The sequence below is a fragment of the Castor canadensis genome, chromosome X (genome assembly GCF_047511655.1).
Source record: "Castor canadensis chromosome X, mCasCan1.hap1v2, whole genome shotgun sequence".
Lineage (NCBI taxonomy): Eukaryota > Metazoa > Chordata > Mammalia > Rodentia > Castoridae > Castor > Castor canadensis.
In genome coordinates, this window is record NC_133405.1 from 24,759,795 (window position 1) to 24,881,690 (window position 121,896).

General features: G+C 38.5%; 2 protein-coding genes and 1 pseudogene across 16 annotated transcripts; 2 read left to right on the forward strand and 1 right to left on the reverse strand.

Annotated features, from left to right (window-relative positions):
* Window positions 1-1,986: 1,986 nt before the first annotated feature.
* On the forward strand, window positions 1,987-2,558 carry LOC109675828 (mediator of RNA polymerase II transcription subunit 28 pseudogene; annotated as a pseudogene).
* Window positions 2,559-20,555: 17,997 nt separating this feature from the next.
* On the forward strand, window positions 20,556-90,595 carry Znf280c (zinc finger protein 280C). 13 transcript variants are annotated; one of them, XM_074063847.1, is made up of 21 exons: window positions 20,556-20,730; window positions 21,981-22,034; window positions 22,526-22,674; window positions 29,282-29,328; window positions 40,072-40,227; window positions 45,318-45,383; window positions 45,474-45,610; window positions 49,018-49,129; window positions 61,001-61,171; window positions 61,317-61,426; window positions 64,634-64,854; window positions 67,864-68,021; window positions 68,793-68,893; window positions 69,157-69,303; window positions 75,095-75,226; window positions 78,266-78,576; window positions 79,115-79,255; window positions 84,618-84,680; window positions 88,486-88,604; window positions 88,746-88,782; window positions 88,908-90,595. In XM_074063847.1, exons 4-21 carry the CDS (start codon window positions 29,298-29,300, stop codon window positions 88,921-88,923), a joined length of 2,229 nt encoding a protein of 742 aa, XP_073919948.1. In that variant the 5' UTR covers window positions 20,556-20,730; window positions 21,981-22,034; window positions 22,526-22,674; window positions 29,282-29,297; the 3' UTR covers window positions 88,924-90,595. The 13 variants fall into 13 exon arrangements, 11 of the variants coding, with proteins under 11 accessions (XP_073919948.1, XP_073919946.1, XP_073919947.1 ...); XM_074063845.1 differs by lacking the exon at window positions 22,526-22,674 and having other exon boundaries at window positions 21,981-22,070; XM_074063846.1 differs by lacking the exon at window positions 22,526-22,674 and having other exon boundaries at window positions 21,981-22,066.
* A 17,335-nt stretch (window positions 90,596-107,930) lies between these two features.
* Rab33a (RAB33A, member RAS oncogene family) lies at window positions 107,931-118,768 on the reverse strand. Of its 3 annotated transcripts, none has more exons than XM_074062631.1 (3): window positions 118,490-118,740; window positions 117,556-118,230; window positions 107,931-108,517 (listed from the first exon to the last, which is right to left on the reverse strand). In XM_074062631.1, the coding sequence occupies exons 2-3, from the start codon at window positions 117,811-117,813 to the stop codon at window positions 108,062-108,064; spliced, it is 714 nt and encodes a 237-aa protein (XP_073918732.1). In that variant the 5' UTR covers window positions 117,814-118,230; window positions 118,490-118,740; the 3' UTR covers window positions 107,931-108,061. The 3 variants fall into 3 exon arrangements, with proteins under 3 accessions (XP_073918732.1, XP_020007671.1, XP_073918733.1); XM_020152082.2 differs by having other exon boundaries at window positions 118,477-118,740; XM_074062632.1 differs by having other exon boundaries at window positions 108,256-108,517; window positions 117,539-118,230; window positions 118,477-118,768.
* Between the last annotated feature and the right edge of the window lie 3,128 nt (window positions 118,769-121,896).

Genomic DNA, 121,896 nt, shown 5'->3' on the forward strand with positions numbered 1-121,896 from the left:
TGAGACTTGGAGAAAAGTAAAGCCTGGTTCCCTTTATGGATGGCGAATACTCAAATTTACTGGCCCTCCTTATAGCCTGGGTTTACAGGCTATAAGGTAGCCTATAAACCCAGGCTATAGGTGGGTTTACACTCCACCAATCACAATGTGTATGTACGAATTTCAGTTCAGAACTTGTAACACATAAAAGCTACAATAGCAGTGACTTCTCTTGCAGCAGCCACAGTTTTGGTCAAATTGTGTTCCCAGGTCAATGGTAGTGGTAGAGGAAGGGGCAGAGTTTAGCATATTCAGCAGCATCCATTAAAGTAGTCTTCTCACTGAACTGGATCTATATCCTTCTTTAGGGTGATCTCTGCTTCAAGAGACCATTGAAGTCTCTGGAATGGTCTCTTGAATTCTGAGAGGGGGCAACCTCCATTGTGGGAAGGATATATATTTCCTGGTATACACCTCTGTGTCTCTTATTACTATCTCTGCTGATGACTGGTCTTGGCATAATAGCACAAGATTCATATGCTAGCCATATCACAACTAGTTATATGACTTTGAAAAAATCACTTAGCCTGTCTTTCCTTAGCTGTTGAAGGAGGGTAAGACTCCATAATTCTAGTATTGCATTTATTCACATGTTATCATAGTAATTTTTTTTACAACTTTATTGAAGTATAAACTATACATCACAAAATTCACCCATTTAAGTGTAGAAGTCAATGACATTTTCTGATACAGGGTATCATCATGTAGCAATTCAATGACTTTTGGTAAATTTACCAAGTTGTACAACCATCACCCAAACCCAGTTTTAAAATATTTTCATCACCCCACTAAAATTCTGTAGACCAATTTATGATTAATCCCCATAACCACCATATCCCAGGTAACCACTAATCTACATTGTGTATCTATAGATTTTCTTTTTCTGGCCATGTCAAATAAGTAGATTCATACAGTCATAATTATTTGTTATTCCTGGGTCTTTTTTCTGCTAAATGGTTGAGTTCCTAAAAGGCAGAAACCAGTAAAACTAAAAACAGAAAAACAACCAAGAAAATCAATGAAATAAAGATTTAGATTTTTTAAAAGGTCAATAAATTTGACAAGCCTCCAGCAAGTCTGACAAAGAAAATAAAACACACAGATTACCAATATCAGGAATGAAAAAGGGACTATCACTATAGACTGTGCACACATAAAAGGACAATAATGGAATAATACAAATAATTCTACACAGACACATTTTAGAACTTATATGAAGCAGATGAACTGCTAGAAAATCACAAAGTAATAACAGGTATCAAAGACAAAATAGATCACCTGAATACTCTCATAACTACTAAAAATGTTTGTTCATAATTTAAACCTCAAAAGAAATCTCTAGACACAGGTAATTTCAGTGACTACTTCTACTGAACATTTAAACAGAAATAACACCAATTCTCACAATCTCCTCCAGAAAACAGAATAGGAGTTAACACTTCCTAACTTATTTTATGAGGTCACTATTACCTTAATACCAAAACCACACAAACAGAAAAAAACCCACAGATTAATATTTCCCATGAGTTTAGATGCAAATTCCTCAACAAAATACTGGCAAACCTAACCCAACCATGTACAAAAATTATTACACACCACAAGCAAATGGGATTTATCCCACGTATAAAAAGTTGATCCAATATTTTAAAAATTATTCTATGTGTTAGGGGCATGGCTCAAGTGGTAGAGTGCCTACCTCCTAAGCACAAGGCATTGAGTGAGTTCAAACCCCAGAATCACCAAAAAAAACTTATTTTACATAACCAATCATATCAACATGCTAAAAAAGTTAAATTCTCTGATCATATCAATTGACAGTGAAAAAAACATTTGGCAAAAGACCTCAGTAAACTATGAATCAAGAGGAACTTCTTCAATTTGATCAAGAACTATAGAAGACTTTTCCTAGGAAAGCAAAATACATTCAAGAGAGAAGCAGGGGCCATTGCAGACATGGCTGCTCCGCTGGGTGCAATGTTCACCCGACAGCCACCCGGCCCCCCGCCACCTCCGCAGGGACTACCCGGCCAGGCTTTGCTTCTTCAAGCAGTGCCTGGCGCTACGAGGAGTTCCAAGGATACCTTGGTGGACGAATTGGAGTCATCATTCGAGGCTTGCTTTGCTTCTCTTGTGAGCCAGGACTACGTCAGTGGCACTGATCAGGAAGAAATTCGAACTGGTGTCGATCAGTGTATCCAGAAGTTTCTGGACATTGCAAGACAGACAGAATGTTTTTTCCTACAAAAAAAATTGCAGTTGTCTGTCCAGAAACCAGAGCAAATTATCAAAGAGGATGTCTCGGAACTAAGGAATGAACTGCAAAGGAAGGATTCTCTGGTCCAGAAGCACCTAACAAAGCTGAGGCACTGGCAGCAGGTGCTGGAGGACATCAATGTGCAGCATAAGAAGCCAGCCGACATCCCTCAGGGCTCCCTGGCCCACCTTGGACAGGCATCTGCCAATATCCCTGTACCTCTTAAGCAGACATAAGGGCAGTTGGTCTGGCCTGCAAGTCAGCCCATGCGGACAGTTTTGCCAAACATCCTTTCTGGTGGACATGCATTTTGGAAGAACTCTTAGTATGTGAATGAGTTGGTGTTAGTTTTATGTTACAACCTAGAATTTTCCCCCTATTTTTATGAGTGATTAATTTCTTCTGCTTTTGGGAGACAGGGTTTCTCTGTAGCCCAGCCTGGCTTTGACCTCTGGATGGACGCTCTTGCCTCAGTCTACCAAGTGCTGACTTCTTATGTACATTATAAAAAAGTCTGCAGGTTTGATAAGCTGAGTGTTTTGTCTTTGGCAGAATTTAGACTGTTAGTGTGAAGACACAGATTCTTTGTTTTAATTATTTTTTGTTTTTGCTTGATTTTAAATTTATTTTTGTATGACTTGTTACTTCCATTTGTTACATTAGTTTATGATCTAAGGGAAAAATTATAGTAGTCTGAGAATCAGGGGGAAAAGTTTGATTATAGACCTTTTATGTTTACTACTCATCCATGGAAGGGTACAAAAATACTCAAATTTGCCATGTTTCAAGACTTTGAACTACCTCAAGAAGAGGAATCTAATGCAACAATGTAATGCCTCTAGAGCAATGCAGAGTGCAGAGAGTTTGTAAGTGGCTGAGAACAGGGTTAAGATATGCTAGGGTAGTGTAGTGATACTATAGGAGGATCCTTAAGTTGATGTTTGCTTATATTTGGGGCGAGTTTATATTTTGTGTCATTACTCATTTTGAGGGGAATGTATTAGCATGATGTAACAAGTTGGTATAAGGAATGAGCCAACCCTGTCTCAGTAGCAGGACAGTTGGGGTACTGGCAAAGTATAAGGGTTCAAGCCTACTTTCCCTGCTTGTCTCTTAGTTTTGAGTTTTGTTTGCGTGTGATATTTTACTTTTGGGGGCAGAGATAGTTTCCTTAAGGAAGATTCTTGCCCATGGGTTTGATTCCGAGAGCCTCAGGGTTGGGGCAACCTGCAGGACGACCTCAGCTACTTAACCTCTGCAAAGAGCCTGTGAAACCTCTGTGTGGAGAAGGTGTTTTGCCCTCTTGGATGAACTTTTCCTTTCCCTGTTTTATATAGCCTTCCCCTAGATTATATCCCTTTACCCAAAATAAACACTCCACTGTTGGTGAGTTTGTGGTTAAGAGTCTTGGTCCATGTTTCCTCTAGCCCTGAAGCCCCTTCTGCACACACAGTGACATTCACTGGCCTGGATGCTACTAGGTCCGCGAAGCCTCCAAATATCTTTTCTACCTTGTATCCTCCACCACCCTTGACTCCTCCACCATTCTTTTTTAGTTCTCCCTTGTGGGTCAGTGATTTATGTATCCCCATGAGCATTAGGCATTGTTCCCCTTGAATATGTGAGATCGTGTATTAGTTATCTTTTTATATGACGCATTGGTCATTCTTGTGTGCTTGTGTATGTATTTGACATATTAGAGCTATAATTACCAACCTGAGGCTAATACACCACTCAATTATAATGTATAAGTTAATGCTTTTAAAAGTTGTATTTACTTACATTACAGGGTTTTAACCTGGTTGTCTCATGCTAACTAGAAATTGTGATTGGCAGCTTTAGATCTCTTGGTTTAAAAACCTAAATTGCATTTTGGGCAAAAAAAAAAAAAAAGAGAAGCAGGAGTCCAACCCCCCACCACACACACACACACACACACACACACATACACACACGCACTTCCATCCACTCCAGCCACTGGGCAGAGCAGCACAGTGAGAGATTGAGGGTGGGCAGTACCTTTGTCAGCAAGGATGAGTGATAGCACTCCCTTTCCTTCTCCTGGTCTGATCCCCTTGATTTTGCTCTCTAATATGAAAATAAGTGAGGAAAAAAGTGAAAGTGTTGGTTAGGTGAATAGCAACCAGCATTTCTGTCAAAGTTTCTACCAAGTCCTCCACCAGTCTCCAGGCTTTCGTACCAGGCTGTGTGGAGAGTGATGCCCTAGAGATTCCTCAATGAAGAGGAAGAAGAAGGGCATCCCCCCCTGACTTTCTTAAACTGTGGAGAATGTTTTCAATATTCTTGAGTACTCTCTACTAAAAGAGTTTTAAACTGCTGGATTTCTCACCAGACTTTCAGTTGCAGTTCATTCCGAGAACATATTCTGTTTTTCTTTTCATCTCTAGAGGAAAAACAAAAAGCAGTCCCACACTCTCCTGCACACATTTTCAGACATCTGAGGTCACAATTGACATACACGTTTGCAAGAGGAAAATACTATATGGTGCCTTATTGTCTCTCTTGAATTATATCATCCTGAGACTGTGGCTGATGCTTAGGCCCATGGTGTTCCTGAATATGATTGGCTTGTGTGATTAGCTGAATAGTAAGCAAGAAAGAAGAAAGTGCTATCAAAACAAGTATACGCAGGGACATCAGAACAATTGGCTTAAGAGCCTCAGCACTTAATGGGCCATCCCAGCTCTGCCATAGATACCCTCTAGGATCCTGACCAAGTCAGATCATTTCTTTGGGCTTTTCTTCTTGGTAAATTAAATTAAACTATTCTCACCACTTCCCATCTCACAAATATGTTGTAAAAATTAGTTAAATAATTGAGGTGAAAATATTGACGATTTTAGTTTTGTTGGGGAGAGGGAGTGGCAGGTAAGGGCACTGTCTGAATGGAAGATTCAGTAAAAGGAAGCCATTGCGCCTTCAGTTGAGAGACCAATTTTTTTTGCCCTACTGGGGACTGAACTTGGGGCCTTGTGTTAGCTAGGCAAGTGCTCTGCCACTGAGTCACACCCTTAGTCCTTTTCTGTTTTTACTTTGTTTTGTTTTGTTTTCAGATAGGGTCTCATGCTAACTTTTGCTCAGGCTGGTTGCAAATCACCAGCTTCTTATGTCTATCTCCTGAGTAGCTGGAACCACAAATGTGTGCCACAACCCCTGACTTGTTTTTGAGCTAGGGTCTCATTAACTTTTCCCCCCAAGGTAGCCTTGAACTCTGTCTCTGCCTCCCAAGTAGCCAGGATTACAGTCATGGGCCACCATGCCCAGCCCCAGACCAACCATCTAAATTAAATTCAATACACATCTGTTGGGCATTATTAACTCCATATATGCAGTGTTCTGTGCTGTGTGCTATGTGACCTATATAGGAGTCATAATCTAATTCCAGCACACTCTGACCTTCTCGTGTGCCTATGCCAGTTTCCAACCCAGAGTCTGAGCCATTTTCATTGTCTCTATATGTGCTCAAAGTCAGCAGAGCATTGCCAGATATATGCAGTGCTGGGGACTGAACTCAAGGCCTCACACTTGCTAGGCAAATGCTCTAGTACTGTAGCGCTCGAGGCATGTCTCCAGTCAAACATTTTGTTTACTCATGGTGCTAGGGATGGAACCCAGGGCCTTACATATGCCAGGAGGTATTCTACTGCTGAGCTGCATTCTAAGCTCTCATGCTTTGTTCTTCCTACCTGTATTCTGTATCCAAGGATTCTTTGTCCCACTAACAGATGTGGAAGTACTGGGTATTATCTTCAAACACTTGGCTGGTGACTGCTTCCATCCCCTCCTCTCCCCGCCAGTTTCAATCTCCTGGAGACTGTGTTCCACTAATTTTCTGTGTTTCATCCTGGAAGGACTGTCAGAATGTTTTGGCTTAAAACTGAAACTTGTTCCATTTCTTTCCTATACTTCCATTCACTTATATTTATTTATTCATTCAATAAATATTAAATTTTGTTCCAAGCACTATGTGTTAGGGAGGCCCTAGGGAATAAGCCAAGGTTCCCTGCCTTCATGGAGCTTCCCTTCTGATGGAGTAACCTTGTCTTAACTTGAAATTCATGACTCTCTCACAGGAGCCAAAATAGAAATAAAACAACAATGCTGAGTTAATAACTTTATACAGCACAACTTATGTTCTAACCCTTTTCAAACAATAGCTATTATTAGTTTAAATTATTTTGATGTTTACATATCACATTTTTCACGGAAGCCATTGTTTCAGACAGTTACAGATCCCGAAAAGCTAAACACACTTTAGGGCAGTATACTTGTGATACACTATGCTTTATTAACAACATGCCTTATCAGTTGAGCAGGGTAGGTCATGGATGGGTGATTACAGCGAAAATAGTGTACCTGATCTGAGTTTATGTACCATGAATGCCATTACCCTTTCTCTGCTCACATCAGTAATCTGTCAGGTTAGTCAGCAGAATGATTTATAGATGTGTTGTAAGGAGATAAAATACTGTGACCCACCTTTGGCTACTTTCACTTGACGATATATAATGAAATAAATTTAATTTCTTTTTTATAAATCAAAATTCACTCCAGTTTATCATTCCCATTTGTGCTCTTAGGAGAAACAGAGTCTCAAAAAGTGTTACACTATATGGAAATACAAAACTGCTTTTATACTTTCTACCAATCATGATACTGCTTCAGACTATCGACTATTGGTGTCTAGTTTATCCTGACAGTGTTTGAACTAAAAGTCAACAAACTCAGATTGCAGGTCCTAAAGTATTCGTCTGAGAAGGTGGGTATGGCAGAAATGAAATGAGAGCATTTAAATGAACTATGACTCAGTACAGCTAAGTCAGGCGGTCACGTGGAACATACCTCTCTCTCCCACAACCTATATGTTTGTGAACCTGTTCCTATCACTTGAACATAAGCAACTTGATGGCAGAGACTGTGCCCCATTTATCTCAGTATTCCCAACATGTAGAAACAGAGTGCTCAATAAGCATTTTCTACATGAGTCAGTATGCAAGTAAATATTAATACTCATAAATATTAAAACTCATTTCCCATACATCTATAGCATCTCCTCTGATCATATTGGTCCTATTATTATCTTATCAAAGCATACTTTTCATATATATCCTCTTACCTTCTTTCATGTCCCTGTTGTCACCTAAAATGCCTCTTTTTTGCCTTATCAAGTTGTATTCATCCATCAAGACCCTTCATAGTCAAAACTCAGCTTAAGACCAGGCCTTCTGATCTACTTTCTCATTTCTCTGGATTACTTCTGCACTTGACAATCTGAACAACACAAAGTTAGTACTTGATTATGCAAGTTATTGCATTGTTCACTAATCATTTCTAGAGTGTTAGGCCTAAGTTGTCGGTTAGATATTAATACTATAAAAGAAGGACTTGTGTTGTATACTTCGTTGTGCCTGCTTCTATTATATAATATAATGCAAAGTACTGATTACATAAATTTAAAACTCTCACTTTTAAGGGGTAAGTCAATCTCTATATGGAATTACCAGAGGATCATGAAAACTCTCTTTTCTTAGAAATATTAAGTGAACTAATCACCTTCGAGACTTATTCAAAAGTGCCCTACTGTTAAGTGATTTAATCAGAAATGTGAAAGGCACAGAAAGGCCTTAGTTAGAATCTTAGAAACCTATGTGATTAAGCATATGTCTTCTACCAAAGCTTGTGATAGGAGTGACTTTTTCTTACTGAGAGAGTCCTTCTACTAGCTACTTATACTCCACTTACATTTGGTTCTACACAAAAACAGTATGGTATGGTATCTCCTCTACTATTTTCTATGCACTGCAAAATTTCTAATCCCAGTCTCTCATATGACCTATAAATTTATTCATTCTTTACATAACATATATTCATATGAGCAGCTAAAGAGACAGAATTGTGTAGTGGCTAAGATGCCAGATGCTAGAAACAGAATGCCTAAGTTCAAATTCTGGTTTTATCACTTTGTAGCTATGTGACAAAAAACAAATCACTTAACATCTCCATGTTATTTATAATTGGGGATGATAATAGTTGTACTTTCCTGATAAAGTTTCTGTATGAAATAACTTATATTTATAAAGTACTAAGAACAGTGCTTGGTACACAATAAGTACTATAAAACTTTAGCCACAATTTTCATTATGATACCTGGTATTTCTACTTCTACCTCCTTTTTCTTTCTTGCATTGATTTCCTTTGATTCACTACATACATACATGACATCTTTGTTTTTAATGGGATGCAAAGTAAAGTAGGAAAAATTTTAATACAGTACTATTGAGAACAAATGGGAAGAGCATTAGACCGGGAATAAGGAAACAGGGTTCTAGTATTTGCCCTGCCATTTTTCATTTGTTCCTTGTATGATGGTGGATAATTCTTAGACTTTCTAAATTTCCATTGACATGCCTTTAAAATTAGTGAATTAGCCTAGAACAAAAGATTTTAAATGTTTATTATTTATTTTATATCACTGAAAATTTTTTTCAAGTCAATGTTAAGTAGATGCTCAAAACTTAAACAAGTTGTGCTCTGGTTAAAAAGAAGATGAAGAGCTTCCTGAGGCACCTTTAGTTAAGCTTTAGGCCATAGAAATTGAGGCATAGTATCCAACCAGTGGTATGCTGGTAACCAGCTCTTGGTAGTATGTTTGCTGATTTCCTATTGTGTTAATTCCCCCACCATGGAAAATATCAACCTAACAATGTGATATCAAGGAACAAGTTGGGGAAAGATGAGCACAGTCATCTTTCCTAAAGCAGTTAAAGTCAACTCCAGCATTTTTGGACTTTGAAATTCTGAGCAAGGAGAGTTTATGGCACTTGGTACTTGGTAGATAGGCATAATGTAAGGAAAGATGTATGGCCATCCATACATCCATGGTTATCAGATTGGGAGGGGGAATATTTAAAGGAAACATAAAAGATGAATGTGGTGGTACACGTCTGTAATCCTAGCACTCAGGAGTCTGGGCAGGAAGATCGTGGGTTTAAGCCATCCTGGGCTACATAGTGAGATGCTGTCTCAAAAAATGAAGGAAGAAGGGAAGGGAGGGAGAGAGGGAGGGAAGGAGGGAGGAAGGAAGAAGGTGGGCAAGCAATAGCTTTAATATATTGCCAATGTTGGTTTTAAGAATATGGGACTTTGGATTCAGCAGTTTGTATATTTGCCTACATGCTTTCTTCATATTCAGAAGGAGAATGAGTTGAACAAAAACCATTGAGGAACTGCAGGAGCCACAGTTGTATTAAGAAAAGCCAAAAAGCTTATGCGAGTTTTATAAGTAGAGTGAATTAGAAGCACAGACAATCTTTCAGACTACTTCATAAAGTTGCCTGGGGAGCCAACTAAATATTTCTGAGTGATCTGCTTCAAGCCTGTCTGCATTTAGGAACATTATAACTGATAGACTTGCACAGAACATCTACATTAAGCATCAGGCTCTGCCCAAATTCAAGTGGGGAAAGAAACTGGAAATGGAACCAGAAGAGAGGGTTCAACGTTTTTCAGCCCTTGATTAATTCTCCCTTGTTTCCTATCCTTCCTTATCTCTCCTCCTCCCTGCTTCCCTCTCCCCCTCCCCGCCCCCCGGCCATCGGCTCTCTTTTCCTGCCCTCTCTCCTCCCTACCATCTTTTGTCTCTTCCTCTTCTTCTTCTGTCATCTTACCCTGGAAGAAGGCTGTTCTTGGGCTGTTCTGTATCAACCTGAAGCACAGTGAAATCAAAATGAAAATCAGAAGAGTCTCAAAATCAGGCAGATGACAGGTGTGAGGTTTAGCTTCTCTAAGCTGCTTTCAGTTCATGTGTCACTTGGAGGTTGAGAGGAGAATCAGTGGGCCTATCACAGAAGATTGAAAGGTGAATTCCCGAGTCCAGTGAACCGGCTGTAGGAAGTGGCAGAAATTCTGAGGCAAGGAACAAGTGGAAACCAAGGTGAGTCCAAGCTATTGGATTCTACATCAGTATTAGGAGTCTGATGATATTTTATATGTAAATTACCTCATTCACAATCTCATAGATAGCTGTACACATTGTATTGAGTTTGTCTTCAGAGAAGTCCTTTCAAATTAAATTATTTACTTTCCTCTTTACTGAGAATAAAGTCATTGATTGCAATAAATTAATGAAAGCATTAGCACTGACTTTCCCCATTTACCTCATTTCCCTATTTTAACATTCTCAACGTCCTGATATTGCACCTCCTTATAAATTACTGGTCTTCGAGTTTTCTCAGCCTCTAGATAACCTACACTAAGCTATCTGCATAAAATATGCATAATTGTCCCTTGTGAAAATTAGGAGTACTTGGCAATAGAGCCTGAAAAACCTTGATTAAAAAAAAACAACAACACTGAAGCTGAGCATGGTGAGTTATGTCTCTAATCCCAGCTATTCAGGAGGTAGAGGTGGGAGGATCATGGTCTGAGGCCAGCCCAGGCAAAGTCATTGGGATACCCTATCCGAAAAACAAACTAAAAGCAAAAGAGCTGGGGACATGGTTCCTGTGATAGAGCACTTCCAAGTCCCTGCGCTCAATACCCAGTTCTGCAAAACAAACACGTGACAACAACAACAAACCCCCCTGCATGTAACTGGAAAAGGTAAAATGTAAACTTGAGTATACAGTCTAACTGCTCCTCCCTCCATTTCTGGTGGTACTGGGAGGTTGAACTCAGTGCTTTGCACTTGCTTGGCAGGTGCTCTACCACTTGAGCCATACCTCCAAACCTTTATGCTCTGGTTATTTTTGAGATAGGGGCTTGCTTTTTGCCTGGATTGGCCTCAAACCATGATCCTCCCAATCTCCACCTTCCAAGTAGCTAGGATTATAAGTGTAAGTCACCATGCACAGCTCATCAAGCTAATTTTTAATTGTGAAAAAATATCTTTAAGTTCTCCTTACTACTTGACAACACCATCTTAAATATAATAGTGGGCTTCAGTACTATTGAATCATGCACCAGTTTCCCAACTATTACCTAAACTGTAAAAACTATAGAAGAGAGAATCATTGCCAGTTTTGTTCACTGATAGAGTATATACCAAGCATCTGTTACTGACCCATACTTATTGAGTGAATGAACCAAGAGGTGAGTGTGCTTAATAGACTGTTGAATAATCGCCAGGCATGGTGGAGCATACCTGTATTCCCAGCTACCTGAGAAGTGGAGGCAGGAGGATCTCAAGTTTGAAGTCAGTTTGGGGTAAGTTAGTGAGCCCTTACCTCAAAAACAAAAAATACAAACAAAAAGGGTGAGGGCATAACTCAAGTAGTAGAGTGCTTGCATTGGGGCCCTGAGTTTAATGCCCAGTACCACAAAAAAATGTTGTATAACACATAATTATTATAATAAATATCCTTTATGACAGAACATTATTAAAATGATGCCAATTCATTACTCGTGATTATAGCAACCAGGAACAAGATGGAAAATATATGATCAAATGTAATATTACCACTCTCCCATTTTTCCCAATATATTTAACAAAAAACATCAGTAACCAAAACAGACTAATTTAGGCTGCATTTCATACTCCCCACTTCACTGTGGAGGAAATAGTAATAGAAATGAAATTGCTTTGAGAGGTTCCACTATCTTCTAGTACCACCACAGCTAGAGACAAAGCCTTCAGCATATGGGCCTTTGGGGACTACTTAAAATCTATACCAAAATAGGTGTCCATTCTAAGAAACTATTGACTGATCCAATCACAAAGATTTGCCTATGCTTTCTTCTAAGCATTTTATAGTTTTAATTTTTACATTTAAAGCTTTAAGCAATTTTGATTAATTTCTATATATGATGGGACACAGGAGGCAAACTTCATTCTCTTTGTGTCAGTTTCACTTTTTGCATGTGAATGTTTATTCTGACACCCTTCTCAGAAAAGAATATTCCTGTCTCCACTGAATGGTGCTGGCATTCTTGTTGGAATCTATTGGATGTGCATATGGATTTATTTCTAGACTCCCAATTCTATTCCAATGATCTATATATTGACCCTTATACTAGTACCATAATGGCTTGATTACTCTAGATTTGTAATAAGTTTTGAAACTGGGAAGAATCAATTTTCCAACTATGTTCTTCTTTTCCAAGATGTTTTCAGCTCTTTAGGGTTCCTTCCATATGAATTTTAGGATTAGCTTGTCCATTTCTGGAAAAAGTCAATTAGAATTGTTATTTGTGGGAGTATTTTGTTTTGTTTTTTGTTTTACTGGTGTTTGAACTCAGGTTCTGGTGCTTGCCAGGCAAAGCTCTACCACTTTAGCCACGCCTTCCGCTCAGAATTGTATCAAGTTTGCACTTAAGAGCTAAGTGCTGGTGGTTCATGCCTGTAATTCTAGCTACTTGGGAGGCTGAGATCAGAAGGATCATGGTTCGAGGTCAGCCTGGGCAAACAGTTTGAGGAACCTCATCTCCAAAATAACCAGAGCAAAAATGGACTGGGGGTGTGGTTCAAGTGGTAGAGTATTTGCATTGCAAGCATGAAACCCCAGTCTCATCAAAAAAAAAAAAAAAGATTGCATCTAGAGCCTGGTGTGTGGGCTGAAGGAGTAGCTTAGGTGGTAGCACACCTGCCTAGCAAGCATGAGGCCCTGAGTTCAAGCTCCAGTACTGCCAAAAAAAATCATTAAAGTGCCTGCCTAGAGCCTGGTGTAGTAGCACATGCCTATAATACCAGTTACTTGGGAGGCAGAGATCAGGAGGATTATAGTTTGAGGACTGCATAGGAAAAAAGTTAGAGAGACCTCATCTCAACAAACCAAGCTGGTCATGGTGGCGTGTAACTGTAATCCAAATTATGTGGTAGGCACAGGCAGGAGGATCTTGGTACAGGCCATCAGGACCAAAACGTGGGATGTTATCTGAAAAATAACTAAAACATAAAAGGGCTGGGATGAGGTCAAATGGTAGAGCACCTGCCTAGCAAGTTCAAGGACCTAAGTTCAAACCCCAGTACCACCAAAAAAATAAATAAATAAATTTAATCTATCAATCAACTGGGGATAGTATCATAACAATATTTAGTCTTTTCCCATAAAACCAGGTTATCTTTCTATATATTTAAGTTGTATTGAGGAGTTTTAAAGTCTGTATTCATAAGGGATACTGGTCTGTATTTTCTTTTTCTTTTTAGTTGACAAAAATAATTTTGTATATTTATGGGGTACAGTGTGATATATATATACATAATGGAATTATTAAATCAAGCAAATTAACATAATAATCACTTCATATATTTAGATTTCATTTTCATGAAAACTATGGCTTTCTGGTGATGTTTTGTCTGGTCTTGGTATTAGGGATTTGGTATTGGCTTCATAGAACAAGTTGGGAAGCATCCCACCCTCTTGTATTTTTTGGAATATTTTTGTAAAGTGTTGGTGTTAGTTTTTTTAAAGTGTTTGGTAGAATTCAACAGTAAACCTATCTGATCCTGGACTTTTTCTGTGTAGGAAATCTTGGATTACTAAATCAACCTCTTTACTTACATAGATCTCTTCTGAATTTCCATTTGTACTTGAGTTAGCTTGAATCAGTTTGTGTTTGGGAATCTATTTCATTCAGGTTATCCAATTTGTTGGCATATAACTTTTCATAGTATTCCCCATACTTCATATGCTGTGGATAACTGAAATTTGAACTTTTGGAATTTGTGTTATTTAAGTAAACATAAATACCATTCTATGAATATGGTTGATGTACTTCCATATATAAAAATGTATCAGAAATCACTATAAGAAGGGGACTAAGGTAGAAAGAAGAAAAATAGAGAAGATGAACCAATTCTGGTATATATATATATATATATAGACATATATATATATAGACATATATATATATAGACATATATATATATAGACATATATATATATATACACATGTAAATGTCACAAGGAAACCAATGAACACAGAATCAGAGAACAGGATGGCAGGACAGGTCTAGTCTGAGGGCGTTGGTACCAGTGGGAGGGGGTAAAATGTGGGGAGAAGGTGCAGGAGGACAAATATGGTGCAAATACTATGTACACATGCATGTAAATGGAAAAAGGAGACCTGCTGAAACTATTTCAGGAATGGGGGAGGAGGATAAAGGAGAATGATGGAGGGAGTGAATTCAACTATGATATATTGTAAGAACTTTTGTAAATGCCACAATGTACCCCCCAACACAACAATAATTAAAATTTTTAATTTAAAAAACATACATACCATTCTAGTAAGTGAAATGTGTATGTATCAGAATCTTGGGAGCAAAATTAAAAAGTGCCCATGTTCTCTCTCTTTCATATCCATTTCTGTTTAAAAGGTGGGGCCTTGTGGAAGGAAGCTGAGTTGGGACCCTTGCCCATTCCTCTCTTCTTTTTTGCGTCCCAGCTGCTATAAGGTGAGCAGTGTCCCTTGCCACATGCTCCCTGCTATGATGTACTTACTGCCTAGCCACAGGCGCAAAAGTAACAGGTCAAGCAACCATGGACTGACGCTTCTGAAACCAGGAACCAAAATAAATCTTTCCTTCTCATGAGTTTTTTTTTTTTATCTCAAGTATTTGTCAGGGTGATGGAAAGCTGATTAAAACAACAGTTAGAGTGCAGCAACAGAAAAAAATAGATAAATTAGATTTCATTAAAATTAATCCTTTGTACATCAAAAGGCACTGTGAAGTAAGTGAAAAGACAATCCACAGAACAGGAGAAAAGGTTTTGCCGATCATATATCTATAAGGACCCAGTGACCAGAATATGTGAAGAACTCTTACAACTTAGCAACAAAAAGATAAATAGTCCAATTAAAAAGAACAAGGGTTGCAGAGAAACATAAACTCTCATTCTTTTTCTGGATGATTCTGGGGTTTGAACTCAGGGCCTCATTCTTTCTAGGCAGGCATTCTACCACTTGAGCCACTCCACCAGCTCCTAAACTCTCATTCTTAACCAATATGAATGTAAAACAGTGCAGCCACTTTGGAAGACAGTATGGCAGTTCTGTACAAGACTAAAACTACTCTTTCTATATGATCTAACATTCATGCTTCTTGATATTTTACTCGAATGAGCTGAAGACTATACACACAAAACCTGCACATATGTTTATGGCACATGTGTTTATGGCAGCTTGATTCATTGTCAAAACTTGAACACAACCAAAATGTCCTTCAGTAGCTGAATGGATAAACTGTGGTACCTCCAGACAATGAACTATTCGGGGCTAAAAAGAAATGAGCCATTAAGCCAGAAGACACATGGAGGAACTTTAAAGGCATTTTACAAAGTGAAAGAAGCTACTCTAAAAAGGCTACAGACTACATATTTCCAACTGTATGACATTCTGGAAAGGCAAAACAATGGAAACAGTAAAATGATCAGTAGTTGTCAAAGGCTAAGAGGCGGAAGGAATGAATGGTAGAGCACAGAGGAGTTTTAGCACAGTGAAACTATTCTGTTCAATAGTATAATGGTGGATACATGTCATTACAAATTTGCCCAAGCCCATATAACGTACAATACTTTGATAGTTAATCTTGATTGTCAACTTGATTGGGTTGAGAAACACCTAGGAGATTAGTAAAGCACACTTCTGAGTGTGTCTTAAGGACATTTCCGGAGACAGTTGACATGTGGGACAATAACTGAGGGGGAAAAGACCCACACTGGGTGTGGGTGGCACCATTCAATAAGCTAGGGTCCTAATGGAATAGAAATGGAAAAAGGAAGAAGCCAGCCAGTGCATGCATGCTCCTTTCTCCCGAAGTGAGTGCATCTATTGCTGCTATAATGGCCTGTGGACATCAGACTCCAGCTTCTTCAGCCTTTCAATGTGAACTGACACCAACGACTCTCTTAGAAGCTTCTAGGCCCTAAGTCTCAGACTAGGGTAGCATCTTTGCTTCCTCTTTATCTGAGGCTTTCGGCTTCTTCAGCTGTGCGGCTACTGGGTTCTCTAGCGCTCCACTCTGCAGATGGCCATTGTTGGGCTCTCCAGCCTCCCATCATGAAAGTCAATCTAATAAATCCCCTTTTGTAAATATATGGTTGGTTCTGTTCCTCTAAAGAGTTCTGACTAATATAAACACCAAAAGTGAGTCTTTTGTTTTTGGGGGAGATGATCTGTCAGTATAGGTTCATCAATCATGATAATGCACCACTCTGGTAGAGGATGTTGATAACAGGAAGGCTGTGCATGTATGTGTGGGAGAGGTAAAGGGTACATAGGAAATCACTGTACCTTCTGCTCAATTTTGCTTTGAACTTAATTCTCTTCTAAACAGTAAAGTCTATTTTAAAAATTAGCAAAAGATTTGGGTAGACATCCAAGCACATGAAGACATGCTCGTCATCATTAGTCATTAGAGGAATTCAAATCAAAACCACATGAAGATACCACTCTACACTCACTAGCGTGACTAAAACCAAACCCCAAAAATGGAAAAGAGCAACTGTTGGTGAGGTTGTGGAGAAACTGGAATAATAGAACCTGGTGGAAATGAAACACTGAGAAAAAGTTTGGCAGTCTATCAAAAAGTGAATCATAGACTTACTATATGATCCAATATTTATACCTCTAATTATAGAACAAAGAATTTTAAAATTTACTTTCATGCAAAATGGGCACACAAATATTCATGATAGCCAAAAGGTGAAAACAACACAAATGACTATCAACTGACAAATGGATGAACAAAATGTGTTAAATCTACACAATGGAATATTATTCAGTCACGAAAAGGAAAGAAGCACATACTACAACTTGACCTCTGAAAACACTATGCTGAGGCAAAGAAGCTAGTCACAATAGACAAAATATTATATACTTTCATTCATATGGAATCTCCTGAACAGGAAAAAATCTATAGACAAAAGTAGACTACCAGTTGTGTAGGTCTGGAAGGTAGGTGAGGGATGCAACACAGTGGTGTTATGGTTTCAATATGAAATATCATCCACAGGTCATGTGTTGGGGGCTTAATTGTCAGTTGATGGGGTTTTAGGAAGTGATCAGATTCTGAGGGCTCTGACCTAACCAATGGATTCATCCCTCCATGGATTCAAAATATGATGGCATTATTAGAAGTGGTGAAAAGTAGGAGGTGAGGCATAGTTAGAGGAAGCAGGTCACTGTGGGTGTGTCCTGGAAGGATGTAACTTGTTTATTGCCCCCTTCTCTCTCTGCTCCCTGTCTGTCATGAGGTAAGCTGCTTCTGGCACAGCTTCCATTGCCATGATGTTCTGTCTTACCATGGTCCCAGGACACGATGGAGCCAAGGAGAATGGACCTTTGAAACTCTGAGTCAAAAAAAAATAATAACTTCTCCTTTTAAGTTGTTTTTTTCAGGTATTTGTCACAAAGAACTGACTAACACAGGTGGTTAGTGGTGTGGTAACTAATGTATGCTGGGTTTCTTTTGGGAATGATAAAAGTGTTCTCAAATGGACTGTGGAGATAGTTGTACATATCTGTGAATAACTAAAAGCCACTAAAGTGTACACTTTAAATTGTGCAACATTTATAGCTGTATTATGTGCAATAATCAAAAACTACAAACACAGCTGGGGATGTAGCACAGTGGTAGAATACTTACTGAGCCTATGCAGAGACCTGGATTCCATCCCCATCACTGAAATAAAAAGTGAAACAACTCAAATGTCTATCAACTGATAGCTAAACAAAAGTGATGTATTTGTCCAATGGAACATTATGCAGTCATAAGAAGTAATAGGGCACTGATACACTCTACAAAGTGGAAGAATCTTAAGGTTTTTTTTTTGAAGAGTAATAGAAATGCTTTGAAATTAGATAGTGACAATGATTAAACAATATTGTGACTATATATAAGAAATCACTGTATTATGTACCTTAAAATGGTAGATTTCCTTCTCTCTCTCTCTCTCTCTCTCTCTCTCTCTCTCTCACTGTGTGTGTGTGTGTGTGTCTGTGTGTGTCTGTGTGTGTGTGTGTGTGTGTGTGTGTGTGTGTGTGTGTGTGTTACCGGGTTTGAACTAACAACCTTGAGCTTGCTAGGCATTCTACCACTTGAGCCATACCCCCAGCACCTTTTGCTTTGGTTATTTTTTTTTGGAGGGGGAAGATCGGTGGGACTGGGGTGTGAACTCAGGGCTTCATGCTTGCAAAGCAGGCACTCTACCACTTAAGCCATAACTCCAGTCCTGCTTTGGTTATTTTTGAGCTAGGGTCTTGCTTTATTCCTCAACTGGCCTAGACTAAGATCCTTTTATTTATGCTTCCCATGTAGCTGGGATGACAGGAGCACACCACTATGCCCAGTTTTTATTAGTTGAAATGAGGTCTTGTTAACCCTTTGCAGGGCTAGCCTGGAACCACACAATTCTCCAATTTCTGCCTTCCGAGTAAGTTGCTGGGATTGCAGGCTTGAACTACCATGCTCAGCAAAATGGATTTCTTTTGTGAACTTGTCTTGATTTTTAAAACTGTCCTCCCCCCACCAATGGACATATAGGAGTAAATTCTTACTTAATGACAATCCTGAAAGAAATGAGAACACGTGGCCAGTCACTCAAGAGAGACAAGTGTGGGTTTCTAGAAACATGGGGAGGAGTTTCAAGGATAGAGTAGTTAAAATTGTTCAATTTTCAATGAATGTTTCCGTTCTCACCAGACATCTTTTTCTTTATGGAGTGGCTTCTCTTATACATTTCCTTTCCTTCCCTTCTCCTTTCTCTTTCGTTCTTTCTTTCTTTTTTTTTACTTTGACTAGACAGTTTTCTTGAATCCTTGCAGTTATGTTTTTCATGAAAAACAAATTAGATATGAAATTTGGTCATCCCACTCAGGCAAATTGACCCTCTCCCCCTCTAATTTTAGGTCAGATGTGGAGGCTTGTGACACTATTTGAGAGAAATGTTATTACCCAGGGGACTCCAGGTGGTGAGATAGACATGCAAACAGTTCTGAGCTGGCTTGAGAGAGGCAGAGGTAGCCTATTGGGCCTTTACAGTTGGGCTGTAGGTAACTTTTAAATTTCTGCTTACACAGAAGGAAATGGCAGGCAGATTGAAGATTGCCAGTTTAAAACTCCCACCTACGTGGAAGGAAATAGAAGGCAGGTAAAAGAGTTGAAATTTTACATTTCCTGCCTATGCAGAAGGAAATGGCAGGTTGGCTGGAAAACTGCCAGTTTAAATTTTCCACCTGCATCAAAAGAAACAAAACGATTGGCAGGTTGGAGATTTACCACTTTAAATTATCTGGTGGGGGTGCCAAAGGCAAAATCACATGGACTGCAAATTCAATAGTTTTAAATATCAGGACCACAGCAAAGGAGATGTATGCAGTTTTTTATCACCCTGATTTTGGAACTTTTAACTTTCCATGTTTGTTATCTTGATTATTGTCTTTTCCTATAGAGTTTTTTTTTTTTGAGTCAGAAGCAAGTGGCTGTATAGATGAGAAAGAAAACCTAGTTCAAATAGAAAACATTGGTAGGACTCAAGTGATTTGTAGGACTGATTAAAGAACAAGTTACCATCAGGGTATATGTATATATGGAAATTTCACAACAACAACAAAAAAACCTGTAAAACTATCATATACTAATAAAAATGTTTTTTGAAAAAAGACTAAGTTACCTATGTAAGTAGCTCTTGAGAAATGAACCTCTCAGTGCTATAGACATAATGAGGGAAAACTGGAAGGTGAAACATTGCTTAAAGTTCAAAATACAATTTTAGAAAATGTTCATACAAGCAATTCTTTGGCAAGTACATCTCTTGTAAATGTTTTTTTTTTTTCTTGACCTTGCTGTAACTATTATGGGCGCCCATATGACAGAATTAAGAATAACAAAGAAAAGCAAGCAAAATCGTGTTTAAAACAAATTGGTTTAATCAACCAATTACTTAAATCACTTCACTTACATTTCTCTTGCTTATCTCCTCAAAGGTGAGAGGTGTGCCAAGTACACTATTTTAAAAACAAAATAGGGTTGATGCCTCTAACCCTGAGGGAGAATTCAGAATTTGTGTTTCCATGTAATCGGACACAATATGCAGCCCCAGTTTGGGATAGCAACCTCGGGCTGGACACCAAGGTCGCATTCCTGCTGATCCCTCCTTTCGCTGGAAGCCAGTGGCCCACTGCGGGAGCGCCCCTGCCTTCGAGGGAGTATAAGGAGCTGCACATGTTAGCACCCGCCATCCGGGTCCGTTAGAAACGGTACCCGGATGTGCGGGGGCGGATCCGGCGCCTACCCATGAGGCAGCGCGCATTGTTATATACAGGGGCCCTTGCCGAGGCGCTCATTCTGCGCTGGAAATCACGGTGGCTGCTGCTGTTGCTGTGGCGGTCGCTTAGTATTTTCGCGCTCCTCCCTTTCCTCCTCCTCTTTCTCCTCCTCCTCTGAGCCCCAGTCAGGCCGATCTGCTCTGCTCTCGGTAAGCGGCCCCCGCCCCCGCCTTTGCTGCGAGGAAACAGACAGCTGCTCTCTCTTAGGCCGTGAGGGCAGCAGGCTTAGGGTCTCCATCCTAGCGCGAGTCGCCTGATCGACCAGGATGCGGGGGAGAAGGGTGCGGGCTTAGCTGCGCGGAGGCGGGTGGGCCACCATCTTGCGTCGGCCCTGGAGGGGGAGTGATCTCTGAAAGGTAGCTGCCCAGCTGCAAGGTTGGGTCGCATGTGGCGGGCCGCGGTCGCGCGGGCAGCGGTCTAGGGGGTCTGCGCTGTGCAGGGAGCTGCCTTACGGACCGGGCCGCATGGGTCGCCACCTCCTCATCTCCCAAGGCCTGTGAGTCTGTCTCCAGTTTGGTTTGGGCTTTTCTTTTTGGAAACAACTGCCTTTGGGTTTTGTTTTGTTTTGTTTTGTTTTTGTACATTTGATGCCAGTGTTTGACGGGGACCCGCCCACCCCCCCCAAGTCTTTTCCGTCACCGGAAAGACTAGTGGGGTTCGGAACTTTCAGGCATCAGGGCCCCAGGGGCCCCTTGGTTCTGCCCAACCCCCCCCCATCCTCCGGGTTACCAGTATTTCCGTGCTTACACCCTTGTTCTTGCCAAAGGGACTGCCTTCCTCTGTCATAGAAATTGTGCTCCATTCCGTTATTGTCTAGAGGATAAAAGCCCCAAGGAGAAACGTGGAGTTAGATAGACGATTTTTTTTTTACAGTAAGCTGAGCAGGGTTTTCTTAATGAGATGGAAAAAATTACCTCATTGGAGGTTTTCCTCAGAAAACCTGCCATAGAGATGGACTTCTTTCAACTTCAAGTTTGAATGCTTTTTAGGGAGAAGTCTGAGAACAGTGTCAAGTAAACCAGTTTCTTTCAGCATGGGAAACATTCATCCAAGGAATTCCCTTTGTTTGAGAAGATTTGTTATGTTCTTTTGAATCTGTGAGCTTAAGTTTTGGGCCATGTTATTTTCAGGTTTGGACTTTGAGTTTTAATGTCTTTTAGTGCATTAAATATAAATTTGAAACCTACAAGTACAATTCTAGAACACAAAAATCTCTAAGCATTTGTGAGGTGTCCTGCTTTGGGAATTACAGTGCAAACTCAAACTGTCTCCTTAAGTAGAGACTTCATCGAGCCTATGGAGAGCGTGGGTTTGCTTATATAATTAAGTTAGATCTGTGTCTCTTTGTTTTAATATTAGTACAAATTCAATTATTTTATCTTGCATTTTTATGTTTCAGTGATATCACCCCTTTTGAAGTGGGCTGTGAGATGTTGATATAACTGTTTTGAAGGTGAGGAAACAGCCTCAAGGAGAGGCCATGTGGTTAGTAAGTAGAACCAGTTCTTGAACCAAGGTCTTCTGACCCTCATCCAAGGCTCAGTTCACTATATTATGCCCCATTTTTATGGGAGTGAGGTGGTGGGGAAGAGTTAAGCAAGGAGATACACCTAGTAATTTTAAGAAAATATCATTCAGTCTCCCTTTCCTTCATATTTATATATTAAGGTATCATATTTTTTCAACTTTTTGATATTTAATATTTTTCCAAGCACGTTGAAAAGTTGAAGAATAATCTATTGAAAAAGTTCTAATGTTGGAGAACTCCAAGTCTCAGTTTTTTCTATTTAACCAATTTTCTCCAGTCAGGTTTTCTGATACAGTCTGGCCTTTCCTGTCCAGTGTTTTACTATTCAGCATTGTCTTTCTTAGTAAACAAGAGGAGAGTAAGAGGAAAAGGATTTATAATTCTACACCTTCTATCACACATTTTTCTTTTTTCAGGAGAACATTTAGAAGCATACTAACAGTGCTTTTTTAACTGTGCTGGGGATTGAACCCAGGGTCTGGGCCTCCTGCATGCAAGACAAGCACTCAACCCTGGAGCTGTACTTCCAACCCATCAACAGTTTTGTTGGTGTTCTACTAGTTTGGTAGGAGAAGTGTTGGGTTTTTTTTTTTAATGGTACTAGAGTTTGAACTCAGGGCCTCATGCCTGCTAGGCAAGTGCTCTACCATCTTCCCCGGGTAGGAGAACTCTTGAATGGGATATTGAAAACATCTTGCTATTCAAAAGTAACTTTTCAAAGACCAGAAATATTTATCATTTATATTTACTAATTAGACATATAGTCCTGGATATTTTTTCTGTATCTTTCGGCTTCAGGAAGGGACTTTAAAATACTTGGTTTTCAGTTAGATTGCTTTAAGTAAAAATTCAGGAACACTAAAGAAAGAGTATCTTTACTATCTGTCAGTATATCAGAGAAAATAGTCATCACTGTATAGCATCTGGGAGGAATGGACCATTTTTTTGTAGTGCTAGGGATGGAACTCCAGGCATTGTGCATACTAGGCAGGTGCCCTTCTAGTGAGCTACATCTGCTGCCCTAGTTGTCTTTATTAAGACAGATATTAAAAACATTTGCAAAACTGTAAGTCATTGCCACTCTTTTCATTAGACTTTTTGTTTTTGAAAGTCATTACTTTCATAAAAGTATTTATATTAACTTGTAATAGATTTTTATTATTTTACATTGATACATCTTTTTAATTTTTATTTCAATTTCTAATATGATAAGTATCAGTAAATACAACCTGCATAAATGTAAAGTTCATTGGATCTTCAGTAAGTTTATTTAGGAGTAAAAAGAGTGGGCTCTAGGGGTGGTTCAAGTGCTACAGCACCTGCCTAGCAAGCTTGAGGCCCTAAGTTCAAACCCCAGTACCAGCAAAAAAGTAAGAGTGAAAAGAGGTCCTGAGACAAAAGAGTTGAAAACTACTGATCTGACAGTATTTTACTTGAATTGTTTTTATGAACTAAAAATTTATTTTCTTTTTTGTGCTTATACTCATCATCTTTTTGTATGACTCTAGGTAAAGAAGTTTAGCAAAATTGTTTTAATATACTACACAAGAATTTTTCTTGTCCTTTGCTTAATCTTCACAGTAGAAAGTGCCACTATTTTCATTTTACAGACAGAGAAACAAAGATTCAAAGAGGTTGATTAAACTTCCTACATATTTGGCAGCCAGAATGTGATAGACTCAAAATTCCCACTCAGGTTTTCAGTCCCCATGTTCAGTGTTCCCATCAGTGCACTTACTTGACATTTTCCTTTGTGGATGATTTTTACTCCTATAAAATGTGAGTTAATTAATAATACATACTTCCTGACGTTCCTTTAGGAATTAGTGATTATAGAAATCTTTACATAATATTTATTATATACATTGGCTTTGAAGGACCAGTAATTATACATTATTCTTTTCCCCAGATTATCTTTTATATATGAATTATAATAAAAGTATATTCATATAGTCTTTAGCCAGAATATAATATAAAATTATTTTGCCCCATCCAAAAAACTTAACAAAATAAAATGTTTTAAAATATGGGCAAACTTTACAAAGTATTATGCTAATGAATTTTAAATCCTTGTGTAAACTAGGTATTTTCTTTGAGTATATAAAGTATAAAAATCAAGAGACAAAAGTTGAAAACCTAAATAAATTGGGAAAATACTAAGTTGTTAAAGAAACATCTTATCAAAATGTACCTGGATTTCCTAATCCTTTTAAAAAGATAGTTTGCACAATATAAAAGCTACTGAGACAAAGGAAAGATGGGGAACTTGTATTTCTCCCTAATTACATGATTTGTTCCCCAAACCTGACTTAGGAGTTTCAGTTGTTTAGTTGCCAGTGAAATTGTCTAAATAACCAAGGTATAAACCATCATTTGTTGGGTTTGAGTACCATACCAATTAATTCCTGTTGTAATTAAAAACACTTTTATAGGCACTCTTATATGTAAAATGTTTAAAGTATTCTGAATTCTTAACCATAAAACAAAACAAACAAGTGTAACTACAAAATCAGTGGTATTCAAATCAACTTTAATGTATTGAATGTGCAATATTTTTTGCTGAAACAGTCACTGTCTCCTTCTATTGCATTTTCATACCTATAATTTACACTTACATAAATAGCAAGATTTTTCTGTTTCATCCATTTCAGTACCTTCATTTCTATAGCTAACCATAATGTAACGTGCCCTTTTTTTAGTGCAAATGCATTATTTAGCTATTATCTCCTTCCATTATTTTATTATTAATCAGTACCAAAAAAGTGATAGTACTTGGTGATGATGCAGCAAGAAAGACAAAAAGATAAGTACTGAAATTACATGGGCCAAGCATAGTTCTAAGGTAGTCATCCACGTGATCCCAGAATATGCTTAGGTTAATTTGTTGAGATAAGCAGCAAAACAGAAATACAGAGGTGTATTTTTATAGAGCTCTCTTGCACCATCTGGAAGATGTCTATTTTCCCCAGAGGTCATGTTAAGATTAGCCATTTTTTAATTTTAAATAAAAGTTCCAGGAATGTAGCTTTAAGTGCATTAAACCAAAAATGAACTATTATTTCCTCTCTTCACTGCAACACCTTATTAGATAATTTGTTTCAAGCATGACAAGTTTCAAGTGTTTAAAATGGTGTCATTTAAACTTGGATTAGGCTAGCATGCCTCCCTAATCTACCTCTTTTCTTTCTCTACCCCCAGAATCTTATGGATTTGGTATTCTCTTTGTTAGCTGCTTTCTTAGATACTCTTTCTCCATAGAGTGACTCCATCACCCCCAGGCTTATATGGTACTAGCTTATTTTCTTTTCTTTTTTTTTTACACTGTATTTACACCTCACTCTAATCCATTACGACATATCTTAACTTGATTGTGTCTGCAGAGACCCTATTTCCATATAAGGTGGGATTCATACATTCTGAGTATTAACAGATGTATTGAGATATGATTCACATAACATATTCCACCCATTTAAAGCATATAGCTCAACAGCTTTGATATGTTCACAGAGTTAGTAACCATCACCATAGTTGATTATAGGACCTTTTCAATACACCAGAAGCTCTATACCCATTAACAGTGACTCCCCGTTTCCCCCCAACCCTCTCAGACCTTGACAACTACTACTCTACTTTCTCTCTGGATTTGCAGCTTCTGGACATTTTATATCAATGAAATCATACAAAATGTAGGATGTTTGGCTGGATTTTTTTCACATAGTATTATGTTCTCAAGGTCCATATATATTGGAGCATGTATCAGTGTTTCATCCTTTTTTACTGCTAAATATTCCATTGTAGGGATATATCACATTTTAACTATTTGTCAGCTGATGGGTATTTATGTTTTCGTTTTTTGGTTATTAAGAACAATGCTTCTGTGAACGTTTGTGTACAAACTTTAATGTGGACATATTTTAAATTGCCTCTCTAGGAGTGGAGTTTCTGAGTTATATGGTAACTAAGTTTAACTTTGTGAGGAACTGCCAGAGTGTTCTCATAGAGGCTACACTACTTCACATTCCCACCTGCAAAGTATGAAGGTTCCAATTTCATTACCTGCTTCTCAACACTTGCTATTATCTGTTTGGCTTATAGACATCTTTGTGGGTGTCAAGTGTTATCTCTTAATTTTTAAAATATTTTTAAATTATGTTAATCCATTACCTAAAAATTTTTGTAAACTAAACTCTTCTAAAAGATGTTTAAATTTTAGATGTATAAAAGCTGAAGGAAGCCGAGCCGGGTGCTGGTAACTCACAACTGTGATCCTAGCTATTTGTGAAGCTGAGATTCAGGAGGATTGCAGGTTGAGGCCAGCCCAGGCAAATAGTTTGCAAGACCCCATCTCCAAAATAACCAGAGCAAATGGACTGGAGGAGTGGCTAAGTGGTAGAGCGTCTACTTTGCAAATATGAAGCCCTGAGTTCAAATCCCAGTCCCACCAAAAAAAAAAAAAAAAGAACTGAAGCCAAAAAAAAACCCAAACTAAATAGTAATTACAATTATTTATACAGGTTCCCAAAGAAATGAATGGGTTGTATTCAAGAGGTGTAAAATTGCATGGAACTCATTTTTTACCATAAGAATTGTGTATTAAACATGGGCATATGTTTATCTGAGTCAGTAGCTAAAATGGAATGTTCTTTTCTCTTCCCTATTAGATGCAGAACCTAAAGACACTTAAGTTGCTGCTATTGGAGTTCTAAGATACCTATCATATATCTTTGATGGATTTTCCATTTCTCTGACAGCTGACTTACTCCCACATAGTTACTTGCCTTGCCTCCAAAACTGCGGTGGTGACTTGAGGGGTTTTGTGGTAATAGTTTTAGAGGGCTGTAATCCTCCAAAAGCCCCACAATTTTTTTTAACTGGAACTAAATATGGTGATGATCCTTTAGACTTGTGTTATCTATAAAAATGATCTGTAGCTGCATTGTCCAACATAGTAGCCAGTAGCTACTTGTGGCTTTATAGCACTTGAAATGTGGCTAGCATGACTGAAGAGCTGAATTTTTTAATTTAATTAATTTAAATTTAAGTAGATACATGTGTCTAGTGGCAATCTCATTGGATATTACAGCTTTAAGCTGAAGTTATGGGTCATAGGGCACCCAAGGATTTCTGACTTTTTAGAGCATTTAAACATGTACTAATTAAGGCTCCTTGGTGGCTGCTATGGGCCTCAAGTAATCTCTGTAGCCATAGCAGTGGATATGACTTGTTTATATAGACTGCTTATCTATTTAGTACTCCTTTTAGGGTGTTTATGTCAATAGATATTTTATATGTTTTTTTAATAAAAGTATTCTGTAAATCTAATAGGCTGTGCAGTTGTGACTCTTCAGTATTCTGTGTACTTGGTAGCCATAGATTCATTTTTAAAGTTAGCATATATTAATTGTACAAAAGGGTTTCATTGTGATATTTCTGTGTAAAAGTATAATGTACTTTGATCAAATTCACCCCTCTATTACTCTTTGTTATCCTCCCCCCTTTAAAAACAATTACTGAAGGGCTGATGGAGTAGCTCAAGTGGTAAGAGCACCTGCCTAGCAAGCATGAAGCCCTGAGTTCAAACCCAGTGACTGCCCTCCCCCCCAAAAAATTGACAGGTTTTATCATTCTATTTTCATACATGCACATAAAGTACTTTGATCATATTCAATCCCCCTTCACCCTCTCCTCTCATCCTTCTTGTTCCTCTGGTTCCTACCCCCAGTCTCCATTTTACACTCCTGTCACTCATTTTTTAAGGTCTAGATTCCACATATGAGAGTAGCTGTAGATTCTTAATGTTGAGCAAGAAGTGTCATGCGTTTATCAGCATCACATATGCATTACCTTAGTTCTAGTTTAAGGACAAGTTGTGAACAGTCATACTTCACAACTGTGGAAATTTACTAAGGCACAAAATTTAGTAGAGACTTTTGCTGTAGAAATTAAAAAATTAATACCAGTAACTTTTTCTGGAACTAAAGTAATATTTTTCCCTTTGGACTAATTCAGTCTAAATAATTTGGAAAGGTTTGCTTTTGCCAATCTGAGGATAAAGCCAAATGCAAAGACTGAATTAGCTCTGTATATCCTATTCCTTTAAATTTTTAATGCCTAATTTTGACTTTTTTTGTTTTGTAACTGAAAACAGGTTTGTTGTTGTTTTGTGTGTGTGTGTGTGTGTGTGTTGTGGTACTTGAGATTGAACCTAGGGCTGTATGCATGGTAGGTATGTACTCTTTAACACTGAGCTCTATCCCCAGTCCTTGTTTTCTTAGTCTTACTCTGTAGCATAGGCTGGCCTGAAATTCACAATCCTCCTGCCTCAATCTCCCAAATGCTGGAATTATACCACCCCAGCTATGTGTAACTGAACTACAGCTTTTCAAAGGTTATTTCTATACAGAATGTATGGTATGTGTATGAGAATTCAAATAAAATCCTTGTGTTAGATAAAGCAATTCAAATGTTTTGGATAATTTTTAATGTAACATCTTTTTTTTAAGGTCAAATAGGGCTGGAGGTGTTGTTCAGCAATAAAGCAGTAGCCTAGCATGTATATAGCCCTGAGTTCAATCTCCAGTACCACAAAAAAAACCTCAAATAATTATAGACATATTAAATTGTATACTTCTGAAGGAAGGGACTATGACTTACTCATCTTTGGTTTTTTTGCCCTATAACTTAGCATATTACCTTAAGTCCAGTCATTTTTTAGTGAAATTAATCTATGAGGAACTTTATCTGACTGATTTTCTTTTCAGTTAAAACCCAAAAAACCTATAAACTAAAAGTTTATTTAAATATATGTGTTTTCTTATAGTAATAATAGTATTTCTGAAATATGAAGAATAGGTCAATGTAAGGCAAAAGACACTTAGCATTTCAAAATAACACATTACAGGTGATTTACTTATTTATCAAATACACCAAACTCAAAAAGTAAGATTTTGTAGGAGATAAAGATTATGTGTGTACACTTAATTTAACAAAGCCCACTAAGCCCACTCTAATAGTGGGTATCTGTATCTAAGACCTAACTTGCTACCTTGTGTGGAGTCATATAAGTTTGGTACACACTGAAATTAGACCCAAAGATTTCTGAATCAAGTTTCATGTTTCAGTATTTGGTGCCACTTGGAACTCATAAAATTGATGTCATATTTTGTTCTTAGGTGACTCTACAACTTGATGGATGACGATACCCCTTTTCAACAAAAAAGTAAGTATTGCTGTTGTTGCCATCGATACTAGTACGCATGGTTTTTGTGCTGCTAACCTTTCTTCAAGAGAAAAGGTGAGAAACGAGTGGATATGTTTTCTTAATGAGAAAAATACTTAAAGTAATGCATAATCACAGTAAAAAAAATACAATAAAAATGTGAGAAAAGTAGAAATGTTTCCTTCTCATCCCCAGAAATAACTATTACTGTAGGTTTTGTGTACACAGTTACAAACTTTTCTATGCGTAGACAAAAGATAATTTCTAAGTAAGATCATACTACATATGCTATTATGTAACATTCTAAAATTACAGCATAATACATAAAATAATATAGTCAACAACTATCATAAAAAATGAATGAGGAAGATCAGTGTGTTCACATGGTGTCACTATAGCATCAGAGTGTATATAAATGATTGTTTTAATTACCATTACCAGTATATATACATCTCTCATTTCTTTAAAGTTTGACATCACCTGACTTTGCCAAATTTCTTAGCCTGTAGATTATCATATGTTAAGTGCCTGTTTTATATCCAATAGACTATTGTATGTAGGAGGAAATACAAAGGAAGAAGAAAATTATTATTCATGCTCAAGGAGCTTACTTTAGAGTTGAACATGTACAATTACAACCCATTAAAAATAGTGAGCAATTTGGGACTGAAGGTGTGGCTCAAGTAGTAGAGCACCTGCCTTGCAAGTGTAAGGCCCTGAGTTCAAACCCCAATACTGCCCCCCCCAAAATAAATGAGAGGATTGATATCTTATTGAATATCTGCTTGAAGTTAGGTACTCTGTATAGCGTTTTCCCGAATCTCTGTTACTATTTCTATTAAGAAGATAACATGAATATATTAGAGGTGAGGAAGTAATTTCTCCAGAGTCACATGATTAGGAATAATACAATGAAGATGTAAGCTACTTTTATCTGGGGGACACATTCCAAGATCGTCAGTGGATGTTTGAAACCACAAATTGTATTGAACCCTGTTATTCAGTGCCTTTTCCATCTTAACGAAGCACTTTTTTTTCAAAGTCAATCAAGGTTTATTTAAACAAGTAGCAACTAAATATAGTGGGCTTATATGAAGAGAGTTGAAAAAATAGAAATCATTTTATATATTGGCTATTAAAGAACACAGCATAAAACACCATCCAGCTAATACAACGAAAAATAAAACCATATACTGTAAAGTTTTGATTATCTGGAGCCTTTTAGAAAGGAGCTGATAGCTGACTTTTTAAAAAAAAGTTATCATATTATTGTTGTACTGGGAGTACACGGTGACATTTACAAAAGTTCTTACAACATATCATAGTTGAATTTATCCCCTCCATCATTCTCATTTATGCTCCCTTCCCCCATTCCTGGAATAGTTTCAACAGGTCTACTTTTTCCATTTTCATACATGAAAATAGATAATATTTCCATTGCATTCACTCTCCTACACCCTTTCCTTATATCTTCCCCTTCCCATTGGTACCAACCCCCAGGCAGGAACTGATTTACATTTCTGTTTTCCATGTTTGAGAAAAGACATTTTTGTTTGTTTAAGATACAGGGAATTTCCTTGTAGCATTTCTATGTATAATATATGTATTATAATCCAAGTTGGTTTATCCCCTCTATTTTTCTCCTTTCTACTTTAGTCCCCTTCTTAGGGTGATTTCAAGAGGTTTAAAAATTCTATATTCATTCTTGTATAGAAAGTACATCAACCATAACTCACCTTCTTGTACCCTCCCTCTCCCATTAGTGACTACCCCTTAGTGTGATCTATTTTTCATAATATTGCTTGTATTTGTTTTAGGTCTGTATTACACATACAAGAGAAAACATATGTTTCTGGTCATTATTTTTTTATTTATTTAGAGACAGGGTCTTGCTATTTTGCATAGGTTGGCCTAGAGTTCACCATGTACCTAGGCCTAGGCTGGCCTCAAACTCACCATCCTCCTGCCTTAGCCCCCCTGAGTGCTAGGATTACAGATGTACACCACCACGCCCAGCATGGTGGGACTTTATTCTTAGTAAAAGAATATTTATCTCATACTTGATGAAGAGATTGGCTGACTATAGAAAATTACCTTTACTGTCTTTCATAAGCATTATTTCCATCCCCTTCAATCACAATTTTTCCATATTCTCTTTACTTCCAGCATTCTGAAATTTCATCATATGTTCCTCGTTGTAGTCTTTTTCGTGATCATTGTGTTCAGTACTGATGAGCCCTTTCATTCTGGAGATTTATGTCCTTCAAGAAGAAGAAATTTTTTCTTGTATTTTCCTTTAATTACTTCCCCTATTCTTTTTCTCTGTTCTTTTTTCTGGAGTTTTATTAGGTGAATGTTGTACATTAGAAATTGGTATTTCTAACAATCTCAGCTTTTCTATTTGTGTGTGTGTGTGTATGTCTTTTAGTTCCACATGTACTCAACTTTGGTGTTTGGGATTTTTTTTTTTTCATTTTTCTTTTATTATTCATATGTGCATACAAGGCTTGGTTCATTTCTCCCCCCTGCCCCGACCCCCTCCCTTACCACCCACTCCACCCCCTCCCACTCCCCCCCCTCAATACCCAGCAGAAACTATTTTGCCCTTATCTCTAATTTTGTTGTAGAGAGAGTATAAGCAATAATAGGAAGGAACAAGGGGTTTTGCTGGTTGAGATAAGGATAGCTATACAGGGAGTTGACTCACATTGATTTCCTGTGAGTGTGTGTTACCTTCTAGGTTAATTCTTTTTGATCTAACCTTTTCTCTACTACCTGTTCCCCTTTTCCTATTGGCCTCAGTTGCTTTAAGGTATCTGCTTTAGTTTCTCTGCGTTAAGGGCAACAAATGCTAGCTAGTTTTTTAGGTGTCTTACCTATCCTCACCCCTCCCTTGTGTGCTCTCGCTTTTATCATGTGCTCATAGTCCAATCCCCTTGTTGTGTTTGCCCTTGATCTAATGTCCACATATGAGGGAGAACATACGATTTTTGGTCTTTTGGGCCAGGCTAACCTCACTCAGAATGATGTTCTCCAATTCCATCCATTTACCAGCGAATGATAACATTTCGTTCTTCTTCATGGCTGCATAAAATTCCATTGTGTATAGATACCACATTTTCTTAATCCATTCGTCAGTGCTGGGGCATCTTGGCTGTTTCCATAACTTGGCTATTGTGAATAGTGCCGCAATAAACATGGATGTGCAGGTGCCTCTGGAGTAACAGTCTTTTGGGTATATCCCCAAGAGTGGTATTGCTGGATCAAATGGTAGATCGATGTCCAGCTTTTTAAGTAGCCTCCAAATTTTTTTCCAGAGTGGTTGTACTAGTCTACATTCCCACCAACAGTGTAAGAGGGTTCCTTTTTCCCCGCATCCTCGCCAACGCCTGTTGTTGGTGGTGTTGCTGATGATGGCTATTCTAACAGGGGTGAGGTGGAATCTTAGTGTGGTTTTAATTTGCATTTCCTTTATTGCTAGAGATGGTGAGCATTTTTTCATGTGTTTTCTGACCATTTGAATGTCTTCTTTTGAGAAAGTTCTGTTTAGTTCACATGCCCATTTCTTTATTGGTTCATTAGTTTTGGGAGAATTTAGTTTTTTAAGTTCCCTGTATATTCTGGTTATCAGTCCTTTGTCTGATGTATAATTGGCAAATATTTTCTCCCACTCTGTGGGTGTTCTCTTCAGTTTAGAGACCATTTCTTTTGATGAACAGAAGCTTTTTAGTTTTATGAGGTCCCATTTATCTATGCTATCTCTTAGTTGCTGTGCTGCTGGGGTTTCATTGAGAAAGTTCTTACCTATACCTACTAACTCCAGAGTATTTCCTACTCTTTCTTGTATCAACTTAAGAGTTTGGGGTCTGATATTAAGATCCTTGATCCATTTTGAGTTAATCTTGGTATAGGGTGATATACATGGATCTAGTTTCAGTTTTTTGCAGACTGCTAACCAGTTTTCCCAGCAGTTTTTGTTGAAGAGGCTGCTATTTCTCCATCGTATATTTTTAGCTCCTTTGTCAAAGATAAGTTGGTTATAGTTGTGTGGCTTCATATCTGGATCCTCTATTCTGTTCCACTGGTCTTCATGTCTGTTTTTGTGCCAGTACCATGCTGTTTTTATTGTTATTGCTTTGTAATATAGTTTGAAGTCAGGTATTGTGATACCTCCTGCATTGTTCTTTTGACTGAGTATTGCCTTGGCTATTCGTGGCCTCTTGTGTTTCCATATAAATTTCACAGTAGATTTTTCAGTCTCTTTAATGAATGTCATTGGAATTTTGATGGGAATTGCATTAAACATGTAGATTACTTTGGGGAGTATAGACATTTTTACTATGTTGATTCTACCAATCCATGAGCATGGGAGATCTCTCCACTTTCTATAGTCTTCCTCAATCTCTTTCTTCAGAAGTGTATAGTTTTCCTTGTAGAGGTCTTTCACATCTTTTGTTAGGTTTACACCTAGGTATTTGATTTTTTTTTGAGGCTATTGTAAATGGAATTGTTTTCATACATTCTTTTTCCGTTTGCTCATTGTTAGTGTATAGAAATGCTAATGATTTTTCTATGTTGATTTTATATCCTGCTACCTTGCTATAGCTATTGATGATGTCTAGAAGCTTCTGAGTAGAGTTTTTTGGGTCTTTAAGGTGTAGGATCATGTCGTCTGCAAATAGGGATATTTTGACAGTTTCTTTACCTATTTGTATTCCTTTTATTCCTTCTTCTTGCCTAATTGCTCTTGCTAGGAATTCCAGTACTATGTTGAATAGGAGTGGAGATAGTGGGCATCCTTGTCTGGTTCCTGATTTTAGAGGGAATGGTTTCAATTTTTCTCCGTTTAAGTATAATGCTGGCTGTAGGTTTGTCATATATAGCGTTTATAATGTTGAGGAACTTTCCTTCTATTCCTAGTTTTCTTAGAGCTTTTATCATGAAATGATGTTGGATCTTATCAAAGGCTTTTTCTGCATCTATTGAGATGATCAAGTGGTTTTTGTCTTTGCTTCTGTTAATGTGGTTTATTACGTTTATTGATTTTCGTATGTTGAACCACCCCTGCATCCCTGGGATGAAGCCTACCTGGTCATGGTGAATAATCTTTTTGATGTGTTGCTGAATTCGATTTGCCATTATTTTGTTGAGGATTTTTGCATCAGTGTTCATTAAGGAGATTGGCCTATAGTTCTCCTTTTTGGAGGTGTCTTTGCCTGGTTTTTCGATAAGTGTAATACTGGCTTCATAAAATGTGTTTGGCAGTTTTCCTTCCCTTTCTATTTCATGGAACAGTTTAAGGAGGGTTGGTATCAGTTCTTCTTTAAAGGTCTGATAGAATTCAGCAGAGAATCCATCAGGTCCTGAACTTTTCTTTTTGGGGAGACTCTGGATTGCTGCTTCAATTTCATTTGTGTTATAGGTCTATTCAGGTGATTAATTTCCTCTTGGTTCAGTTTTGGATGATCATATGTATCTAGAAATCTGTCCATTTCTTTAAGATTTTCAAATTTATTTGAATATAGGTTCTCAAAGTAGTCTCTGATGATTTCCTGGACTTCCATGGTGTTTGTTGTTATCTCCCCTTTTGCATTCCTAATTCTACTAATTTGGGTTTTTTCTCTCCTCATTTTAGTCAGGTTTGCCAGGGGTCTATCGATCTTGTTTATTTTTTCGAAGAACCAACTTTTTGTTTCATTAATTCTTTGTATGGTTTTTTTGGTTTCTATTTCGTTGATTTCAGCTCTTATTTTTATTATTTCTCTCCTATTTGTTTTGGGATTTGCTTGTTCTTGTTTTTCTAGGAGTTTGAGATGTATCATTAGGTCATTGATTTGGGATCTTTCAATCTTTTTAATATATGCACTCATGGCTATAAACTTTCCTCTCAAGACTGCCTTAGCTGTGTCCCATAGGTTCCGGTAGGTTGTGTTTTCATTTTCATTGACTTCCAGGAACTTTTTAATTTCCTCTTTTATTGCATCGATGATCCATTCTTCATTAAGTAATGAGTTATTTAGTTTCCAGCTGTTTGCATGTTTTTTGTCTTTACTTTTGTTGTTGAGTTCTACTTTTACTGCATTGTGGTCAGATAGTATGCACGGTATTATTTCTATTTTCTTATATTTGCTGAGGCTTTCTTTGTGCCCTAGGATATGATCTATTTTGGAGAAGGTTCCATGGGCTGCTGAGAAGAATGTATATTGTGTAGAGGTTGGATGAAATGTTCTGTAGACATCTACTAGGTCCACTTGATCTATTGCATATTTTAGATCTTGGATTTCTTTATTGAGTTTTTGTTTGGATGACCTATCTACTGATGATAATGGAGTGTTAAAGTCTCCCACAACCACTGTGTTGGCGTTTATATATGCTTTTAGGTCTTTCAGGGTATGTTTGATGAAATTGGGTGCGTTGACATTGGGTGCTTACAGATTGATGATTATTATTTCCTTTTGGTCTATTTCCCCTTTTATTAGTATGGAATGTCCTTCTTTATCTCGTTTGATCAATGTAGGTTTGAAGTCTACTTTGTCAGAGATAAGTATTGCTACTCCTGCTTGTTTTCGGGGGCTATTGGCTTTGTCAATCTTCTTCCAGCCTTTCATCCTAAGCATATGCTTATTTCTGTCAGTGAGATTAGTCTCCTGTAAGCAACAAATTGTTGGATCTTCTTTTTTAATCCATTTTGTCAAACGGTGTCTTTTGATGGGTGAATTAAGTCCATTAACATTAAGCGTTAGTACTGATAAGCATGTGGTGATTCCTGCTTAGTTGTTTGAAGGTGTGATTGTGTGTACCTAACTTGATGTTACTCTCTACTGTCTTGCTTTTTCTAATCCTGTGGTTTGGTGCTGCCTGCCTTTTCATGGTTAAGTTGGGTGTCACTTTCTGTGTGCAGGATCCCTTGCAGAATCTTTTGTAATGGTGGCTTTGTGGTCACATATTGTTTTAGTTTCTGCTTATCATGGAAGACTTTTATTGCTCCATCTATTTTGAATGATAGCTTTGCTGGGTAGAGTATCCTGGGGTTGAAGTTATTTTCATTCAGTGCCCGGAAGATCTCACCCCACACTCTTCTTGCTTTTAATGTTTCTGTTGAGAAGTCTGCTGTGATTTTGATGGGTTTACCTTTGTATGTTACTTGTTTTTTCTCTCTTACAGCCTTCAATATTCTTTCCTTAGTTTCTGAACTTGTTGTTTTAATGATGATATGTCGTGGAGTAGTTCTATTTTGATCTGGTCTGTTTGGTGTCCTGGAGGCCTCTTGCATCTGTATGGGAATATCTTTCTCTAGATTTGGGAAATTTTCCGTTATTATTTTGTTGAATATATTACGCATTCCCTTCGCTTGCACCTCTTCTCCTTCTTCAATGCCCATGATTCTCAAGTTTGGTCTTTTGATGGAGTCAGTGAGTTCTTGCATTTTCTTTTCACAGGTCTTGAGTTGTTTAATTAAAAGTTCTTCAGTTTTTCCTTTAATTACCATTTCATCTTCAAGTTCTGAGATTCTGTCTTCTGTTTGTTCTATTCTGCTGGATTGGCCTTCCGTTTTGTTTTACAGTTCTGTTTCGTTCTTTTTTCTGAGGTTTTCCATATCCTGGCTGTTTTCTTCTTTATTGTTGTCTATTTTTGTCCTGAGTTCATTTATCCATTTATTCATTGTGTTCTTTCTTTCACTTTGGTGTTTATACAGTGCTTCTATGGTTTCCTTTATTTCTTCTTTTGCTTTTTCAAATTCTCTATTTTTATTGTCTTGGAATTTCTTGAGTGTCTCCTGTACATTTTGGTTGACCCTATCCAGTATCATCTCTATAAAATTCTCATTGAGTACTTGTAGTATGTCTTCTTTTAAATTATTCTTGTGGGCTTCATTGGGTCCTTTGGCATAGTTTATCTTCATTTTGTTGGAGTCTGGATCTGAGTTTCTGTTCTCTTCATTCCCCTCTGGTTCCTGTACTAATTTTTTGCTGTGGGGAAACTGGTTTCCTTGTTTTTTCTGTCTTCCTGTCATTGTCCTTGGTGTTGTTACTGTCCCTGTACTGTGTGTAATTAAGTATTTTCTAGCTTGTAATAATAACAATGGTAATATTGAGAATGGAAGAGTGAGCTGAGATGGGAAGCAAGAAGTTAAAGAAAAGGGGAAAACAAATATACAGACAAGAGGGAGAAAGCAGAACAAGGTATCAGACAAGAGAGTTTCAAAGGTATAAACAGGGAGTGTTAGTGTACTAATCGACAGTAAGCTGAACAGACAATAGAGAGACAGAGGATTGAAAATCAAAGATAAAAAAATAAAAAATAAGTATATGAAAGTAATATCTATTTATAAAAATGAATTAAAATAAAATGGAAAATAGAAAATTAAAAAAAAAAAAACCAAAAAACTTCCAAGTTTATATGCAATGCAATTTCAGTCTTAATAATTTGGATGTCCGTCTCAATCTCCAGTGCTGGAATTGGTGCCTCAGATGTTGTTCTGTAGTTGTCTCATCAAAGGGGATGCATACAGGAAATCAATGTGAGTCAATGCCCTGTATAGCTATCCTTATCTCAACCAGCAAAACCCCTTGTTCCTTCCTATTATTGCTTATACTCTCTCTACAACAAAATTAGAGATAAGGGCAAAATAGTTTCTGCTGGGTATTGAGGGGGAGAGCGGGAGGGGGTGGAGTGGGTGGTAAGGGAGGGGGTGGGGGCAGGGGGGAGAAATAAACCAAGCCTTGTATGCACATATGAATAATAAAAGAAAAATGAAAAAAAAAAAAAGAAGAAGCTATTGGGAAAAAAAAAAACAAAGGGGATGCATAAAGTAGAACAAAACTACACTCACACACACACAGAAAAAAAAAAAAAAAAGCCCCACCAAGTGTCCCCAGTTCAAATGCAATACAGTTTCAGTAAGTTTTTCGGCTTGCAGGTGTAATTCGGTTGTTCTCTCATCAAAGGTAGGGAGAAAAAGAAAAAAAAAGCGTCTGGAGGCAGTTCTGAGAGTGGTATCTGCAACTGTGGCTTGCCTGCCTGCTGCTCTCAGCCTGTAGCTGGCGGCGTTATTTATGCAGATCTCTAGGGTGAGCTAGCACTCACCTGGTCCCACAGTCTTTGTTTGCTCAGAGTTCTCCTGTGCGTGGGCCTCTGCCACAGGCTTTCCCCTTTCCAAGCACTGGGAAAGGTGACACTGCCCCGCGTTGTCAGGCCTGCGTGTTTGTTTACAGTTCACGTGGGAAGTGGGTCTTCCCTCCTCTCACAAGCGTCCCCGCTGCTGGTTGCTGGGCGAGCCCCGCTCCCGCCAGAGCCTCTCCTGCCCGCCCGGCTTGTTTATTTACAGTTCGGGGAAGGAGTCCCTTCCCCCGATCTTCAGCGCTCAGGGCGCCCCACCCTCTTTCCAGCGTGTCTTAACTGTTCTTATTACTTGTTACTCAGTTTCTCTTTTTTTCCCGGGTGGAGGTCAGTCTGTCCAGGGGGCTAGGCTGCTCTGGCCCAGGCTTGTCTGTGGGGAACCGCGGTACCGCGAAGCTCACCTGGTCCGCGTCTTCCCAAGCCGTATGGGCGCCGGCCACTGGCGGCCCCGGGGGCCTCCTCGGGTTCTCCGTTTAACGTGAAGTGGAGATTCTCTGCGCCGGCTGGAGATGTGGAGGAGTCAAAGTTATGCCTTTTCTCGGTGATTATGCCTGCAAAGTGTGTCTCCAGCATCTCTCCAAGATTTCACTATAGGAGGCTCGCTTTCTGCTTCCTACCTCTAGCCGCCATCTTGGAATCTCTTATTTTACTGAATTTTACCTATTTTATTTTTAATCATTTTCTAAATGTTAGAATATTTTTGTCTCTCTAAAGATGCTAATTTTATTTAATATTTTCTCCTGTCCTATGACCTAAAACCTGTTTTACTAAGGTTTTCTTCAAGATCCTTTCATCTATTTTATTTCTTTGGTTTTTTCACATTGGAGATTTTCCTCAAATTTCTGGTGCTCATTGGTTATTCATACTCATTTAAGACTTAGGTACTAAAATGTTTCCTAGGAGCACTTTGCTTATTCAGAACTTATAGGCTAGTATGATAATCACAGTATGTTCTTTGCTTAATTTCTTCAGGTAAGAAATGTCTGATCTGCCTTGAAATGGAATAATCTTACACTTAATTTCTTTATTTGCAGCCTAGTACCGCCTCCTTTCTTTGCTCTGTGCCTGCTATACCTAAATTGGATCTGTTTTTCTGGTATTTCCTACCTGTTGTTTCTTATTCTTAGTTTGGCTCCCTTTTGTTACCAGAAGTAGGTTTTTTTAGGTAATGGTAAGGTACTATCCTTTTGATAGATATAACCATATCATAACTTTGATTTGATTTGATTTTAAAATTTATTGGCCACTATATATAACTTGTATTCCATTTTATAGCTATCTGCCTAAGTTTTACTATTTTTTCTTCTTTCTTTGTTGTTGTTTTGAGACAGTGTCTTACTATGTATAGCCCAGGGTGGCCTCAAACATGTGGTCCTCTTGCCTCAGCCTCTTGAGTGCTAGAATTACAGGTGTGGACTATCACACTTGGCTAGCTACTAGTTTAGATATTATAGGTAGAATTCTAAGCATCTTAATTTTGTTACCATATACCAACTACAGTTATCAATTCAGTTGTTGCCTTTAGGGTTAGTAAAGTACATCTTAAATAGCATTCTTTATATTGCAAAAAAAGTATTTTTCGTTTTCAAAGTAAGGTTTTTTTCCTCTCCTTTTGAAAATTAGATAATTCAAAAATGGCAGAACTCTTCATGGAATGTGAAGAAGAAGAATTGGAACCATGGCAGAGGAAAGTAGAAGAAACTCAGGATAAAGATGATGATGATGATGATGAGCTGATCTTTGTTGGAGAGATATCAAGTTCAAAACCAGCCATTTCAAGTAAGCATATACTTCAGTGAAGTTTCATAAGATTGTTGATCATTTTGAATGGAAAAACCTGTGGTTGTGCTATATGTCTTGATTGATGTATTTGTTCTTCTGTAAGGAGCTGAAGGTGAGAAGGGTAACAATAAAAATTTGTGATGATTATGGTGGGGGTATGGTTGGGGACAGGAATAAGGAGGTGAGAGGTTAAAATACCATATTGAGAAAGGGGGAAATTAACTAAAGATTATTAAATTACTTGACAGCATTATAGGCCTTCTGAGATTGAAAGTCCTACTTTTTAGTGGACCCAAGTAGCTTTGTGTTGCTTTTTTCTTTTCTCCCTTTAGCTCAGATGTACAAAAAAGGAAGTATTTGGAATGCTTTGCTTAAAATATCAGAATATACTAAATAAGTTTTTGTTGGTGTCTGATGTGGGTTCTCACATCCAGACAACTACCTCATCAAAGTATCATCTTGATTCTTGGCTCTAAAATTCACAGACAATGCATGATTATGCGATCTCTGGTCTGTGTACCAACATGTGATGTAGCTTCTGGCTACTTCTAAACCTAGGAACTACTGTTTATATTCATGAAGAGGGGAAGGAATAGTCTTCAGCCATTGTAATACAGTCAGTAGTCATACACTTAAATCCTTATGAATTTGTAGCAAAACATGCTAGAATAATACTTTGTGAGTTATTAGATTTCTTTTAGAGTAACTAGACTTGACATTGTTAGGATGTAAAAGTGAAGGTAATGATGACAAGGCATTAAAATTTCCTCTCAAAATGTACAGTATACAAGGGACAACACACTGAATTTCAGGGGAGAAATACAAAGTAGATATTTACCAAAATAACTCACTTTTTTTTAAGCCTGGAGGATTTACCAAAGAATTCAGTAAACATACAGGTGTTTTATTTACCATGGCTATGATCAATAGTGTAAGTAAGAGGCAAGTTTTAAATTTTCTCAAAGCCTGATTCCTGCTTCTCTTGATTCTAAATTTAGAGTAGTGCTTCAACTCAATTTTATCAGAGGTAAAAAGATTTAACCAATCGAATTCTCAGTATCATTTCCTGTGGCAAATTGGGAAGTGCTAAGTACCGCTTAAATTATAAAATGAGCTAGATATGTTTGACATGTTTATGGTTCATAGAGCAACAAGATACTGTATTTTCTTGTTGTTTCTAGTCATTGTGACAATTTTTATGCTGAAATATCACCATATTTCAAAATTGTTGCTCAGATTGTTTCATTGAAACTAGACAATTGAGATTTAAGAACTGGGGGCATGGCTCAAGTGGTAGAGTGAATGACTAGCTGGTGCAAAGCCCAGGTTCAAATGCCAGTACTGCCAAAAGAAGTTAAAAGAAAACAAAGCTCAAGCTTCCATGCTTACCTTGGGCTGGGGGTACGGCTCAAGTGGTAGAGTACCTGCCTAGCAAGCACAGAGCCCTGAGTTCAAATCCCAATACTGCAAAAAAAATTTAAGTTATATTTATATCAATTATAGATGACTCAACTAGAATAATATCTATTAGTTTTAACTGATTTTATCAAAAAGGGGATTAGAACTCAGCATATTTCTTTTCTAAATTGTTAGCTAAGAATTTAAATATAAATGATTTTGTTGATGTTTTATGCGAAAGCCATAAAATACTTTTAGTATATGGAATATATGAGCTAAATGCCTACTATAGACCCACCATATAAGGATAGTACAAAAACATATGTTTAGTAGACTTCAATGCCAAAAAGAATGTATAACTCTTTAATGGCTTAAGCAACTACTTATCTTGAATTTTTGGGTGAAAATAATAATCAAGTTCAAGTGTGGTAGTACATACCTGTAATCTCAACTGAGATAACAGGAAGCTGAGTCCGGATGATCAAAAGTTCAAGGACGGCCTGGGCTACATAGTGAGACCCTGTCTCAAAAAAGTGATCACATTTTTTCCTATACTTCTATATTGCTGAGTCATAGAGTATTTTTACTTTTATATAATCTGATACCCTGCAGAATTATTTTGAGGGACCTGGTTCTTTTCTGCAAGGATATAAAAAGGGAGGTAGTGTTTTTTTTAGGTTTTCTCGGATATTTTTGTGTTTTGTATCTTTTCCTGATAAGCAGTTTTAACCAATTGTGCTCTTTCAGTTTTTCAGTTTGATTCCTTAATAACCTAAAAATTATGGAGTACAAATATAAGAGTGAGGAATATTAAACTGATCCAGAGCATACTGTCAGGCTCAGATTGACTTCTTGTGTAGTAGTATATTTGAAATCCCTTAAGTTAATTAAATATTAAACTCTAGGTTGAATTTAGTCTGTAGTCTGATAATTTCTCATTCAGAATACAGGAGTAATGGTACTGAGAGTCATTTAAAAAAATCAGGGAATAAATCTTTAAATTCCTAAAATCAAATGAAAATGAAAACAAAACCTACCAAAACCTTTGGGATGCAATGAAGCCAATTCTAAGAGGTAAGTTTATAGCTATGAGTGCCTACACTAAAAAAATCAGAAGTTTGGGGCATACTGGGGCATGCCTATAATCCCAGCGACTCCTAAGGTACAGGCAAGAGGATTGCAAATTTAAGGCTGTCCCAGGCAGAGTTAGAGAGACCCTATGTAGAAAACAAAGGTAGGGGACTGGCATAGATCAAGTGGTGGAGTACAAATGTGAGACCCTGGGTTTCATCCCCAGTACCACACCAAATTTAAAACAATTAAATCTCAAACAAATAACCTAATGATGCACCCCAAGGTCATAGAAAAATAAGAATAAGCCAAACCCAAAATGATTAGACAGAAAGAAATAATAAAGATCAGTGTGGAACTTAATGAAATGGAAACTATAAGGACAATACAAATGATCAGTGAAACAAAGAGCTTGTTCTTTGAAAAGATAAGCAACATTGACAAACCTTTAACCATGCCAACTAAGAAAGAAGACCCAATTAATAAAATTGCAGATGAAAAAGGGAATATTACAACCAATACTACTGAAATTCAGAGGATCATTAGGAAATATTTTGAAAATTTATACTCCAATAAATTACAAAATCCAAAAGAAATGGATAAATTTCTAGACACATGTGACCTACCAGAATTGAATCAAAAGGATATAAACAGCCTCAACAGATGTATAATGTGCAGCAACAGTGAAACAGTAACAAAGAATTTCCCAAGAAAGAAAAGCCAGACTGGACTGAATGTGCCACATCTCATCTGATCTCAGAAGCTAAGCAGGGTCGGGCTTGCCTAGTACATGGATGGGAAAAAAGTCAGACTGGACCAGACTGATTAACTGCTAAATTCTATCATCAGACCTTGAAAGAACAAATACCAATGCTCCTCAAATTATTCTATCAAATAGAAAGGGAAGGAATACTTCAAATCACATTCTGGAAACCAGAATGATTCCAAACCAGATATGGACACAACAAATAAAGAAAACTATAGACTAATTTCCTTTATGAACATAGATACAAAAAGTCCTAAATAAAATATTTGCAAACACCATGATGAAATTAGTTTCATTCCAAGGATGGAAGCATGATTCAACATTCACAAATCAACAAACATAGCACATAAATAGAATCAAGGACAAAATTCTTGTTATAATCTCCATAGATGTAGAAAGGGCCTTTAACAAAATTCAACATACATTTGTAATAAAAAGCCCTGAGGAAATTAGGAATAGAAGGATCATACCTCAACTGAATAAACAGTTCTCAAAAGAGTACAATATTCGACCAATAAATAGCCATCTGGAAAATGCAAATCAAAATTACGTTGAGATCTGTCTCACTTCAGTCAGAATTGCTATCATCCAGAAAACAAACAACAAATGGTGAAGAGAATGTAAGGCAAAAGGAACCCAAATTCCTCTTGTTAGGAATGCAAATTAGTCCAGCCATTATAAAAATCATATGGAGATATGTCAAAAAACTGTGCCACTCCTGGGAATAAATCCAAAAAGAGTGTTAAGTCAGCATACTAAAATAAAGACACCTGCACACCCATGTTTATTGCAGCACTATTCACAAAAGTCAACTTGTGGAATCAGCATAGGTGCCCATCAACAGATGAATGGATACAGAAAATGTGGTATTTTGCACAATGGAGTATATTATTCAGCCATAAAGAAGATTGAGCTGGGTTCCGGTTGTTCACACCTGTAATCTAATTACTTGGGAGACAGATATCAGAAGGATAGCAGTTCAAGGTCAGTATGGGCAAATAGTTCCAGAGACCCTGTCTCAAAAATACCCAATACAGATGGGTACAGGTGGCTCACGTCTGTAATCCTAGCTACTCAGGAGGCAGAGATCAGGAGGATCGTGGTTCAAAGTCAGCTGAAGCAAAATAGTTCATGGGACCTGATCTTGAAAAAACCATCGCAAAAAAGGGCTGGTGGAGTGGCTCAAATGGTAGAGTAGCTGCCTACCAAGTATGAAACCCTGAGTTTAAACCCCAATACTGCCAAAAATAAAAATTAAAAAATGAAATTGTGTTCTTTCCAGGAAAATGGATGGAACTGGAGAGCATCATGTTAAGCAAAATAAGCCAGACTTAAAGAGACAAATATCATGCATTCTTTCATATGCAGAATGAAGATTTTTTTTAAGGCATGAAAATAGAAGGGGAAAAATTTGGGAAGGGAAAGAGGACCATTAGGAAGGGGAGGGGAGACAAGAGAGTGTAATGGGAGTGAATATGATCAAAGTGCATTATATACATTTACAAAAATGACAGTGAAACTGATTACTCTGTATAATTAATAGTCACTGGTTAAAAATGAATGGGATAAAAAGTAATAGCACTAGATAATCAAAAGGTGAATATTCAATCAGCTGCTAATAAACTTCTAGACATTTAGGGTTATGAGTGTGCCATGGACACTATGGAAAGGCTAGATTTCAAGTCATTGGAACCTGAGACTCTGTGCAACCCTGTCACCATTAAGGGAGAGTAATATATGTCTATTATTGGTTATGTACAGATATATTTTTAAAGTTTTGTCTATTAATGTATTTCATTAAAGTACATTAAACTCATTAAAATAATGAATTTTAAAATAAAAATTTTTATAGATATTTTGAACAGAGGTAACCCCAGCTCATCTTCAAAGGGAATAAAGAATGAGTCACTCAATCCAGGTACAGTATTACTATATTTTAAAGTGAAATATGTTGACACCATTGGTTATGTAAAAATGTATTCAATATGTTGTATAATTTTACACACAGGTATTTCTGATATATTCAAGTCTACAAGTCCACACTATAAAGACCCAACATCAAGTTCAGTGACTGCCTTGCCTAGATTTCATCCTGAATCTAAATCTTCACAAAGCTCTACTATTGTTCAGAATATGTCTAAAGCTGTAAGTGTTTCTGAGATTACACAGTTAGTTTAGGGACACATTGGATGTTATAGTGTCAAGTTAGAATTGAAAATTGTCATAGCTCGTAATCATAAGTACTATCAGAAAATGTCACCATCTTTATAATATAGTTCAACCATTGCTAAAATAATAGAGGCAAAAATTAATCCAACATGTTAATAAATCAGGTAGTATGCCTAAATAGGTATAGTGTTGAAAACTGTGCAATCTAAATGTGAGTAAAGATGTATAATCTGTAATTAATATTTAATTGCATCCTTTTATTGTATTAATTTTAATTAAAATTAGTTATTTAATTGATATATAATTTACATATTTATGGAATACAATGTATTATTTCAATACATGTATACAATATGTAATTATCAAATCAGAGCAATTAGCATATCCATCACCTCAGACATTTATCATTTCTTTGTGTTAGAACATTTAAAATCTTTTCTTCTTAGCTGTTTTGAAATATACAATAAAGTATTGTTAACTGCAGTCACTGTATTGTGTTATAGAATACCAGACTTACTCTTTACCGGAGTTTGAATTCAGGGCTTCTCAGTTGCTGGGCAGACACTACTGCTTGAGCTGCACTCAGTCCCATTTTGCTCTGCTTATTTTGGAAACGGGGTCTTACAAACTCTGTGCTTGGGTTGACCTCAAACCACTATCCCCCACACACCCCAGATCTCAGCCTCCCAAGTAGCTAATGTTACAGGTGTGAGCTACCAGTGCCTGGCTGCTCTGATTATTTTGGAGAGTCTTGCTTTTTGTACAGGCTGGCTTGGACCATAACCCTCCTATTTTACACTTCCCACCATTACTGGGATGACAGGTATGTACCACATGCCCAGTTTTTTCCATTGAGATGGGGTTTCACAACTTTTTTTGCCTAGGCTGGCATGGAACTGCAATCTTCCTGATCTCAACCTCCAGGCGTGTACCATCACACCCAGCTATTGGTTTATATGGGATCTCACAAGGTTTTTGCCTGGGCTGGCTTCAAAACATGACTCTCTGCATCTCAACCTCCCAAATAACTAGGATTACAGGCATGAGCTGCTGGTGCCCAGTTTGTTTTAGGTTTTTTTTTGAATAGGGTCTGGTATTTATACTTGGGTGAGCCTGGACTACAGTCCTCCTATTTCCAATTTTCTGCATAGTTGGGATGACAGGCATGCAACACCACGCCCAGCTTTTTTGTTGAGATGGGAGCCTCCCATCTTTTTGCCCAGACTGGCCTGGAACTGTGGCCCTCCTGATCTCTACCTCCAAAGAAGCCATTATTATAGGTGTTATAACTAACTATTATTATATCAAGCTCTGGCTTCCCTCATCCCCACTACCCTTCCAAGTCCCTGGTAACCCCTATTTTACTATCTATTTCTATGAAATCAACTTTTTAAAATCATAAACTGAGCAAGGTATTCTTAATTGGGAAGATTGTTCCAAAGTCATTATTTGTTCTCAAAAACAATGTTTAGTTTTAAAAACGTTTAAGCCAAGCATCATGGTACATGTCTAAAATCCCAACACTTAGGAGGCTGAGGTTGGAGGATTGTGAGTTCGAGGCTAGCCTGGGCTACATAGACCTTGTCTCAAAAAGGAAAAACTTTTTTGTAACAGACATAATATATAATGGAAATACTTAACATTTGGGGGCTGTGACTATACAAGTCTTTGTGTTAAATGCTATAGATAAATTAACCTTTTATTCTTGGGACATCCTTATGAGGTAAGCACTATTATCTCCATTTTATAATTGAGAAAATTCAGGCTTGAGAAGCTAAATGGTTCATTCAAGGCCACATAGCTAGTAAATCATGGATATGGGATTTCAAACCAGGTTAACCCAGACTTTTGTTTTTAAATGACTGTACATCCATCCGTCCATCCATCCATATGTTTAAGTATATACTTTTAATAATGGAAACATTGCCTTAGAGCATACAGTGTATAAAGTCAGTATGATACAGCTTAAAGTCAATGTGTTATAAGGCCAGGCTTTGCTTTTTGGTAAACCAGGGTTCCAACTCCAGCTATCTGAGCAATAACAAGCTGGGCTGCATGGGAAACCTTACTTAACAACACTAAGCCTTAGTTTACCTATATATAAGATGGGAGATGATATACTGTAAGGTCTTATTAGCACTATAATAACTGCTTAATATAATACATGTTCTGTGAAAAAAGCAAGAGCATTTTTAAATGTACAGTTATTGTTGGCTATTTCATTTGGAAAGGTAAATAACTTGAAACTTAGAAGTAACTTTTCCAAAGTCACACAGAATAAATGAACAAGTCTTCTGAATCCCAGTTTATCACCTCATTTGCCTTATTGTATTTGGTATCTTTATGGACCATTTTATGAGACGTAAGAAATTTCTAATTAGAGAATTATTTTTAAAAGTTAGTTGTTGAATAAAGTATCTGCTATATGAAATTGTGGAATTAACTGACCAGAGTTGTTAGCTCAGAAAGGGTTAGAGTTAAGTTTATCTAGAGGAATTTCTGTAAAAGAATTATTTTTGAAAATTGCAAGTGAGTATTTCCATGTTTAAGTGTAAATATTTAGAAATAATACCTGGATTACAATTAAGTTAAAGCCATTAATTTTTTAAATATAATAAATGTTAAGGCTCAAATGCAGAAATCTGACTATTATGCCTCAAATTCTAGGAATGGAATGGTTTGGGTCTCTTCAATATCTGTCTCCATAACTTCTTAATACACTGATATTAGAAAATTTAGTAACAAAGTAAAATTCTTACATCCTAATCATCTCTCAACTTGTAAGTACAAAACAAGCAAGCAAAATGTTTATATTCCCAATATAAAAGTAATGTATATGGGAGGGGGTTAGAAAGAAAGTATTTTGACTTTTGTTAGTAGTTAGTGTGGTATACCAATCAGGACCATATTAATACAGATTTGATACCTAGTCCTCATTTTTCTTGAACTTCTTCTGTGTTTAAATATGTAGGTTTTTATATTTTGCTATTGCAAATAATTCTTCTTTAAACACTGTCATTTCCTTAGCATAAATTCTTTGAAGTGGAATGAGATCAAAGGATATAAAGCTTTGGAAGCCCTTGACAGCGCTAAAATTTTCTTGCAGAAAAGTCATACCAGAATATAACTTCTACTTTGCCAATATTATCATTATTTTTTAATCTTAACTGTATTTAGAGCAAATTTTAGTTTTCCAGAAAAATTGCAATAGCGCAAAGAGTTCCCATGCCCAGTAGATGCTGTTTTCAGCAGAGAGTAATAATTACATTTGTGTTTTACAACCTATTAGTGATTGAGTCATTAAGGCTTTCTTTATAGTATTGTACAGTTTAATTTATCTTTGTTAGAAATTATGAAACCTAAATAACTACATCTTTTTACAGGGTTTTTCAAAGAATTCATCACAAGTTGATTCGGATGATTCTTCAGTCCTGCTGTTTGACTCGACCAAGGATACAGTGCCACTGTCCCTGGGTGTACCAAAACTCTTGGAAGGTTTGGTTTAGCACTTTTTCATAAAAATCATTAATGGAGACTTGATTAATGTACACAGGAATTGAATTTGTTTTGAAAATAACATGAGTGTTATTTTTCCTTGTATTACAAGATAGAATATAGCTAATCATCCCTGAATGCCTTTTGTGAGTGATTTGATACAAAATCATATTTAGTAGATTATTTTATTTCTTTCTTCTAAGTTAGCTAGCATGTGTTCTTTCCCTTTTCTTTTTGGAGGTACTGGGGGTTGAACTCAGGGCCTTGCACCTGATAGGTTGGCACTCTACCACTTGAGCCACACTGTCACCTCTAGCATGTGTTCTTTGGACTTGTTCTTGCTTGGAACCATTTGAGTTAAAAAATATTAATGTAGTATCTGTGAGTCAGAGAAGTCCCTGATGCTTTAAATACTTTGTAAAAAAAAAATATCAATTAACTGGGTGCCAGAGGCTCACGCCTATAATCCTAGCTGCTCAAGAGGCAGAGATCAGGAGGATCGTATTTCAAAGCCAGCCTGGGCAAATAGTTCATGAGACCCTATCTCAAAAAACACCTAATCCAAAAAAGGACTGGCAGATTTGTTCAAGTGGTAGAGCACCTGCCTAGCAAGCATGAGGCCCTGAGATCAAACCCCAGTACTGCCAAAAACATTCATTTATGGTTATAGTTGATTTCTTAACAAACTAATGTCTTTGTGTACAAATAAATTTTGTAGATATGCTAGTTAAATATGATTAGAGTGGTATTATAAAAAGGCAGAACTAAAACAAAAGTGATTTGCACATGATAAATCCCCAGTATTTATCCATTGAAGGAATTAGTGAAATATTCCAATTGAAGTAGAGTTGCAATTCTTTGATTATCTATATTAACAAAGTTCTTCATTAACCTAAAGTAAATTAGTATGCCAATGAAGGAATTTTACCTAGTTGAAAAGTTGCCTATAATCAAACCGCTGTTTCTATATTAGTTTATTTGATATATTTCACTAGACAGTGGCAAAAAATTTTTAAATTGTTTACTAAGAAATATGTAACATTTATCATACAAAAAAATCCCTAGTAATATGAATGCCAAAAATATTTTCCCATTTTGATAATTATACTTGATTTGATATTCACCTGCCTAGGTGTCTAGTTAGAAAAATAGCAAAGGACCAAAATTAATAGGGAGATAAAATAGGTTTCTGATTTTACAAAGCATATGGTCTTATTCCTAGAACAAGTCTGAATTTGTGGAGCTTCTAGAGGTTACAGGCTCTCTAAAATTTTTTATATTGTACAGAGTAGAGCTTTGCCAGAATGTTAAATGTACCATTTTAAATATTGGTCAGCAAGATGCAGGCTTAAGCCTCTATTCTAAAGATTTTTTTGGTCTTTATTAAGTTACCTAACCTCTTTACACCTCAGTTTTCTCACACTACAATAGGTATTTTTATTTTCTCACATAATGTATTCATTCTCTATACCTGAAACAAGCCATTTGGAAATAAAATTACTATCTCAGGACTTTGTTGAGGCCAAAATAAAGACAAGTCAAAACCGCATTATAATATTTAAAGGATTTAATAAATAATTATTATAATGATAATTATGTTTGAAAGCATGATTAATGAACTTTTGTCTAGGGTGATCATGGAAAGTCCTTTGTTGTTGGTACTAGAGTTTGAACTCTGGGCCTCACAATTGCTAGGCAGGCACACTACCGCTAGAGCCACTCTACCAGCCGTGGAAGGTTCCTAAAGAAGGTTGGATTTGAGCTTGATTCTGAAGAATGAAAATAGGATTTTTATTGACACAGACAAGAATAGTTGAGAGACTGGGCATGGTAGTACACACTTGTAATCCCTGCTACTTGGGAGGCAGAGATCAGTAAGATCATGGTTGAGGCCAGCCCAGGCAAAAAGTTAGCAGAACACCATTCTCAACTAATAAGCCAGTTGTAAGTCCCAGCTTTGCAGGAAGCATATGTAGAAGGATTGCAGCCCAAATCTGGCTCTGGGCAAAACTGTGAGGCCCCATCCGAAAAATACCTAAAACAAAAAGGGCTGTAAACAATGGGATTGGACTTTGAGCACATGATAAAAGCGAGAGCACACAAGGGAGGGGTGAGGATAGGTAAGACACCTAAAAAACTAGCTAGCATTTGTTGCCCTTAACGCAGAGAAACTAAAGCAGATACCTTAAAAGCAACTGAGGCCAATAGGAAAAGGGGACCAGGACCTAGAGAAAAGGTTAGATCAAAAAGAATTAACCTAGAAGGTAACACCCACGCACAGGAAATCAATGTGAGTCAATGCCCTGTAAAGCTATCCTTATCTCAACCAGCAAAAACCCTTGTTCCTTCCTATTATTGCTTATACTCTCTCTACAACAAAATTAGAAATAAGGGCAAAATAGTTTCTGCTGGGTATTGAGGGGGTGGGGGGGAGAGGGAGGGGGTGGAGTGGGTGGTAAGGGAGGGGGTGGGGGCAGGGGGGAGAAATGACCCAAGCCTTGTATGCACATATGAATAATAAAATTAAAAAAAAAGGGCTGTGACTCAAGTAGCAAGTGCTAATGAGGCTTGGCTGTGACTTCAGACCCCAATATTGAAAAAAAAAAGTTGAGGTTAGGGAATGGCACAGGCTAAAGGCAATCAAAACAAGTTGAAAGATCAGAATTTAAAACTATTGTCAGAGTGATTTTTATTTGATTTCTCAATGCTTTAAAAATTATGTTGAAATGGCCTATTTTAGTCTCCAGCCCATCATATAATCTGTTACCTAGTCCAAAATGGCAGCATTTACTGATTATTCAAGTGACCTAAGCATCTCAGAAGAATGTTAAAGTGATTAGATGAAAGTAAATCCCAAGTGCCAGCAGTATAGCAGTCACTAACCAGGTGCTCTAATGATGGAAAAAATCATTTCAAAGAATGAAACCGATTTGACAGTGGAGACCACTAATGAAATACTCTTTTCCAACATATAGTTACTCCACAACTTCTGTTACAAATGTACAGTTGGGAGCATTAAAATTTATGATGTTCAGTTTTAGAACATTTATCACAAACTACAATCTTGTGTTACTTTAAAAAAAATCACTTGATATAGCTGGTTTATAGCGTAAATAGCCTTGTTACTCTTGGAGGTTCCCTGAATTCTAATTCTGTGGCCTTTGAGGTGATGGTTTTCGAACTCAAAAAACTATTTTTTAGCAAGGAAATCCCTATTTGTATAAAATGTTAGCAGAAGTCTAGTAAATCAAATATAAAAGGAGAGTTTCTATATCTCATTACCTACAGCCCACTATTTTTCATTAGGCTTAAGGGAACATAGTTTAAAAGCCATTACAGTAACTCCAAACCTTTTCATAGGAGTGAGTGTGGTATTATCTTTCAAGATAAGTTGTTTCCATTTTGTACATAGGGAATAATCAGATCATTTAAACCACCTGTCAGTCTGTTACTTGGAAGAAGAACCAACTTGAATTTTCCATTAGATGTTTCAAGCTTTTTAGAAGCATCTTAAAGGATTCCTCTAAATTTTTAGAATAAAATTTTTACAAGCTCAAATGTACTTAAGCACCAAAAGATAAATTCATTTGTAGTAACTTAGCTTAAAGTATTCTCTATGCTTTAGTTTTTCTTTCTTGCTTGCTTTTTTGGAGAGGATGGGGGGCTTCTTTCATGATAACTGTTTATGTGTTTCTTTATTTGAAAGTATCTTTAGAATTTTCTTTTTTTTTTTCATTTTTCTTTTATTATTCATATGTGCATACAAGGCTTGGTTCATTTCTCCCCCCTGCCCCCACCCCCTCCCTTACAACCCACTCCGCCCCCTCCCTCTCCCCCCCCTCAATACCCAGCAGAAACTATTTTGCCCTTATTTCTAATTTTGTTGTAGAGAGAGTATAAGCAATAATAGGAAGGAACAAGGGTTTTTGCTGGTTGAGATAAGGATAGCTATACAGGGCATTGACTCACATTGATTTCCTGTGCGTGGGTGTTACCTTCTAGGTTAATTCTTTTTGATCTAACCTTTTCTCTAGTTCCTCGTCCCCTTTTCCTATTGGCCTCAGTTGCTTTAAGGTATCTGCTTTAGTTTCTCTGCGTTAAGGGCAACAAATGCTAGCTAGTTTTTTAGGTGTCTTACCTATCCTCACCCCTCCCTTGTGTGCTCTCGCTTTTATCATGTGCTCATAGTCCAATCCCCTTGTTGTGTTTGCCCTTGATCTAATGTCCACATATGAGGGAGAATATACGATTTTTGGTGTTTTGGGCCAGGCTAACCTTACTCAGAATGATGTTCTCCAATTCCATCCATTTACCAGCGACTGATAACATTTCGTTCTTCTTCATGGCTGCATAAAATTCCATTGTGTATAGATACCACATTTTCTTAATCCATTCGTCAGTGGTGGGGCATTTTGGCTGTTTCCATAACTTGGCTATTGTGAATAGTGCCGCAATAAACATGGATGTGCAGGTGCCTCTGGAGTAACAGTCTTTTGGGTATATCCCCAAGAGTGGTATTGCTGGATCAAATGGTAGATCGATGTCCAGCTTTTTAAGTAGCCTCCAAATTTTTTTCCAGAGTGGTTGTACTAGTCTACATTCCCACCAACAGTGTAAGAGGGTTCCTTTTTCCCCGCATCCTCGCCAACACCTGTTGTTGGTGGTGTTGCTGATGATGGCTATTCTAACAGGGGTGAGGTGGAATCTTAGCGTGGTTTTAATTTGCATTTCCTTTATTGCTAGAGATGGTGAGCATTTTTTCATGTGTTTTCTGGCCATTTGAATTTCTTCTTTTGAGAAAGTTCTGTTTAGTTCACGTGCCCATTTCTTCATTGGTTCATTAGTTTTGGGAGAATTTATTTTTTTAAGTTCCCTGTATATTCTGGTTATCAGTCCTTTGTCTGATGTATAGTTGGCAAATATTTTCTCCCACTCTGTGGGAGAAAATTCAGTTTAGAGACCATTTCTTTTGATGAACAGAAGCTTTTTAGTTTTATGAGGTCCCATTTATCTATGCTATCTCTTAGTTGCTGTGCTGCTGGGGTTTCATTGAGAAAGTTCTTACCTATACCTACTAACTCCAGAGTATTTCCTACTCTTTCTTGTATCAACTTAAGAGTTTGGGGTCTGATATTAAGATCCTTGATCCATTTTGAGTTAATGTTGGTATAGGGTGATATACATGGATCTAGTTTCAGTTTTTTGCAGACTGCTAACCAGTTTTCCCAGCAGTTTTTGTTGAAGAGGCTGCTATTTCTCCATCGTATATTTTTAGCTCCTTTGTCAAAGATAAGTTGCTTATAGTTGTGTGGCTTCATATCTGGGTCCTCTATTCTGTTCCACTGGTCTTCATGTCTGTTTTTGTGCCAGTACCATGCTGTTTTTATTGTTATTGCTTTGTAATATAGTTTGAAGTCAGGTATTGTGATACCTCCTGCATTGTTCTTTTGACTGAGTATTGCCTTGGCTATTCGTGGCCTCTTGTGCTTCCATATAAATTTAACAGTAGATTTTTCAATCTCTTTAATGAATGTCATTGGAATTTTGATGGGAATTGCATTAAACATGTAGATTACTTTGGGGAGTATCAACATTTTTACTATGTTGATTCTACCAATCCATGAGCATGGGAGGTCTCTCCACTTTCTATAGTCTTCCTCAATCTCTTTCTTCAGAAGTGTATAGTTTTCCTTGTAGAGGTCTTTCACATCTTTTGTTAGGTTTACACCTAGCTATTTGATTTTTTTTGAGGCTATTGTAAATGGAATTGTTTTCATACATTCTTTTTCCGTTTGCTCATTGTTAGTGTATAGAAATGCTAATGATTTTTCTATGTTGATTTTATATCCTGCTACCTTGCTATAGCTATTGATGATGTCTAGAAGCTTCTGAGTAGAGTTTTTTGGGTCTTTAAGGTATAGGATCATGTCGTCTCCAAATAGGGATATTTTGACAGTTTCTTTACCTATTTGTATTCCTTTTATTCCTTCTTCTTGCCTAATTGCTCTTGCTAGGAATTCCAGTACTATGTTGAATAGGAGTGGAGATAGTGGGCATCCTTGTCTGGTTCCTGATTTTACAGGGAATGGTTTCAGTTTTTCTCCATTAAGTATAATGCTGGCTGTAGGTTTGTCATATATAGCTTTTATAATGTTGAGGAACTTTCCTTCTATTCCTAGTTTTCTTAGAGCTTTTATCATGAAATGATGTTGGATCTTATCAAAGGCTTTTTCTGCATCTATTGAGATGATCAAGTGGTTTTTGTCTTTGCTTCTGTTAATGTGATTTATTACGTTTATTGATTTTCGTATGTTGAACCACCCCTGCATCCCTGGGATGAAGACTACTTGGTCGTGGTGAATAATCTTTTTGATGTGTTGCTGAATTCGGTTTGCCATTATTTTGTTGAGGATTTTTGCATCAGTGTTCATTAAGGATATTGGCCTATAGTTCTCCTTTTTGGAGGTGTCTTTGCCTGGTTTTTCGATAAGTGTAATACTGGCTTCATAAAATGTGTTAGGCAGTTTTCCTTCCCTTTCTATTTCGTGGAACAGTTTAAGGAGGGTTGGTATCAGTTCTTCTTTAAAGGTCTGATAGAATTCAGCAGAGAATCCATCAGGTCCTGGACTTTTCTTTTTGGGGAGACTCTTGATTGCTGCTTCAATTTCATTTTGTGTTATAGGTCTATTCAGGTGATTAACTTCCTCTTGGTTCAGTTTTGGATGATCATATGTATCTAGAAATCTGTCCATTTCTTTAAGATTTTCAAATTTATTTGAATATAGGTTCTCAAAGTAGTCTCTGAAGATTTCCTGGACTTCCACGGTGTTTGTTGTTATCTCCCCTTTTGCATTCCTAATTCTACTAATTTGGGTTTTTTCTCTCCTCATTTTAGTCAGGTTTGCCAGGGGTCTATCGATCTTGTTTATTTTTTCGAAGAACCAACTTTTTGTTTCATTAATTCTTTGTATGGTTTTTTTGGTTTCTATTTTGTTGATTTCAGCTCTTATTTTTATTATTTCTCTCCTATTTGTTTTGGGATTTGCTTGTTCTTGTTTTTCTAGGAGTTTGAGATGTATCATTAGGTCATTGATTTGGGATCTTTCAATCTTTTTAATATATGCACTCATGGCTATAAACTTTCCTCTCAAGACTGCCTTAGCTGTGTCCCATAGGTTCCGGTAGGTTGTGTTTTCATTTTCATTGACTTCCAGGAACTTTTTAATTTCCTCTTTTATTGCATCGATGATCCATTCTTCATTAAGTAATGAGTTATTTAGTTTCCAGCTGTTTGCATGTTTTTTGTCTTTACTTTTGTTGTTGAGTTCTACTTTTACTGCATTGTGGTCAGATAGTATGCACGGTATTATTTCTATTTTCTTATATTTGCTGAGGCTTTCTTTGTGCCCTAGGATATGATCTATTTTGGAGAAGGTTCCATGGGCTGCTGAGAAGAATGTATATTGTGTAGAGGTTGGATGAAATGTTCTGTAGACATCTACTAGGTCCACTTGATCTATTGCATATTTTAGATCTTGGATTTCTTTATTGAGTTTTTGTTTGGATGACCTATCTACTGATGATAATGGAGTGTTAAAGTCTCCCACAACCACTGTGTTGGCGTTTATATATGCTTTTAGGTCTTTCAGGGTATGTTTGATGAAATTGGGTGCGTTGACATTGGGTGCTTACAGATTGATGATTATTATTTCCTTTTGGTCTATTTCCCCTTTTATTAGTATGGAATGTCCTTCTTTATCTCGTTTGATCAATGTAGGTTTGAAGTCTACTTTGTCAGAGATAAGTATTGCTACTCCTGCTTGTTTTCGGGGGCTATTGGCTTTGTCAATCTTCTTCCAGCCTTTCATCCTAAGCATATGCTTATTTCTGTCAGTGAGATTAGTCTCCTGTAAGCAACAAATTGTTGGATCTTCTTTTTTAATCCATTTTGTCAAACGGTGTCTTTTGATGGGTGAATTAAGTCCATTAACATTAAGCGTTAGTACTGATAAGCATGTGGTGATTCCTGCTTAGTTGTTTGAAGGTGTGATTGTGTGTACCTAACTTGATGTTACTCTCTACTGTCTTGCTTTTTCTAATCCTGTGGTTTGGTGCTGCCTGCCTTTTCATGGTTAAGTTGGGTGTCACTTTCTGTGTGCAGGACCCTTGCAGAATCTTTTGTAATGGTGGCTTTGTGGTCACATATTGTTTTAGTTTCTGCTTATCATGGAAGACTTTTATTGCTCCATCTATTTTGAATGATAGCTTTGCTGGGTAGAGTATCCTGGGGTTGAAGTTATTTTCATTCAGTGCCCGGAAAATCTCACCCCACGCTCTTCTTGCTTTTAATGTTTCTGTTGAGAAGTCTGCTGTGATTTTGATGGGTTTTCCTTTGTATGTTACTTGTTTTTTCTCTCTTACAGCCTTCAATATTCTTTCCTTAGTTTCTGAACTTGTTGTTTTAATGATGATATGTCGTGGAGTAGTTCTATTTTGATCTGGTCTGTTTGGTGTCCTGGAGGCCTCTTGCATGTGTATGGGAATATCTTTCTCTAGATTTGGGAAATTTTCCGTTATTATTTTGTTGAATATATTACGCATTCCCTTCGCTTGCACCTCTTCTCCTTCTTCGATGCCCATGATTCTCAAGTTTGGTCTTTTGATGGAGTCAGTGAGTTCTTGCGTTTTCTTTTCACAGGTCTTGAGTTGTTTAATTAATAGTTCTTCGGTTTTTCCTTTAATTACCATTTCATCTTCAAGTTCTGAGATTCTGTCTTCTGTTTGTTCTATTCTGCTGGATTGGCCTTCCGTTTTGTTTTGCAGTTCTGTTTCGTTCTTTTTTCTGAGGTTTTCCATATCCTGGCAGTTTTCTTCTTTATTGTTGTCTATTTTTGTCCTGAGTTCATTTATCCATTTATTCATTGTGTTCTCTCTTTCACTTTGGTGTTTATACAGTGCTTCTATGGTTTCCTTTATTTCTTCTTTTGCTTTTTCAAATTCTCTATTTTTATTGTCTTGGAATTTCTTGAGTGTCTCCTGTACATTTTGGTTGACCCTATCCAGTATCATCTCTATAAAATTCTCATTGAGTACTTGTAGTATGTCTTCTTTTAAATTATTCTTGTGGGCTTCATTGGGTCCTTTGGCATAGTTTATCTTCATTTTGTTGGAGTCTGGATCTGAGTTTCTGTTCTCTTCATTCCCCTGTGGTTCCTGTACTAATTTTTTGCTGTGGGGAAACTGGTTTCCCTGTTTTTTCTGTCTTCCCATCATTGTCCTTGGTGTTGTTACTGTCCCTGTACTGTGTGTAATTAAGTATTTTCTAGCTTGTAATAATAACAGTGGTAATATTTAGAATGGAAGAGTGAGCTGAGATGGGAAGCAAGAAGTTAAAGAAAAGGGGAAAACAAATATACAGACAAGAGGGAGAAAGCAGAACAAGGTATCAGACAAGAGAGTTTCAAAGGTATAAACAGGGAGTGTTAGTGTACTAATCGACAGTAAGCTGAACAGACATTAGAGAGACAGAGGATTGAAAATCAAAGATAAAAAAATAAAAAATAAGTATATGAAAGTAATATCTATTTATAAAAATGAATTAAAATAAAATGGAAAATAGAAAATTAAAAAAAAAAAAAAACCAAAAAACTTCCAAGTTTATATGCAATGCAGTTTCAGTCTTAATAATTTGGGTGTCCGTCTCAATATCCAGTCCTGGAGTTGGTGCCTCAGATGTTGTTCTGTAGTTGTCTCATCAAAGGGGATGCATAAAGTAGAACAAAACTACACACTCACACTCACACACACACACACACACACACACACACACACACAAGCCCCACCAAGTGACCCCAGTTCAAATGCAATACAGTTTCAGTAAGTTTTTCGGCTTGCAGGTGTAATTCGGTTGTTCTCTCATCAAAGGTAGGGAGAAAAAGAAAAAAAAGCGTGTGGAGGCAGTTCTGAGAGTGGTATCTGCAACTGTGGCTTGCCTGCCTGCTGCTCTCAGCCTGTAGCTGGCGGCGTTATTTATGCAGATCTCTGGGGTGAGCTAGCACTCACCTGGTCCCACAGGCTTTGTTTGCTCAGAGTTCTCCTGTGCGGGAGCCTCTGCTACAGGCTTTCCCCTTTCCAAGCACTGGGAAAGGTGACACTGCCCCCGCGTTGTCAGGCCTGCGTGTTTATTTACAGTTCATGTGGGAGGTGGGTCTTCCCTCCTCTCCTCTGAAGTTTTCCTCCCACTGCCACTTTCATTTTTTTTTTTTCATTTTTCTTTTATTATTCATATGTGCATACAAGGCTTGGTTCATTTCTCCCCCCTGCCCCCACCCCCTCCCTTACCACCCACTCCGCCCCCTCCCTCTCCCCCCCCAATACCCAGCAGAAACTATTTTGCCCTTATCTCTAATTTTGTTGTAGAGAGAGTATAAGCAATAATAGGAAGGAACAAGGGGTTTTGCTGGTTGAGATAAGGATAGCTATACAGGGCATTGACTCACATTGATTTCCTGTGCATGGGTGTTACCTTCTAGGTTAATTCTTTTTGATCTAACCTTTTCTCTAGTTCCTCGTCCCCTTTTCCTATTGGCCTCAGTTGCTTTAAGGTATCTGCTTTAGTTTCTCTGCGTTAAGGGCAACAAATGCTAGCTAGTTTTTTAGGTGTCTTACCTATCCTCACCCCTCCCTTGTGTGCTCTCGCTTTTATCATGTGCTCATAGTCCAATCCCCTTGTTGTGTTTGCCCTTGATCTAATGTCTACATATGAGGGAGAACATACGATTTTTGGTCTTTTGGCCAGGCTAACCTCACTCAGAATGATGTTCTCCAATTCCATCCATTTACCAGCCAATGATAACATTTCGTTCTTCTTCATGGCTGCATAGAATTCCATTGTGTATAGATACCACATTTTCTTAATCCATTCGTCAGTGCTGGGGCATCTTGGCTGTTTCCATAACTTGGCTATTGTGAATAGTGCCGCAATAAACATGGATGTCCACTGCCACTTTCAGAAGCTTTCCTGCTCCTGCTTACTGGGCGGTGCTGCTGCTCCTGCCAGCCGCCATGTTTGTTTACAGTTCACGTGGGAAGTGGGTCTTTCCTCCACTCTCACAGGCTTCCCCGCTCCCGCCAGAGCCTCTCTGGCCCGCCTGGCTAGTTTATTTACAGTCCCGGGAAGGATTCCCTTCCCCCGATCTTCAGCGCTCAGGGCGCCCCACCCTCTTTCCAGCGTGTCTTAACTGTTCTTATTGCTTATTACTCGGTTTCTCTTTTTTTTTTTCGCGGGTGGAGGTCAGTCTGTCCAGGGGGCTATGCTGCTCTGGCCCAGGCTTGTCTGTGGGGCTACCGCGGTACCGCAAAGCTCACCTGGTCAGCGTCTTCCCAAGCCGTATGGGCGCTGGCCACTGGCGGCCCTGGGGGCCCTCCTTGGTTCTCCATTTAACGTGAAGTGGAGATTCTCTGCACCGGCTGGAGATGTGGAGGGGTCAAAGTTATGCCTTTTCTCGGTGATTATGCCTGCAAAGTGTGTCTCCAGCGTCTCTCCAAGATTTCACTATAGGAGGCTCGCTTTCTGCTTCCTACCTCTAGCCGCCATCTTGGTATTCTCCTAGAATTTTCTTGCATAAAGTTTATGTCATAAATTTTTCAAATATATGTAGTCCATACAAGCCATTTTAATTTCTTCCTCTTGGTTATATAAATTTTCATCTTTTTTTGTCATTTGTATGATAGGATGATTCAATTACTTTATATTTAATTTAGCCCTAAAATATTTTTAATTTTAAATGTAAGGCCATTTTAGTAAAAGTTTTCTGTAAGTAATAGTCTATACTGAAGTAACTATATTTCCCACCGTTTAAATCTTTGTAGGTATGGATCAAACTTCGTTTGGATTAAAACGTCCTTCTACTTCTAAAGTAAACAGTATTAATCCAAAAAAGCCAAAGACCAGCGAAAGCGTTTCTGAAGCAAATCCCTCCTCTTCGTTATCTTTAAATAACTCTACTTCAGAGGCATCTTCCCAGGTTATGGTATCGGCAGGTAAGTATAAAATCCAGCATAGAAAAAAAAGTATTTTTATACATAAATTTTAGAAACTGTGATGGATTTTTTAAACTATTACTAGTGATTATTTAAGGTTTAAAAAAGACAAGTTTGACTCATTAAAATCTCTGATTTCTTTCAGGTTCGGATACCTCATCAACTCAGTCTAAAACTGGAGCACCTTTCCTAAGATCTTGTCCAAAATGCAATGTTCAGTTCACCCTTTTAGATCCTTTGAAATGCCACATGAAGGTAACATTTTTCTCAGAAGCTGATTTTTGAAAACATGTACAAATCCTGAAATTACTAACGTATAATGTAGAGTAAATGCTGACTTGTCCAGATGTTAGAAAATAAATCTTCTCATATTGGTGTTTTCATATAACAAGCAAAAATTGATATTCATATTGATTATCTTTACATAAGATTTTAAAATTCTTCCAGTCATTAAATGCTAAAAATTAAGTTCACACATAGACTACAGTATGTGCATACAGCACTTTAATTTTAAATGAAAATAATGTATTAAATCAGAATATTTATTAACTAAATCATTCTATTCTTCAAACTTGTAAAGCAGGCATTATTATTAGGTGCTTAATCCTTCCTATAAATTACTTAATTTTTTATCCATATCCATATCATGTAATATCCATAGCATATTACTCAATAAAAATCTTAGTTTTACATTTTCATCTTCAATACTCGGCAGTAACTCCTAATGATGGAACATTTCACATGAAATGATAGTTTTAACTCAATCTAGAATATAGTTTATATAATTACAAAGATCTATAGTTAATAGCTCTATATTGGTGTAGGAAGCTCTTGATCTTAGGTTTAGGTAAGTTTCAAGTACTAATGAAGTATGGGTTTTTAGGGGACACTTCACTTAAAATATTTTGGTAGGTAATACAGTATTTTGTTCTGTCTATGTAATGAGGTGAGGAAGGAGGCAAGAAAAAAGGTAATGTAGATGATACATGATAAAAAAGAGATGAGAAGAGTCCAAAACAAAGAAGCATCTGAAGAAAAGTTATTACTCAATATTCCAAATAAAACTACAGGGGCAAAGGAGTGTTCTAAAATTCCAGCTTCAGAACTCTATACTCTGGGGCAAAACTGTATTGGATCTTTTACTATGACGACCTCCCTCGGTGTTTGAGAAAGGTGAATCCAAGCCTCACATATAAACATTTTCTTTGATATTTTCCAGTACCATTTGTGATATAACTCCTTAGGATGCAGATGGATCTATCTTTTATCACTTTGTTGTGAATATACCCTACTATCCTTTTCTGTATTAGTGTTTAAAACTTTTTGCTCTGAATACATTTTGTTTGATATCAGGCTCACAAACCTTGCTTTCTTGTTTGCATTTACCTATTATATTCTTAGTTTATCCTTTTGTTTTCAAACTTTCCAAGTCATTTTGTTCTGAGTATATTTCTTACTTTGACCAGAGTTGTTTTTTTCATTTTTCATCCTATATGAATACTTCTTTTCTCTAGAAGTTGAGTTAAACCCATTTATATTCATTGAAAGGAGAGATGTAATTGGTAGGATAGGTTTATTTGCTCTTGGTTCTGTCAGACATTGTTATGTTTCTCAGTTTGTGCTTGTTTTGTGTATATAGCTTGGATTTTTAGGAAAGTTTCTTTTTTCTACCCTAACAAGTTTTATTATGTAGTCTTGTCCCTTTATTTAACAAAAACCTTTACCTGCTTCGTGTACACAACTCTGAATTTGAAGATAAGTATTCATCTGTGAAACTACCACAATCTATGCCATAAACATATTCATCACCTCTAGAAGTTTCTGCCTGCCTATAAAATATTCCCTCTTAATTATTAAGTATGCAATACAGTATTGCTAACTATAGGTGCTATACTGTGCAGTGGGTTTTTAGGGATTATTTATCTGCAATAACTGAACCTTTGTACCCTTTGATTTATATGGCCCCAGTTGCCCATTTCCCCAGACAATGGCAATCATCATTCTACTGTCTACAATATTAGTTTGACTATTTTAGATTTCTCATATAAGAGAAGTCATTTAATATTTGTCCTTCTGTTGCTGACTTATTTCACTTTACATAATATCTTCCAAGTCTATCCATGTTGTTGCAAATGGTGGGATTTCCTTCTATTTTTAAGGCCAGAAAATATTCCATAATAGGTATATACTACATTCTCCATTTGTACATTGATAGACATTTAGATTGTTTTCATGTCTTGGCCAAGACATGGAAATAATATTGCAGTGAACATGTGACTGCAGGTTTGTCATTGAGATCCTGATTTCAATTCCTTTGAATATATACCCGGAAGTAGCATTGTTCTTTTTTTTTTTTTTTTTTTTTTTGGAGGAACCTCCAAACGTTTTCCATATTGGCTGTGCCATTTATATTCCCACCAGTGGTATATAAGAACTATATTTTCTCCATATCTTTGCCAACTTATATTTTGTCTTTAAGTATGAGGTAGTATCTCATTGTGATTTGCATTTTTATGACTAATGATTTTGAGTGCCCTTTCATGTCTATTCAGTTTCTTTGCCTATTTTTAAATCAGTTTATTTGGTTTTTTGCTACTGAGTTGTAAGAATTATTTTATGTTTTGGATATTAACTTTTTGTCAGATACATAATTTGCAAATGTTTTCTCCCATTTTATTTTTGTTCTCCATTTATTCTTAGAAAGTCCTTCCAGAGAAATTCTACAACTGAATTGTGTACAATAAAATAAATTAAATTTCTTTTTGACAAAAGGGCTTATGTATGAAAAGTATTTCATATTAGAATCAGTTTAAATGAAGTCTTGATTTTAACTCATGAGGTAAATTTCTTCACGATATTTAAGCATTTTAGATAGAATGTGCAGAGGTTTTCAAAATGAGGTTTTTCTTTGAGAGCCACATGTCTAGTACCATTCTTTTAGTCTGAAGAATGTCAGGTTAGCTGTGTTCAAAGTCTAATTCCATGGCTAGAGCACTTGCTAGGAGGCGCTGAATTCAATACCCAGTACTGAAAAAAAAAAAAAAGTCTAGTTGCAACCATGCTTTACTAAAATACCACTGTGTTATTTGATACTGAGGCTCATATATAATGTATATAAAACCTTTTCTTTTAACTTATACTTTGACACAAATATTGCCAAGAAGCAAAATTTGAGTATTTACATCTGAAAAGAAGATAAAAGGGATTAGATAAATAGATGTCCCTGATCTTAAAATTTTCTATTTGTTTTTGAATTTATTTCTTTATTAAGATTGTAGGTGTTTATTAGTGAATATTTTAGAATTCATAAGGAAGGAAGCCAACATATTGGTGAATATCTTTCCAGATATATTGCCAAGAATGGCTTTACATGATCTGGCCCTAATTATAAACACAATTCGTTTTTGGTATCTGATCTTTATAAGAGATATAAATAAGGCTTATATTTTTTTCCTTTTTCAGCGTTGTTGCCCAGACATGGGAAATAACTTATCAGGAACTGCTAAACCAGAACTTTCATGTGCTGAAAATACAGCAAACATTGGTTCAGAGAAAGGGAAATTGATCATGTTAGTTAGTGACTTTTATTATGGAAGACATGAAGGAGCTGTTGAGGAAGAACCGAAGACTTATACAACCTTTAAATGCTTCAGTTGTTTGAAAGTTCTTAAAAATAATATTAGGTATGTAAATACATATTTTTATTTGTTTGAAAATTATAATACAATTTGTATCATTATTTTTAGTATTAATATTGTACTTTTGTTGTTCATGATCAACTTAGGTAAGCAGTTTTAATACTTTCTACTACTAAGAAGAAAGGTAGGTTATTATGCTGAAAAGTTTTGTCCTCTGTTGTATTTTCATAGTTTGACTCCTGAGTCTACTTCATTGTGCTTTTTTTTTCAGATAGCTTAAGAAAGGACAAAAAGTACTGTAACAGGGAAAATTATTTCTTTTCCCAATATTTATCATTGAACTAGAAGTTTCTGAGAGATGTTTTTATTTTCTAGTTGCTTTTGAATCTTACATTTCTTTATATCACCAAAAAACCCACTTTATCCAGTCTGACCTCCCCAATACCAAGTCTTATTTAATGCTCAGATTTCTCAGTTCATACTTATAATCTTAACATATTTACCATACAGAGAAAGTGACTTTTTTGTGGTATCCTTTAGGGAAGTTAAGTTCTTTGCAACATATCTGCTTTGATTTTATAATTTAATACATTTTAAAATACAGAGATTTACAATCCCCAATGGAATTTTAAAGATTGTAAATTTTAGGAACTTATCCTTTACAGTCTTTCAATTATATGGCATGTATATATTACATATCTATCTTCTTAAGATTGTAACAAAGCAAAGTAACAAGACATATCGATTGGTAATTTTCATTGCCTTTATAGCTTGACGTTTATATTAGGTGACATTGTTTTCCAACATTTTATAATAAAAATTTTCAAATATTCAACAAAATTAAAAACATTTTACAATGAACATTGTCTGTTTGCCACCTCAATTCTACTATTAACATTTTACTAAACAAGTTGAGTATCCTTTATCCAAAATGCTTGGGGAAGGAAGTGTTTTAGATTTGGGATTTTTTTTTTTATATCTTGAAATATTTACATATATAATGAGGTGTCTTGGGATTGGGACCCAAGTCTAAACACACAATTTATTTATGTTTCACACATACCTTATAAACCTATCATAAGGTAATATTGTACAATATTTCTAGTGCATCTGCATTTTGACTTTGATCTATCACAAGAGGTATAAAATTTTCTACTTTTGACATCAAAATGGTGGTCAGAAAGTTTTGGATTTTGAAGCAGTTCAGATTTCAGATTAGAGATCTCCACGTATACTTGCTTTACCACATATCTATTCATCCACAGAACTATCCAGGTTTTTTTGGATACTGTTCAAAGTAAATTACAGATATTTACCAAAACCAAAGAAATAAAGACGATATTATAAGGTATACCATAACCAGTTCCAAAGAGAATTGGTATTTTGGAGTTTAAAAATGAGATAAATGTCAAAAAACCTTTACAGTGATTGGTTATCTAGGTTGATGATATTATCACTCCATTTTAGGATTGTTTTCTTTAGGGACTCATAGTGAATTATTGTAAATAGTTGATCCAATCTTATCATTGTTGTTTTGATTGAACAACTTTTCTTGGAAATTCAACCAAAAGTATGCTCTTCAAAATAGGTATACCAACCAGACAAGGTTGCTCACACCTGTAATCTCAGATATTTGGGAGACGAAGATTGAAAGATCACAGTTTGAGGCCAGCCCCAGCAAAAAGTTAGTGAGACCTCATCTCAACTAATAGCTGGGCATGGTAGCATGTTGCGTGAGAAGCATAAATAAGAAGATTGCATTCTAGGCTAGTCCTGGCAAAAATTTGAGACCCTATCACAAAAATAAAAGCTAAAAAGGGTGGAGGACATGATTCAACTGGTAGAGTGCCTGTCTAGCAAGGATGAGGCCCTGAGTTCAACCCCAGTACCACAAAAAATAGGTATGCCCATTTATATTATACTCTCTACCATTGAAGATCACAAATCCTTCTCATAAGAAGCCTTTTAGGGAAACTGAAATAACAGCATATGAAACTGAAAAATGGATGATGCTACAAAGAATACAGTCTGCAAAGAAAACTCAACATTTTATTAGTCAGATTTTCCACCACTGTGACAAATACCTGAGAGAAACAGTTTAAATAAGGACAGGTTTATTTTGGCTCATTGTTTCAGAGGTTTCAGTCCAGGGTTGGCTGGCTCCATTGCTTTTAGTTCCTTGGCAAGGTAAAAACATAGAAGAAGGGCATGACGGAGGAAAGCTGTTCACTTCATGTTATCCAAGAAATAGAGCAAGACACAAAGGATGTGGAAACAAGGTTTATCATTCCAAGGAATACCCACAGTGATCCACTTCCCTGGACTAGGTCCTACACACACCCCCAATACTGCCATTGTATTATTAATCCACCGAGGGATTAATCCATTGATTAGCTCAGGGCCCTCAGGATCCAGGCACTTCCCAAGAGCCCATCAGCTTCCAACCAAGCCCCCCAACACATGAGCCTTTTGGGGGATATCTCAGATTCAAACCATAACAGTTTGTAACAACAGTAAACCAGTATCTTTAAGTAAAAGCAGTTTTGTAATTATAAGCAGTGACATTGTTATTATATACATTTCAAAAACAACACACACTATATCTACAAGGTCTTGAAAAGATTTCTTTGAAGATACTAGCTACTTTTGGTAATAGTTTCCTTCCTCTAAGTATTTTATTTTGAAATGTAAATGGTATTTAGCATATGGAAAAGAAGGCTGCTACCTTTCTTTACCAAAACAAAAAAAGATGAAAAGAAAAATGTTTACTGAACCACTTAATAAAATTATTTAAAGTGCACACTTTTTGTTTTGAGATGGGGCCTTGCCATGTTAAACTCACAACCTCAAGTGATCCTTCAGCCTCAGACTCCCAAGTAGCTAGAACTATGGGCATATGCCACCACACCCATCTAAAGCACACACTTTTCTAGAGGGCATTAAATAGAGATGTTATTTTTAGTTGCATCCATACAATTGCATTTTTTTAAATTTAGGTTCAGATACTTTTTTGAGGTTTTCTGTATTTATAAATCTGTTGACAATCATTTGTAGGTTCATGAACCATATGAAACACCACTTGGAACTTGAGAAGCAGAACAGTGAGAGCTGGGAAAACCATACCACCTGCCAACACTGCTACCGGCAGTATCCCACACCCTTCCAGCTGCAGTGCCACATCGAGAGTACACACACTCCCCATGAGTTCTCTAGTAAGTGACAATTTCATGGAAGTCCTGAATATTGCTGATTTTGATCATTGACTATGAGGGAACCTTAAGAATTCTGATGGAACAATAATAAGAAATAGACGTTTTAGTTTGAGGACAAAGTTGAAAAACAAGTTTTAACTCATAAACTTAAATTAAATTTGTTGCTAAAATTAAAACCCTTCTTGTAAATAACTCATTAGTGAGAACTTTCTTGGCATAACTCATGCATTGTGTGTAGGGGACTAAATTAGAACACCCAGATTCCATAGTTTTTAAATAAAATCAGTGGCCTTAGTTTACTCTTTAATATGAAAGGTAACTACAATGGTGGTTACTGCTTGCAGTCTGGTAACTGTACAGCTTAGGTTCACATCTCAGCTCTGTCTCTTAATGCAGCTATGGGGTCTTAGGCAAGTTACTTGATCTTTTTGTGCTTCTGGTTCCTTACCTGAAAAATGGGGGAAAAAATACCAGTACATCCCTCAGTGATGATATGATAATTAAATAAGCTAGACAGTATTCCAATTTTTGGTAGAACCCAGGGCCTTGCATATGCAAGGCAAGTACTCTTACCACTGAGCTATATTCCCAGCCCCTTAGAACAGTGTTACAGAGTTACAGTGTTGCAGTGATAGAGCTGTTAAAATCACTCTCACTATTACTTGTAGAATTACTGTAGTTACTTCTAGTTGTTGTTTGTGTGGATTTATAGAAAGCATCCTTGTTTATGTACATCCTTAAATTGGTGTCTTGTATTTTTTCAATTTTCAGCAATTTGCAAAATTTGTGAATTGTCATTTGAAACAGAGCATATTCTTTTACAACATATGAAGGACACTCATAAACCCGGTGAAATGCCATATATTTGCCAGGTACATACACATTTTATTGTATACTTAGGTATTTGTTTAGTTTTCATGTGCCATGAAATAATATTGATTTTCTGATTTTTAAGAAATAAATAAAACTAGTTATGATACTAAAACTGAAGAGCCTCCGCATTAAGCGGAAACCCCCTTGATTGAACTCATGCATTGAATGTTCTTCTAAGCAAATGACTCATTGTTACTAATTTGATATAATTGTATGCAAGTATAAAGTTTCAAGTTAAACTAACCCCTCCTTATATTTCTAGGTTTGCCAGTTTAGATCGTCAACATTTTCTGATGTAGAAAATCATTTTAGAGTGTCCCATGAAAACACTAAGAACTTGCTATGTCCATTTTGCCTCAAAGTTAGTAGAATGGCAACCCCCTACATGAATCATTACATGAAGCATCAGGTGAGATTTAACATTTCTTACTTAATCATGTTGTCCTACTAAAAAGATATACATATTTAGAACATTGGTTAAATTTGTCCTGGACAGAATGTAAAGTTGCTCCAAATGATATAGTTAGTGTACAATTTTTGCTAAAATATTTGTGAAACTGCCACTTTCTTGTCTTCTTTCCAATGTTGCTGGGGCCACAAATAGAAATAAAGACAGCTAGAAATAGGAACCAGAGTACAGGGAAAGGGGAAGATAAATGAAGTGTTTCGGCTAGACGTTTTGAGGCCTAGGAGTGTTAGGAATGGAATGATCTGCAAGTAGTTATCAAAGGCAGGGATAAGGATGTTTGAACTGAGCAAGCTAAGACAGAGGACTCATAAACTTCTGGTTTCCTCTTTCTCTTCAAATCTTATTTTCACTTGTGGCCAACTTTTAGTTATAAGAAGATGTGTATTTGTCTTCAGTAACCCAGAAGGTCTCTTAAAACAGCTTGGTAACAAAGGAAACAGCAATGGCACTTACTACTAGATATGTGAGCTATGCCGGAGAACTATATTTAGGTTGTAAATTTGTATTTTTAATGACTTTTTGCCAGTTCTGCTATGTAATTTCCAGGATACCAGTACTAGTGCTTGCATCTTTCCCTTGAATTCTGATTTTATCTTTCCCTGAAACAATTAGACCTTCCTTTGGGCTGGAAACTTTGATGCAGCAGCCTGTTCTTGAATGTATGGAAGAGCAATAGTACCTTTGCCAAAAGGAGAAGTTAATGGTCTTACTGAATCTGATTTTGTAATCAAATCTTGCCTTCTCACTGACCAGCTCATTAACTCTTACTATTATTGATTGCACTATCATGTTCAGTTTAATCAGTACTGGTACTGAACATGGCTTATGGTTCTAGTCAGTAGATAGTCATGAAGTCAACTTGTAGTTGTTCATTGGAAAAAAAATTAGAAAAGCCGAATTTTCAGGTATATTCAGGATCATCTATGTTTGTCACTGGACTGATAACAAACATACTTAATTTTTTAAGAACCCCTTACAAAATCTTTTTATTGTAGGATTCCCCAACAGTGTTCTCTCAAAAAGTTTCTGATGAAAGAAGTTTAGAAAATGACCAGACTTTCAAAATTCATAGAATTTTTTTGCTTGTGTTTAAAAGTAGGATTTTTTTGGAATTTTTTTTCTTTTTTCTTTTATTATTATTAGTATTATTTTTTGGCTGTACTGGGGTTTAAATGCAGAGCCTTGTGCTTGCTAGACAAGTGCTCTAACACTTGAGCTGGGCATGCCCCATCCCCGATTTTTGTTTTTGTTTTTGTTTGACACAAGCTCTCCAATATGTAGCCCACACTGCTCGAACTCATGATCTTCCTGCCTCAGCCTTCTCTCCTTAGTGATGAAATTACAGGTGTGTACCACCATGGCCAGCTTTTTAAGAGCTTTTTACATTGTAATAGATATAAATCTGTAATAAAAAACATAGTATATAATGCTCCCCAAACTTGTTTGACCATAAAACCTTTTATTTGTACAATGCCTATTTCTTGAGGAATAGTGTTTGGGAAACACTGTTCTCTGTCTTCTATATTTCATCTTTTGACCTTTGTTTTTTGAAAAGAACAATGTATTAAATATCTTCATTAACTTATTAGCAATAACAAAAAATATACTAATCATTTGCCATATGACAGCCACTGGTGCTTTTGTTTTTCTGGCAGTGCTGGGTTTTGAACTCAAGGCTTCATGCTTGCTAGGCAGGAAATCTGCCACTTGAACTATTCCCTCTGCTCTTTGTGTTGGGTCTTGGTTTTCTTATTGTTGGGTCTTGCTTTATGCCTGGGCTGGTCTGGGCCATAATCCTCTTATTTGTGCTTCCCCATATAGCTGAGATGACAAACACACCACCACTCCCAGCATTATTTGAGATGGGGTCTCATAAACTTTTTTGCCCTGGCTGACCTCATGATCTTCCTGATCTCAGCCTCCCAAGTAGCTAAAATTAAGGCTTGAGCTACCATGTCCAGCCACTGGTGCTTTCATATACAGTATTTTTCTTAATCTTTACAGTCACCCTATGAAGCAGGCATCTGATTATTTATATTTTATAGACAAGGAAACAAAGCTTTATAGAGAGTAACTTGCCCAATATCACATTCTCCACCAAATGGCACAGCTAAAAATTGACTTAGAGTTCACACTTTTTTTCCACAGAGTCATAGTCCACACTGACAATAGGTCTAAAGGCAGAAATGACAGATAGTCAACATTACCTTTGAAAATCCTTCAACTCGGAGGCTGGGAAGGGTGAGTCATGACTATAATCCCAGCTATTTGGGAGGCTGAGATGGAGAAAAATCTCTGTTTGCGGCCAGCCTGGGCAAAAAGTTAGTGAGACTCGATCTCAATAAACTAGATATGGTGGTGTATGCCTATGGTACCAGTTACAAGTGCAGCCATAGGTAGAATGATCACAGTCTAAGACTAGCCCCAGATTAAAAACATGAGCCCCTACCTGAAAAATTACTACAGCAAAAAAAAGAGCTGGGGGTGTGGCTCAAGTGGCCTAGCAAGTGCAAGGTCCTGAGTTCAAAGTACAGTACTGCCAAAAAAAAAATCCCTCAACCAACCCAAACAATAACATGCTTGTCAAAAACTTCAACACAAGCAAGTTTTTCTGTACTCTTGGAACAAATCATTGTTTCTTTGGTTGCGCACCATGTTATTTTTAAAAATGTACCGTGTCATCCTTATCCTTAGCACTTTGCAAACATACATGCAGAAGAGAGATTTGCTATTGTACATTATTATTAAGTCTAATTTTAAGAGAATAGTAGATTAATGTCTCTTCTCCAGGTTCTAGATAAATACTCTGACATTCTGAAATAGTTAAATGGTGCCTGCTGCTCATGTGTGCTTAGACAGTCTCTTGCTGTCTATCTACCTCACTAGTTATTTAACAAATCATTTGTTGAGCCTAATATATACCAGGGACTACTTCAGGTATTGGGAATATACAAGTGAGAAAAGCAAAGTTGTGCCCGCTGGAATTTGCATTATGGTGAAGAAAGTTAGTGTGTGAGGGGAAGGGAGGGTGAACTGATGGAATGGCTCAAGTGGTAGAGTGCTACAAGGGAGGTATGAGGATAGGTAAGACACCTAAAAAACTAGATAGCATTTGTTGCCCTCAATGCAGAGAAACTAAAGCAGATACTTTAAAGCAACTGAGGCCAATAGGAGAAGGGGACCAGGAACTAGACAAAAGGTTAGATCAAGAAGAATTAACCTAGAAGGTAACACACACGCACAGGAAAGCAATGCGAGTCAACTCCTTGTATAGCTATCCTTATCTCAACCAGCAAAAACCCTTGTTCCTTCCTATTATTGCTTATACTCTCTCTACAACAAAATTAGAGATAAGGGGAAAACAGTTTCTGCTGGATATTGAGGGGGTGGGGGGAGAGGGAGGGGGTGTGGGAAGGAGGGAGAAATGACCCAAACATTGTATGCACATACGAATAAAATAAAAATTTAAAAAAAAAGTGGTAGAGTGCTTGTCTAGCAAGTGTGAGGCCCTGAGTTCAAACCCCAGTACTGCCAAATGCATACATACATGCTAGCTAATGATAAATACAATGGGAAGAAAATAAATGATAGGGAGTTCTAGGGTTAGGTAAGTAGTAGTTCTCTCTTTTTTTTTTTTTACTAGAATTGGTCAAAGAGACCTCTACAAAGGGGATAAGGGAGTATCTCATACGGCTATCTGGGGGAGAATGTTCCAGGCCGAAGGAACAGAAGTATATAATGAGGTGATGCCCATGACTAGGATGTTGGAGGAACAGCAAGGAGGTCAACGTGACTGGAGTACAGTCTTCTACTTATTAGTAGAAGGAAAAGTTGTAAATGAGGTGGCAATAATACAAGGCAAACCAGACCATGGAGGGCCTTTTGTAGGCTGGAGTCAGGATTCTGAAGTATTATGGAAAGCCACTGGAGGGTTTAAGCATGGAAAGATCTGCAGTGTTTTCAAGATCTCTCCGGTAACCAGGGGAAGAATTAACTGTAGGGGAATGAAGAGTAGAAAGAGGGAGAAGATAGGACCCTATTGCAAGAGTCCATGAGTGGCTTTAGGGTAGCATGGATGGTAGCAGTGGTTGAGAAAAGTATAGAAGGAACACATTTCGACAGCAGCACTACACATATACACGTGTATACACAGAGCGAATGGAGGGGAATCTGGAGTTCACTTTTGTTCATGTTGACTTTAAATACCTATTGGGCATTTAAGTCAGATAAACAAGTCAGATAGACAGTTGGATGGCTGATATTTAAAGCCATGAAATTGGATGAAGTATTGGTACAGGGAAGAAGATTTCCAAAAACTGTGCAATAGAAATGCATATTTTAATTAATGAGACCATACACATAAAGATTGCAATTAATAATACGTAGTAGAAAGAATACTAACCAGCTATGGGCAAGTGACAGATTTTTCTGGGGTCCTATTTCCCATTGGTAAAATAGTAATGGGACTAGGTTTGAAGAACTCAGTCAAGGGGTTGTCAAACAGTAGATTGAGAAGAGTTCTCATTTAGGCTTCCATATAGATGCTGTTCAATATTGCTAATAGTCTTGTCTGTTTTTTTTTTAATTTAGGCTAAGTAAAACTAAATAAAGTGAGAAAATCAGCTTCTCAGTTGTGTTTATTACATTTAAAGTTCTCATGCGGTTGCATGTGACTAATAGATACCCTAATGGATCGTGCAGCTATAGGAAGATTATCATTGCAGAAGTTTCTGTTGGATAGGACTGTCGTACAACTATTTCTGTTACATAATTTTCTTAGGAGTCTCTGGTTAGGTTTGTTTGATTTTAGAAGATTGTTTTACTAACTTGCAAAACAAATGGAAATAGCAAAAATTATAAAGAATTTACTTTTTCTAAGGATAAAGATATAATGCAATTCATTTTCACAATATCATGCATTTGAATAGTTTATACTTCAAGGTTTTAATTAAAAGAGCTTTCATACCACAATTATTATAGGACTTTTCCCATTAGATTCTAATTGATAACAATTTTCATGTTTGGTGCTTATAAATAACAAATACTTTTGAAACTCAAATACTAATGCAAGGCATGCTTTTCAAAATGAAATAATACATTTGTCTAGCCTACATGAGGCCCTGAGTTTGATCCCTAGCGTTGCAAAAAAAAAAAAAAGAAAGAAATCGGCTGGGGTATAGCTCAGTAGTAGCATAAAGCCCTAGGTTCAATCTCTACCACTGAAAGAGAAAAATAGGGAAGACTATTTAAAAATACTGGGTTTTTTTTATTATTTTAAAGGCTGGGGCGGTACTGGGCTTTGAACTCAGGGCCTCAGGCTTGCTAGGCAGGCGTACTACCACTTCATCTACTCCACCAGCCCTATTTTGTGTTCGGTATTTTTAAGACAGGGTCTTGTGAAGTATTTGCCCAGGCTGGCTTCGAACTGTGATCCTCCTAATCTCTTACCTCCTAAGTAGCTAGGATTGCAGGCATAAGCCACCGGCACCTGGCTGGTTTTGAAATTATTTAGATAATTAGAATTTTTCGGGTCCCAGGGCATAGCATTGCACATGTGTAATCCCAGCACTCAGGAGCCTTAGGCAGGAGGATCACTAGTTGTAGGGTTGCATAGTAGGGCTACATGGTGAGTTCAAGACAAGTTTGGGCTACATAGTGAGACCCTGTCTCAAAAAAATCAAAAAAAAGGAGTTAGTATTTTAATATTATTTCTAATATTCTCTATAAACAGAAAAAAGGAATTCATCGTTGTACAAAATGCAGACTACAGTTTTTGACCTGCAAGGAGAAAACAGATCACAAGACACAGCATCGTACATTTATAAAGCCTAAAGAACTAGAAGGATTGCCTCCTGGAACAAAAGTGAGTGTTAAATATGATGTATTTTAACATTTTGTAAAATAGAAATAAGCTCCTGTCTGATTTTATCTATTGACTATAATATGAAAAATTGACCTCTGGTTGCTTTTAAGAATGTAAATTTAGGTTTTTATCATTCTTATATTTAGATAGTAAAACTTCTAACCCATTGATTTTTTTTTTAGTTGATTGACAGTGTACTTTGTTGAAGTGATACTCCTTTGAGTGAGTACAGATAGATTGACTAGGCTGATTCAATGGGTAGTTTCAGTATTCTACAGGTTGTTTTTGAGCTATTCCAGTTGGCAGTGCATAGGTCTATTTCAGCTGCCAAGAATGTAAAGTGTTTGAGATCAAGAATCATGAATAGGGAGAAATGGCCCAAACAATGTATGCACATATGAATAAAGAAAAAAAAGAATCATGAATAACTTTGTGTCATGAACATCTGTCACAGTGCCTTTAATGCCATAGGTTTGTTGAAGTTGGTATTACTCAACTACCAGAAAAACAAGTTCTGTGCCTGAATAGCATTACTGCTTCTAAAGAAAAGAACACATCTCACTACAGATTTCCTTTTACCTGCTTGCCATATGTGCATGTTTTCTGACTTCTTTATAAAAAGCTAGCTCTTGAATATTTGTTCCAGCCGAGGGATGCATATTCTAAAATGAATAATCCTCAAACATTCATGTTTGTCTTTGAGTATGTACATTTGAATGTGATTATATCTGCTATTGGAATTAACTAAAATAATGCAGAGCAATGCTTTGAACATCTAGAGTGAGAGAGACTATCCAGTATCCTTCTACAGTCTTTATTTCATATTGGGGCTAGACATCAGTCCTCCTATATCTTTCCATACTAGTAATATAGCAATAGTAATGGCAGTATTAATAATATCACTATCTTAATATTATTGATGTCTTAAAGCATTTAGAATTAAGTTTTTGGTATACTTTTTCATAATTCTGTTTATTTTATCCAGGCAGCAATCTAATAAAGTAGACAAGGCAGGTGTTATATCCCTGTTTTATAGATGAGAAGGCTTAGATAGAATAAATTCCTTACTCAAGGTCACATGGTTAGGAAGAGGTCACACTGAAATTTCAGCAGCAGGTGACTGTGTTTTCCATTATTAAGCAGTGGGTGTAATCATTTTCTTTTTCCAACTACTAAGTGATAAATTTTATATTTGCTCCCATTAAGGAAATTAGGCATTATTAAATTCTCCATGCTGCCGGGCGCCAGTGGCTCACGGCTGTAATCCTAGCTACTTGGGAGGCTGAGATCGGGAAGATCGCGGTTCAAGGCCAGCCCGGGTAAATAGTTCATGAGACCCCCCCCCCATATCCAAGATAACAAGAGCAAAATGGACTGGAGGCGTGGCTCAAGCAGAAGAGCGCCTGCTTTGCAAGTGCAAAGCCCTGAGTTCAAACCCCAGTCCCACAAAAAAAAAAACTCTGCTCTATGCTGAATTGATGTAACCTCCACCATAATATTTAGAAGCAGAAATCCTGCCCAATAGGCCCCCAGCAAGGAAAAGGTCACATTTACTGAAGATCTGTTAATGTAGGCCTTTCTAGAGTTATTATTTCAGGCTTTGAGATTTAATTTTCTTTTTTTGTAGTGCTGGGGATTGAGTCCGTGGCCTTGTACATGCTAGGAAAGTGCTCTATGAATTAGCTATGTCTCCCCAGTCCTTTTTTTTCCCTTGGTGCTGGGAATCAAATCCAGGGATTCTTGCATGCTAAGGCATGTGCTCTATCATTGAGCCACACCACAGCCCTTAAATTTTGACCTCTATATTCATGAAAGCTTTTGAATTATACTAAATCATAAAAATAGCCATAGGATATGCTCTTTGATACTCATGTAATTATACTAATGCCTAATTATTCATTAATATCTGTGTTAACATATAACTGTAACCAATATGAAACTATAATAACAGTAAATAAATATGAAGGTAAATTTCATTTGTTGTTATGACCATTTAGAATAAACTGGAGGCTTACCTGAGTGCGTTTTATACTTGCTATTTTCAAAATAACGATATTTAACTTTTTGTATTACAGTGATTTATTTGTAACAACTAGATTGATAATGTAATTCATATACAATTCATCCATTTAAAGTACTCAGTTCAGTGTGTTTATTTTAGCATATTCAGAGTTGTGCAAACATCACCACAATCAATTTCAGAACATTTTCATCACCCCTAAAACAACTGCCTTACCAGTTAGCAGCGACTCTATTTTTCTACTACCACCCCACACACACTTTAATCTTGTCTATGGATTTTCCTATCCTGGAAATTTTGTATAAATGGAGTCCTATAATATATGATCTTTGGGGACTTAGCTTAATGTTTCTTTCCTAGGTTTATCCATATTATAGCATGTTTCAATGCTTTGCTCCTTTTTATGACCAAATAATATTACATTGTATGGATAATCCAGTGTTTATCCATTCATCACTTGGTGGATATTTGAGCTGTTTTCTCATTTTTGCCTATTATGAATAATGTTGCTATAAAAACTCATATACAAGTTTTTGTATGGGCATATGTTTTCATTTCTCTTAGTAATATACCTAGGAGTAGAATTGTTGGGTTATGTGGTAACTCTTATGTTTAATATTTTATCTTCTTTGGTCAAATATTTTTATGCCTACTCATCTGTTTTGTTGTTGTTTGCTTATGCTTTAGGTGACGTATTTAAGAAACCATTTCCTAAACCATGGTCATGAGAGTTTGCTCCCATATTTTCTTCTGAGAGTCTTACTATTTTAGCTCTTATAATTTGGTTTTGATATATTTTGAGTTAAATTTGGTTTTAATATGAAATAGGGGTTTGAATTTATTATTTTGTATGTGAATATCCATTTTTACAGCACCATTTGTTGACTCTTCTTTCCCCATTGAATTATTTTGGAACCCTTGTAAAAATTGATCCTAAATGTGAGAGCTTGCAGATGATATTTTAATACTACTGTGACAATTAGTTTTCTAAAAAGTATCTGTCACTTTTGTTTTTATAGGTTACTATCCGAGCCTCATTTGGACCTGTTCAGCCAAAACCATCAAGTACACCTTCCAGTTGTGCTCCAAGCACTTCTTCTCTACAGGTCTCACCTCCAAAGTCTAAAAATACAACTGCTAAAACTCCCACAAAGACTCATGCAAGTAAATCTAAGACAAGTAAGCCTCATGCAACTGTATCCACTGCAACTAAACCTAATACAAGTAAGCCAAGTACAGGTACATCTAAATGCAAAGCCAAACCCTCTTACAAGCAAAAGAGGCAACGCAACAGAAAAAATACAATCAGCATAGCTTTGAAGAACTTAAGGTACCATCTTTTATTCCTGACATACAATACTAATTTAATCTTAAATATTAAATGTTTATTTCAATAAGACTTTCATATCACAAAACCCTTTTGCACATTTACATGATAATCACTTATCTGGCATAAAGGCCAAGCAAATGATTTAAAATGGGGGAGGGGGCTGGAGGCTTGGCTCAAGTGGTAGGGTGCCTGCCGAGCAAGCATGAGACCCTGAGTTCAAACCCCAATACTGTGGGGGGGGGAGTGATTATATCTGCTGAGTAGAACTTGAATTACTGTTTTCATTCTATAATTTAATCATTTACATTAATCTTATATTTTGTGCTTTTTAACTTAAAATAGTTGAATTGGTTAATTTGGTATTTTTATGCTAAGGAAACAATCTGTGTTAGACTTTTTGTATTCTAGTTGATTGCTTCAAAGCAAATTTTCAAATTATCTTTTTTGGCAATATTAATTTAAATATCTTGGCTTCAGTTAAATATTAATAAGGCTTTCCCATATTTTGTTGTACAATATATTTTTTTCTGTCTCCAAGGTGTCGTCGGGGAATTCACAAGTGCATTGAGTGTCGTTCCAAAATAAAAGATTTTGCAAGCCACTTTTCTATATATATCCATTGTAATTTTTGCAAGTACAACACTAATTGTAACAAAGCCTTTATAAATCATATGATGAGGTAAGTTAAACATGTAAACTGCCAATCAAAATTTCCATTCAAGGCTGTGAGTTTAGCTCAGAAATATAGCACTTGCCTAGCAATGTGTGAGGCCCTGGATTCAGTCTCCAACACCAAAAAAAAAAAAATGCCATTCAGGAAGTCGGTCTTTTGAAGACAGAGTTGTCCTATCAGAAGCAAGTTTGTCTCATCAAGAAGGTAAGAGTCTAACAATAAGGAACTTAAAGGATGTCCCTTGTACTATTTTTCTATATAGTAACTTAGGAAAATATTGGGACAAAAATTATAAGAACAGACTAATGAAATTAGAATGGATTTATTAGAGAAATGTGTTTTTCTATAAGAATTTTATTCTTTTAGGTCAAAAGTAATTATTTTCAAACAAAAATTTTTAATTTTATTAGCATAAATTATATAAATGGGTTTCATTGTGATATTAGCAACATGCATATAATGTACTTTGATCAAGTTCACCCTGTCTGTATTACTCTTTCTTAATCACCCTCACTATTCTCCTCTCCTTCTTAATAGTCAAACAAAATTTTAAGTGTTTTCAATATATTTATCAAATAAATACATGTAGCCACATGAGTTATCCTCTTCATAATGGTTACTTGAGAGGCTCCAGGTTTTTTAATGATGCTAAGGAATTATTTCTACTCCCTTCTCACCTCACTGTCCCTTTCCCTTGCTTCCCCCATCTGTCTGTCCATTCCTTTCTCCAGCCATCTGTCTTTGCATTCATTCAATGAAGTGTGGAATGAGGAGCTAAAGGAATCATGTAGTCATGATTTTTCTGTTGGAATTATTTTTCATACATTGATTCAATGTACATTATTTGTGCACCTGCTAAGTACTCTATGCCAGGGAGATACTTCAGAGCCCACATTACTTTTACTTGGACCTCATTAGTAGGGGCTTCCTTTATTCCTTTAGGATGGATAGATTTTTTTAGGACAAAAAGCATTCAGATATAAATATGGTAAGTTGATAATTCAAACTGAAATAGTTTCCATTTATTTTCAGTTAGAAATAAGGTATAGCCAGTAAAAGTAATTTTCTTCAAGACCATAACAAGACCTCTATGTTACTTTGTGGTCAGAGTAGGCTACCTCTTTGAAGCACCTGCCCATATTTTTCATGACTTCAGCACCTATCTTACAGGATTTTTTTCTCCCCTTGATTATCAGTCTGAGCTCAGGTACTTTTACTTCCTTAATGCTAGCATTTCAAGCATTTCACATTCACCTCTAACTTATATTCCCTTTCTTACCACCATCCCATGTGACCTAATACATAATATTGATTTGAAATTCTTACCATCACAAGACTTTCAGTGCCTTGATCACTCTTCCCATTCCAACAGCACCAATCCAATTCCTCAGTCAGCCTCACCCTCAAGGTCATCTGATTTAAGTGTTGCTGTGTTTTTATCCTAGAATCCTTTACATCTTCAGTCCGGGTTAGCCTTGCTATCTTTGAATCTCTTATCCTTTTTGTTACCTCTCTATGCTCACTTCTGGACTACCAAAATGTGATTGATTCAATCACCTCTAAATTTCTGATCTTTAACTTTAATTTGGTCCTGTCTTTTAAAAGGTATTTCTATTGTTATGTACAACATCTGTTTAAACCCTTTTTGTGACCCTCAAGATTTTCATCTAGTGTCAGTTACGAACTTTGCCTATAAATTACTCAGAGGCATAGTTTTTGTTTTTCTCAAAATTAACTTTTTCCTACCTCAATTTTTTTGCCTTTATCTGGAAATTAACCTCAGAAAACAGACGTGGCCTACTTTTATAAAGATAGCTCTGCTTCTCATCTCCCGCATTTTCTCTACGACCTTACTCAGATATTTTGGGCCATTGCTTCATTTCTTTCTCTCAACCACATTCTTTCTGCCTGTAATGTTTTCGGATATTTTTTAACATGAGGGAGATTTATATTTACATATTAACTTATCTTCCTTTTACTATCAACATTTGTGAAGAGCATTCTTGACTATCCTATCTGTTATTTTTACCATTTGTAATTTGAATATCAGCTAACACTGCTCCTTTAAAAGTTGTCAGTCATGTCCCGATCACTAGATATACTTCATTCTTACCTGGGTATGACTTCTTTAGAGTATTTGATAGTTTAAAGTACTCACTTTTTTTTGTGGTGCTGGGGATGGAATCCAGGACCTAGAACATGCTTGGCAAGTCCTCTACCACTGAGCTACAGCCTCGGCCCCCAGTCACTCACTTTCAAAACTTCTCGACTTGTATTAAATTATTTATTTTTTTTAACAGCCATCAATTTTGGGTTTATTGCAGAAAATATATGAAGGAACAAATAAATCTTTAATTACGAAAAAAGCAAAACAAAAGAAAACCCTAGAAACCTCAGTTACAGCATCCAAGTTCTTGGTACACTGAAAAAAACAAAAGGACCAGAAGGAAATCCTTAGAATACATTGTCAAGGTTAAGTCAATGCAAAGTAAATTAGAATGTTTATGATTGATTTCTTACAACTAGTAATTTGATTATTATTACAAATCTTAAAATTATTACTGCCCATTTTTCATCTTCCCTTTTTGGCTACTCCTTCTTTATTGTTACATTTTGTTTCTTCAGCTCTTCTGTCCTATTTATACTCCCTTTCTTGGTACTTTAGCCCTCCCAGAGTTTTATCTTTTACTTTTCAATTGTAAATCTTCAAATTTGAACATTGAGTTTTCCTGAGATCTAGTTCTTCATTTCTAACTAGCTGATATTTTCATCTTTGACCCACTTGGCATCTATAAAGAGCAAAAATAAGCCAAACATTGTTGGGCTAAGACTCAAAGCCTTTTCACCCCAATCCCCTTTAAGTTCAGTCTGTTTCAGGGTATTGTTTGTGTACATGTGGAGCACCAGCTGGAATTAATTCAGTGCCCCAAGTTTATGAAGCCCATAGAGTTCTCTTGATCTGCTACCATGCCTCATGTCTTCTTGAGTATCCACCTTCCACAGTTTACAACTCTGCCTCCATACTACTTCAGTGGTCCTGCACCCATATCCCTATTGCTCTGACTCAGGCCCTAGCTAGCTTTTCCCTTAGTACAATTCTGGGAGCAATGGTGGTCTCCTATTCTAAGCCAAACACATGAGTGTCCTAATGGGGCTTTAATTCTCCCTCTATCTTATACAGGACTAAATTGGAAAATATCTTTGGTATTTCTTAAATACATGTGTTTTAGTCAGTTTTCCATAGCTGTGACAAAATACCTGAGATAAACAACTTATAAGGAGAAAAAGTTAATCTTGGCTTATGGTTTCAGAGGTTTCAGTCCTTGGATGACTGACTGGCTGTGTTGCTTTTGGGCCTGTGATGATACATATATATCGGGATGGAAAGCACATAGTGTAAACAAAGCACAGAGGGGTGAGGGGCAGGGTTCCCAATATACACATCAAGGACATGCCCCTAGTGACGTAACTTCCTTCCACTTAGGCCTCAACTCCTAAAGTTTCCAACACTGCCCAATAGCACCACAGGCTGACAGTCAAACCTTTGGCATGTGGGCTTTAAGGAACACCTTGTGTCTTTCCATCCTCCCCTTTCCCATTTTCCATGGGCTCAAGGCTCCTTAATTTCCAGTGAGCCCCAAACCCGCACTTTCTTCCTACATATTGAGCTCTTACTCATCATTACCTCCTGTAGAACTGAATGTTTCCATTGCTCTCTAAAGGACTTGTAAGTCCCTTTGCTTTTCCCTACTTCAGTAGCAGGTTGCTTCCCTCCTTGCCTCAGCACCTCCCCCAGAATGGTGCGCCATCACTCCTGCCCTGTGCTGAGCCCTGTATGTCAGGGATTGAGGACTTTTATTTCCAGCCTTACCAACTCTGTGGCTAGAAAACAGACCCACAAAATGATTAATCTTTCCCAATGGATTCTTGGTTCATATTCAAGACCTAAAGTGGCTTTTTCTTATTCCTGGTTATTTCCTGCCCCTCTCTTTCCCTCTCAGTTAACCTTCTGCAAAGTACCTGATCACCAGAGCTACTCATAGGGATCATTTCTTTCTTTGAGTTCTCTAACATTCAGGTATTCTGCTGTCTCCATATTGTTGGTATTGTAATACAAAGAGAAGCTCTTTGTATTTACCATAGCACCTAGTCTGAGGACATTTTCTTAAGATTATAGCTAGCCAGAATTTTTTTCCTATGTGTATGTATTATGCTAGTGGTGTTTACCCTGTGTCTGAGTGTAACTGTTGACCTGCTGTGTTGGCTAGCTTGGCTCTATCAATGCAACATAGGGCTAATGCTTCTCAAACTTTAGTTTGAGAAATTTGTTAAAAAATTATTATTTATAATGGTTTCTGTTATCAAAAAATACATTATTAGAAAATATCTTTTAAATTGTTTTTACTCATAATAGTTTGAAAATTACTTTGATGCTCTTTGCATTTTTAACTCTTTGAGTATTTTTTTTGTAGTGGTGAGGTCCTGAACACCTAAGAATGTTTTCAGGGAAATATGTCATTAGAAAATATGCTACAGGTAAAATGAAATGTAAGATAAAAATCTGAATTACACAGAAATTACTGTCTTAGTCCATTTGGGCTACTATAATAAAATACCATAGACTGGGTACCTTTTAAACAACAGAAATTTATTTCTCACAGTTCTGGAGACTGAGAAGTCTGTGATGATCAAGGTGCCAGCAGATACAGGTTTTCCTGGTGAGGGCCCATTAATCATAGACAGCACCTTCTCACTATTCTCACATGGTAGAAAGGGCAAGCTACCTCTCTGGGGTCTCTTTTATAATGACACTAATTCTATTCATCAGGCTTCTGTCCTTCATGATGTAGTCATTCCCCAAAACTTTACCTCCTAATACCATGATATTGAGGGTTAGGATTTTAACATATGAATTTCGGTGAGGGGGACACAGTTATTGAGAACATGGCAATAACTAATAGAATTTCATTATTTTATTTCATTCAAAACTAAGAAATTAATGTGGTGGCACAAGTCTGTAATCCCAGCTACCTGGGAGGCAGAGATTGGGAGGATCACAGTTCAAGGCCAGCCAGGACAAAAACGTTAGTATGACCCAACTTCAACAAGCCGGGTATGGTGGTGCATGTCTGTAATCCCAGCTACTTGGGAGGCGTAGGTAGGAGGATCACAGTCCCTGAGGCTGGCCTGGGCCAAAAAAAATTGTGAGACCCTATCTGATAAACAACTACTGGAGACATAGCTCAACCAGTAGAGTACTTTCAAGTCCCTGAGTTCAAACCCCAGTACTTGAAACACGGTCATAAAAAAGATATGACTTAGTATATAATAAAAGTAATGTAATCTTATTTGTGTTTTATCTATCCAGCTCTCATAGCAGCCACCCAAGTAAACGGTTTTATATTTTTAAGAAGCATTCAGGAGCTCTCAGGTAATTAGTTGATTTTTTTTCCATTGTTTGTATTGAAAAAATGTAGTAACTTTTTTTTAAACCTGATAGTGGCCTTCCTAATATGGAAATATAAATGATTGTTACTGAACGTGATAGAGTTATGTTTATTTTATCCTTAAGTCAAAGGATGAGATAGCCTATAATCTCTGACCATATTTTATTTCAGTGGCACCAGGTACTAAGATGAAACCTTCAGGCCTTTTGCATTGTAAAATAGCAAAAGTAAGGCTCTCTAATAATAGTTGAATAAAAGTAAGTTTATTAAAATACTTTAATACTTGAAATTAATATATATCATTTACAAATCGTAGTTTCTTTTTTTATAAAATAAAGTATAGAACCTGCTTACTGGCCAGAAAAAATTGTTAATATTTCTAAAGGCATCGGCCGGAAAGAATTGCTGGTTAATATTGCTACAGACATTGGTAATTGACTTTTGTTACACCATATATACCTAGCTCAGATTCCACTAAGCACTGTGGTTGTTTTTTCACATTCTTCTGATTCCTTTTAACTCCACCTTTCTTTGTTTTTTTTTTGCTTTGCTTTGTTTTTTGCTTATGTTGGTAGACATTTGCTGCTAGGCACTGAATAGTGTCTAGCACATAATAGGCACTTGGTAAATATTTCATGAAGAATTTAATCTAGATATTGAAAACAGCATGTCAATGATGTTGGACCAACAGTTGATAAGAAAAGAAAGTTTGATGCCATTTTTTAAAGTATATTAGTGCTGATCAGGCACCAATTGCTCACGCCTCTAACACTAGCTGCTCAAGAGGCAGAGATCAGGCTCGAGAGCAGCCCAGGCAAATAGTTAGCAAGACCCTATGTCAAAAATTCTCAACACAAAATAGGGCTGGTGGAGTGGCTCAAGTGGTAGAGCACCTGCCTAGTAAGTGTGAGGCCCTGAGTTCAAACCCCAAGGGGACGAGGGGCGGGGGAGAAATGGCCCAAACAATGTATGCACATGTGAATAAATGAATTTTTAAAAACCCAGTACTGCAATAAAAAGTATAGTAATGCTATTTTTTAAACATGGTTGAATTCAAGGAACTAAGAAAAAGTAAGCTATATCAGATGCTAAGTTTGTTGAAAAACTTTTTAAACAATCAAAGTGCATTTATTAACTCTAATGATGAGATTTTAATTTAATTTTTACCATGTCAAGCTCAGTTGTGTGCTTGGTTTTGAATTAACTACTTGGTTTTAAAGATCTAAGATGCAGCCAGACTTGGTGGTGCATATCTGTGATCCCAGCACTTGGGAGGCTGAGGCAGGAAGATCAAAAGTTTGAGGCCAGCCTGGGCCACATAGTGAGTTCCAGGCTAGCCTGGGCTATAGGAAGACCCTGTCTCAAAAAAAAGGAAAACAACCAACAACAAAAATCTGAGATATGCTTTTTTTCTCAATTGCGTGAGTCTCAAATCTAAAAAGAAAATTGGTCAATTTCTTATATATGGGACTTAGCATATTTATAATTCTATAGAATAATATTTTGTAAGTCCTATTTTGTTAAAATGAGATGTTCTTTGTTTAGCTATTTATTTTGAATCTACATATATAACACAGTGTATCAGATCCTGCACAGATCACAGTTATGATACCAGCCTTCGAGGAATATACAGTTTATTGGAGGGATATAAAGGTGTGAACATAAATAACTACAGTAATACAAAGAGGTTTGTAATAAGTATAATGAGAGTCACTGATTTCAAAGAAGAGATAGATGTCTACTTAGAAAGGCATAGGACATGCTAGTTGGAAGAAATAGCATGAATAAAAGTGCAGAAAGGAAAAAGCAGCAAGAATACACATTGTTCTGAGTCACAATAAGCAGTAGTACAGTGGAGTGGAACACAAACTTCATATAACATCATATTAAGATCAAATTCTAGGCCAGTAGCTTTGACCTCAGATCCAGGTTTTTGAAGCCTTGAAAACAACCCTGGGGTTTTTAGACCTAATTTTAATTTAATTAAGGAAGATGAATTTCAAGGGATATACAAGGTAAGTTGTAGCTACATGAAGCCCAGAGTGGTTAAGGCTCTTGCGATAGTTCAGACTTATTTAATAATGCCTGAGTAAAGGTAGTGAAGTAGTGTCACATCATGTTTAAGAACATGGGCTCTTGACTGGGGATGTAGGTCAAGTGTTTGTGTAGCATGCCCGAGGACTTGGGTTTAATCCCCAGTACCACCAAAAAAAAAAACCAAGGGTTTATCCGGGCATGGTGGTGCACACCTGTAATCCCAGTGTTCAGGAGTCTGAGGCAAGAGTATTAAGGGTTTGAGGACAACCTGGGCTACATAGTGAGTTGAAGGCTGTATAGGAAGACTCTGTCTCAAAAAAAGTAAAAAAGAAGGCAGAAGAAAAAAAGAAGAAGAGCAAGGGCTCTGGAAGCAAAGGGCTCAGTTTCAAACCTGGGGCTGGCCTTAGTGTAAGTTACCAAACTTGACCCTAGGCTCTACAGAAAGTGGTAATTATAGCATCTCCCTCTTTGGATTATTGTAAGATTTAGATCAGATGATATGTGCCCCTTAGCCCTGATGCAGGGTTAAGTGCTCAATAACTTGTATTGGGCCAGGCATGGTACATGCTTATAATCCCAGATACTCAGGAGGTAGAGATGAAGAGGATCATAGTTAAAGGCCAGCCCAGTCAAAAGTTAGACCCCATCTCAAGAAATAAGTCAGGCATGTGGTGATGTACACCTGTAATCCTAGCTATGTAGGAAGCCATGGGTAGGAGGATCATGGTCCAAGACCAGCCCTAGACAAAAACACAAGACCCTATCTGCAAAATAACTAGAGCCAAAACTGGCTGGGGGCATGGCTGAAGTGGTAGAGCACCTGCCTAGCAAATGCAAGGCCCTGAGTTCAAACTCCAGTACCTCAAAAAATTGTTAGTATTATTAGATATTTGAAATATTAAATGTTTTCAGGAATAAGAGTGAAATATAACTATAGTTTTGACCCCCCAGTATCAGGGAAGTAACATCATAAGAGAGACCAGGCAAGAGGGGTGAATTGGGGGAGGAAAGGTTTTAATTTCAGTTTTACAAAAATAATTTTTATGTGTATAACAGCTAGATATAAATATAAAACAGGCTGTTAAGACTAGAGCTGCAGGGAAAAAATTGGTCTAAAGTTTGCTACTGCTTTTTAACTCCTGTACAGGTAAGATATTTCAGTTTAAAGTATCCAATGAACTTGAAATACATGTGTGTGTGTGTGTGTGTGTGTGTGTGTGTGTGTGTGTGTGTGTATGTTTTAACAAACGGATCATTATATTAAGTCATTTATTTAATTTCATCCTAATTTAAATAAGATACTAGATTATAGACTGCATGGACCACACCTGTTTTGTTCACTATTGCATCCACAGTACCTTGTACTACAGTGTGCAAAGCAGGTTCTCAGCAGGTGCATATTGAATGAATGAATGGCTTCTCTTTGCTTTGCAGATAGGCAGAGGTATGGAAAGATTGTGACTTGCTAGGGGAACCAAGGCTGTGCTTTCTTTAGGTCTCAGGATGCAAGCTTTTAGCCACAAGTTGAACAGTAAGTGTTAGCAAAATTTAGACATGGCTATACGTTTTTTGGAAACCATCTAAAATGGTTTCAGAACCATTTTAGCTATCTCAGATTAAACAAAATTGGGAAATGACAGTCATGACACAAAATAAAAATCAAGAGTTATTACATGAAACAATAGTTATAGAATTTGTGTGTGGGTTTCCGTAGAAGAGCTTCTCTTTCTTACTGTCTTCTTTTTTTCATAGGGGCATCACTCTAGTGTGCCTTAAATGTGATTTCCTAACTGATTCTTCTGGTTTAGACCGCATGGCTAAACACTTAAGTCAACGCAAAACTCACACTTGCCAAGTTGTAATAGAGAATGGTATGTATATGTACTGTGTTATTTTGAATTTCTGATATTTAGTATTTTTGATCAGCCACAATATGGTTCTTATGTATTAACTAGATACTCTCATTTTTCATGTATGCTGTTGTAAAACTAAAATCCTTCTTCTGATTTCAGTTTCCGAAAGTACCTCAACTTCTGAACCCACTTCTGAGTAAGTTCAGTTTTCATTCAGTACGTTTTACTTTGATGGATTTTAGCACTATTGCAATTTTTAAATGTATCATTAATAGAAATGAAAAATATTAAATTATTCTGTTTTTGTTTTTTTTTTTAAAGCCGCTTGTTGAAATAGATTCCTGCTCTATGGAGCTCGTGCAACCTGGTGCAAGACAAGTTGGAATTTCCTAAGTTCAAAGTTGTGAAGTGTTTTCTTACACAAAGACAGTTTCCTAAGTTCAAAGTTCTGAAGTGTTTTTCCTCATGAAGGCGGTTAAGCAAAGTTCATGACACTAGCTCTCATTCAGCTCTTTTCAGCTTTCAGACAGCACTAGATTCTTATTCCACCTTATCTTTGTGTCAGGTTAACATATCTTAATATATGGTTTTTTCTCCAGTTGGTTCTCTCCAAAAATAACTTTTATTGTTATGGTCTTTTCTTGCTTTGCTTGAAATAATTTGTGTTTTTCTCTGCTACACTTGCCTTCAGAATATTGCATTCCAAACAATATGGCTGTTCATCTTTTTTTGTCTGTTATGTCTGCTTTCTTAATTTCTTATAAGTCTTATCTGACCTAAAAAGTCAGATAGCTGTTTTCTCTCTCATTCCTTGTCTGTCATTGTTCTATTTTTCCTATTTTTCAGATGCAGAAGCAACACAGAAATTTCACAAAATGTCCAGTATACTCCTGGACAGTGTCCCCCTTCGATGGACACAACTGATGCCTGTTCTCTCTTCCCAAGGAATGTGAATTATTTGACTGTGAGACTTCTTCTAGTTTGTGGGCTTAAGAAGTCAGATCTTGGGGAGAGTCCCTTCTTATCTGCTGGCCTCCCATAAGGCTGATGCCGATTTGGCCAGAGATGACCTCAAGGCCCACCAAATTGAGCACAACTTCCCACTGTGGGCTTTCATTCTTGATCTTAAGCTTATGATGTGATTCTGACCAAGAAAAGCCCATCAAAGCAGTGCTTCAACATCCTAGTTCAAGTTTAATCATTTGGCTGCTGCCCTTTAATCTTCCTCTAACATGCATGCAGTCTAAGGAATATAAAAATCCTGGTTGTGTAAGGAATCAAGATTACTTTCATGTTCTTAGAAAAACGAACTTTCTAAAATTACAGTTCCAAAGTATCAGTTATTCGTATTGTCATTTAAAGTTTTATCCAGTATTAATCCTAGGAGTTTTCAGCAATACTAGTATTTAGATTTTTTGAGTTTTTTTTAAAAACCCATTACATTTTGGTAGCTTGGTTTTATGTTGTCCTTCACCAAATTTATTGATGTCCATTTTGTTATGTCTATTTTTGTACTTTTCTCTTTAAAGCTTTTGTTTTGTGTTTGTTTGCGTTTATTAAGAAGTCCGAGAAGTTTCTTTAAATTTTTCTATAGAGTTCATGTATCTACTTATTGGTAGCTTCTTAATTTAGTACTTGTTCGGATCATCAGACGTTAATACATGCTCTGTCTATCTTGGAACTATCATTAACATTGTAGGCATTGTGAGTTCAAAACCGTAATGAGTTGGCAACAACTCTGCTTAAAGACCTTTAAAGCAAGTCTTAAAGTTATATTTCTGTTCATCTAATACATATCTTCTTAGCCATTTATGTAATTCCTTTTGGATAAAGATAATATATTCAAAAATACTGGGACCAAAAAAATGCACTTGTTTCTTGCCCATATATATATAGATGTATATTTTTTTTAATTTGGTGTTTGTTTATTTTGGTTACATTGAATAGAGATTTGCTGAACAGTTTTGATGTTACTTATTTTTTTAATAAAATTTGTATTGTTAAAGGCCCTTGGGAATTATTTTATAATAAATAACTTCATATAAAACTATAGATTGCATCGTATAACCAGAAGCATCGCTTTGCTTCTCACATGGAAACCTGGTTTCTTGGCCTACAGACTGAGAACTCTATTAAATGCATCTTGCACTTTTTCTCAAGCACAGTTAAAAGCTCAGTATGTAATACTATACTAATTTGAACTCTTTTAGAGGCTAGCAAAAACCCCATTTGTGATCTTAATAACCATGAAGGTGGGCAGGCTCTGAAGACTGACTCAATTATCAGTGTTTTTATTTTTACTCTAAAACCACAACTTCATGAAACATATGAAAAGTCAGTGTCAGTGGTCACTTGTTATATAATATACCCCTTGCAATTCATAATCAAAAGGTTGAATTTGTTAGGTTAGTTTTCAGTACTGACTTCTGCTGTAAATTATTTTCCAAACTCCTTGGAGGTGGTTTGTTTTGTAGTAGTGGACTTGGTGATACTCTAATCTTTATTTCCATGCCTTATCTCAAAGATGTTTTGTCAATTGCCATCTTTCTACTCAATTTCTAAACTTTTTAGTTTGTTGATATACACATATAATTTGTCATTCTATCCATTTTCAAGTGTATATTCTAACAACATTAAAGACGATCCAGTTTTTTTAAGTTTTAAACTTTTACCCAAAAATAACTTCTTTGCATTTTAAACATAGGTTCTCTTTTTAAAGTTCTGTGTCTTGTAACATCATTTTGTTTTATTTTGTTTAAATAAAACATTTCAGGCAATCAGTACTAAGCTTACTTATTATAGGTAGGTAGCTAAGTTTTTTTTTAATTGGTACTAATGAATTTTAGCTTGATCCCGCTGTACCTGCAGGCTATTCTAAATAGTGCTTTCATCTGATTCAGAAACAGCCATCTCCTTCATACCTGCATACTGGCTATTTGTTTCAGCTGAATAAAAGGTATAATTGGCTCAGTTTCAGTTCATTATCATTAGAAAAATAACCACTAAACTACAGAGAGGTTCTTACCCTTCACTTTGTCTCACTTTGACAAAGCACCTTCTTAGGCCTTATTGATTCGTTCAACAATTATTTATTGACCTACCTGCCACTGTTCTAGATATTAGAAACACAGACTGAAATCTCTGTCTTCGTGGGGCTTATCTTTCAGTAGTGGGAACAGACGATAAGAAAATAAATAAGAAGGGCTGGAGGTGTACTTCAGTGGTAGAGCACTTGCCTAGCATGCACAAGGCCCTGGGTTCCATCACCAAAACCATAGATATATATATATATATACACACACGTACATAAGTTATATAGTATGTTGGATGGTGATCTGTAGAGAAAAGCAAAGTAGGAAAGGAGGCTATCAAGTATGGGTTGGGGGATGGGAAGTTGCCATTTTAAATTAGGTGATCAAGGTAGGCTTCCTTGAGAAGATGGCATTTGAAAAAAAAGACCTGTAGGAGGTGAGTAAGAGAGTCACTTGATTACTTATCAGGAGGGCAATCCAGAAAAAGGGGATAGGTACAAAATCCCTCATATACTGCTGTGCAAATGTAAAATGGTTCAGCCACTATAGAGAAGAGTTTGGCAGTTGCTCAAAAACATAAATATAAAATTACCATATAACCCAGTAATTCCACTCCTGGGTATATATCCAAAAAACTTCAAAGCAGAAACTCAAATACTTGTTACATGCATATTCATAGCAGCACTGTTCACAATAACCCAAACATGGAAACAGGCCAAATGTCATCAGCAGACAAAGGGGTAAATATATTGTGATATACCCAATGGAATATTATTCAACTATAAAAAAAGTACTGATACATGCTACAGCATGTGTGGACTCAAACATTATGCTAAGTGAAAACAAAGCCACAAAGTCCACATATTGTATGGTTCCATTTATATGAAATATCCAGAATAGACAAATTCATAGAACCATAAGGCAGATTTGTTGTTTCCAGCAGCTGGGAGGAGAGGGGAATGGTGAGCACTAGCCTAATGGGTATGGGATTTTAGTTCAGACTGATGGAAGTGTTTTGGAACTAGATAGAGATTGTTGCACAATATTGTAAATGAGTTAACTGCCACTGAATAATTCACTTCAGGATGGTTAACTCTATGGTATGTAAGTCTCACAAATACAGTCTTTTTTTCAGTGGGACTGAAATTTGAACTCAGGACTTGGCTCTTGCAAAGCAGGCAATCTACCACTTGAGCCGCACCTCCAGTCCATTTTGCTCTGATTATTTCTGGAGATGGGATCTTGTGAACTGTTTGCCCAAGCTGGCCTCGAATTGTGATCCTCCTGATCTCAGCCTCCCAAGTAGCTAGGATTACAGCTGTAAGCCAACTGGCTCCCCACTTAAGTAAAATCATAACAGGATCATTCCAACTGCTGTCTTGAAAATAAGGTGCAGCTAGGTGCTGGTGGCTCATCCCTGTAATCCTAGCTACTTGGGAGGCTGAGATCAGGAGACTCACAGTTAGAGCCCAGCCCGGGCAAATAGTTAACAAGATGGGAGATGATGGAGGCCTAGACTAAGATGGTAAGAGTGTATGTAATACGTTGCTTAATTTGGTGTACATAGTGAAGGTTGAACCAACAGAATTTGTTCATGCTTTGAATGTGAAGCGTGAATGTATGGGAGACAGCATGGTCACAAGTCTGGACAACTGGAAAAATAAAGTCGGTGTTCACTGAGATGGAGAAGATTAACGAGAGCAAACTTGGTAGAGAAGATGAGGACTTTGATTTGGGGCCATTTCTGTTCGGCATGCCTACCTAGATATGCAAGTGGGGATGTTACAAATAATTTGGATATATGAATTTAGAGTTTAATGGAGAGGTCCAGACTGTCAGTTACATTTAATTGTTTAAAAGTCCTAAGACTGTATGAGATCACCAAGAGATAGGGAAAAAGGATAAAACCCACAGGCTGACTTCTGGAGCATGTGGACAGCAAGAGGTTAGGAAGATGAGAAGGAACCAATAGTGCAGATTGAGGAGTGGCAGTGATATGAGAGGAACACCAAGGCTGTGCCCTTGAAACCTCAGGTGGCCTAGCTATAAAATGTGGTGCTAACTTGTTCTAGAGCTTTTTCATGATTCTATTTTGGTTATATTTAAATATATAGATATATAGATAGATAGATAGATAGATTTATGGTGCTGGGGTTTGAACTCAAAGCCTCACACTTGCTAGGCAGGCTCTCTACCACTTGAGCCACTCCACCAGCCCCACTTAAAATTTTTTTCTCAGAAAATGAATTCAAAGTGATAATCACTTCAACATGTATACATACATTAAAACATCATGTTGTGTGCCTTAAATATACAATTTTGATTTGTTAATTATGCCTCAATAAAGTAAGAGGGCAGAAAACAATGCCACAAGTCACTATCCCCAATAGCACTAAAAAAATGCCACATACCACTATCACCAATAGCACTCACAGGGACTCAATACTGAGAAAATGAAATGTTCCAATTACCCCTAGGCACAGTTAACTCTACATCCACCTTTGTAAAGTAGTACTGTTTCATTTCTGCAAAAGAAGACATATAGGGCTAGAGCTAATGTCCATAATTCATAAACAGAGGGTATTGTTTCAACAGTAGAATATATGCTTAGTGTGTGCAAAGCCCTGGGTTCAACTCCAAGTATGGAAAAACAAAACAAAAGATAAACATTCTGCAAAATAAAGGTCCAGTGGTGGGTGGAGTAGAGTTAAGAAATGCTGGATTACCTGGTTCATTATTAGGCACTTTTTCCTGCTAAGTGTGGTCTATGATTTTTTAAGAGAAACTTTAGAGCACACTTATTTAACTCTGGAAAATCCCTTCCAGTAGAAACATCTTGGTGGTAATTTCTGGAGAATGTTTTTCTAGAATATTCATATTTTCTGAATTGAAAAATAAAAAGTAGTTGGCTGAGTGTGTTAAGATGAACCTCTAGACATTTCATTCACACTCTTGAATCACAGGAAGGAATATGTAACCAGAGGATAGCAATATCCATTGTCATATTTTTAGAAATAAAGAAAATCATATGCTTATTATTGCATTTGCAAAATCTAAAACAACACATGACTGGGACAGACCAGTCATTTGTGTTAGAGAGTACAGTCACTTTGCATGAATGGTTCAACTCAAGAAGCTTCAGACTTGGGCTGGGGGTGTAGCTCAGTGGTACAGAGCGTGCCTAGCCCAGGGTTCCATCCCCAGCACCACAAAAATAAAGCTTCAGACTGTATCTTAGTTATGTCTAGCTTCTTTCTGTGTCTCATTATGTGTAGCTTATTAATATACCCACTTACCTACTTTTCTTGGAACTATTACTATTTTCAGTCTACTATCAAGGAGTTTGTCACTGTAAAGTTTTACTTCCTATTAAATAGCTTCAAGAGATCTTTGGAACTAGGATTCCAAGATTTAATACAGATTCAGTACACACACACACACACACACACACAGAGTAAATCCTCTCTACCCTTAAGTGAAGCAGACCAGGCTCTGCAGCAGACTGCCTAGGTTGGAGTTCCTGTCCTATGAGTGACTTGTGTGTGACTCTGGGCCTCGGTTTCCTCACTCGTAAAATGCAAGTAAGAGCATCTACTTACAGGGTTGAGGGAAGCAAGAGAGTATATACCACTTAGAATAGTGATTGGCTCACAGGAGCGTAAGTCATCATTGTCACTAATTTTGTTAGTCCATTGGCACAGAAGGCAGTTTTGGAGTTTGAACTCAGGACCTTGTGCTTGCTAGGCAAACATTCAACTACTTGAGCCACACCTCTGGCCCTTTTTGCTTTTGGTTGTTTTTCAGATAGGGTCTCACTTTTTGCTGGGCTCAGACTGTGATCCTCTCCTTATGCCTCCCAAGTAGCTAGGAAAAGAAGTATACACCACCACGGACCCACCATGCCCAGCTTGTTTAACTGAGGCTGGCCTCAGACATGATCCTCCTGATCTCTACCTCCTGAGTAGCTGGGATTACAGGTGTGAACCACTATGCCTGGCCAATTGTCAATCTATTACTACCCTTTATTTCTGTCTTCATTTTGTTAAGATAGAATGACTATAATCCTCACACACCCCTTTTATGTTCTTTTTTTTTTTCTTTTCTGATGCTTGGGATTGAACTCAAGATCTTGCATGTGTTAGGTAAGTACCACTGAGCTACAGCCCTAGCCCCCCTTTTTGTTTGGCAGTACAGGGATTTGAACTCGGCCTTGTGCTTGCTAAACAAGTGCTCTACCACTTGAGCCATTCCTCCAGCACAGCCCAAGCCCTTTTACAAATTATTTCTCGAGAATGGTGAAGGAGATGAATTCAAGTATGAAATATTTGATATATTGTAAGAACATTTGTAAATGCCACAATGTACCCCCACCCAGCACAATTTTTTAAAAATCATTTCTATTAACTTTCTTTTCCTAACCTTATCGGTCTACTTTTGTTGTAGTTGTTTTTGCCATACTGGTGTTTGAATTCCAGGGCTTGTGCTCACTAGGCAGGAGCTTTACCACTTGAGCCACACTCCCAGCCCATGTACATCGTTCTAGAAAGTCGTTGTTGAAGCACATAGTACCAAAGTTAGGCATACCACTAGATTTTCAGTGTCTCAAGCTTCCCTTCTATTTTCAAGAAATGTCTATGGATGCTTCTAGGTAAATCTTAATCGTATTGTGTTTTATAAATAGTGTTAGTGTGTTTCTCCATAATTTTCTGGTCTTCCACTTGGGCTACACCATGTTTCACCTCATACTCTATACTTCTCTGATTTTGAGGCCCTCTGCCGTTTTATTCTTGTCACTTTAGTATTTGACTACCCAGAAGAGTTTCTTGTCATTGACAAACTTGGAAAGGCTGTTGTGCATCTGTCCTGTTTTTAATCCTCCACACTGAAATATATCTGTTTATCCATACCACTGTGGTGCGTGGTGGTGTGACAAGAGAGCAACCTTGAAATAAGAGTACTATATTTAAATCCAGGTTATGCATCTAACCAACTGTGCAGCCTTGAGAGAATTACCTGAACTTGTTCAGTCTCAGCTTCCTCATCAGTGAATTTATCAGTAATCATAACTTCCATATGTCATTTGGCACTGGCAAAACAAAAGGTAGGCCCTAAATAAATGATGCTAATGTTACCTCTGCTCTGCCACCTGTCATTGTTCTTATCCATAGCTGCTGTTACTGTCACTACTGCTACTAACATTAAGAAAGAGACCCTGCAACCTATGCATCAGTGGAATGTTCTCAATGACAGTTTCAGTTGTAATCCAACAACACTGGTTATTTGGCTTGTACATCCCAGCTCTTGTAATACATTCATACAAATTGCTAGATGAATGATCCCTGCTCATAGTGGTTCAGTTACATGTGGTATAATTCTCTAGTGTTGGAAGTGAGTATAACTGGAGTTTCCTTTCTGAAGACTACAAGATGATACTGACTTGCTGAAAATTACTGTACAATCCTGTCTGCTTTGGAGGAAATACTCCTTTTGTACTTAGAGAATCCTTTGTTTTCTTTTCAGTGCTGGGGATCAAACCCAGGGCTGTGGATATGCTACGCAAGTGCTGTAACACTGAACTATATCCCCAGCCCCTGGTTTTTTCAGACAGGATCTTGCTATGTTACCCCTTGTGGCCTAGGACTCTTAATCCTCCAGCCTATGCCTCCTGAGTGCTGAGATTACAGGCATACACCACTATGCCCAGCTAGAATCCCTTCTTTAAAAGAAACATTTTTCACCAGGCATGGTAGTGCTCATCTGTTAGCCCAGCACTTGGGAGGCAGAGGCAGGAGGATCACAAGCTTGAGGCCAGCCTGACAAGGCAGAGCTCAAAAAAGAAAAACAAAATTCTTTTATTAATTATTACCAGGAATTCACTTCCAGAAATCTTGGCTAGTTATCCAAAACTGTTAATTTTATTAAAACATGTAGCAGCAGCAGTAAAGTGGCCTTCCCTTTTGCAGGACTTGGAAATGGTTAAAAAATAACTTGATTACACACTCTAAGATGTTGAGTAATAACGGAGCAGGGCGATAGAGAAAGTAAGTAATGGAGGAAGTTAATCTGATTAAAGCACGATATATACATGTCTAAAATACCAAGGAAGCAAAACCCCCTTGAACAATCACTATGTACTTAAAATAACAAAGGACATGAAGGTAACATGAGTCCTGTTTGGTGATGGGTACGGGTACCAGTGGTGGGGAGCACATGAGAGGGTGAAGGAGGGCCAATATGGTGGATGTATTTTGTATTCGTATATGAAAACAGAACAATGAAACCTGTTGAAAATGTTCTACGAGGTGGGAAGGAGGGGTGTGGGAGAATGATGGAGGTGGTGAAGCTAATTAAAGTATATCATAAGCACATATGAAAATGTCACCATTATGTGTTAATAAAAATATTTTTTTAAATCCTGCTTTGGAGAGATTAGAGATATTGTTGTTCAATCTTGGAGTTCCTCTTTCCCCCTTAATCTTCATTTTCCCTCTCTTCCATCTTTTCTAATATATATCTCCAAGTAGATTCATTACAGCATAGAATAGAAGAAAAGTTTTAAGTTGTACAAGTATTTTTGATAAAATGTTGGTAAATAAGTAGATATCTCAATCTTGGAAAACTAGGCTGCTTAACCAGTTGTGTCTTGTTGATTGACTTAAAGCCACAATTAAAAGTAACCTTATTACTTTTTTTAACGGTACTGGGGTTTGAACTCAGGACTTCATGCTTGCTAGGCATGTACTCTACTACTTGAGCCATGCCACCAGTCTATTGAAATAACTTTAAAAGTTGATTTAGCGAAGTGCCGGTGGCTCACACCTACAACCCTACTTGGGAGGCTGAGATCAGGAGGATGGTGGTTTGAGGCCATTCATAGTTCACAAGACCCCCACCTCCAAATTAACCAGAACAGAATGGACCTTAGGTGTGGTTCAAGCAGTGGAGTGCCTGCTTTGCAAGCATGAAGCCCTGACTTCAAACCCCAGTCTCTCTCTTTCTCTCTGTCACACACACACACACACACACACACACAAAGTAGGGCTGGGCATGGTGGTACCAGCCTGTAATCCCAGCACTTGGGAGGCTGAAGCAGGAAGATTGTAAATTTAAGGCCAGCCTGGGCCAGGGAATTTGAGGCCACACAGTCTACATAATGAGAGAGACCCTGTCTTAAAAACAAAGTTGATTTAGTTTTCTTAGTGGCTTGCAAGTAGCTCCTCTGTGGTCGAGTTTCCTCAGTTCTGAATAATTTAAAAGAAATATATATTCTACACAGTATTATTTTTTCAGCTAAATAATTGGAGGAGATTTGATGTTCCATTTTCATTTCTTTTTACAGCCCTTTAATATTGGGGAAATTGAATAAAATATAGCATACAGATTTTTATCTATAAACTACATTTTGCTTATGTTATTTGAATCTTAAAAAATCATGAACAAATTATTTTCAGTCCCCTTTTGCAGGTGAGGAAACTGAGGTTACATTCCATTCTGAATAAATGCTATCAGGAAGTACAACGTGTTCATATTACAGAGACACTATTTTTCCTGTCCCAGTTCATTTCTTTATACCACTAAGGTTTATTGTTATTGGGGGTTTTGGTTGGTTGTTTATTCAGTGCTAGGAATGGAACCCAGGGCCTCATACACGCTAGGCAAGCACTCTACCACTGAGTTCCATCCTCACCCCTACCCCCTGCTGGTGCATTTTCTTTACTAAAAGATCTGCACTATTCAAAGCTGACTTCTCATCCTTATTGAGAGGCCGAAAACTTCATAGTCTTCATAGTTAGCTTAACATGCATATGGCCATAGAAACTAGTGCACAATCACAGTATTTTTGTTGCTCACAGGAATGGAGAACTGAAAAGAATCTTAGAAGTCATTTCTTCCCTCTCTCAAATAGTGCAAGATGCTCCTCAGAATACCTTTTTTAAAAATTTTCCCATTGTTAGAGCCAGTCAGTTCCTAGATTGTTCATCCCCTTGCCTTTTCCTCCCCTCCTAAGAGGACAGTTTGGTCTTCTGGTGCTTACTCAGCCCCTGCCCCCAGGTTTTGGGCCTAAACCTGACCTAAGAATGATTGTACCAGCTCAAGCCCTGGTATCTAGCCTCAGCTCATCTAATCTGCTTATCCTAAGTAGGAACTACTCTGGAGTTAGTAGTTATAGATAAGAACTTTCTCAACGAAACCCAGCAGCACAGCAACTAAGAGATAGCATAGATAAATGGGACCTCATAAAACAAAAAAGCTTCTGCTCATCAAAATAAATGGTCTCTAAACTGAAGAGAACACCCACAGAGTGGGAGAAAACATTTGCCAGCTACACATCAGACAAAGGACTGATAACCAGAATATACAGGGAACTTAAAAAACTAAATTCTCCCAAAACTAATGAACCAATAAAGAAATGGGCACGTGAACTAAACAGAACTTTCTCAAAAGAAGAAATTCAAATGGCCAGAAAACACATAAAAAAATGCTCACCATCTCTAGCAATAAAAGAAATGCAAATTAAAACCACACTAAGATTCCACCTCACCCCTGTTAGAATAGCCATCATCAGCAACACCACCACCAACAGGTGTTGGCGAGGATGCGGGGAAAAAGGAACCCTCTTACACTGTTGGTGGGAATGTAAACTAGTACAACCACTCTGGAAAAAAAATTGGAGGCTACTTAAAAAGCTAGACATTGATCTACCATTTGATCCAGCAATACCACTCTTGGGGATATACCCAAAAGACTGTGACTCAGGTTACTCCAGAGGCACCTGCACACCCATGTTTATTGCGGCACTATTCACAATAGCCAAGTTATGGAAACAGCCAAGATGCCCCAGCACTGACGAATGGATTAAGAAAATGTGGTATCTATACACAATGGAATTTTATGCAGCCATGAAGAAGAACGAAATGTTATCATTTGCAGGTAAATGGATGGAACTGGAGAACATCATTCTGAGTGAGGTTAGCCTGGCCCAAAAGACCAAAAATCGTATGTTCTCCCTCATATGTGGACATTAGATCAAGGCAAACACAACAAGGGGATTGGACTTTGAGCACATGATAAAAGCTTTAGCACACAAGGGAGGGGTGAGGATAGCTAAAAAATTAGCTAGCATTTGTTGCCCTTAATGCAGAGAAACTAAAGCAGATACCTTAAAAGCAACAGAGGCCAATAGGAAAAGGGGACCAGGAACTACAGAAAAGGTTAGATCAAAAAGAATTAACCTAGAAGGTAACACACACGCACAGGAAATCAATGTGAGTCAACTCCCTGTATAGCTATCCTTATCTCAACCAGCAAAAACCCTTGTTCCTTCCTATTATTGCTTATACTCTCTCTACAACAAAATTAGAAATAAGGGCAAAATAGTTTCTGCTGGGTATTGAGGGGGTGGGGGGGAAAGGGAGGGGACGGAGTGGGTGGTAAGGGAGGGGGTGGGGGCAGGGGGGAGAAATGACCCAAGCCTTATTTGCACATATGAATAATAAAACAATGAAAAAAAAATAATCTGCTTATCCTAAATAACCCAGAAATGGGGCACTTAACCTCAGGCCTGGGGACCACAGCATTCTCTAAGGATTGATTGAGATAGAGAAGGGGAGAAGTTAGACATGGGTTCTACCGTGCTCCCACACTTGATAGCCATGTGGCCCTGGGCAAGATGCTTTGATCTTTCTGTGCCTCAGGCTATTGTGAGGATAAAGCATGACAGCCTGTGTCAATACATCATGTAGCACTTAGTAGTATACAGTAAACAATTAGTGTCGACTGTCATTAATAATTGTCATTATTTCAGTTGGAGACATAGAGGCTAAAAACTAGGCTTGGTCCTGAAAGAGTGACTACTACCTCAAAATATGCCAAACTGGTCTATTGCTTATTTCAAGCTGAAATCACTTGAGGAAGTGTAACTTCAGAAGGACCATTTGGGGACTGGGGGTATTGCTCAAGTGATAGAGGTCTAGCTAGAGAGTGTAAGGCTCTGAGTTCAAACCCAAGTACCACCAAAAAATGTTTTAAAGTTCCATTTGGCCTGTGTATTCCTCCATGAAACCAGCTGATAAAGATTCTGTCAGGAGGGATGTCTCTCACGTACCGAGCCTGGAACATACCCTTGTCACGAGACTGGTCAGCAGAGCTGCAGTGAACCTGAGTAAACAAACTCTTATCCTCCACTGTGTCTACAGCCCACACCACCGCCATCAATCTCTTAGTGACATCCCTAGCATTTACTGCCCAAGGCTATGTATACATTTATTCTGCCATTCCTTTAAAAATTTTTTGTTCTTCCTCTAAAAAGTAAAAAAGTCACGCTTGTCCATTTCTATGGACTTCGCTTTCTTTGAAGATTCCCATGTACGTGTGAAATTAATAAAAACTTGTGATTTTCTCTTGTTAATCAGCTCTTGTATTAACTGGGCTCCTTGATTTAGCCAAAGAGCCCACGCAAGAACTGAGGAGGAGCCAGGCCCTGGTGGCTCACACCTGTATGTAATCCTAGCTATTCAGGAGGCAGAGATCAGGAGGATCTCGGTTCAAAGCCAACCCAGGCAAATAGTTTGCCAGACCCTATCTCGAAAATACACATCACAAAAAGGGCTGGCAGAGTGGCTCAAGGTGAAGGTCCTGAGTTCAAGCCCTGGTTCCGCAAAAAAAAAAAAAAAAAAAAAACCCTGAGGAGGACTGAGTGGATCTCTCTGTCCCCTACAGTCTGATATCTTTTCCATCCAATGATCCTCCTGGAAGGACAGGTAGGATAATACCTGGGGTGGCTCCCTTTATCTGAAGCAGTGCAGTTTCCATATAGGATTGGTGAGTAAGGCTTAGGTCGATCAAGTTTCTTACCCATGCTTTTACCCAAAGCTTCCTCCAGTACTTTAAGATTTAATTCAAAGAGTCACAATACTTTGTTGCTGGGGAGGTTTTCTAGTTAAACTCCATCATGGCTTCGGGCTTCGGGGAATCTCTGCCACCAAAGCAACCAGACTACTAACTCACCTGCCTTCAAAATCTGTCTCCCCAGGCAGGGGAGGGGCTTCTCCCTGTCTCCTTTCTCTCCTACCCTGCTGCTAAGCTGGTAGCTCTTACCACAGCTCACAGGCTTCCCTTAGGACAGCTAAGTCCTAGTGACTTGGGAGGGGTAGTTTCATGGCATCTTCAACCCATTTCCTTTTGTTAAAGTAACCTTCCTGTTCCAGATGTCTCAGTGCCCAGTTTGGGACCAGGATTAGTTCCTTCTGTGGGCAAACATCCTAGGAAATGCTCAGTACCAGTCAGAAAAACTTCTGATAAACACTGCTTTTACTACCCTTACTAGCAGGAGGCGCACGAGAGACACACTCTTCATTGGATTGTCAGTTTTGTCTGTCCCTTGCATGGAGGGTGGGACACAGTTTGAAAGTGTTTATACTTAAGATTAGTCTTCCTAAGTCTCTTGTATTTAAGAGGCTCTTACCTACTAGTTTCAGGCAACAGCCCAAGGACAATGAGTATGGCTGGAACCGTTTAATTTATCCTGTTTAGGGCCTGAAATGATCCATGTCACCAAGTTGAGTTCTCTGGTTATCCTGATCACCCAGTGGTTCACACAGCTGGTTTTAAACTTCTGCCTCAAGAAAAATAGTTTCTGAGTTCAGAGTTCATCAAGAGGTCTGGGGGTAGCCACACACTCAGACCTGGAGGCACATCTGTGGAATTTAAATGGACTTTGAAAAAAATCAAATTCCTGAGCTAGGCGCCGGTGGCTCATGCCTGTAATCTTAGCTACTCAGGAGACAGAGATCAGGAGGATCATGGTTCAAAGACAGCCCAGGCAAATAGTTCAAGAGACCCTATCTCGGAAAACCCCATCACAAAAAATGGCTGGAGCAATGGCTCAAGGTGTAAGCTCTGAGTTCAAGCCCCAGTACCACAAAAAAATAAAACCAGATTCCTGGTTGGGTATGGTGGTGCACATTGGTAATCCCTGCTCCTTGGGAGGTGGAGGTAGAAGGATTGTGACTCAAGGCCAGCTGGAGCAAAGGTGGCCAGGATACCCTATGTGAAAAACAAAATAAAAGCAAAAGGACTGGGGGTGTGGCTCAAGTGGTAGAGCACTTGCTTAGCAAGCACAAGGCTCTGAGTTCAAAGCCCAGTACTACAAAACAAAAAAATTCAAATTCCTGGATCTCACTCCTAGACCTTGTAGATCAGAGTGATTGGGGCTGGTGTCCCAGCAATCTGTACTGTAACAAGACCACACTGATTTCCTTCAGTTGGCTGTGAACCAGCATTTGGGAACCACTAATTCAACAGAATCTGAAACCCTCATTTCGGTCCTACTGGACAAAGGAACTTTTGAGTTAGAAGGTTTAACCCAGGTTGTTGCTCCATTTGAATAGTGCTGGAATCTTCAAGACACTTGGAAGTAGTTCTGGAGCCTAGGCCAGTCTTTCCAAAAGGAGGAAGGCCCTTTCCAGTGAAATGATGAGAGATGACCAGAGGAGGAGGGTTTCTATGTGGTAAGGAAGCGACTCTGTCCCCTTAGGTGTTACAAGAAAAGAAATACTGGCTTCTGTCTGCGTGTGCTGGTCAGAGTTTCAGGAGAAGCTGAACCTTGCTTCCTAGGGTGCTCTCAGCACATGTCTATACCCTCCCTGTCCCCAAAACACAGGTTGGCTGCAATCCCTTTACTCAGGGGGCTGGGATTCCTCCAGCTCTTCTGGGCTGAGGACCCCTCCTGGCCTGGCCTAGCCTACTGTAGGTGGAAGTGCTCAGCGCAACATCTGGCCCTAGGCTCTGTGTCTGACAGACCTTGGGGAGACAGTCATCATCCTCACTGACCTCAGCCAGAATCAGTCCTCAGGCTGAATCCAGTCCTCAGGGTTGAGCAAACAAGCAGATATTGGAGGAGGGACATTTCCCAAGGGCTCAAGAGCAAGATCCTACAGTCCTGAAGGCTGAGTCAGGGGCCAGATGGCTGCGTGGTCGCCAGCTATTGTCCAAAGCAGGGACATTTTTAGGGACTCCTTTGGCCCAGAACTGATACTTCTGTCAACCAATTGGGCTTCTTGGAGGTATCTGTTCTGTGCGTCATTATTGTTCATAAAGTGGAAATGATTATGATAGGGTTAAAGGAGCATTAGATGAGATATCAAATGAATGTCAAGGGTTTGAGCACAGTTCCTGGCACGTAATAAGCATTCAAATGTTAGGAGTTATTTCTCCTGTTCCTGCTCTGAAGTAAGAGCAAAGACCCAAGGTTCAGTTCTCAGTAGTGAGTGGGAGCTGTAGAGTAAAGATGATGGCTATCATGGATAGTTCCAGAGATACAGTGAGGCCAGATGAGCCTGGAAACTCCTTTTTTCTTTAAAGGCCTCCCCCTCATCACCATCCTCGCAGCAACATGGTTCTCTGGCCTCCTGGGTTCCCTTCCATCAGGTATGCTCTGGGTTCAGCATGCTCCCAAATCCTTCCCCTCAATCTGAGGGAGGCCTGAGTGCCATTGTGCCACCTGTGGTTGCCACCAGTCAGTCCTGGTACTTGGAAAGGGATCTTACTGGCAGTGGTAACATCCCAGTAAAATTACCTGGCTCTGCATTAGGATACATACCATCTTCCCCTGCACCTTATCCTGTGGGGACCCTGGTAAGGGACTGAGAGAAGATCTGGGTGGAGCCTGGAACCACAGGGGAGCACTAGGACTTCTTGGTTGTACCCAAGTGGCTTTCTTACTATAGGGAGGGACAGAATCTGGCAGAGAGGCACAAAGAATTGAAGCAGGCAGGATCAGTAGGTACCTACGATTCACAGAAAAATGATCGGAGCCTTGACAGGACCAAAAGGTGACAGTCTAGGGGAAGTTTTCAGAGTCTGATTTTTCAGATGGGAGCCAAACATCATGGAAGTGGCAGCCCAAAGGCCCACACTCAAGAGTCACCCAGGAAGGGATGTCCATCCGTCTCAGAGGAGCTCAGAAAAAGTAGAGGCTTTCTGTCTTGCAGGTCAGCAAGGCTGCTGACTCTGAAGGTTACTGAGTCTAGATGGTGCTAAAACCCACTGAACTCCTCACTGCACTCAAACCCAAATCCCAGTAGGGGCCCATAGGACCTGATCTTACCTACTTCTCTAGATCATCTCCCAATAATCTGTCCTTTGCTCACAATATTCCAGTCATACAGCCTCCTTTCTGTCCCTCAATCACTCCCGCCTCAGGGCATTTGCTATTTCCCTTGCCCTGGGTTCTCTTGCCCATGATCTCACAGCTGGTTGTTTTTCCTCATTCAGTTCTCAGCTCAAATGTTATCTCTTCAAAGAAGCCTTTCGTGACCTTGATATCTGATATGTTACCCTCCCCATCTCCTTTGCTTTCTATCCATTTACGCTGTTTTCTGACCCTTGGAGTCCTTGTCACTATGTATCTCATTTCTTGTTTGGTGTCTGGCTCTGAGAGCAGAATTTTATTTGTTCACCTGTGTATCTCCAGAGTTTAGAACAGTGGCATGTAGTAGGTATCAGTAAATGTTTGTTGAATGCCTGAACCATGTCTGAGAAGAGGCAGTCCTGGCTAGAGGACTTGGAATGTCCTCTTGGCCCTGTTACAATAGAAAGAGGTCCTGACAAAGAGGAGCCAGGACCCAGACTGAAATGCGCCCATTGTGACAGTCACTGAGAGGTGGCCCAGCCCTGCAGCTGGGTCACTGGAGCTAAAAAGTGCCCGTCCTGGGCAAGGAGTCAGCACCTACAGTCTGAGAAAAAGTCATGAAATATTCCAACTGGGAGAAGCAGAGCATCCAGGGTTTCATCAGGCAGTATAACAAACAACAACACTCATGCCCCTTCATGAGATGCAGGGACAAGACACTGGGTGGGACAACTGGTAAGAAAACCAGCTCTAACTGGAATACTAAGTAGGTTACTAATAATACGAAGACTGGGGACTAGGCTGAGCCTGAGGCCATGTGGGGATGGGAGAGGGCTGTAGGGATGAGCCAGACAGGACCAAACAGGCTCTTTGTTTAGGTGTGAAGCATAGCTAGTGTGTGTTGCAACCAAGGAAAGAGCTTAGGACCTGTCATCCCCAGACCCACTCATAGCAGGATTCCAATGATAGGGCACTGTAAAAGAGCATCCCCAAACAAAGACATCTACCTGGGGCTATTGGAGATAATGCCTTTACTAGCCACCTTCCGTTTAACAACTGGACAAGGGGCTTTCACAATAAAAGGGCCAGATGTATAGGACATAACCTCAGGACTCTCCTGCTGGGGAACCACCCTAAGCTCCCAATGGCCCAAAAGCAAAGTACAAAGTGGTCTGCCTGACATGCAGCCCACCACCACCACCTCAGCCACCTACTAGTGCTGCTCAGCTCCTCTTGGGCCAGACACTTCGTTGTCCTCCTGTCCAGCCCCCAAGGTCATTCCTGCCTCCCTACTTTTGTCCAGTTCCCTCCTCTTTACCAATGCAAAGGTTACACTTTATTCAATATACAAAACAAATCCAATTAATTTTCTGCCAGCTCTCCCTGATAGTAAGTACATAACACTCTAAAACCCCATAGCACAACCTTACACTTGATGATGTCTAATTCTTGTTCTCAAGTAATTTCGGTGTGTGCATTGTTCCTGAGACTAGATCATAGGGCCTTTGAAGTAAGGGATGTGTCCTCTTGTTAACTCCGTAACATCCGACAAAGGTCTTGGAGCATAATAGAGATTGGTTGGCTTGAGCCCAACCCCTTCCTGTCCAAGAAAGAGCAGGGGTGAAAGTAAACACTTTTGCTATCTGCTTAGTGAAAAATGGGAAGCAGAATTTAACTATTGTGAAAAGCAACCAGGCCTGCTAGGTAACCTATGCTTTTTTAACTTTAGCAACTAGGAAGAGAGCAGCATATCTGAACATCCAAGGCACACAACCAGGAAACCTAAGAAACACTGAGTCCATGCCTCCTTTCAAGACTTCTCTATCCCACCACCTGCATTGTCTCTGTAGAAAAACATATGACTTGGGCCATCCTCACTGGGTGTTTCTGCCCACTGATGATACTGAGTGAGAGAATGAATTAGTCCTGAAGAAGTGACTCAAACAATGAGAGTTTTGGGTAGCATAGAAGGCTGATAGGGAGTGTGTATTGGTGTGGGTATATCAACTAGTAGGACAAGCTGCATCTTCCACTCATGACAATCAGAAGTGTCTTCTTGTGGCTGGAGATGTAGCTCAGTGATAGAGTGCTTGTCTAGCATGTGTCAAAGGCCCTGGATTCCATCCTCAGTACTGCAAAAAAAAATCTTCTCAGAGGAAAGCAAGACATAAAGCCATGTGATAATCTATACAAATTTTATTTTGATACCAATTTGTATGGAAACAAGCAGGTGTCATCATTATGCAGGCACAGAAAAAAAGGGAAAGAAAAAACTCCAGTGATAATTCATCTTGTATTTACACCATTTGGTTTCAACAAGGACAGGAAGCTTTACTGTTAGCTTCCTGTGAGAGCTCCAGTTTCTGCACCTTGCCTTGCTGCCTCTCAGCATCACGATTCAGCAGGGATTTCTGGGCCTTCAGTCGGCAAGCCAGGCACATGAAAATCGACTCCACGTTCTGGCTTTCTTTGGGGTCCTTGGCTGATGTTTCGAATAAGAGCATGTTGTGGGCATCAGCAAATTTCAGGGCTAAGTTGGAGGGCACCTGAATCTGTTCCCGCAAGTCACACTTGTTACCCACAAGCACCTTCGGGACTAGTGGGGGTACAGCATGCCCGTTGCATTCTTGGATCCACATTTTTAGGTTGGTGAAGGATGTCATCTTGGTGACGTCATAAACAAAGACCACCGCATGCACATTGCGGTAGTAATGCTCAACCATGCTTTTGCGAAAGCGTTCTTGACCTGCTGTGTCCCACACCTGAACCTGAAACAAAAACCCGTATGTGGAGTCAGAAAAGAAAACATAGACAAGAGAAAATGTGGCTCAAGTGGTAGAGCACCTACCTAGCAAACATGAGGCCCTGAGTTCAAACCCTGCTACTGCCCTCCCCCCAAAAACAGAATCAAAACATGTTTCCGTAGCATTATAACAAATGAGGCTACAAGTCCTGACACAGGAGTGCTTTTTTTCCTCCTTCTTTCCTTGTTTTTTTGTTTGTTTGTTTTTGTTGGGATTGAGGTTTCCGCCACTTGAGCCATATCTCCAGACCATTTTGCTCTGGATATTTTGGAGATGGGGTCTCAAGAACTATGTGCCCCACGATCCTCCAGATTTCAGTCTCCCAAGTAGACAGGATTACAGACATGAGCCATGGGCACCCAACACGAAGTGGTTCTTGATAGATTAGCAGAATGGATTTATCAGAGTGTAGAAAGAAGTTTTAAGGGTTGTCGAGTTTTTCTTAAAATTCTTAGTTGAAAATATTGAGTTGAAAAATTTGGAGGTTTTTAGTTGAAAAACTAGGACATAAATTGGTCAACTTTTTGGAGGGCAATTTGGTAATATTAGCAAGAACCTTAAATATGTTCACAGCTCTTAAAATCTGTTAGTCCCACTTCCAGAAATCTATTCAAAAGACAGCAGAGTTGTGCTCAAAGTTTTGTACAGTTAATCACAGCATTACTCATACTCTTTTAAAAAAACAGGAAAAAACCCTAAATGTTCACTAAGAGAAATACAAAAATGTGTACCTATATGATGGGCCATTAAAAGTAATGTTTTCAAAGGCTAACTGCTGAGAGCAATGCTCAAAAAAGTCCAAGTGGGCAAAAAAACAGGACACAATATTTTTTAGGGCTGGGAGTATAGCTCAGTGATAAAGGCCCAGGGTTCAATTCTCAGCACCAAAATTGTTTTTCACATTCCATGGTCTCTATTTTCAGGAAAACATGAAACATAAATGTTTGATGTGTATAGGAAAATCTGGAATTGTATACATCAGAACATTTATGGCTTTTTATGAGCAGTGGGGCTATAGGCTATATTTATTGTCTTTGGGCTTTTTATAGCTTCCAAATCTTCTACTATAAAGCATGCATTACTTTAGGTTTATTTTGGTGGTGATGGTTGTTTGTATTTTTGCATTACTTTTTTTTTCCAATACAAGGGATTGAATCCGTTATCTCACGCATAAAACACTCTACCATTTGAACCACAGCTCTGACCCTTTTGCTTTTATTTAAGTTCATCTCTTTGTTGTGTAAAAGATAATTTAACTCACTGAATTTTTCTTCTCCACCTTGATTTTTGGTATTAAGGCCAACTTATAAGGGAAAAACGCTGGTACCAGTCACAAATGCAAAACCATGTATTACCCTTGCTCTGGAAATGGACGGTATTCAAGCTTATCTTATTTCCCTTTATATATTTGAGATCTTGGGTAAGAGACATTCATGCTCAAGATGATGGTCCCAGTGCTTTCAGTCATCAAAGAAAATTTGATTATGGCCACTAATTGACCACTATGATTCTTAAAACGAAGAATAGCCTTTATGTGGAATTAGCAGTGAATAAGTATAATCTAGTAAATATAATTGAATCTCTCCTGAATGAAGATCTTTTTTTTTGGTGGTGGTGGTACTGGGGTTTGAACTCCAAGCCTCATGCTTGCTAGGCATGCACTCGACCACTTGAGCCACTCCACCAGCCCCCTGAGTGAAGATCTTAAAGGGACCCAGAGTCATTGTTCTCCCAAGTTACTTTGGCACAACCTTCAGAATTACCTCTTCTTCTATTTGAATTTTCAAGTCCTCCACTCAGACCCTCCTCTCCTCACTTCTGGACTAACAGTAGTCTTTTGGTTTCTGGGTGTCTCCATTCCAGTGCTTCCTGAATGCTGTTGTGACACCTGCCTCCTCCTGTTTGTATCTACCTATCATCTTCCTCTTCATAAAATTATGATAACCCTCTTCTGCATGTGCCATAAAATGGAAAATGTTTCTGACTGCCATAATTTAACCCCTCCCAACCTGGGTTCAAATTACCCAGCTAGACCTAGCTCATTCCCTCCTGCGTCTTTGGTCTTGCTAGTCCACCCTTCCTTAAAGATGTGACTTGCCCCCTCTTTGCCCTGTCTCAATCTCACCTATTCTTAAAGGCTCAGTTCATGCCTCCACCTTCTTCCTCAAACCTTCTCCAACTTCTCCTCAATTCTCTTTTCTTAGGAATTTCTGTATTGCACTTAGAATCTGTATCATGCCATTTAGAATATGAGTTCTCTATTTGTTTCTACAGTGCTCTTGGCCCCTCTCCAGCTAAACTGTAAGCACTCATTTTCTGCATCAGATTGCTTATCATTGAGAGGGACAGTATAGTCATTGTTGTTGTTATCATCATCAAAAGAAGTATTGGCCTGAGCCACTAAAACTACAAGCAGTCTGCCAAGGCCATCTCAGAGAGAGCACCTGACTCTGGTTGCACACAAAAATATAAGTCCTAGAAGACTGATTTGCTTCTGCAGGCAGAGACAGAAAAAGATTTTCATTCCTTGTACTTCTTTTGGTGCTCTGAACAGGAAGAAAGGAAGAACAGACTGGGAGAGGAATGGAGGTCAGTAGGAAGACAGCAGGTCTAGTCCAGGAATATCATAACCACTTGGTTCCTGATCTCCACTTCCCACCCCCACTCCCCAGTAGTCTTGCCTCTTGCCTCTGAGTAAGGCTGAATCCCTATCGGCCCTCAGGCATGTGGCAGATGCTTTAACACCATGAGCTCAGGACTCTAAAAATACCTGCCACTAGCAAGAACACGGGTGGGAGTGTGTGAGGTGTTTGAGGCTGAGTAAGGTTAGCCGTTTGGCTTCCTAATTGTGTACACTGCCCAAGTTGCCGGAACTGCAGGGAGGGCCCCTCTGCTGGAGCCCTCCTCTGCCTTTACAGTGCTATCAAGAGAGCCTCAAAGCTTTTATTTGGAGGCTCAGAATTTCAACAGCAGGCACTGCTCCCATCGAGGTTCTTTATATAAACCCTGCCTGAGTTATTTGCACCCATGTCTGTGGTGAGAGGTGAGCTTCGAAGCAGGCTGCTCCCAGCAGAAAGTAGAACCCCCCCCAAAAAAAAGAAAGAAAAAAGAAATGAACTGGTGGTGTGGCCTCAGAGCCCTCAGAAAAGGAGAGACATCAGTCAGACTCACTGGATACATGAAATGAGGTCTTTGCGTTTGGGGGTTCAGTGTTCCTGTTCTCAGCATTCCCACCCCCAACCCCCTGTCAGAAAGTGAAATCATCTGCTTCTTCTCACCCTTAACTCCCTTCCAGGTGGACAGGGCTGACAACTGCCCCTTAAGCCACACACACCCCAGATCCTCATTTCTCTCAGATGGCCAGTGGGGTGTAGTGGGTCAAACCAACTGGGATGCAAAACTCCACCCAAATCGCACACTAGTTAGGTATCCTTGCCCAAGTTACTCTCTCTGGCTCAATGACGTCATGTGAAAAATGATTAAGAAGAACAAAAGTGTAGAGATGCCATGAGTATTAGCATTCTATTCAGTGCACGGCACTGCCTGATGCATAGAGGAGTGTTCCAGCCCCTCAGGTGCCCAAATTATGGAATGTCAAGTACCCTGTGTGATATGGTGTAATATATATAGCCTACAGTCCTTCTGCATGCTTTAAATCATCCCTAGAAAACGCATAATATCTAATACAATGTAACTGCTACACAACTAGTTAGAATATATTGTTTCCCTAAACGTTTGATTGACAAAAAGTCTGTACATGGTCAGTACAGATGCAATTATTTTTAAGTATTTTTGATCCTCCATTGGTTGGATCCCATGGACACAGAGGGCCAACTCTACACACTCTCCCTTCTTTTTTGGCCCAAGACCTCCTCCGCTGAGTCTGAATGGACAACTAATGGGCTCTGTTGGAAAGGCAGCATTCCGGCTCCTCAACTTAGCAGCTGAGTAAATGACAAGGCGAGTTGTTGAATCTTCCTCAACTCTATAGTGGGAGCTTGATGTTCCCCTGGTTTCAGGACACTCCAATGAAATACCACATGAGAAAAGCTTTGGCCAAATGCAAAATGCTCCATTATTGTCTCAGAAAGCCCATCATCCTTTTTCTGCTCATTTTGCTCCTTGAATGCACTTCTCATCCTGGAAACCACAGAAATCTTGGCTTCTGGAAACTGAAACAGGCAAGGCAAGGACAGTTCGGTGGGGAGGGGAAGGAGAGGAATGCCCCCAACATGCCATGAGTGGCTGGGGACAGGCCCAAACGGATGGGATGCTGGAGGAGGGTTGAGGGCCACAGAGTGGGGAGCCGCCAATGAGAAATGGAGCCTTTTTAACCATTTTCCTGGGGCTGTCCCTGCCTGAGCAAGCTTCAGCAAGCCCCTCAGCCCCACCACACACTATAAGGTGACATGGGTATTTCTTCTCTCTAGGGAACACATCTGGCATCTTTTTACAGATGAGACATGAATGTCCTTTTGTTGCAGGCTGATGGGGGAGAGCAGAAGTGCAAAAAAGGGAGACAAGTACATCTGCAATCTTTGGAGGATACCCCAGTGGGTGATGGGAAAAGTTGAAAAGAAATCTTTCTTCAACTAGCTCAACTGTCCTATCTGCATCTAAGATTCACACTCAAAGCTGACATAGAATGGCAAAGGAGGACAGAGACAAAAAGAAACTCATGCACAGAGAGAGACAGCAAAGGAGACAGACACACACTGGTGGTTAATTAACCATTAAGCTAACTGGCAGAGGATGGAGGCCTAGAATCCCTAAGGAAGACATGATGTCATTCTGACTGTAGGCAGCTTCTGAGGAACACTGAGCTCAGCCTCCATCCCCTTGGTAATGTAACACAGGAAGCTGTTTTTCCCCAATGATCAGCAGAGGGAGACCAATCCACAGTTATGGGCTGTTCCTGCCCACAGCCATGGCTGACCTGCAGTGTGCCTGGTCCTGAGGGTGGGGGTAGAGGTTTGCTCCACCTGCATGAAGACCCAAACCAGACAGGAGAACCACTACCATGAGAATTTGCCAAGAATAGCTCAAAAATTCCTTTCCAAGCTTCCCCTCTACTGCCTACCCCTACCCCTAATCATTGTTTGCCAATGCTTTTAGACTGAGACAGACTCAATATGAGTTAGCTAAACCCTTAGGTGACAGACATACAATGATTATTAAGGGAAGCTCCACCCTTTTAGGGGGGTAGTACTAGAGTTCGAACTCAGGGTCTTGTGCTTGCTTGGCAAGCACTCTAGCACTTAAGCCACACCCCTAGTCCTTTTTGCTTTAGTTATTTTTCAGATAGAGTCTTGGGCTTTTGCCTGGGCTGGCCTTGGATGTCGATCCTCCTACCTGTTCCTCCTGAGTAGGAAGGATTATATATGTGTGTCACCACGCCTAGCTTGTATTTTGAGATAGGGTCTCACTAACTTTTTTGCCTGGGCTACCTTTGAGCCATGATCTTCCTATCCGTGTAGCTGGGATTACAGGCATGAGCCACCATGCCCAGCTTCCACCTTTCCTTTGTGGGTTGGAGGATGCCTCCACCTTTCCTAGATTGATCAGGAAAAACTGTCAACTTTTCCATATGACATCTCTCCATGTTGCTGTCACAGGTAACCTTGTAAGTCAAATGCACTAGTGGGGATTTATGTGCTCTTTTAAGCCTGGCAGTGCGGTGTACTTCAGAAAGAGCACCTAAAAGGGAATTAGGAAACCTGAGTTGTAGTCCTGGTCCTGGGTGATATTGGGCAAGTCACTTCCCTCTCTGAGCCTCAATTTCCTATCTGTAAATTGAGGATGTTGAATTAGAGAATCTCTAAATTCTCTTCTATATCTGAATATCCTCTGATTCTTATGCCCAAGGTGAGACAGCTAAAGTGCAAAAAATAAAACCCATGTACTTAGTTCAGTGACCTAGGTTCAGGTGAAGGAGACCTCTTTTCCTTTTTTTCCTTTTCTTTCTTTCTTCCTTTCTTTCTTGTTTTCTTTCTTTCTTTCTTTCTGTGGTGCTGGGAATGGAACACATGGCCTCATGCATGCTGAGCACACACTCTACCGCTGAACTGCTATTTTATAAGCAGCCCAGAAGGAGACATCTTGAGGGCTCCTAGGTCCTTGGGCCATAGCCCTGGGTCCCTGGTGTCAAAGACACAGCAAGACTTGCTGCCTGGCATCCTACTCCCCCAATCTAGGGGGCTGGATATTGCCCCTAGAGTAGAGTGCAGTAATACAGGAGGATGGGCTCTGAATCTGGGTTGAAACCCTGTCCCTTTCACAAGGAAGGCAGATGAAGTGCTTGGGCTTGAGACTAAAGATCCATGTGCTACTGGGCAAGCTACTTATCACTCAACCTCAGTTTCCTTCTCTGTAAAATGGGAATGATAATAATAATCCTCATTCATGGAATTGCTGTGAGTATCAAATGAGGCAATGCATGTAGAGTGCCTCACCTGGGCTCTTTGTTTATTCAATGAATACAAGTTACACTTATTGCCCACTCATTGGAGGTTTTTCTGGAGTTCATGTTAACCAGAAAACACTGGTGGGTGGAGGTGATGGGACATAGTGATTGGAGAGACCAAATAGTGGCTTTGGTCCCCTAGCATAGCTCCAAATACAGCGAATCTGTTATCCTCCAGCAGTGATTGTTTACATGCTACCCTGGGACATAGAGAGGCAGCCTGGTCGAGGTCACACCCTGCTCTTAGACAGAGAAGTGCTACCAGGGCTGCTGTTTTATAAGCCAACAGCCTCTGTTCCTGGCTGTTGTCTAGGACTACCTCGGTCTGTCACGCTGGACTTTTCTCTCTCCCCCAAAGGGATACTGCCCTTGGCAATCACCTCCTAGCATGGTTTTGGCACTTGTTCCTTGAGAAACTCCAGAGCAGTCAAAACAGTCTTCTCCTATCCAGATAAGGTGCCAGCTGCCATGCTCTGCCATCTTCCCACAGACCTGCTGGTCTCCGGCTTGCCAGATCTGGCCTTGATGTTTTACCAGCTTTCAAGAGGCAGATTCGCCATTTCCCCACTCCCACACTCCACCCAGAGTTCTTGTAGAATCTGCCCTCAGAGGGCTCCTCCTTGAGCAGTGTCACAAGGCTTTGTCCTCTTGAAAATATCATCTTCCCAAAAAAAAGTCCGTATTAAGCACTTATCTGCACGTGGTGTTATGCTGAGTTCTGTTTCGAGTGAGTCACACTGTCACAGGCTCTGCCCTCTGGAAAAGAGTCTAGAATCTTTGGCAGAGACTGTGAAACCCAGTTTGGCTGAGTACAGGGGTGGTAGAAGGGAAGGAATGGTTTAAAAATCTCCCCAAGGCCACTGGGTGGTGACTCAGGTCCTCCTTCCCTCTCCCCTCCTCCCTCCTTCTCCCTTCTCTCCTAGACTCCCAAACACTTCCTTTTGTCCTCCCCTTCCCCAAATTTCCGATGGATTTACTTCTCCCTTTTTAATCTGAGGAACTCTGGCTCACTGTAATACTTGATTTTAAATAAGTGACAGTGTTAAAACTTTAAAGATTTTGAGGGATTTAAAGCTTTACCATAAATATATTTCTACTTGGGATTTTTAAAAAAGTCATGTTTTAGACTTTCCAGAATCTCACATTCTTACATTAAAGCAGCTAGACAGGGTAGAGGAAGTCCTAACCTAACCATACAAACATCAACACGAGAGTCCTTGGAAAGGATAGGGAATAATAGCTATTTTGACTTTAAAAGGGTCTGTAGCAATTTCCTCCCCAAAACACAAAGAGCAAAAAAAGATCACAAGTTCAAAAGAATGCTCTGTCCCCCTGACCCTGGTGTTCTCTGTCAGGACTCAGCTGCCTGTCTTCCTCACATCAAGAGCCTTGGCCTGGTTTCTGAAGCCATTTTAAACTGCATTCATTTTGATAATCAAGGAATCTTGCACAGTGTGGAGTGTTTCATAAGTCTATCCAGTTTCTCAGCCTTTCTCTTCACTTTACTCAGAAAAGAGGCCTTGTGGTCACTTTGGCTGTTTGACCAGCAAGAGTTTTTCCTTCCCCTTGACTCCTAGTGTTCAACCATAGGCTCAAGGAAAGGCCATTTGTGAGACTAGAGGAGTTGATTTTCAGTATCCCCAGTGCCTTTTGGCACCCTCTGACATTTGACATATTCCTGTTCTACTGAATTTCTACCTTTTCTGAAAAAATGGTGAGCCCAGATGATCAGACAAAAATATTTGTACTTAGCCTATTTGATAAACTATTTGGGGGTGGCAAGGCACTTGCTTTGGCCCTCAGAGAAGTTGTCTTGCATTGTTACAAAAGGCTTTCTGAAGACAATGTCAACAGAATGAGTAATGGGCAGTTCATTCATTAGGCTCCCCAGACAAGTAAAAAAGATATCATCTGACAGAGTGTGTTCCCAAAGAACAAGTTTTTCTATTATGAAGGGCCAGTGGGTGACTGTCTCAGTCTTTATGGCTTTATGCCATAACCACCCAGCTCCACCCCCATCCCAACTCAGCAGGAACCTTAACTGTAAACTGCAATTTGAAATAAAGCAGCTTTCATTCTCTATGGGTTTCCATACTTTGCTTCCCTTTAATGCCACAGGGCTCAGCCAAAGTGGTTTTTTGCAGTCTGTTGGCACCCAAAAGGTAGAAAGGACCTGGAAATGTGTAAAGTGCTTTGGGATCCAGCCCACAGACTAGGACCATGCTTCCCTCTGCCCACAGGTGCCGCTGCTCCTGCTCAGGGTCAAGGATGAGATCAAACAAGCTTTTTTCCTGGCTGGATCTGTCAGGCAGGGGCAAAGGGCAAGAATGCAACCACTCCCGCTTGCCCTGAAAAACTGGGAGGGGGGAGGGACACAGCCACTGAAAGAGGCAAAAGGGGATGAGGAGATGACAGGGTCTTGGGGGCTCAGCAAGCAGGCGACACAGCCAGTGCAGGACATTTACAACCACTAGAGCTATGCCTTAGGCAAAGCCCCCTCCCGGGTCCCTCCCTTCCCGGACCTGACCGTCTGGATCACCTTGATCTTCTCGCCCTCGATTTCCACGGTCTTCTCCCTGAAGTCCACACCGATGGTAGCTTCAGTCTTGTCCGGGAAGGTCCCCCCGCAGAAGCGGAAGGTCAGGCAAGTCTTGCCCACGTTGGAGTCTCCAATCACGATGATTTTGAAGATGCGAATCTGCACGTACTGGTCCAGCGACGAGTCGAGCTCCAGGGATGCCAAGCCAGCAGCTGAGGCGGGCTGCAGGCTCCCATGGCCCAGGATGGGCTGCGCCATCTCCCCGGGACCGGACCGGGGCCCCAACCCCCCTCGAGGGCTCCACACAAAGAAAGCGGCCCCTTTAGTGCGCTCGAGGCGAGCGAGCTTTGTGCGTGTGTGTGTGTGTGTGTGTGTGTGTGTGCGTGCGTGTCTGTGTGTGTCCGCCCGTATGTGCGTGCGCCAGCAACGTGTGCGCGCGCGCGTGAAGGGGGTGCCTGTCACCCCAGGCCCCCTCCTCCTTCTCCAGAGCACCCTCCTTGCGGCTCCGAGGCACCGACACAAAAGCCAGGGAGAGGGGAGATGGAGGACAGTGGGCAAACCTTCTCCTTCTGCCTATGCGTGTGCTCTGGCACGGGACGCTCGGCGTGTGATCCGGCGCTGAGCCTTTGCCTAGATCCTCCTCTTTCTGGACTCCAGGGACACACTGGAAGGAAGCTTAAGGAGGGAAGGGAGGGGTGGGGAGAGTGGCTTCCACCACCTGGGAAAGCCTTCCTTTCTCCTTCCCCCTATTTGTGCTATAGGTTTCGGGCTTCCCAACCCACTTGCTCGCAGCGCATAGAGTCAGTGGGCAGGGAGCACAGCAAGGGGAGGACAAAGAGAACTGTACCCTAAGACATCACTGGAGCACCCTGGCCTCGGTGCAGCACAACTCGGCGGGAGTGGGGTGGGGGTCGAAGATACCTTTTTCACCTACCGGGCGGCAGACAGCTGTGCCGTGCTTCCGTGGTCCCCAGCCCCCCACGAAGCCTTGAGATAATGGGATGTTCTGTCTTACTGAGTAAGCAGGTGCACATTGGGCCCAAGGAGCCCGGGAGGGCGCTGCCGAGACACGCAGTGGGGTGGGGTGTGGGGGCTTGGCGCAGCTGGAAGGACGGAGAGTGTGACCGCTGGTGTGTGTGTGTGTAGGGGTGTTACTGTTTCTGTCAAAGACTTGCTAGATGTAAGGGGCGCGTACCAGGCGCCAACCTCCCCTCATCACACCACGAGCACCCATCCTCTGAATGTTCAGGAGAGCGGCTCCCATTGGCTGCCGCAGTCGGTTGTGTTTGGCTGGCCAATGGGGAAGGCCCGCTGCGGGAGAGGCCCACACAGAGGCTAGGAAAAGGGGGGAAGTTAGTGGTGGCAGCGCCAGCAAAAGGGGACTCTGTTTCTGGGGCTAACTATTAGAAGCCCAGGCGGGGGATCCTAGGACATGGCATAAACCTCACTGTGCCATGTACTGTCGAGTCCTGCATATAACCATAAGACCTTCCAGAATGGCGGAGTTTCAAGGGGAGTTAGGATTCCCTAGGAGGCTTCACCCCCCTGCGAATGAATGTAGAAGAAAGTGGTTGTGTCTAACGTGCCAGAAGCCTAGATTATGCTTGGAAAATGATAAATGAACACAACTTTCTTACGGTATTAGAGGGGAGCTTCCCAACGCTTATTTATCACCACACATCTTGGTCAAGATCTGTATTTCTCTCTCCCAAAAGTGATTTGCAGGTTCAGAATTTGTCTGAAATAAACTTTACTGACATACAATTTATGTACAATAAAGATCATCATTTTATCTTTGCTTTTTAAAAGATTTTATCCCTCGTCTCCCCCCCTCCACACACACACACACACACACACACACACACGCACACACGCACATATTTAATAGGCTGAAGTAACACTGACATAAGCCAGTAGCACCAACATCTGAGGTATGCTAATGCCATCAAGGTCAGGGACTCAAGTAGCACACAAGAGCTGCCATCTTGTATGTGAGGCTGAGCTGCAGGAAGAGACAAATGTGACTAGAGCCATTCCCACCAGGAGAAAAACAATTCAGTGCACCAGTGATAGGTCTGTAAGCAAACTGAAATGAGACTACTCCATCAAGTTCAACTTAATCAAAATGGGGCCTTCTAGTTAACAAGCTTATTACTAGGTTGGCAGATATATTTAGAGACCTTTATCGTTTAGTATGCTTCACCGCTTCACCCATTTCTAAAACTCTCGATTAAACTATTTAACATTAAAACCATCCAGGGAAGGATTTAATCATATTTGGCTAATCCAAGTTCATTATAATGAATATCAATTATGATAGTACAGTGTATCTGTCATTATTGTACAGAAATCTGGTTGTCTGAGAATAGTTTGCTCCTCTGTATTTTAAGCCAATGTCCCTAGTGACTTTTACCTATAGAAAAATAGCTAAGGGATGGGGGCGTGACTCAAGTGATAGAGGGTCTGCCTAGCAAGAGCAAGGTCCTGAATTCAAACTCCAGTACTGCCAAAAAAATAGGGGGGAGGTAACTATTAATTGGGCACATCTTGTAAATATAGTGGAAAGAGGGTTCTGGCAACACACAACTAGAATTAATTCTAAGTTCCTGAGAGATACATAAACAAGCATTATATCTCCATAAGATTATTTAGATGCATATTTCTGGCAAAAAACAAACAAAAAAACAAACTTGTCATTGAGTCAACCTTTGTAAGCTAGAAACTGATTTCTAGAAATGTGGTATTTCACAATGCGCTCGTTGCCGTAATAAAAAGTGTTACCCTCTGTGGGTTTTTTTTTTTTTTGCGGGGGGAGACTTCCATTTGTATTTTGATGAGTATATTGCTCTTGCAAAAAAATAAAATTTCAATTAAAAGAACATTGTACCACACCACCACCAACAGGTGTTGGTGAGGATTCAGGGGAAAAGGAACTCTCTTACACTGTTGGTGGGAATGTAAACTAGTACAACCACTCTGGAAAAAAATTTGGAGGCTACTTAAAAAGCTAGACATTGATCTACCATTTGATCCAGCAATACCACTCTTGGGGATATACCCAAAAGACTGTGACACAGGTTACTCCAGAGGCACCTGCACACCCATGTTTATTGCAGCACTATTCACAATAGCCAAGTTATGGAAACAGCCAAGATGCCCCACTACTGACGAATGCATTAAGAAAATGTGGTATTTATACACAATGGAATTTTATGCAGCCATGAAGAAGAACGAAATGTTATCATTCGCTGGTAAATGGATGGAATTGGAGAACATCATTCTGAGTGAGGTTAGCCTGGCCCAAAAGACCAAAAATCATATGTTCTCCCTCATATTAGATCAAGGGCAAACACAACAAGGGGATTGGACTTTGATCACAAGATAAAAGTGAGAGCACACAAGGGAGATACGAGGATAGGTGAGACACCTAAAAAACTAGCTAGCATTTGTTGCCCTCAACGCAGAGAAACTAATGCAGATACTTTAAAGCGACTGAGGCCAATAGGAGAAGGGGACCAGGAACTAGAGAAAAGGTTAGTTCAAGAATTAATTTAGAAGGTAACACACATGCACAGGAAATCAATGTGAATCAACTTCCTGTATAGCTATCCTTATCTCAACTAGCAAAACCCTTGTTCCTTCCTATTATTGCTTATACTCTCTCTTCAACAAAATTAGAGATAAGGGCAAAATAGTTTCTGCTGGGTATTGAGGGGGTGGGGAGGAGAAGGAGGGGGCGGAGTGGGTGGTAAGGGAGGGGGTGGGGGCAGGGGGGAGAAATGACCCAAGCATTGTATGCACATATGAATAATAAAACAATAAAAATTAAAGAAAAAAACATTGCACCTATTGCAAGAAAGTTAAATATGCTTTACAATGCCCTTTGTGCTATTTGTGCATTATTAAATTCTTTCAAATATATGTAGTTGTTTCTTAAGAACCTGATTGTCAAGATTTTGATGTTTTCCAAAGCCTCTTTTACCAACAGATATGATCATCTTTGTATTTAATCAAAACACATTTATTATTAGTCTTTTTTTTTCCTGAGGCCATCCATAGTTTTGTTTTATTAGTTTTATTTTTGTCTTATTAGTTTTTGTTTTATTAGTTTTTATTTATTAGTTTATGTACATCCATAGTATGTACATAAACTAATAGATTTCATTATGGCATTTCCAGAAATGCACACAATGTATTTTGATCAATTCATATCCTCTATTACCATTTCTTTTTTTAAACTTTTTATTCTCATTTTAAAAAATTGTTTATACATTCATTCATATGTGTATACGTTGTTTGGGCCATCTCTACCCCCTGCCCCCCACTTTCTCCCCACCCCCC

What these genes read in the sequence shown, in the direction of transcription:
- Rab33a (XM_074062631.1), bottom strand. Translation starts at nt 117,813, where the DNA reads ATGGCGCAGCCCATCCTGGGCCATGGGAGCCTGCAGCCCGCCTCAGCT. An exon ending in TCGAGGGCGAGAAGATCAAG is followed by an intron (nt 108,518 to 117,555) that starts GTGATCCAGACG and finishes TTTTTGTTTCAG; the next exon opens with GTTCAGGTGTGGGACACAGC.
- Znf280c (XM_074063845.1), top strand. Translation starts at nt 29,298, where the DNA reads ATGGATGACGATACCCCTTTTCAACAAAAAA. An exon ending in TACCCCTTTTCAACAAAAAA is followed by an intron (nt 29,329 to 40,071) that starts GTAAGTATTGCT and finishes TTTGAAAATTAG; the next exon opens with ATAATTCAAAAATGGCAGAA. An exon ending in CCAGGTTATGGTATCGGCAG is followed by an intron (nt 61,172 to 61,316) that starts GTAAGTATAAAA and finishes GATTTCTTTCAG; the next exon opens with GTTCGGATACCTCATCAACT.